Source organism: Alnus glutinosa, chromosome 2 (genome assembly GCF_958979055.1).
Source record: "Alnus glutinosa chromosome 2, dhAlnGlut1.1, whole genome shotgun sequence".
Classification (NCBI taxonomy): domain Eukaryota; kingdom Viridiplantae; phylum Streptophyta; class Magnoliopsida; order Fagales; family Betulaceae; genus Alnus; species Alnus glutinosa.
The window spans coordinates 26363427-26507605 of NC_084887.1; the positions used below are offsets into that span (position 1 = coordinate 26363427).

At 37.1% G+C, this 144179-nt stretch overlaps 9 protein-coding genes and 1 pseudogene across 11 annotated transcripts; 4 read left to right on the top strand and 6 right to left on the bottom strand.

Annotated features, from left to right (window-relative positions):
• Positions 1-7949: 7949 nt before the first annotated feature.
• On the bottom strand, positions 7950-10836 carry LOC133862040 (molybdopterin synthase sulfur carrier subunit). 2 transcript variants are annotated; one of them, XM_062297888.1, is made up of 2 exons: positions 10625-10836; positions 7950-8410 (listed from the first exon to the last, which is right to left on the bottom strand). In XM_062297888.1, the coding sequence occupies exons 1-2, from the start codon at positions 10734-10736 to the stop codon at positions 8097-8099; spliced, it is 426 nt and encodes a 141-aa protein (XP_062153872.1). In that variant the 5' UTR covers positions 10737-10836; the 3' UTR covers positions 7950-8096. The 2 variants fall into 2 exon arrangements, with proteins under 2 accessions (XP_062153872.1, XP_062153873.1); XM_062297889.1 differs by having other exon boundaries at positions 7950-8429; positions 10625-10698.
• LOC133862039 (LRR receptor-like serine/threonine-protein kinase GSO1) lies at positions 10741-12737 on the bottom strand. The gene is made up of 2 exons (XM_062297887.1): positions 11065-12737; positions 10741-10879 (listed from the first exon to the last, which is right to left on the bottom strand). The coding sequence occupies exon 1, from the start codon at positions 12559-12561 to the stop codon at positions 11110-11112; it is 1452 nt and encodes a 483-aa protein (XP_062153871.1). The 5' UTR covers positions 12562-12737; the 3' UTR covers positions 10741-10879; positions 11065-11109.
• Positions 12738-24949: 12212 nt separating this feature from the next.
• Positions 24950-55615, top strand: LOC133862041 (SCY1-like protein 2 A). Its single transcript, XM_062297890.1, has 14 exons — positions 24950-25693; positions 31766-31870; positions 32763-32873; positions 42656-42838; positions 44313-44439; positions 45336-45397; positions 45526-45612; positions 47177-47263; positions 47428-47541; positions 50077-50205; positions 52692-52754; positions 53776-53937; positions 54061-54179; positions 54267-55615. Exons 1-14 carry the CDS (start codon positions 25202-25204, stop codon positions 55219-55221), a joined length of 2796 nt encoding a protein of 931 aa, XP_062153874.1. The 5' UTR covers positions 24950-25201; the 3' UTR covers positions 55222-55615.
• Positions 55616-56196: 581 nt separating this feature from the next.
• LOC133861512 (mannan endo-1,4-beta-mannosidase 5-like) lies at positions 56197-59010 on the bottom strand. 2 transcript variants are annotated; one of them, XM_062297298.1, is made up of 5 exons: positions 58613-59010; positions 58340-58534; positions 57525-57650; positions 57224-57429; positions 56197-56707 (listed from the first exon to the last, which is right to left on the bottom strand). In XM_062297298.1, the coding sequence occupies exons 1-5, from the start codon at positions 58958-58960 to the stop codon at positions 56326-56328; spliced, it is 1257 nt and encodes a 418-aa protein (XP_062153282.1). In that variant the 5' UTR covers positions 58961-59010; the 3' UTR covers positions 56197-56325. The 2 variants fall into 2 exon arrangements, with proteins under 2 accessions (XP_062153282.1, XP_062153283.1); XM_062297299.1 differs by lacking the exon at positions 57525-57650.
• Positions 59011-67724: 8714 nt separating this feature from the next.
• Positions 67725-69636, bottom strand: LOC133859293 (cytochrome P450 89A2-like). Its single transcript, XM_062294640.1, has one exon. It carries the CDS (start codon positions 69590-69592, stop codon positions 68039-68041), a length of 1554 nt encoding a protein of 517 aa, XP_062150624.1. The 5' UTR covers positions 69593-69636; the 3' UTR covers positions 67725-68038.
• A 5705-nt stretch (positions 69637-75341) lies between these two features.
• LOC133862042 (cytochrome P450 89A2-like) lies at positions 75342-77285 on the bottom strand. The gene has a single exon (XM_062297891.1). It carries the CDS (start codon positions 77222-77224, stop codon positions 75671-75673), a length of 1554 nt encoding a protein of 517 aa, XP_062153875.1. The 5' UTR covers positions 77225-77285; the 3' UTR covers positions 75342-75670.
• Positions 77286-84584: 7299 nt separating this feature from the next.
• On the top strand, positions 84585-87064 carry LOC133859345 (endoglucanase 9-like). Its single transcript, XM_062294728.1, has 6 exons — positions 84585-84814; positions 84911-85417; positions 85797-85946; positions 86107-86218; positions 86342-86505; positions 86605-87064. The coding sequence occupies exons 1-6, from the start codon at positions 84608-84610 to the stop codon at positions 86935-86937; spliced, it is 1473 nt and encodes a 490-aa protein (XP_062150712.1). The 5' UTR covers positions 84585-84607; the 3' UTR covers positions 86938-87064.
• A 13856-nt stretch (positions 87065-100920) lies between these two features.
• Positions 100921-103445, top strand: LOC133860420 (endoglucanase 9-like). The gene is made up of 5 exons (XM_062296032.1): positions 100921-101424; positions 102131-102280; positions 102552-102663; positions 102866-103029; positions 103110-103445. Exons 1-5 carry the CDS (start codon positions 100972-100974, stop codon positions 103443-103445), a joined length of 1215 nt encoding a protein of 404 aa, XP_062152016.1. The 5' UTR covers positions 100921-100971.
• A 1833-nt stretch (positions 103446-105278) lies between these two features.
• Positions 105279-108434, bottom strand: LOC133862043 (uncharacterized). The gene is made up of 4 exons (XM_062297892.1): positions 108205-108434; positions 106457-106668; positions 105832-106003; positions 105279-105731 (listed from the first exon to the last, which is right to left on the bottom strand). The coding sequence occupies exons 1-4, from the start codon at positions 108236-108238 to the stop codon at positions 105562-105564; spliced, it is 588 nt and encodes a 195-aa protein (XP_062153876.1). The 5' UTR covers positions 108239-108434; the 3' UTR covers positions 105279-105561.
• Positions 108435-113429: 4995 nt separating this feature from the next.
• Positions 113430-114984, top strand: LOC133861974 (cytochrome P450 89A2-like; annotated as a pseudogene).
• Positions 114985-144179: the final 29195 nt, after the last annotated feature.

The window sequence follows — 144179 nt, forward strand, 5'->3', positions numbered from 1 at the left end:
GTATGACAATAAGTGCATCAAAAAATGCAAATAACAAAAATAAAAATGGTAATAAATCTTGCAAACTAACCATGTAGACTTGAATCCAAAAGGTTTGCTTTCTAGTAACTTAGACAGCATAATACGGAAAGTCCCTGGTCTTTCGTTAAAACTTCTTAACATAGAATTTAGGAGTTGGCACATATCCCTGGAAATGACAAATGGAGAAGTATATCCATTTGTTTATGAGAAAGTTGTCATTAAAAAAGAAACAAAAAATATATATATATTTAATATAAACAAGTTGTTCAATTATTCGATTAATAAAATTTAAAATAGATATATGTGGAAGCTTCTTAGGGACTTTAACGTAATGGTGGTGGACATTTCTAATGAAGTTAGGAATGCTCCCAACTTGCTCATTTGTCAAGTGGTTGTTACCAGAAGTGGCACATAACATAATCTGATACAAAGAATGGCTAGGCGGAAATTTGAATTTCCATTTTCGTAAATTATAAATCGAAGAACCCAACATGATTTTACTATTAAACCTATCCTTGTCACTGGATTTATATTGCACTATAATGTGAATAAATCTTAGTCTATCGAGCGAATCGAATGTTACAGGACAATAGAGCACATAAAAGCTATGCTCTAGAATAATTTCAAGATCCCCCGAGCACAACCAACACTAAAAGTTTTCAAAAAAAATAGCTGGGAATCAATTGGGAGAGGTGCCAACAGATTTGGTTGTTCAACTACTATGTAGCAAAGAAGCAATGACACCATCGAAAGAAATTGTCGAGTATGACTCCTAATACCCATAATGCATTCCACTTGGGTTGCTGCACGATATGGATGATACGGAAAATATACAGTGAAGTTAGGGAGTCAAACAAACACCATATCCAAGACATCAGAAGAATACATTGACTTCAATGGAGTTCGCGAAGATAATTCCCAATGGATCTCAACATTCGTGTCCCTTTATATCCAAACCCTAGCAAATCTCCACGAATCGTGAATTCCCATAACGAGAATGTTCTTTTCTTTGCTCAGTCCGTCCTTTTATCGTCCATACCATGGGCCCCTATTTTTTGCTTAACTTGTCTTTCTTCACACACGTGTCTATGTGTTTTTTTTTTGCTAGCTTCTTGCGGAAGCTTGCTGGAAAGAAGCTTCTCGTGGAAGCTTTATGCAGAAAAAGGCATAAGCCTTTTTGTTGAAAAAAAGAGAGAGGCCTCATTCGGACCTTTGAGTGGCAATGTGGGAAGAATACATTTTTGAGCTAACAAAGAAGAGTTTCAAGCAGCAGGTTTCGGCAGTGCACCCTTTGGGAGAGAGATAAGTCCATTTTGTCTCATTTGTATTCTCAATTGTGTTTCTTACTATTTTTCTTGTGTACCGAGAGGTCAAAGAACTAGAGAGATTTTTCCCTTTGTATTTAGTTCTCCTTTGTTGTGTAGGAGTGACATAAGAGTGTATTGAGATTTTGGGTTTGAGTGGTTTCTCTTTGTATTTCACTTTCTACTCCATCGTTTTGATAGTGAATTTCTCATGGATCGTCTCCGCCAGTGGATGTAGGCTTATTAAGCTGAACCACGTAAATCTCGGTGTCTCTTGAGTTTGTGTTGTTATTCTATAATTTTTCTGCTTCTTTGGTGATCCTAGAATATTAGTTTGTCACAACATCTTTTACCCGGGTTAAACCAAGCAAACATGCATTGCCTACATTATAAGCAACCAATCAACATTATCAAGGCTACGAAAGGCTAAATTTTTTATCTCTTCAATTAGGACAAAACCGTTATGAATTAAATGGGAAAAAAGCGAACAACAATCGAGGGTTCTAGTCCAAATCTATCCCATCATTATCTAGATAAAACTTCTCATGATACTTCTAGAATCTGCCAAGAACAATAGAAGTTTGTCTCCACATGGCTATTGTTTTCCAATCCCATTCTCACAAACCCACCTCAACCAAACCAACACAGACATAGAAAATGGTAAAGAAATAGAGAGATGTATAACAGATTAGGGTTGTATGTCTAAAAGGTATCCATCATGTCTGGTTGCTTGCTCACAGAACAGGGGCATTCATTGTGCTTTGTTACAACTAAGCCATTCACTTAAACCCCATTGTAAACTTGATTGCCATCAAACAAGTCCTAAAACGATACATTATATGTCATGCAGTGGCAGAGCCACGTTAAGGCCAGCAAGGGTCGTGGCCCCTACAATTTGTTTAGGAAAAAAAAAATTATAAGAAAATTTGTTAAGTAATTGATCAACGCCCCCACTGAGATCTCAATAAGAAGTTGTTAAAATTGAGATCTCAACAAAACGAGAAATTATATAAATATATATCCTACACATCTCATTTTTATGGCAAAAAACCACAAACCCTTCCCTGCCTTCACTAGTCCCAAATGCACACCATTTCACTTCCTCCACCGTTCTGAACACAAATCACCATTTTGTATGACAATGAGTGCGTCAAAAAATAAAAATAACAACAATAAAAATAAAAATGGTAATAAATCTTGCAAACTAACCATGTAAACTTGAATTTAAAAGGCTTGCTTTCCAGCAACTTAAACAGCATAATACGGAAAATCCACGGTCTTTCGTTAAAACTTCTTAACATAGAATCTAAGATTTTGGCACATATCCCTGGAAATGACAAATGGAGAAATATATCCACTTGTTCATGAGAAAATTGTCATTAAATAAAAAACAATATATATATATATATATATATATATATATATATATATATATATATATATATATTTAATATAAACAAGTTGCTCAGTTATTCGATTAAGAAAATTTAAAATAGATACATGTGGAAGCTTTTTAGGGACTTTAACGTAATGGTGGTGAACATTTCTAATGAAGTTAGGGATGCTCCCAACTTGCTCATTTGTCAGGTGGTTGTTACTCGAAGTGGCGCCCAACATAATCTGATATAGAGAATAGCTAGGAGGAAATTTGAATTTCCATTTTCGTAGATTATAAACCGGAGAACCCAACATGATTTTACTATTAAACCTATCATTGTCATTGAATTTATATTGCACTATAATGTGAATAAATCTTAGCCCATCGAGCGAATTGAATGTTACAAGATGATAGAGCACATAAAAGCTATGCTCTAGAACAATTTCAAAATCCACTGAGCGCAACCCAACACTAAAAATTTTCAAAAAAAATAGCTGGGAATCAATCGGGAGAGGTGGCAACCGATTTGGTCGTTCAACTACTATGTTGCAAAGAAGCAATGACACCATCGAACGAAATTGTTGGGTATCACTCCTAATACCCATAATGCATTCCACTTAGGGAGTCAAACAAACACCATATCCAAGACATCGGAAGAATACATTGACTTCAAATGGAGTTTGCAAAGATAATTCCCAATGGATCTCAACATTCGTGTCCCTTTATATCCAAACCCAAGCAAATCTCCACGAATCCTGAATTCCAATAACAAGAAGGTTCTTTTCTTTACTCTGTCCATGCCATCTAAGTGATTTAACATATCAAGAAAACTATGCATAAAAATAAAATGAAATAAAATAATGAAGTCATAATAGAAAAAATTATTAGGAAAAAAAAAACTGTACCTGTGGTTGGTTGGGCTGCATCATAAATTGCTGCAGAGTCTTTTCTCTTGGCAGTTTAGTCTTAAATTCTGGACATTCAATAGGTATGATGGGTATGATAGGATATTCCGAGTACATTTTGACGGAACTTAAATGTGTGTAACTTTGAGTTAAGACGACTAAAAGAGGAAAGCTTTCGAGGACGTTGTAATAGACGTTGACGAACTCAAAAGGAAACAGCCACGTGCCCTTCGTCGCTTCAATGTTTGGCTTTCCAACTTACGCCTTGAAAAGACAAATGTATGTCTCAATCCAACCCGTATACTGAGTGCGTTATATGATACATCCCCACATCTACATAAAACAAAGTTTTAAATCCACCATTGAATTTGTAGGTCCCATAAATCCAATGATGGATTTGAAAATGAGATATGTATGATATATTTATATTATTTCTCATTTTGTTGAGGTCTCAATTTTGACGAACTCTTGTTGAGATCTCAGTGAGGAAATAGATCAATTACTTAGCAAATTTTCTTATATATATATATATTTAAAAAAAAAAAACCAATTGCAGGGGTTATGCCTTAACATGGCTCCACCACTGGACTTATAACTATTTTCACCCAATTCCTCACTCCCTATCTCTTCTGTGACTCAAAACCCTTCGACAGAGAGAAATTATCAATTAATTGGTCAAAAGTTGATACCTGAAACAGAGATCGATCTTATTTAGAAGTGGACTTGAGAAGTTAGGAGAAAATCTATTGAGGCGATTTGTCATCGATCATTGATGCAATAAAGTCCCTTTCTTTGGACTCCTCTGGGAGTTGATGGTATTAAAGGAAACTTTGAGGATACCGATAAAGTATCTTAGTAGAACAACGGGCTATAAGTCTCAAACGCACGTCATTTTTCACCTGGAGCACTATAGAATCTTCTGAGCTTAAAGTGTTGCCATAAAGTAGATTATTACGGTGCCTCCATAGGTGATAAATCGAAGCTCCAAAACAAAGTTTACAAATAATGGCAATCAAGCTTCTACCTCTCAAATGAGAATTACACCAATTAACAAGAGAGTCCCACTCAATAGGCGGATCCCGAATCAAACAATCCCCCATAACCCTCCTCTAGATACGCCTACTAAAGCTGCAGCTGAAAAACAAATGCTCTCAGCTCTCTTGACAAGCAAAACAAAACAAGCACAGAGTAGAACCCGAATATCCCCAATAGCACATCCTCTCATTAGTTACAAGTGCATTTCTGAACACCAACCAAAGGAAGAATGCATGTTTAGGAATCGCCCAAGAGAACCAAACAAATTGATGCCAGCTAACTTCAGGAAGTTTATTTCTCAGCAACTCCCAAGTCTGTGCACTAGAAAACTTGCCAGAAGAAGATTTCCAAATCGGTAGATCAACACCACCAATAGGAATCTCATGTAATCTGCTCTGTATTAGGACCAGATGCTCAAATCTGGCATTAGGCTAGACCCATTCTCCATCCCTGATAATGGAAGATACTCGAGGTCCTATGTTTCTGCCAGCATCATAAATGACACAATAGCCAAACTTGTCAAAAAGGTAGCCACCAACTACAATTTTCTTTGCGTTTTCCTACAATAAGAAAAAAATCTAAATTTAGAATGACTACCAGCTGTGTCGATCTTAAATATAATATAACTAGCAATGATTGTCAAAGAAATTATGTTATGGACGATAACCATCCTCCTTCAAGATGAGACCGGCCGGTGGGCTTTACATGCTAGGAAGTACCAGAGAGGATAGCTGGATACATGTCTTGGGTAACACTCTTTTCTCTATGGATTTTCCTGACCATACCAGCAAATATGATGCAGAACTATCAAATAACCATGTATGCTTAGTGATTATTGAGGGTGGATGTGGAAACCTCTCTATCTCTTTCTCCATATGGACATTTTATTCTTTCACTGCCATGTTTTCAGAGACCTCTACTACGAGGTACATTTTCTTTCCCTTTCTTTGCGCTTTCTTTCAAATTTTTATGTGTGTTGTGGGTTGGCTTTTCTGAGGTTTTGTGGAGAAGTGGTGATTGTGTGAGTAATATCTATGTGTTGTTTTTCTGGGGTTTTACGGAGTAGTGGTGAGTCTTTGAGTGATATTTTTGTGTTGTTTTTGTGGGTTTCTTGGAAATTCCATTTTTGTCTCTTGGTTCTTTGGTGTTTTCCTTCATTTTTGTTTCTTGTTTGATTTTTTTCAGTTGATTTTACCTGGTTGCACATTTCTATTTGATCTTTGGGTTGTTTCTTGCTTGATCTTTGCGTTTTCCCTTGATTATCTACTAAGGTCGACCACTTTGTCATTAAAATATAGACTATCACCGTTGGGTCTTTATTGCATCAATTTTTTTTTAATTTTTTTTTTTATTATTATGATTTTTTAATTGAGTAAGGAAAAAAGGCTAAAGGTGATTATATTTTCCACTCTAAATCCGTATGGAAGAGAGAATGGGTGATCCTATGGGAATGTTTCCAAATACAAGATGAAAAGCGACTCATTTAGCTAAAGCATGTGCCCGATAATTGGCATAACGAGACATTTTTAAAGCATTCCAACTTTGAAAGGAAGGTAAACTTAAACTAATATCAGAAACTAAATTAGAAAGCTCCACATGGTAAAAAGCTCAGGAGAATTAATCGCTAGGATAACTAAAAGAGCATCCCCTCAATGATAAAATGATCAAAACCCGAAGATAAAGATAATCGAGAAGCCAGAAGAGTTGCATAAGCTTCACCAACAAGAATATCCGTAGAATGCAATCGTTGGGTAACAGCCATAATAATATTACCCGAAGAATCACTAATGACGGCAGCAACAATAACAAAAGAGTCCCTCACAGCCACATAGTTGAGGTTTGGAGATTGCAGCAGGTGCTTTCTGGGTGAGGAACTCAGTGAGGATTTTGTAGCGCCAAATTACGGTTTTGCCCTTACTCTTTGGTCATCATTGTTTAATCAGACAAGACTATTTTTGCTGTAACCGATTCTTTCTCTATTCCTCTTTTCTTCTATACAGAAAGATCCAAAAAATACCACAATAGATATTCTAGCATTTCTCATCTCCGCTTCCTCTCCCTCGTCTCTCAATCTCTTTCGATCTCTTTTCTCCTAATTTCCTTTTGAGGAAGCTTTTTGTAATGCAATTTTGTTTTCGTACAGAAAATGAGGTTATTAAATCTGCTGCAAACATTGTTTGGATGGAGCATGCATCATATTGATCCAACGGAATCCATGTCATGTAAGCCTTCTGCCTTCTGCCTTCTGTACTCTTTTTTTTCTTAAAAATAAAAAATAAAAATTCCTGGTGGCATTCGAAGCCTATCTTCCAGATATTCTGAATCAAATTTAATGTTCTCATATTCTAGGCAAGTCAAATATACACTGCCAACTTATCGAATCAGAGGCGTACACCATTCAAATATGAGACATGATTCTCTGCGAACCTACCGAATCAACTGCCTGTGCAGGCCTATGCCCACTCACAATTTCTGTACACAAATTCTGGGGCAAGGTATCCATACGTGCCACCAGCCATCACAGCCCGCTCATGCGTCACTTCATATGGCACAAACTTTGATTGGCCAACCCCCATCAAAGCACATAAAGTAAGCATTATTGTTGTTGTTGTTACTCTGATTAATATATATAATTCTTCATTTTCTTGTTATCCTCTTATTATTGGTATATATTGTTTATTATGGCTGAAGATAATATTGTTGGAAAAACTAACACGTCCATTGCGCACTAGACGGTTTCCTTCACTAAAGTTCTTTGTAATTGACTTTATTAGTTCCTCTTTGGCGAAGACTTTCCATGATGGGGGGACTTAATGCAGAAGCTGCTGGATTAGATAGTTTGCGAGACCGTTTGCGCTTCTTGCTCCGCTTGTACGCAAGAAGCCAAACTACTACAGCTAATGTAGGGCAGAGGATCAACCCACTTAGAAACTGCAAGGATGATAAGATATTCCTTGTGGCAGTGCATGTGGCGGCATATGCTTCCTGAAACAAATGGAAACTAAGGTACCATATATGGTTACCATATATGGATAGAAACCAACAAATCATAACTGAGACAACAACAAAAAAAACATAAAGAAGAGCATTTAACTTGAAAGAGATCGAGACAAAGTACATACCTATATCAATCATGCATATAAAAGCATGAGAGATATGTTGCATTTCTCACTAATTAACAAGAGATGCTGATCCATTAGTCGCCAGTCTAAAAAGTATTGTCGAGTCCTGTTTTGTTTTTAAGTTATTTCTTCATGTATTTGTTTGGACCCAAAAAAACAAAAGTTTTAACAAAGAAAGTCCATGTACAGAAGCAAAAGAGCTATAAAACCTTAATCAGGAGATTTCTAACCATGTTACATACAAAATCAAAGCCACATAATTTTTCCATGAAATCAGGGGTACAACATTGAATGAACACATTTTACAGTTATAGTTGCGTAAGAAAAATAGCTAGCCACCACTTATGGGAGGGATAATGGCTAACTCATCTTTGTCTTTAACAGTTGCGGACTCGGTGGTGTATTCCTCATTTAGGGCAAGAACCATGCACCCACGAATCTCTTCCAAGCTAGGAAACTTGGCAACTAGATCGTTTAAACAATCATGGGCAGAACTACCTGATGACACCTCCAATGGCATCTCACTCAGGCCAGTCAGATCTCGAGCTCTTGCAAAGAACAGAACCTTGATCTTAATAGATGAACCTTCGTTCCCCTTAGGCATAGTATCCATAGTTTGAGTCTTAATCTTTCCTTCCATTATAACTGTCATAGAACACCAAGCCTAATGGATTATTGGAGATTAAACATGTTTCCCACAATGGTAATACTGCAATTTCAAATCTATAGTAACCATGACAAAGATTAAAAAAAAAAAAAAACTACTAAATTCAGATTACAATAGGTCAAAGCAAGAACCAACTTGGTTTTCATGTACAATAGCAGTCACAGAAATGCTGAAGAGAATTTTTTTTTTTGGAGTAATGATCAGACAATGCCCACATTGGCCCTATGGCTTGAAGAATAAATTTCAAATTCAAACTTGTAAATGAACTCTAAACAGACAGATTATCACAAAATAAAATCATTCCAGACAGAAAAATCCATGCCCAAGGTGGGTGGGAGAATCAGTTTCTGTTCGCTAATATGGCTGAGGATCTCCGAAGGCAAAATCTGCACAAAATTCCTAAATTATCATGTATTTTGACAAGCATATTGTCACACCTTTCACCCGGGTTAAACCAAGCAAACATGCATTGCCTACATTATAAGCAACCAGTCAACATTATCAAGGCTACAAAAGGCTAAATGTTTTATCTCTTCAATTAGGACAAAACTACCATGAATGAAATGGGAGAAAAGCGAACAACAATCATGGGTTCTAATCAGAATCTAACCTATCATTATCTAGACAAAACTTCTCAAGATACTTACAGAATGACCACATACTGCCAAGAACAATAGAAGTTTGTCTCCACATTGAGCTTTAACACAAGCTCAACAAAAGAATTGAACCCAATATTTGATTAATGGATTCCATTCAAAACAGGAATGTACTCTCCTTCAAGGTTAAAAAAAGAAAAGAAAGAAATAAAACAATAATAAATAAAACAAAAGGAAAAAAAATTTCTTGCTTGCAGACATTGACACAAGTGTCAAGGCAAGAATGTCTAACAGAGATGAGGTGCCCAACACAGGTGCCAAAGAACAATATGAGTTGCAATACAGAGCCTTTGCCCATTAAATTTTTCAGACATGTCTTGAAGGCAAAGAAGACCATATTTAGGGCTTGGTTGCAAGACTCACCTCTAATGCAGTAATTGCTCAGAAGCTTGCGACACATTTTAATAAAATTTTGTAAACCCATGGTTTTAATATGCCAGAACCATGATTTAAATGAAAGAAAGAGGATGAAACAACCTTAAGACAAATATAATCTTTCACAAGACTCAAAGTCTGCAGAAAAATCGATGAACTTCAAAAGGGGTAAAAGTGGCTTTATAGTTGTGAAATTCTACTTAAGCACCATAACTTTCTTCTTCAACTTTAAGATCTAGAAAATTGAAACTAGAAAGGAAAAAGAAGAGGACAGCCATTCATTAATCATTTTTCGACTACAATCAACTAAACCACACTTTGATCGTGAAGACTGAAGATCCGCTCTTACAAACTTTTGTTAGAATTATATTATATTTCTAAGTATAATGATTTTCCACATATGCCATTAGGCACATAGATGTTTTTTCACATCACCAAGCATTATGTTTGAGCTTTAAAGAGCTTCTTTTGAGGACAGAATGCTGGATGTAGCGTAATTAATAAAATCTCATGACTTTGCAAAAGCTCATATCACAAATTCATTTCCTGAAACCAAAAGAAATGAAAGCCTAGTCCTGGAGGAGCTCAAACCAGGGTGCCCGCATCACCTAATCCAAGAATCACAACTTACCAAAACAATTCCAAAATCAATTGGAAACCCGTCCATTATAACTCAAGGAGCTCCTAACCCCACCTATAGAGAACCTCTACTCAACATACTTGCAGCAAAACAATCAATCGACCACTCAGACAAATGGGCATTCACCAAACAACATAAATTTCATTATTCAAGGAAATTAGACAATTACAAAAAACGGGGTCAGAAAGTTCTATGCCCTTCTTTCAGGATACCAAACCATTGAATTAGGCCATAGCAAAATTTATCTATAGTAACACAAGCCAAACAAGTCAGAGTTGATGAGTACCACAAACAAATCATTCTCTCCACTATGTGATACCAATACACTCTAACTACATATGTTACGCTAGACCCAATCAGATATTCAGATTTCAAGAACAAAAAATTTAGATTTTTTTATTTCTAATAAACCCAAGCTGAAAATCTCGATTCTTCAGCTAAAACAAAAAGTTCAACAATTTCGTCTGAAATCGTCCACGAAGTCAAAGAGAGAGCGAGCGAGAGAGAGAGAGGGAGAGTACCTGAAAGTGGTGGTGAAGAGCCGGGTGTAGAGGTGGCTGAGAGGATCGGGAATCGATTAGAAATGAATTTTGTATTGCGTTGTCTATAAGGTTGTCGCCACGTGCCGAACATGGGAGTCGCTTACACGCATTTAAGGTCCCAGCATTCACACAGGAGACTCTTTTAAGTGATAAATTCAGACCGTCCGTTTACGATAATCAATGGCATTATCGTAACAATGAAGAATCATCGAGGCCAAGACAAACGCAATTCTCCTATACAGCCAATTAAATAGAGTCAAGGCATAGAAAGAAGAAAGCCAAGAGAATCTGTGCTCAGATTGTTTCTTAGAAATTCGAAAATTGGAATCTTGACCGAAGATATGAAAAGCAAATTCTTTCAGCCGACATTTCCAAAAGCGATGTCAATAGCATATTGAGCAAAGAAGAAGGAAAGTTACAAATTTTATTCGATTATCCGTTCCTAGTGCTAGTGGCATCTCCGCCTACACTTTGCATGGTGGCAGCGGCGAGCCACACAAACAGTCGTTTCCTTGAAACGCACTTGCCGGGAACCTTGTAGCCGGAAGCTGCCCGCACAAGTGGTTATGGCTGACATTCAATTTCACAAGCCCCGAGACCGCCTTGGGCACTTTCCCAAACATCAAATTCCTGGACACGTCCAAATACTTCAGTCTGTTTACAATCCCCAGACTCTCCAAATTAAACTTTAATATATTCCCCGATGCCCAAAATCCGACGAGGTAACCGGTCCGATTCAACAACCCGACAGCACTCCCTGAAATTTCATTCTCCGAAAGATCGATGTAATCGTAGAAATACGTCTCCGCAGGCTTCCAATCCTCCAACCTCATTTTGATCCCACACTTGGCCAGCTTTAGAGAGTAAATTATGGGTGACGACGTGACCCATTTTGGGATTTCCTTAAGATGAAAACTGTTGTAGGATAAATCCAGGGACTCTATGCCCTTCACGTTCATCTCCGGGAACGGGTCCACGAGGTAATTATGAGAAAGGTCGAGGTTGAATATCTTCGTCAGGTTCCTGAAGGTTCTTGGCACCACTCCTGAGAATCCGTTGGACGAGAGATCCAACGTGTCCAGCGCCTTGAAATTCCCGAGATAATCCGGGATTTGGCCCTGGAGATTGTTGTGGCCCAGCACCAGGTAGGCCAGTTTCGGCGCCAGGGCTGAAATCGACGGTGGGATTTTCCCGGTAAATCTGTTGCTGGAGAGATTGAGGATTCGGAGCTCCGGGAATGACCCGAAAAAATCGGGTATGGGGCCAGATAGGCGGTTTCTTTCGAGAGTCAGATAGGTCAGGTTCTTGAGCTGTCGAATCCCGTACGGAATCGGGCCGGAGAGGAGGTTTGGACCGAGTTTGAGCTGAGTTAACCCGGTCAACTTGGAGACTGAACTCGGGATCGGCCCGTTGAAGCGGTTACCGGCTAGACTGAACGCGTAAAGTCGGGTCAGGTTGCCGATGGATGCAGGTATTTGACCCGAGAGCTTGTTGTTTTCGATGTAGACGTATCTGAGCTCGGGTAGTTGGAAAAGGGAGTCCGGGAAGGGACCGGAAATGTTTCCGAGATTTTGGAGATAGAGTCCGCCTAAGAATTTGAGTTTGGAGAGGGAGGGTGAGATTGGGCCGGATAAGAAGGTGTTGGGCTTGTCCAGTTGGCCGTAAAGAGAGATACTGTCGACCCGGTTGGTTCCCAGGCAGCTTATACCCGGCCAGGTGCAGCAATCCGTACCGGGTTTCCAGGAGGTGAGCTTGCCGGAGGGGTCCGCTGTGATGCGGGACTTGAATCCCAAAAGACCAGCCTCGTCGTCCACGTGGCAGGTGGCTGCATTGACAGTGAGGTACCGGAGGGTGGCGACAGAGCAGAAGAAGAAGAGGAAATGTAAGGGTGGGGAAGAGAAAGAGAGCTTCTTCATGTTGGAAATGGATTTTGCTGGGAGACTAGAGAAAAACAATGGGCTCCTTTATAACCCTGAAGGGATCACACGTTGCATCTGAGTTTGATCCCACTTTTAGATTGGATTGCACGCATGGGGTGAAGACAAAAACGAAAAATGGCAGTGCAGGGATGAGATCAAGGAGGGGACAGCTGCTTTAAAGACTGGTCATGAATGGGGCGACAACCACTGAACGACGCCCACGGGTCAAAGTCGAGCCGTCGGCTAGGTTATGTCGGTTAGATAACCACCGAGTACCAAGCAATTTTTTTTTTTTTTTTGTCCAAACGAAGTTTAATCAGTTGAAATACACGTCTTACGAAGCAAATATCACTGCTTTGAATTCTTTCTCCTCCTTTTATGTGAATAAATTTAAAAAAAAAATACCAATCAATTTTTCTTAAGAATAATATTTGTTGCATAACTTTAATAACTTTTTTTAAGATCAATTATTAAATATTTAAGGTATATATGTATGAAAACAAATACAATGGTCGATCATAAAAAAAAATTAGTTAAAGTTGTGCAAAATTCATTACTCTTTTCTTAAAAACAAATTCAAATAAAGGAATCAAACTATTTTTTTTTCCTGTAGATATATAAGCTCTACAATACATTCCTTAATCCTCAAATCATTTTTTTATATCATTTAAATATTTTTAATATTAAATGCTAAAAACAAATAAAAAAGAAAAATCATTTAGAGCATTCACATTGAAAAGATTTTTAATAAACTCTTTAAAATTTCTCTAAATTTAACTTTAAAATATATTTTTATTGTTTTAACTGATCACTTTTTAAAATTATTAAATAAGAAACTTTCTAAATGTTTCTTTATTTTGAATAAATACTATTTTTTATTGATTAAGTTAACAACAAAAAAAATTCAATGCATTAAATTCAAGTCAAGTCAAACCTTTTGAAGCATTCAGTGCAACAAATAATATTAAAAAATTGTAACACTCACATTAGACTCTTCAAATTGTATCAAAATTTAACTTGAAAAAACTACTAAGCTAGCCACTTTTCCAATCCACTAAATATCAAACTCTCTAAATATTTATCTACTTTAATTAAATATTATTTTTTTTCAGTAAAACTAACTACCAGAATTTAATTTCTCTGCCAACTATAACTTTAATTCAAACCGTAATTGTTCGTAAGGGAGAAATAATATTAAAAAAAAATGAACTTTTGTTTTTGGGGCTCTTTTCATTCAAAGAAGAATTTTAAGCAATGTTAAATATAACATTGGCTAAAGAACATGTTAGATGATGTTTTTTGTCAAATTTTAGAGTAAAGCCAAATGTAGAAAAAAGTGAAAAACACACTAGGGGAATGCTCTTAACTCTTTAGATTAAAAGAGAGGTTCTGACAAATGTAAAGTTTAACATTTGATAACGACTTTATTAAATATGAATTTTTACGATTTTTGTTAAAAATGTAGAAAAAAGCCATATATGAAGAGTTCATTGTGAATGCTATGAGGTCTTCAAATTTATCCTAAATAAAATCGCACTTATTGACTATGAAATCGCAATCCCAAACGCACCTTGGAGTCAAATTCTTTTAAAAATTTTGATAAATTCTGTTAGGCGTCATGTCAGTGCCAATAAGATGGCGACACGTGTCGATCATAATAAAAAAAAAATATAAATCTATTAAAAGTATAAATAATAAACTTAAAAAATTATTTAAAAAAAAATTGAAAAAAAAAGTGTGGGGTGGCGCCTTGCCTCCCCCGGCCACCTCTGGGGGTGGGTTGGCCAACCGGCAGCCATCCCTTTTATTTTTTCAATTTCTTTTAAAAATAATAATAATAATTAAAGTTTTATTTATTGATATTTTTAATAGATTTATTTATTTTTTTTTTTTATGATCGACATTTGTTACTATTTTATTGGCACTTGCGTGGCGCCAAAGAGAATCTGTTAAATTTTTTAACGGAATTTGACTCCAGGGAGCGATTTGTAAATTAAGTCAACCACACGGATCTTTGAATTAATTTTGATACAAAAAGGAGAGACTTGTAATTTATGCCAACCACTGGGACCAATTGTGCAATTTTTTCTTAACATTAACTAAAAAGTTTGTTAAATTTTTTTTTTTCAACTTTTAAAAAAAAAAAAAAAAAAAAAAAAGTCAAATGTATAGAGTTCAATATGAATGTTCTTAAATATTGTTTCAAATAAATGAAATAGATAAAAATTAAAAAAACAAAAAAAAGAAGAAGAAGAAGAAAAAGAAAAAAGGAAAGATACAGCTTTTTTATATTAAAATAATGTTAAGAGAATCATTTTTGCATCCATATATTTATGATACAGCTTTTGGTTCCTTTATAGCTCGTTCACTCACTGGTCAAAGTAAAGCCCGTCGACTAGGTTAGGATAGGGATAAGTGGATAACCTACAATTTCAAAAATATTTATTATCAAATTATGTGAATTTAGATAGCACCTTTTAATAGATAGCACCTTTTACACTATTCGATGCAAGAAATGACATAAATGGGCATGTTCCTGCATCAAACAGTGTAAAAGTGTATTTTTATCAAATTTTAGTGCTTTGCGTATTATAAAAGTTTTGAGCCAAAAAATAATAATAATAATAAATTATTTTGGTTTATTGAAGAATGAGCGTCTCCTCAAAAGTAAATAAGAGTCTTTTGGAATGAAAATTCTTTTTTGTTTCATCGATAACATGCCACATTTTTTAATAAGTAGCATTTTTCAAACTGTTCGATGCAACAACAAAAAAATGCATGAATTTCACATAATTTTAGAATCTAATAAATTGTAGGGAATCTTAATCTGTTAGGTTATCTCGGTCTAACTCAAAAGTAGTTCTATACCGTTGGTAGATTCTGTAAACGGAGAAGTTTTTATTTTTATACTACAAGATAACTATTACATTGAAGTAATAATATACTCTAGACCAGCGTGAATGAACTGTAATCACACCAATAATGTGGCACATGCCACATGTGATTAAAAAAAAAAAAAAAAAAAAAGTGAAACCCAATTTTGTCAAAAACATAAGCCCCCATTTTCGTTCATCAAAACATAAACCTTCACCCAAAATTCCTCCCTCCCCTCCCTTCAACTAAAGGCTCCACCACAACCACTGTTCGGCGGAAATATTTTTCCCCAAAATTTCCCTAAAACAAACCTCTGTCTAATCACTTAAGGGTGCGCGTGGAAATGGGTTCAGGTTCTTTGGCCCAGCCATGAGGCTCCTCTTCTTCTTCCCCGCCCGTTTAGTCTTATGAGTCTCTCAATGGCCTAAAATTCGAGCGGAAAAAAAAAAACAAAAAAAAAAAAAAAGCCACAAAACTTTAGAGGATGTGGCTATCGGGGCTCTGAGCAAACCGGGTAGTGGCTCTATGTCCTTGTCATCCGTGTCCACCCAACCGAGGAAGACGAGGCTTTTAGAGTTGAGGCTTGTAATTTAATTCAACTGCGCAATTGAGATAAGGGTGAATATCGCATGTGCAAAATATGGATGGATGGCTACTCTTCACCTGAATCTAAATGCATTATTTTTCTAAAAAGTCACATGTTAAACAATATAATGTATTTGAGCAATTAATCAATTCTCGGCATGGTTTGCATTGTTCTTAGAGACATGCAGTACAACATTGGTGCCTTGGATGTTGCTGCATACCGTTCGTCACTAGTAGCCCGATCGAAGAGATCTTGAGTGGCCCACGTCGCTAACAATGTCTATAATTGTGACTCATCTGTATATGGTGCGCTCGCCACAGAACAATAATTAGATCCAATGCCAAACATACAAGTAAATCATTTGACCATATGGTTAACCTGAATAATAGTAAGCCGCCCATGATTGTTACCACACACATACCAGTGTACTATGTGATGTGATGCAATGCAATTTAATTCAGTCTTTTACATGCATGCATTTATAAACTCATGATTTTCATAATTTTACTATTCATCAATCATTTTCACAAAATAGAGTTCACACTATTCTAAAAAAATGTTTTTTATGAATTGTAAACATGCATATTTTATATATAAAATAACTATGTTATGTATAAATAAAATAATAACAAGTATCCGTGTGAGTTCTACTCACTTGGGTAGTATGGCTCCTCTGAACAAACCTCAAGAGACTCATTAACCTCAAAATTTGAGAAAATACCTCACACCACGCCCTGATCTAAATGAAAATACCCTTAAACCTAAACAGTGGTCAAAATGGTCATTCTACATGGCCGTCGATCGTTTGAGTATCGTGTCGAACGTTGGGCCACAAACGTTTGGCAACACCCTGTAATGTTCGAATGTCTGGTAAAATCTCCCATTTGACAAAATGTCGAAACTTAACCCACCTAAACATGATCTAAGGTCCTATTAACAAACCTAAGGCCGTTTCCTATTAGCAAACCTAAGGATGTCCTAATCACAAATAACAAGTTCATGCATAAGACAAGACATTCAAATCATTAAACTACTAATCCATTGTTAATATTATATTAAAACCAAAACCTAGTTAGGGGTTCAAAACCACAAACTATGTCACGCCCCTGTTCTGGGATATAAGGGGAATCGCGAACTTGAGTGCTAAAAACATTTAAATGGAAGCATACATTTACAACATATAGATTGAAACTTCCTATTTTATTATTCATGTCTATTAATAGTTCTTTACAAAGCCATGAACTCCAAAAAGGGACATACTATACACTATAAATGTTGGGTCGGTCCACAGTGATCCATTGCTCTTAGCGAGGTCTACTCCATTACAACGAAATAACTTCGTCTAACTGGGTCATCTGAAAAGATTTGGGGGAAAATGGGTGAGTTCGACAACTCAGTAAGGAAATTACAACACTAGGGAAATAAAACATGCTGTAAAATCTTTTTGCCATAATCTTTAGTCATGCATAATGACAGTTTATGCAAAATAACAAAATGAACAATTAAACAGAATTTATGAGTAAGTGAATGAGGAATATGAGTAATGGCATAAGAAATTTATAATGATCCAGTAAATTCTTTTCGTTTATTTTCTCTTTAAAAATGTAACTGTGGTTTATCCCTTTATAGACTCTACGCCGCTATTTTCCGTGAGCGGAGCACGTTGGCTTTGTCCAAAAGACCTATAGACTCAGCTTGTCGCCACAGAGAAGAGTCGCCGGGTTGGCGATCTTCCCTAGGTGAAGGCCAACCCCGGCCGGTATCACACACCGTCTTTTGGTATGCTTATCATGCTACCCTATATGGTACCGATCATAACTGTAGTAGTGCCTCAAGGTCAAACAATTACTGCATATGAACGTTTTCTGTAATACTGTAGGCTCTGCTATAACTGTACACTTTACTTTAAAACTGTAAGAGCCGCTTTCATAACTATAGTCATGTGCAGACTTTAGATCATCTTTTCATTCAAAACTATAATTATGCATAAATCATAACTTCGAAATGCTCTTATTCATAACTGTAATTATGCATAAATCATAACTTTGAAATGCTCTTATTCATAACTGTAAGTATGCATAACCCATAACTTTGATGTGCTTTTAATCATAATTGTAATTATGCAAAAATCATAAATTTAAAATGCTCTTAATCATAATTGTAACAATTTTGAAATACTCTTATTCACAACTGTAATTATGCATAAACCAATACTTTAAAATGCTCTTAATTATAATTGTAGTTTATGCACAAAATTCTTGAATAATAACATATAAGTAATAAAAGTTTGGCATTAAAAATCACATAAGTAAATGCTTTGTAAAATTTCCTAACACTTTTTCAATAGATTTGTAATAAAATCTTGTTGGGGGTTTTTCGGTGTTGTATCACATTACCTGGATTTGCCATTAACATCAGGGTTGATCTTTCACCTAAATAAAATATAAGGATAAATTTAGCGGAGCGTTCTGAAGTTTCAATTCTAAGACTTAACTAAATTATCCTATATATATTCTATATACAAAATCTTTATCCAAATTTACAACATATAAGTATACAGTATTTCTATTTGACTAAAACTTTCCTACATAGAAATTCAATTTGGCCAAAACATACCATTTAACTATTCAACCATTATTCTCAAAGAAATTGTAATACTTATTTGATCGCTCTTCTCACCCAAAATCCCTCAATATCCAAAATTTATTTACAATTTAACCAAATAAAATCTACAATTTCCAGCATAATTAATTATCCAAAATCTTCAATATCTATTCTGTTTTCTACATAATATGCTTCACAACATTCCCAAATCAAATTTCAAGTTAGCCCTCCATCCGCAACCAATTTCAATCAACATATATAATTCAAGAAAAACATCAAAGAATCACAAATTCACAACACCTCAACCTCAAAACACTACACACTGCTACTGTCCACACAATTGGTTAAATAGAAATTAAAGGCTCTTAAAATTGATCCGTCCGTGAATTATTAACGACCAAAACTCCCAATTAATAATTTATCATCTAAGATCAACACCCTGTTTACACAATACACATGGAACATAAGTAATAGGAACCTAAACTCAACCGAACATCAAAAACCACAACTAGAAAATCATCCATTGAAGGTTCAGGGAAGGTCAAGTGAAGTGGAACGATGGGCTTCTTACTAATTCCATGGAAGCTTCGAAGAAGACTGGCGGCTTTTGTAATAAGGCTTCGGTTGTAGAGCCTTATTCTAAGGAAGATTCTGCAGCTCCCCCTTTGAAGTCTTCTGCAGATACGACGAGCAATGAGAAGAAGGTAGTGAGCAATGGGAAGAAGGGCTTCCTTCGAAAAGGATTTCTCAACCGGAGGCCGTCTGTGTTGGCCCCTTCTACGAATTCCTCCTTGCCTTCTGAGTTGGCCCTGTCTTCGATTATGGAGGACAAGGAAGTTGGTATTGTGAGGGACAGTGGCATTACCAAGTATCAACAGTGCCCGGTTGGGTTCGATCAGTCTGAGGAGGCCGTGGTGTGGGAGCAGGATGAAGAGTCTTGGGATGGGGTGCCAACGGTTTGGGAGATGGATGATGGTCTTGATGTGGAGTCGTTGGCAATTCACGATACTATTTCAGAGGATTTTTTTCGAGATCGTTTGGTAGCTCGCAAAAAGACTAAAGGCAAGAGGGAGCTTTTAAATTTGAAAAGCTCCGTTAACTATAGAGACGTGAGCGCTCCCTCAAGACACCGAAAGGATAGGATCCCTTGACGTAGGATTGTGTTCTCCTTAGTGGGTTTTGTGGTCTTGGGCTGTTCGGTTTGTAGGGTTTGTTTGGGCTCCTTTAGGTTCTTTTGGGCTCTTCTTTTGGCTAGCTTTTGGTTGTTTCTATGTTTACTTCCGGTGTACTCAGGGGCGCCTTATGCTTTTAAATAAAACTTTTATTACTTATCAAAAAAAAAAAAAAATCATCCACAATTTTTAACCCACAATTAACAATCTAAAATACCCAAAATCATCCAACTCACTGCAATCGGAACAACAACTAAAATCAGTGAACATCCCAAAAATAGGGGAATTCACACTCACTGCCAAAACAGGAGATCCAACGTCTCTATGCATAATCGGGTCTCAGACACAAAACACACAGCCGGGCAGGGACCCCAAAACACCCAATATCAAAATACCCATCAACAATTTCATAGCCATTACACACAAATTCAACTCAGATTAAATGATCTCAAAATACTCAACATATAAGGCCAAGTGAAAACCCCAAACATTTGATCACAAGAAATCGCAAGAATTTACCCTTTGAGAGTTTATGTTTAGGCCAAGGGAAACCACCGGAAAATCACCTTGGAATCACCGGAAATCGGTTCTGGAAGTCGCTGGAAAACCAGCCTACAAGCCATCAGGTCTTGGGTCAATGCGTCTCACAAGTTCTCTCTCCCAGTCATAGGTTGCACGGGTTGCTGGGTAGTCCACTGCCGACGAAAACCACAGGAGAACGGCATCCAATCGTTGAAAATCGCGCCGGACTTCGCCACTGAAGGTCGGGCTTCACGGGTTCCACCGGAAGACCAGGTTTGGAGTTACGGGTCTCTCGGGTCTCACGAACAACGTCCATCGAAATCGGACCCCTGGCCACTCGGGTCCTCCACGATCGGCTGAAAATTGGCCTGGGCTCCCCCAGAATTGTACTGCCTCGCCGGATTTTGTTTCTGGCCACCGGAATCGCGACACTTGGTCGACTGGTCACGACCTCTCTTTCCTTTTCGTCTCTCTTCTGCTCGGTCTCTCTCTCGGGTTCTCTCCCTCTCTTCTCATCTCTCTGTCTCTCCCTGTCGGCATCTCTCTCTCTTGCTCAGTGGGTCTGCTCGGCGAGAAGTAGAAGAACAGAAGAAGAAAGAAGAACAGAAGAAGAAGGAAAATGAAAGAAAAAAAAGAAGAAAAATAATAAGAAAAGAAGAAGAAAACAACTTGCTATGCAAGTTATAAGTTTTTTTTTTTTTTTTTTTGAACTTGTTGATTAAGTTACTTAATAAGTTTTATATATTTTTCATTTTTTTAAAAAAAAATGTCTAATAAAATCTAGGGCATCACAAACTATGCTACGAAAATGAACTAAACAGTGTATACACAATAAGACTAATAAAAATAAGTTAAGCTATGAAAGTTTCCTCATTTGAATAACAATGGACTAGAAGAGCTCTCATTCTCTCTCAAAATATCTCTTGCTCACTCTATAAACAATATGATAGAATTTGCGGAAATAGGGTGAAGGAGCAAGGCTGGGGGTATTTAGATTTAAAATCGCACAAAATAGGGTTGATGTGTTATTTTTCAGTACTGCCAATCATCAAATGTTCGGGTTGTACTATCGAACGTTTGGGTTTAGGATTACAAGTGAATGTTCGATGGTACTATCAAACGTTTGACTATCCAATTTCAAACGTTCCAATTTCCACTTAAAACGTTCGGCTCACTATATCGAACATTCGCCTATGACAAAATCAGATATTCTACCTCTTAACAACCCTAACATTCCTATTAATTCAATTAACGTCCACTTAACCCTAATTAATACTTTTGGGTATTACACCTTAGTTTCTTCATAATTAAAATTTGAAATGGCGCTCACACCATTAGTCTCACTAGCATCAACCAACAAAACCTTATGCTTCTTTGAGCCTATGTACCTGAAACCCGTTTCCAAGTGCTTGTCCAAGGTAGTTGTACAACTCGATTTTGGTATGGTGAATTTGCCCTTACATCATTTGCATTGGTTCTTTTTAACAGCACCGACTTCCACTTCAGAAAAATGGTTACACATTACAGATGTCTTGCTTCTAGGCTTGCTCTTATGTGTATTATTTTGCGTGTCTTATTATTTGGAACCTCATTAAAGGTGGTATCTTGAACCCCAATAGATGCTTCAATAGTAGCACTATGACTAATTTTAAAATAACCCTCATTCTCATACTTCTCCTCAATTTGATCAAGCTGGTGTAGGCCACCCTCCATATCTTTTAATTATTAAATATTCTATTAGGTATTATTGGGAAAGAAGAACGGACCAAGTGTTATCAACATTCATTATATGGGTTTGATAAACATGATCATTAATAAAAAAAAAATTACATTAATTGAAAAATAATCAGAGCATAAACCAAACAATATCAGTTGATAGTCATTAATCAAAGCATTAGAATAACAAATAATCTAATAAATTTTTCAAAAAAAAAAACCTCAAAGCCAGTACTGGGTTTGTAACTTGCAGAATCGAAAACACAAAATCGAAAAGGTAGAGGTTGAATCGCTGTCCCCTGAAAAATCATATCAACAGTAACATTAGCACTTAGAAATACTGAAGAAATAACTACTAAGTGAAAGAAAAATAAAATGAACACTAGATCATGAAAGTGGTACGGGTATTTGAAACATAATTATATTGAGCGCCCCTTTTGTCCGGTCTGGGCAGAAAAACAGTGTTTCCTGCCACTAATAAGATATTGACATATCAGCTTATAACAAGAAAAACTATTGTTTGTAAAACACTGAATCTAATAATTTTTTTTTAGCTTTTTTAGTATGAAAAAAAAAAAAAAACTAAAAAAACTCCCAACTACCGCCCACTCAAACACCGCTGCTGCCGCCACTGCTCCACCCCGAAAATCGCTGTGCGGCCACTTCCCAGTGGCCGGAGGTGGCCGTGTGTCCGCCCTATGGACCGGGGGTAGCCGCGCGACCCGGTGGCAGCCATCCCCAATTCCAGCGTGGGGCTGTGGCGGCCGCAACCAGTGGCTTGAATGATTTTTTGTTTTAAGACTAAAATAGTAAAAGGGAGGGTTTTGATCCAGTGTTTTGCTAGGTTTTGTTAATATTTACTTTTCTTATTTAATGATGACGTGTCAATCTCTCATTAAAGGGCAAAAACCAATAGGTTTTTGTCACTGCCTGACTTAAGTTATTCCCAGTTATATTATAGTCTTCTTCAACAATCTAAGACTCAAGAATAGGCCCATGGTGTGGGTTCTCTCTTCACTCTTCATAATATTCTCTCTTCACTCTCTTTGAGGAGAAACAAATACAGCAAAATCAATAGGCGCAAAGCATAATACTTTAGGAGCACATCGGTCATATCAAGGGTCATATTTTCCTTTGCCATAGTGTGTGTGATGAGAGCATAATACCACCCCAAAATTTAGGATTTGGCGGTTAGATGGGATAGTCGGTATAGTTTGAATTAGAAGAAAATGGTTTTGAAAAATCTCGAAGAAGGCTAGAAGCCATTTGATGTTGAATGGAAATCGAAGGAATAAGAGAGAGAACATGTAGTTGAGAGGGGATCAACTGCATTAAATGCAAAAAATAATTTTTTGAACCACCATCCTAAATTGTAAAAAAAAAATAAAGTTGATATATTATTTAAAGGGATAATTGCACCATTGGTCCCTATAATATGCCATAATTATTTTTCACTCCCTATGGTTTAAAAAGTTAATGGGAGGTCCTTGTGGTAAGTAATAGTTACAAATCAATCCCTGGATTCAAATTCCGTTAAATTTTTTGACAGATTCTGTTAAATGTCACGTCAGCGCTATGTCGGACCAATAAGAATGCGACGCGTGTCCATCTTAATAATAATTTTTTTTAATTTAAAAAAAAAACTTATTTTTTTAAAAAAATTAAAATTAAAATTCAAAAAAAGAAAAAGAAAAACAAAAACAAAAAAGCAAGGGGTGGCCTTCGGGCCACCCCTGAACCTTATAAGGGTGGCCTGATGGCAACCCCCAGCCTTGGGGAGGCCGCGGCCACCCCCAGTGGTCGGGGGTGGCCTGGGGTGGCCCAGCCACCCCTTGCTTTTTTGTTTTTGTTTTTTTTTTTTTTTTAAATAAGTATATTTATTTATTTTTTAATAATTCTTTTTATTAAGATGGACACGTGTCACATTCTTATTGGTCTGACATGGCGTTGACGTGACATTTAACAGAATCTGTCAACAATTTTAACGGAATTTGACGCCAGAGATCGATTTGTAATTATTGCTTACCACAAGGACTTTCCATGAATTTTTTAAACTATAGGGAGTAAAAAATAATTGTGGCATATCACAGAGACCAATGATACAATTATTCCTTATTTAAAATAAGGAGTTGACTCAAGAATTCATTTCAATTTTTTTCTTGTGTTTTTAAGAGGAAGAAAGAAGTTTTATAAAAAAGCCATGTCTATGGCTACCATCTCGCCCTTGCATAAATGCTGCCACTTTGGGAATGAATATAAGTCTGTTTGGGTTTACGGTTTTAAAAATTTTGATTTAAAAATAACAATTTTTAAAAAGTGATTTTTAAAAACGCAGTTAATCATTTGACAAAATCGCAGGTTAGCCTTTAAAATTACGCATTTTCAAAAAATTACTCCCTTACATGCGATTTGAAAAAGCTAATTTTATGCATTTTCAAATCACAAATTTTTAATAACGCAATTCCAAACGATTAATTTTATGTGATTTGATTCAAAATTGAATTTTTCATCTACGAAATCACAATCCCATACCTTATATGTCCTGTCTGCGTACATTATTGGTTTGGTAACCAAATTCTTCTTCCATTACCGTATTTTCATTTTTTCGCAAAAAAAATTATCTTCAAAATATTCTCACTTTTTATATCACAGTAATCATTTGTTATTATTATTCAAATAAAAAAATTTACTGCAAAATAATTTTTTTTTACTTTATATTATGTCAGTAGCTTTTTATTATTAAAAAAAAAATTGACCTTGCTTTTTACCGTGGGCTTGGGCCCAAGCTTAGCAAGCCCGCCACTGTCCCCAACCCTGGTGGCTCCCACGTGTGACCGAGCCATCCCACCTACACAAATAAATCAAAAAGAAAAAAAATTGGAAATGAATCAAGCCTAGCCAACGGAAAACAGCAAATGAGAGAGATTAAAAAAAAAAAAAAAAACAATAAAGAAACCACGACGAACCCACACGCCGACCCAGTCGCGGAGAGAGAGGGAGAGAGGTGGAAACCCAGCCAGCACCCTGTGATCCAAGAAAAGGAGCTTCAATTCCCTCCACCTATCTCCTCCTCCTCCTTTGAAGTAATGTTATACTCATTTTCACACTTATAAATCGACAGATTTGTATTCCAATCATTGATTTCACCATATAGAAGATCAAAATGTCTCTGAACATGAAAACCCTCACCCAAGCGCTAGCGAAGACCGCTGCAGTGATCGAGAAGACCGTACAGACCACCGTGCAGGAGGTCACCGGACCCAAGCCCCTCCAGGACTACGACCTCATCGACCAGATCGGCTCGGCGGGTCCGGGCCTCGCCTGGAGGCTGTACTCAGCCAAGGCGCGTGACTCCACGCGGCCCCAACAGTACCCCACCGTCTGCGTCTGGGTCCTGGACAAGCGGGCGCACTCCGAGGTACGCGCGCGCATGGGCCTGTCGAAGGCGGCTGAGGACGCGTTCTTCGACCTGGTTCGGGCCGATGCCGGGAGGCTGGTGAGGCTGAGGCACCCTGGGGTGCTGCACGTGGTGCAGGCCCTGGACGAGAGCAAGAATGCCATGGCCATGGTGACGGAACCGCTGTTTGCGTCGGTGGCCAACGCGCTGGGGAATGTCGAGAACGTGCCCAAAGTGCCCAAGGAGCTGAAGGGGATGGTAGGTGCCAAAGCTCGCTCTAGTGGGCTAATTGGATTTTTCTTTTTTGTGGTTGAATTTTAGATTCAGTTTATAATTTGAGAGCTTCTGTGTGATTATCTGAATACTTTCTATGTGATTTAGTCAATGCCCGTTTCGAAAATGAATGCGTTCTATGTGATTTTGTTAATGCCTAGTTGAATTCGAGACTTATGTGCAGTTGAGTGAGTGTCCATATGAAGAATTTTAATGGTTTTGTGCAATTTAATTTTCTATAAGTAATCGAGATATCATTAAAAGTATAAGGTGTTCCATGTACACAAGAAGTATACAATACAATAGAAGCCACCTAACTACAAAACCATTAAAAGTCTTCAAATGTTGTGTGATTTAATGAATTCCTGTTTGCTGAATTTGAGTGAAGTGATACCTTGTTTAGTGAATGCCCACTTGAACAATATAGTGTTTCTGTGTGAATGCTCATGTGAAGAATCTTAATTTTTATGTGATTTACTGAATGCCCGCTTGAAAATTTGAATGGTGATTTGTGATTTTTAGTGTATGCCAATCTGATTTTGAATGTTTCTTTGTGATTTGAAAATGACAATTTAATACCGTGATGGCTATGGCATGCCCGGGTTTGTGCCAGAGTTTACTATACTGCTTATGTGATTTACCCTTTACATCTTGAAGGTAGGATTTCTGTTATTTAGAGAAATAATTAGTCTGGTAACTACTTGATAGCGATAACATAGGCATCAGAAAATTGGTTGTAACGCTTTCAATGGTAATGGACTCAAGGGATGAAAACTGATAATAATGGACTACTGTTTTGTTCCTATACAGTATAATTTGTCTTTGCTAAATAAAGTTTGGGCGTATTCCAGATTTATTATGCTTGTACCACTTTTTTTCCAACTTTTTTTTTTTGATAGGTAAGAGATCAAATTTAATAGAAAAGCGTAAGGCGCCACTTGGTATACTGGAAGTATACAAAGAAAACACAAACACCTAACTAGAAATAGAAAAGTGAGAGAGAAAGTCAGAAAAAGAAATAAATAAAGAATGGACATAAGTCGAAGTCCAACAATACAAAGAATGATAGAACAAAGAAAGAGTCTCTTCCAAGGTTCTTTTCAAGTCTTCAAAACTTCTATTGTTTCTTGCCCACCAAAGGCACCAGAAGATACAAATAGGTGCTATTTTCTAAACAACAGCACTCCTTGATCTGCCAGATGACCACCAACATGCAAGCAAGTCAATAACCCGTCTAGGCATAACCCAAGACACACCGAAATGGCTAAAGAGAGAATTCCAGACAACAAAAGCCACATCGCAGTGGAGAAGGAGATGATCCACAGTTTCCTCGGTCTTCTTACACATGCAGCAACGGTTGATCACAATGACATGCCGTTTCCTAAGGTTGTCCTGGGTGAGGATCTTACCAAGAGCTGCAGTCCACACAGAAAGCAGCCCTAGGAGGAGCTTGAGTACGCCAAATTTTCAGGGAAAGCGTCTGCCACCAGCGCTAGTTAAGGGGTAAAAGAAGGACTTGACTTTGAAAACTCTTTTTTTGGAGGGGACCCACCACAAACTGTCTTTGTTGTCTCTGTTTACTTTAACTGAATGTAGCAATTGGAAGAAAGAGACAAAGACATCCACCTCCCAATCGTGAGCCTCCTGATGAAGCTCACATTCCATTGGAATGAGTCACCCAACCGCTCCAGATTATCCGCAACAACGGCGTCCTTAAGGCGAGCAATGTTAAATAAAGCTGGAAAGGCTACTTTGAGGGCTGTGTCACCACACCACAAATCATGCCAAAAAATGATCTTGGAGCCATCCCCCATGACGAATCTAGTGTAATGAGAAAACGAAACCCAACCTTTCTTGATGTTTTTCCATACCCCCACCCCAAAGGATCCTGTCGGCTCGAGAGAGCACCAACCACCCCTTAGGCTGCCATATTTAGAATCCACCACGACTCTCCACCATGCATCTCGCTCGGACCCATAACGCCATAGCCATTTGCCTAGAAGAGCATGATTGAAAGTCTTCAAGTGTCTGAAGCCCAAACCTCCCTCAGAGATCGGAGAGCAAACCTTGTCCCATCTGACCAAGTGATATTTGTATTCTTCGCCTATCCCACCCGAAAGAAAGTCTTTTTGAGGCTTCTCAATACGGTTAGCCACATGAGTAGGAATGGGAAAAATAGACATGAAATACGTAGGGAGGTTGGAGAGTGTACTCTTGATGAGGGTAACCCTAGCACCCTTGGACAAATACAACTTTTGCCAACTGGCCAAACGGCGCTCCATCTTAACCACAATATCATCCCAGATGGACGTAGCCTTGTGGCGTGCCCCAATGGGCATGCCAAGATACTTAAGGGCAAAGAGGAAGTCCCGCAACCCAAGATAGAAGCCAACTCGGCAACATTGTCCACATTGCCAACAGGAACCAAGAGAGATTTATCCAAATTGACCTTTAAACCAGAGACAGCTTCAAAGCAAACTAGTAGTACACGCAGGAAACGAAGATGGTCAGGATTAGCCTCACAGAAGACCAATATGCTTTTTCCTAAGAAAATTATTTTTATCACACTAGGTATATAATTGCGCAATTTTCTTATATTATAGGATATACTTCTATACGGAGTTTTGCCTTAGTTATGAGCCTTTTGTCTTTTGTGGCCTTATGTAAAGCTTTGCTTTTCAAAGTAGGATATCCTGTATGTTGGCAGCATTTGAGTAGTCTGTTCCAACATTTAGGAGGGATGGCAGGTAGCGAATCATTAGACTATATATTGTGGGATTTTATAACCATTCTACTGGCTGTTCATATAATTTTTTTTCTAGAAAGTTAAAAGGACATGGTAACACATTCTGTTCATTGTGTAAACCTCAAGGCATAAGTTGTGAGTCATTTTGTTTTTAAATTTTTAAATTTAATTGGAGCGAGACAAGAAACATTATATAACAAGTAAAGTGAATATATTTCAACCAGTCAAAGACATTTTAGGACCAAGCTAGCATATTTTAATGAAGAAAAATAACTAACAATTAGCATAAATTATCTTTCAGTGATTATTGTTATGAGATACTAAAGAGGAATTTTTTATTTATTTATTTACTTATTTTTATAAGTAAATCTATCTCATTAGAAAGCATAGAGGGCGCAACCCAAGTATATAAGAGAGACCCAATTTGGGATAACAAGAAGGCCATAAGTCTAGAAATTCAGTAAAACTAGAAAAATGAGGACTATGGTACGCCGCCATCCAAGTGTAAAGAGATTTGGCCATAATTGCCTTTTAAATCTAACTTTGAACTCTTGCAATCTTCAAAGCTTTTTGCGTTCCGCTCTCTTCAAATGCACTGCATTAAGCACATAGAAGCCATCCTCTAAACTTCTAAAATGCTACGACTTCCAACTGACCTCTCCAGCTAGTCAACAACTCCATGACCCTTTTAGGCACGATCCACTCTACTCCAAAAAGACGGAAGATCAAAACCCACAATTCTCTCGCGACTTTACAATGGAGAAGAAGATGATTTATGACGTGCCACTTTCTCAGGTTATCCAAAGTTAAAATTTTTCCTAGCACTGCTGTCCACACAAAAAACAACACTCTCGAAGAAGCCTTATTTCTCCAAATGGTCTTCCAAGGAAATGGGGAGCTAGCGTGAGTGCAAAGTGCAAGGACTGGATCCCTTCCAAAATGCTAACGTGGGAAAATTCTTGATAAAAGATCATTTTTTTTTTGGGTGAGGATTTTTAAAGAATGGATGAGGAATATGGATGAAAAATACTGCTACACCAATTATTGAGAGAAACATGGTTACTCATTGGCAAAATTTGACAAAGAGAAGATTAGATATTTTTTATGTGAGGCTTGCATGACATGCACTGAGTTGTATCTAGGTGCAAAAATCATTTGCATTAGCTTCTTTTTCTGAATGGTTAACAATCATGGTTTCTTATATTTTTCAGAGCTATTTTAATTTTCACAGACAGTTTCTTATCTAGGTGATGTGGAGGGTTTGGCTAGTATTCTTTGGGTGTAGAGTGGCTTCTTTGCCGATGAAGTATTTGGGTCTTCCTTTGGAGCTCTTACAAGGCTTCTACCATTTGGAATGACATTATTGAAACAATGGAACATCAGTTGGTGAGTTGGAAGATGTTTTATTTATCTAAGGGAGGAATGATGACTTTGATAAAAAGCATTATCTCTAATTTGCAGACATATTATTTTTCTCTCTTCCATATTCTAGTAGGTGTGGCTAATAGAATTAAAAAATTTCAGAGGGACTTTATATGGAGTGAACTTGGCGATGAGTTTAAATTCCGTTTAGTGAAGTGGTCGAAAATTTGTACTCCAGTAAAATCAGGAGGATTGGGGGTAAAAAATTTGATTCAGTTTAACCGACCCCTTTTGGGAAGTGGTTGTGGGGGTATGTTACAGAGAGGGAGGCTTTGTGGAGATCGGTGGGGGATACTAAGTATAGTAGTTGGAGGGGAGGTTATTGTTCTAAGGAGGTTGCAGGGCCCTTTGGAGTGAGAGTGTGGAAATGTATAAAGGAGGGGGTGGAAAGTTTTTTCTAAATCTGTTAGGTTTGAGGTGGGAGATGGATTCAATGTGTGATTTTGGCATGATTTATGGTGTAGGGAACAAGCCTTGAAGATTGTTTATTTGGAATTATTTAGTATCGCGCGGGTGGTGATCATTTGCAGTTCCAAAATGGAAATAGTCATCGGAATATTTTATTTACAAGACCAGTGCATGATTGAGAGGTGGAAGTGGTCTCTTCTTTCATTGAATTGTTGTATTCTCAAAGAGTAAGGCAAGGAGGTGATTATAGAATTTGCTGAATACCTTCTAGAAGGATATTTTTTGAAGTTAAGTCATACTATCATGTGTTATCCATTCCTGTAAGTTCCCTTTTTCTGTGGAAAAGTATTTGGAAAGTTAAAGCTCATTCGAGAGTGGCGTTCTTTGTGTGGACAGCTTTAGGCAAAATCTTGACTTTGGATAACTTAAGAAAAAGGAACATTATTGTGGTGGATTGGTGCTATATGTGTAAGAAAAGTGGGGAATCTATTGATCACTTCTTTATTGTGAAATTGCAAGAGAATTATGGAGTTTGCCTTTCCATTTGTTTGATGTTACTTGGGTTTATGACTAGAAAGATGAGAGATTGGTGAGTTGGAGAGGACAAATGGGAAACCGTAATGCTTTGGAAGTGTGGTGGTTGGCTCCTTTGTATTTAAATGTGGTGTATTTGGAATGAGCGGAAAGTAAGGAGCTTTGAAGATCGAGAGACTGCGTTGTTAGAGCTGAAAAAGATGATGTTATAATCTCTTTACACATTGATAGCAGTGTTCAACAGGCTGCCTGTTTCTAATTTTTCTGGATTTTTTATTTTATTTTTTACTTTGTTTCTCTTTTTCTCTATATTAGAGGTTTATCTTGTATACTTCCTGTGCACTAGGGTTACTCTCCTCTGCTCTTTTAATGGGATTGAATTACTTATATAAAAAAAAAAAATGCACAGGTGATGGGCTTCTGTCCTGCTTAAGATGCTGGATCTTGGCATTTATTTGATATGCCCAACTATTTGACGTTTAAATTTCTTTATTTTTATTTTCTGGTGTTAATTTTTTTCTTGGTTTCCAATTGATTTCACCAATATAAATGCTATAAGTTGATAAATATGACTTCATTTCTTTCACTTGATACTTTATATGCACACTATAGTTGAACGGGACAACCAGTTGAAAGCTTTTAAAACATTTAAAACACAACATGGGTGTGTTCTATTGGACTGAGGAAAGAAGAATACAAGATGAGGATTCAACAAGATTTTGCCGAAGAAGGAAAATAACTAGATCTTTGGAAAGAGCGACTTTCCTGGATGTGCTCTGTTGGTTATTTGTTGTTTTGAATTTGGGTTGTGGCCTGTGATTTTTTCGGCTATTGTTGGTAAATGTGATTCTATAAAGAAGTGCCCATCTGTTACTCGCCATGTTCTATTCAGGCAATTGATCCATTCGCACCCTTAGTTTGCTGATGTAGTTTGTTTTTTTTGACAGGAAATGGGTTTGTTGGAGGTTAAGCATGGTTTGCTCCAGATGGCAGAATCCTTGGACTTTCTCCATAACAATGCACGTCTTATTCATCGGGCTATATCACCTGAGGTTACAACTTATTCTCTTCTTCTTCTTCTTCTATTTTTTTTAATCAGTTTTCAAGCTATGTGGAAGTGATGGTTTTTGTAAGTTGGAGTTCCATACTTAAGGCTTTCCTTTTTTTTGGCAAGTTGTTCTAAAGAAAAAACATACTGCTTAAGTAGGATTTATCTTTTTTGATAAGTAAAGATAACTCTGTCCAAAGGAGGAGGAAGCTCATATACACGGGGAGTGTATCAAAGCTACTCTTAAAGATTTTTTTTTTTGAAAAGCAATCGAAATATCATTAAAAGCACAAAGTGTAACTCAGGTAAACAGGAAGTATACAAGAGAAACACCTAGCTAGAAAGAGAAAAAGCTACTCTTAAAGAATTATAATATGCAATTTAAAATATCTAAGAATCGCAGAAAAGTCTTGGAATAGACACTGCCTAAAGCAGTCATCCAATCGTACAATGATCTTAGACTTAATTATATGCCAAGGAAGCTCATATGCTCAGGGAGTATATCAAAGCTGCCCCTAAAAATTTAAAATCTGAAATTCAAAAGATCTTAAAATTACAAAAAAGTCATAGAACATATGCTGCTGCCTAAAGCATTCATCATATGTATATGCTGATGAAGTTCAACAACTTCAAAAGTCCTACAAGGGAACAGATTCCAAAACCTTTTAATACTAAGTCGACCAAATTTTTACTTGCCAACATGTGGGCATCTAAATCAGTCTTCGACGTCACCTACAAGACACCAAATAGGGAAAACACAAACGATCAAATATCTCTTGTATGGAATCTTTTAATTATAATGCTTGTCAAAAACTTCTGTGTGTTGGTTGTTTTTGTATAAGTCCATGAGATATTGGATATGCATGTCCTTCAATGACGGAGTATATACTGTGCAGAATGTCCTTATTACTTCAAGTGGAGCTTGGAAGCTCGGTGGATTTGGTTTTGCAATATCGACAGATCAGACCTCAGGCGATATGGCCAGTGTTCAGGCTTTCCATTATGCTGTGAGTTAAACCTTTGATTGGATTAGGAAATAAATGATTCTTCAAATTGATTGTACCTCTCTCTCTCTCTCTCTCTTTTCATTCAATAAACTTAAGTTCCAGTTTTTCTAATGGATATTTTATATGCATGTGAGGTGGTATTTTCAATCTTCATTTCAGTGATATGATCATATCTGTTTTACATCGTTACATACAGTAATTCTCACTTGCTGATTATTGTTTGTGACATTGGACGAATATGGAAACACCTGGCTATATATGCTAAAGGTGGGCTTAGGGTTTGGAATTGTGACAGATATGTTTACTTGAATCTGTCCAAGGGCACGAACAGTGTCACACAGAGAGAGAGAGAGAGAGAGAGAGAGAGAGCACATAAGCTATTATTGCTTATTATCAATTTTGAAGTTATTTGAGTACATATATATATATAATTTATTTATTTATTTATATACTTATCAAAAAAAAAAAAAATTATTTAATTTAATTTAATTTAATTTAATTTATTTTTAATTTTTTAAATAATTAAGGTAGTGTTAAGGAAGCGTGTACTTAACACGCTATATCTTTGGATAGCCTCCCGTCTTTGCCACCTAGGTGTTTCTACTTTTGTAGACTTTCTAAATTTATTAGCTGTTCCTCCTTACTTATCAAAAAAAAATTTATTAGCTGTTCCTCCCGTTTAGGGGCATTCTTGTATACTTCCCGTGTATTAGGGTTGCGCCCCTCTGCGCTTTTTTATTGAATTTGAAATTACTTATCAAAAAAAAAAAACAAAAAAAATTATTTATTTATTTATATAAACTTTCAATCTTAACTTTTCCTTGTAGAACTGGACTCTTATTCTGACTAGTAAACAAGCTCCTAATTTGACTGGACCAAATTTCACACATAAAACCCATGAACTAAATAAGATTCACCTATTAATAAAATAAGGTACATTTAATCTTAGGATGGGATGATCCATAGTATCTTTCCTCTTTCCTGACCAGAGAAATTTGAGAGATGAGGCTGAGTTCGTCCCGGTGGTGGTCTGTAGAGTCTAAGGAGTTTGGATTGTCGGTAGTGGGTGGTTTTACAGGCATTAGGATTCATGAACGTCGGAAAGGGGTGTTGAGGTCCATTCTGATTGATAAAGATGAGGCTGCCTGGTTGATTAAGTCCTTTCATGATCTGGTTACGGTGCTTGATAGTAGAGTGTTTTGGAATCAATCCGTTTCAGGTTTTCCGCGGATTCTTGCGCAGCAGTGTGCAAATAGGCATGGGTACTTTCTGACCATAGAAGAATATGAGGGGAGAAGAAGGAAAGGGTCTGTTTTAGTGCCTAAAGGAAGACTTGGTGAGGGGTGGAAGCGTTTCGAGGAGGAGCTCCGTTTAGCCCTCAATAGCCTGCTTGCTGGCAGTTCTCCAGAGCACTTTAAAGGCAAGGCTGTGTTACAGTCTAATCGTCTCTTTGAGAGAAGAAGGAGCTTTGCTGACGTTCTGCGAGCTCCTTTGCCGAAAGAGAAGGCGTGTTTTTACCATGAGGAGGTGGATCCCCAGACCCGGACGTCGTCTCTGGCGATGGGTTCTAGTGATCAGGCGGCCCTTTCGGCAAAAATGGCTAAGGCGAAGCAGGCTGGGTTGAAGATGGAAGAGTTGGCGAAGGATTTTCCGGCAAAACCGGCGGGGCAGAAGGATGAGAAGATGGAGAAGGCCTTTCCGCCGAATCCGGAAGGGCTAAAGATTCAAAACGCAGGCTTGGCTGAGTCGTCGGATAGGGTGTCTGTGTCAGACCTTAGGGGTAGGGGAGAGGGCTCTAGCCCTTCTGTGTTGCCTTCTGCACCACGCAAGTCACACGTCGGTGATTGCCTCGAGCTGTGCAGCATCAGGAAGACGTTGGAGACGTTGCATGAGGAAATAAGGTTTTGTCTGGCTGGGCTGCGTCAGTTGGAAGTCGAGGTGATGGGTAGGTCCAATTCATTGGGCTCCAGTCCCTCTCGGCCCATTTCCCTGTTGCCTGATAGAACCTCTTCGAGTCCACCTAAGTCAGCCCATCCTTTGCAGTTTCCCATCAAGAGGCCCAAGTTTCTGTTTAAACATAAGGCTGGGTCGGTTCTGCGACCTATTCCTACTCGCCAGTTCTCGCTGGACGTGGGTGCATCTTCTTCTGCTGGGCCGTCGAAGCCGTTGGGTAGGTGTCCGGCCATCTCGAAGGCTTCGTGTAAACCAAGTCCTCCCAGTCGGGTGTATCAGCGTCGGAAGTCACGGAACCGGTCTTCCTCGACTGCTTGGAGAGCTAAGCCGGGACTAACTATACCGGAGACTGGATCGAGACAGAGCAGGGAGAAGGGGGAGGATTCTACGAGGATTGGGGAACAGAATTTCTCTCCGGCGTCCGACGAGTTGCTGCGTGGTGGGTTAGGAGTGCCGAAAGTTTTTCAGCCCGCTGATAGTCAGTTGGAGGAGCTAGCAGTTTCTGGTCTTGGGCTGGAATCTAACGGCTACTGTCAGTCTGGGCTGGGATCTACGTTAGCTGGAGAGGCCATCGTTCTAGGAGAGAAGGGTTCTGTTGCTGAAATGGGAATCAGTATGGAATTGTCGGCAGAGGATGGAGGGCTGATGTTGGCTTCCCAGGTAAATAGCTCGCTGGTGAATGCTGGACTGGGCTGGTCTGGGTTTGATATGGATGCTGGGGCTCAGAGGCAGGAAGAAGGTAGTCTTGAGCTAGTTTTTTTCTCCTCTTCAGAAGGTAAAGTGGGACTCGAACCAGAAGCTTGTTCAGGGGGATCTCTAGTGGGGAAGTGCCCCTGGGAAGGAATGGTGGCTGAGAAGGGTATTTACTATACTGAAGGACTCTTGATGCAAGATAAGGCTAGGAATGGTGGGGGGTTGTTAGAGAGTTATGAACCGATTGTTATTACTCCTTTGGCTGTGGAGGATGTAGACGGGCAGAGGGTGTCGCCTAGATGGGTGGTAGAAAGAATTAAGAGGTTTTATTCTACTATTGGGCTTTCTTGTGGTCGTTTTGAGGACAGATTGCTGGCTTTGTTTGAGGAGATTGAAGCGGATAGAGACCTCTCTTTGGCTGAACTGAAGACTAAGCCTTCGCCTGCTAAGGGGGTGAAAGGACAGAGGGAACTAAATAGGCTATCCTGGTCTATGAATTATGAGAAAAGAGGGGAGCAGTCGGACAAAGGAAGGCAAAAGGGTAGGGGGCCATCTCGCTTTTATGACGCCTAAAATTTTGACGTGGAATGTTAGAGGGATTAATGCAATCAAGAAAAGAATGGAGATTAGAGGGCTTCTAAGGGTTTGGAAGGCGGATATTGTTTGCTTGGTGGAGACAAAGATGGCAGTTATCTCAAGGGAGGTGGTTCGAAGTTTATGGGGCTGCCTTTATGTTGATTGGTGCTATCTAGGTGCTAATGGAGCGTCGGGTGGAATTTTGTTAATGTGGGATAGAAGGGTGGTGGAGAAAGTGGAAGAGTGTATTGGTAGATTTACTGTTGCATGTTCTTTGCGTAACATTGGAGATAATGTTGTTTGGGCTTTTGGGGGGGTTTATGGTCCGAATGATGACAGGGAGAGGAGGGATTTGTGGGATGAATTAGCGGGACTGATGAGTTGGTGGGAGATGCCTTGGTGTATTGGGGGAGATTTTAATGTGGTTCGTTTTCCTAGTGAGAGATCTAGTGGTGCTGGCTTTTCTGCAGCTATGGAAGAGTTCTCTGATTTTATTTTCTTGCATAATTTGGTGGACCTTCCCCTTGAGGATGGCCAGTTTACTTGGTCGAGTGGCCAGGAAGATCTAACTTGGTCGAGATTAGACAGGTTCTTAATTTCTCCGGAGTGGGAGGATCGTTTTCCTGAAGTTTCTCAGAGGAGGTTGACAAGAATTTTCTCCGATCATTTTCCTTTGTTATTGGATTGTGGCACAAATAGAGGAGGAAACAGGTATTTTAAGTTTGAAAATATGTGGCTGAAATACGAGGGTTTTGTTGAGCAGGTGAAAAAGTGGTGGATGTCTTACGAGTTTTCGGGTCTTCCTAGCTTCGTTTTGGCCAATAAACTGAAGGCCTTGAAGGCTGATTTGAAGAAATGGAATGAAGAAGTGTTTGGTGATTTAGGGAAAAAGAAGAAAGAATTACTGGAGGGCATTCGAGAGCTGGAGTTAATCGAAGAACAACGTGGCCTAGAGGAGGTTGATAAAGTCCGAAGGGTAGATATGGCGAGAGAGATGGAGAAGACCCTTCTTTTTGAGGAAACTAGCTGGAGACAAAAGTCTAGAGCTTTGTGGTTAAAGGAGGGGGATAAGAACACAAAATTCTTTCACAGAGTGGCCAACTCACATCGTAAATTCAACCAAGTGGACTCTATGAGTATTAATGGTATAACTTCCAGAAATCCTGCGGAGATTAAAGAGCACTTAGTTCATTTCTACAGTAATTTGTACTTGGAGAATTGCTCGTGGCGGCCTAGGGTGGAGGGCCTATCTTTTTTATCCATTGAGGCGGAGGAGAGCATTTGGTTAGAAAGAGCTTTTGAGGAGAAGGAGGTGTGGGAGGTTATCAGGGATATGAATGGTGACAAGGCGCCGGGTCCTGATGGTTTCACTGCGGCTTTCTTTCAGAAGTGCTGGGATTTTTTAAAAACTGACATTATGGATGTTTTTGCAGAATTTCATTCTCGAGGAAAGTTTGAAAAGAGCTTGAATGCTACGTTTGTCTCTTTGATCCCTAAGAAGACTGGTGCCATGGATGTCAGAGATTTTCGCCCTATTAGTTTGGTAGGGGGGGTTTACAAGATTATCTCAAAGGTCCTTGCCAACAGATTTAAGTCCGTTGTGGGCAAGATTATCTCCAACACTCAGAATGCGTTTATCGGAGGTCGACAAATTTTAGACTCTGTGCTTATTGCAAATGAATGTGTGGATAGTCATATTCGATCGGGGGAACCTGGACTCCTATGTAAGCTAGATTTGGAGAAGGCTTATGATCATGTGAATTGGGATTTCTTGCTATATTTGCTTCAAAGATGTGGTTTGGGGGAAAAATGGAGGGATTGGATACGTTTTTGTATTTCATCGGTGAGATTCTCCATTCTTGTTAATGGAACCCCTTCGGGTTTCTTTAATAGCTCTCGGGGATTGCGTCAAGGAGATCCTCTTTCTCCATTGTTGTTTGTGGTGGTTATGGAGGCGTTGAGTCGGATGTTGACTGCCGCATTGGACCAGGGTAATTTGACAGGGTTCTCAATGGGTTCCAGTGATTCAGAGGCACTAGTCGTGAACCACCTGCTGTTCGCTGATGATACTTTGATCTTTTGTGGAGCCCAAGAAGAACAAATTCGCCACCTGAGATGTATCTTCTTAGGATTCGAGGCAGCCTCTGGGTTGAGAATTAATCTAGGAAAATCAGAAATTGTCCCAATTGGTGGGGTAGAGGAGGTTGATAGGTTGGCCAATCTTCTTGGATGTAGGGTTGCCTCTATGCCTATGACTTACTTGGGTTTGCCGTTGGGTGCTTCTTACAAGTCCAATTCTATTTGGAATGGTGTTATTGAAAAAATGGAAAGGAGGTTGGCGGGTTGGAAGCGGATGTACTTGTCGAAGGGTGCCCGGTTGACTCTTATCAAAAGTTCGCTCTCCAACATTCCAACTTATTACCTTTCTTTGTTTCCTATGCCAGTGAGGGTGGCAAATCGTCTTGATAAAATCCAAAAGGATTTTCTTTGGGGAGGCATTGGTGATGAGAAAAAGTTCCATCTAGTGAGTTGGAAGAAGATCTGTACACCTTTATACGCAGGTGGGTTGGGAGTTCACAATCTCATCCAGTTCAATCGAGCGCTCTTGGGTAAATGGTTATGGAGATATGGTAGGGAGAGAGAGGCTTTATGGCGTTTGGTTATTGATGCCAAATTTCAGAGTATTAAGGGCGGGTGGTGCTCGAAAGAGGTCTTGGGTTCCTTTGGAGTGGGTGTATGGAAACATATTAGGAGGGGGTGGGAGGATTTCCGCAATTTTGTTCGTTTTGAAGTGGGGAGTGGAGCTAATATTAGTTTTTGGCATGACCGGTGGTGTGGGGATAGTTCCTTGAAGCAATGCTTTCCAGCTCTCTTTTGTATTGTAAGGAACAAAGACGCGACGGTGGCGGATAATTTGGTGGTCCGTAATGGTGTAGTTCAGTGGAATGTTCTTTTCACAAGACATATCCAGGATTGGGAGTTGGATATGGTTCTCTCTCTCTTCGACCGATTATATTCTACTTCGATTCGTCATGGTGAGGGTGACAGATTAGTGTGGAATCCCTCTAAAAAAGGTTTATTTGAGGTGAATTCCTTCTATGTAGAGCTCTGTAGGGAAGATGGCCCTTCTCGTCCTTCTTTTCCTTGGAAAAATATTTGGCGTGTTAAGGCTCCAACTAGGGTGGCTTTCTTCGTATGGTCAGCAGCTTTGGGCAAAATTTTGACTCATGATAACTTGCGTAAGAGGAATGTTATAGTAATGGAGTGGTGTTGTCTTTGCAAGAAAAGTGGGGAGTCTATTGATCACTTGTTGCTTCATTGTGAGGTAGCTCGAGCCCTGTGGAGCTACGTTCTTAATTTATTTGGGGTTGAGTGGGTTATGCCACATTCGGTGTTGGAGTTATTAATTAGTTGGGGAGCGGCTATTGGGAGTCGGCAAGCGAAAGAGGTTTGGCGGTTAGCTCCTCTTTGCTTGTTGTGGTGTATTTGGAGGGAGCGGAATGCTCGTCTGTTTGAAGATGTAGAGACTCCTATGGTGGAGCTAAGGAAGCGGTTGCTCAACACTTTATACTCTTGGATAGCGCCATATCGTAGTTTGAGTGTCTTTACTTTTGTAGACTTCTTAAATTTACTTTCTGTTCGACCCGCTTAAGGGCTCTCTTGTATACTTCCCGTGTATAAGGGTTGCGCCCCTTAGCGCTTTTCAATAAATTGCTATTACCTATCAAAAAAAAAAATAAAAATAAAATAAGGTTCAAGACCCACAACTGTTGTTCACAAGCAGCAATTACAGAATTCCGAGAATTCCTTTAACTAGAAATACCAAATATAAAAGAAAAATAATATCTATTGAACAATTAACTACCATCGGCACTTGTTTTTGGACCAAAAAGATTTTTGCTTGGTTTTGCCTTAATCTTAGGCTTCCAAAGAGGTTTCTTCTTCCCTATACAATGGCTGTGCCAATGCTCCCTCTCTGCAAAGAACTTGATTCCATCACAGTGCTTAATTTTTCCAAGGAGTTTGGAGCTGGATTGAGCTTGGACCAAGAATGCCATAACAGAGCTTAATTTTTTGAATAAGAACTCTTCTTCAGCTTCAATATTGGCCTGTCTCTAGCACAGGTGAAAGTATACTTCTTGTTGCCATCAACTAAAGAACAAGAGTTGGCATGCTTGGAAAGGGATATTTAGTGATTCAAGGAATCCCACATCAATGTACAACCCAAGAGTGTGACAAAGCTTAAGAGGCAGCAAATCACTCATAATGGTCTCTTTTAAGCTTGTCAATTTCAAATGAGTGAATAGGCATTATTTATCAACTATCAACTTTCTATTAGTGATCCATGCCCCATTATAAAGATCTAGATGTGACTACTTTCTATGCAACTTTTTCACTGTTACCTCGGATATTGCATTGGTATAATCCCAGTGTCAATTAACAAAGAACACTTTTTTTCTTACCTAAGAACATATTTTTTCCCCGTAATTAACTTGAGTTTGAATTTTTTTTCCACTATGGTAGATTTTTTTTGATAAGCAAATGGAGTTCATTAAATATCAAGGAGCACACCTAAGTACACATGAAGCCAGAAAAAGAAAAGAGAGAAAAAAGTCATGAAAGCTTTTTTTTTTTTTTTTTTTTTTTTTTTTTTTTTTGTTTTTTAATGAATAATTCACAAAAGGTTAATTCGTACATGAAAAGTATACAATATGGACTTAATCCTATAAGCTGCTACAATGTAAAAAGCAAATCAAATCAACCATATTTGTAGAGACAAAGTTAGGAACATTAACAAGAACCTAACCCAAGAGAGATCTCAAAAAAGAAGATTTTAGATAGAGTACATTGTCTCACTATCCTCGAATATATGACGATTCATTTATCTCCAAATGTTCCACATTAAGTGGGCAGGAATAACTTTCTAGATTGTCTCTTTGGGATGTCCCCTTCCTTGTACTATCTAGCAATGAAGAAGCTCTTGGATGTTGCTAGGTATAACCCACGAGATTCCAAAAGGATTAAGAATCAATTGCTAGAGAGCCGAAGTATACTCGCAGTAGATGAGAAGGTGATTAGTTTTCTCATTCTTTTTACCAGACAATACCAATTAGCTAAAGAGAAGCTCCTCTTTCTAAGGGTATCCGCTGTGAGAATTCTATCAAGTGATGCCGTCCACAAGAAGAAAGCAACGCGAGGAGGCGCTTTGACCATCCAAACACTTCTCCAAAGGAAAGAACTATCTCACCTGACTGTAACAGAGTATAATGGCTCTTCACTGTAAATCTCTGGCTGCTAGAGGGAGTCCACAACAAGTCGTCCACTTCCCCCAGATGCGTCTTCGAGGAATACAAGAGACTAAAGAAAGAGTCAAAAGATTCCAGTTCCCAATCATGCGCAACCCTAATGAAACTAGGATTCCAAATAATTAGAAACATAGGCCTACTTGTTTCGAGCAATGGAATAGAGTTTGGGAAAAGAATGCTTAAGTGGCTCTATTCCATACCATACATCATGCCATAAACTAATGTGAGAACCATCCTCAACCTTGTAGCATAGAATATTGGAAAATAGACTACCATAAGGCACTATCTATCTCGCAATGGAGTAAGAGGTGGTCAATGGTCTCTCCACTCTTCTTACACATGTAGCACCAATTTACTACAATGATTTTCTGCTTTCTTAAGTTGTCAACAATGAGATCTTACCTAAAGCAGTCAACCAAGCGAAGAAAGCCACTCTCAAAGGGGCCTTGTTCTGCCAAATCCACCTCCAAGGGAAGGGTTTGCTGTCATGGGGGATTTAGACATTGTACCTCAAACAACCCTTTCTTGGAGGGGTTTTAACAAAGCTTGTCTGCACCTTTCTCTTTCAAATTAATGGAGTAGAACTAATCGAAAAACGAGAAAAAGAATTCCAACTCTTAATTATGCGCCACTCTAACAAAATTAACATTCCACTAGGAGAGCCATTAGAGAACCTTTTTTTTTTTTTTTTTTAACAAGTAATTGAGATATCATAAAAAGAATGAGGCGCCCACAAGATGCAATTTGATTAGTTCTTATGAGGTATAGCATAAATGCTGTTAGCAAGTCCCTGGATTATGACAAATGGTATTAGAGCTGACTTAATAACGTCATGTAGCGCTGAGTCACTATAGTGCAATGTGGGCTGTGAAGAGGAGGTCAGAGATATGAGTGGGGGAGATTGTGAAATCTCAAATGATTGTGGATATGTATAAATTCCATATTGGTTGATGAAATGCAAAAGCATTGCATGGGTGTTAAGTCCTTATTGGTTGTGTATAAGGTGGAATTGGGTTTTCCAAATTATTTCATGGAGTTCTAATTGTAACTTAACTAGTTATTTTAAGATATAGTGAATATGTGACTAGTGCGTTTCTAGGTTATGACGTCTTATGCTTGTTTGGTGTGAGTGTTGATTTTTGTGAGGTTTATTTTAGGTTTAGCTCATTCATCTATTGTTGACATGCGTAAGAACACATTTCTAATCACAAGCGATTTGCACCTATAGTTTTTTGATATATGATGATTGCACAGGAATATGATGTTGAAGATTCTGTACTACCCCTTCAGCCATCACTGAATTACAGTGCTCCTGAACTGGTTCGGAGCAAAGCATCTTCTGCTGGACGTTCTTCTGATATTTTCAGTTTTGGTTGCCTTGCCTACCACTTGATAGCTCGCAAGCCTTTGTTCGATTGCCACAACAATGTGAAGATGGTATGTTTAATTTAAAGGTTTAGCTTCTTCTTGGATGTTGTTATTGCTCTATACCTTTAAAACTAGCTTTGTTTTTCTAAAAGAAAAGAGTTTATACTTTGTGCTTATTTGCCTTTTGAGGAGGATTTCTCTAACTTTTTACTGCTAGTTCGCCTTTATGTACATTTCTATATGAATGTAGGGACTCGGTTATTATAATTTTTGTGCTTATTTGCCTTTTGAGGAGGATTTCTCTAACTTTTGACTGCTAGTTCGCCTTTATGTGCATTTCTATATGAATGTAGGGACTCGGTTATTATAATTTCTTTACAATTTGTTTAGGCTCCCTTTCATTGTTGGTTACAAATAAAATGATTGATATGTGAATTTATCTGGTTTTACTCTTGTTTAAAGATCACCAGTCTTTTCTTATCCATTCACTTCGTTGATTACTATGCAAATATGGGCACTGTTTTCAGATCTGGACTAAAAGTCACAGTTCAACCAGTAACCTAGTGACCTTGCTCTTAGCTTAGCTAGTCTGGTTCATAAATCTGATAGTGAACTGCTAGCACACCCTAGAGAGGTTTATCATTTTTCTCTTATTTAAAGAGTCAACATCTCTTGGCTATAAACTTTTGGCTGTAGGCATGGGCTTAAATTTACAGAGGCATGGTTTTTTGACTTGTTTGGGGGGGGGGGGGGGGGGGGGGGGAGAGTTTTGAACTTTGTACTCTGGATGTAGCCTTATGGAAAAGCATTTAGTGCTGGCAGTTTGGTTAGGTTGTGTATGTCAAAGAAAAAAAAAGGTTGTGTGTGTCAAAGAATCTGTTAAAGCATGAACTTATGCATGTAAAAAGCTCCGTCATCTGTAGCTTTTTAGCATAAGATAGGTTCTGTTTTTTTGGCACTTATAGGAAAAGTGATTTTAGGAATCCAAAATTGATTTTGGGATTAGTGTCAATTTGGCACTTCTACAAAAATTACAATTAATGGGTCCAAAATCACTTTTTGTAATAGATTTCCAAACACTCATTTTTCAACTTAAGTTGTGGCTGGCACCCATAAAGCACTTTTTTTGAAAGGCAAAAAGTGCCAGCAGACGTGCTTAGTCAGTATGGAATTAGCACATTAAATCACTTTACTCTCATTTTGTAGTACAGGTACTTATTTTTTTTTAAGAAAAAAATTGTGGTTGTTTCTCTTGTATCCTTTTCTTGTACGAGGACTTTGTGTTTTCTTTTTAATTAATTATTATTCATAAAAAATATTTTATTTTTAAATTTTGTTTGGAATACAACTAAAAAAAGATTCCCTTAAAGATAGCAAGTATTTCACGCACCTGTTGTACAATGTTTTGCACTATAAACTTATCCAAAAATAAAATTGAACAAGTAGACCCAGCTTCTTGAAAATTGACTCTTATATCATATATAACAATAATAAGCTATGTGATTAACTAATAATAGGTAATTCTTGTGTTCCTTTTCTGCAGTACACGAATACCTTGACTTACTTATCCAATGAAGCTTTCTCCTCCATTCCTCCTGAGTTAGTTCCTGATTTGCAACGAATGCTTTCTGTAAATGAATCTTTCAGGCCAACAGCGATGGATTTTACAGGTAAAACAGGAGCCGTGTGGACCCTGTAATGACAACCTTTTGTTCTCCTCTTTTTTTTTTTTTTTAATCAATATTGGTGTAATTTAATTGTAAAGCTAATAGTATACAACATTGTGATGCACAAAAATAGAGGATTATTTTATGGGAGGAAAAAAAGAAAAGCATGATGGCCAGGAGTTCCTCATCAATGGCAATTTTTTTTTTTTTTTTTTTAAAGTCCTAGAGAGTTTTGTTTTCTCTTATCAATTATTAAGAGCAATCCACCTATAAAGTTTGGATGGAAATTTCAAATTAAATATGAGATGCCCCCAAAAGCCTACAAATCTGTAAAAGGCCACAAATCTGTCTTTCTCTTATGTTCTACACGTTCTCTACTTGGATATTTGCACATCATAGTTTGCTTATCTCTAGTTTTGTAGATTTTTTGAACTTTTGTTCTTCTGTTTCTTCATATTAGGGGTTCTCTTGTATACTCCTTGTATACTAAGGTGCGCCCCTTTGCGCTTATATATATATATATATATATATATATATATATATATTGATAATCCCCTTTTCGCTTATTTAATGATATTGAAATTATTATTTTTTAAATAATATAGGTTAAAGGACTGAAAATAATGGATGCTCATTCATTTGTGATTTGGGATTCATGGCCATTCATCAATGACATGGGTCATTAATAGATCATCCATCAAGTAAACATTGTGATGCTGTAGGAGTTGTGGAGTTGTGCCTGTCTTGAAATAGGATCGCGCTACTCTGTAATCGATGACAATTATCTTAACAGAAATGCCCGTAAAATTCAATGTTATGGCAGTAAAACAAGTAAAATTAAATGTTCCGTCGGTTTGGGTTTGTTTATTGTCCTTAAGATCCTTGTTCTCTCTTTGCAGGCTCTCCATTTTTCAGGAATGATACTAGGTTGCGTGCTCTTCGCTTCCTCGACCACATGCTTGTATGCATTTGCTTATTAGATTGAGCAACACTTGCTTCTGGGATCTTGTCACCCCAGAGTTCTAATGTTGAATAAGTGAAGTATGGTTATAATAGAACTTTTCTATTGACGATCTTCTCTTCTTGCAGGAAAGAGATAACATGCAGAAGTCTGAATTCTTAAAAGCATTATCGGATATGTGGAAAGATTTTGACTCCCGTGTATTGCGGTATAAGGTTTGAGTTATTTTTCTTGTCTTATTGATACGATGATCATTCCATTTTCTTTTTTGAGTAATTTTTTTTAGTAAGTATATTTCAGAAAAAGCGCAGAGGGGCGCAACCCATAATACATAGGATGTATATATGATACCCCTAATTTAAAGAGAAAGAACACAAATCTAAAAAATCAGAAAAAGAACAATTAGACATAGAATGTAGTGTCACTCTTCACGTAAACAAGGTTTGTATCACCAACTTCTTCAAATTAAGCGAACTAGTTTACTTATAAAAAAAAAATTAAGCGAACTAGTCTCACAATCTTCAAAATTGCCTGTATTCCGTTCCTTCTATAGACACCACATTAAACACAAAGAAGATATTATCCAAATCGGCACCAACAACCGGTTGCCCCTTTGCCCCCTCCAACTTGCCATCATGATTTTTTTGAGTAATTGAACACCATCCATGATTTTAAAGACCATTTGGTTACCGTAATGGAGTCTGCATATCTGGTTGTGTAATGCCCTGACTTTAAATAACAAGTTGGAGGGTGTGGCGGACTCAGGCTCCTTCGATGGTGGTTTTTTTTTTGCTTGGACGGCGGCTTTAGGCAAGATCCTTATAGTGGATAATCTCAGGAATATGCGTGTTATTATAGTGAACAGATGCTGCTTGTGCAAGAGAAATGAGGAATCAGTGGACTACATTCTGCTTCATTGCGACTTGGCTTTGTGGAATGCTCTCTTTACTTGATTTGGCTTGTGTTGGGTTATGCCTAGAAGAGTTATTGACTTGGTTGCTTGTTGGTGGAAATCTGGAAGGTCAAGGAGTGTTGCGATTTGGAAGATGGCGCCGATTTGCATTTTTTGGTGTGTTTGGAAGAAAAGAAATAAAAGTTGTTTCGAGGACTTGGAGAGTTCCTTGGAGGATATTTTAACTTAGTTTTTTCATACTTTGTATCTTTGTACGGTGGCTTTTTTATCCCCACTATCGCTTAGGTATGTCGATTTCCTTGTTCGTTTTTTTTTCTAGTTAGGTGACTCTTTTTGTATACTTCCGGTGTACGTAAGGGCGCTTTACGCTATCAATGAGACTTGATTTACTTATCAAAAAAAAAAAAAATTAACAAGTTGGAGGGCGGAATAATTTATTTAACGCCAGGGCGTTATAGGTTGTGAATGTGAAAGTACTCCGGTATAGTACTAATTATACTGCAATTTAATTCCAAGGGGTTTGTTCAAGTGGTAAAGGTCTTGGTTTTGGTGGCATTCCCATCAGGTCTAAGGTTCGAATCTTCTTGAGTACAAACAATTCCTTGGGGCCAGCCTGCCGGTGAAGCCGGAGTAGTACCCGATCCATGTGAAGGGAGTGCTTTACACAGGTCCGAAGTTTATCCGACATGAGTGGGTACCTGTCATAAAAAAGAGAACTAATTAATTATACTGCAAGTTGATTTGTGCAGTCTCTAGGTTGTTCAGCTTAATGGGCTACATATTAATCATTCCAGTAATTTTTTTCCCCACATTTGGAACATGTTAACAATCTCCATTAACTTATTTTTTTATTATCTTTTGTGCAGGTACTTCCTCCTCTTTGTGCAGAACTTCGGAATTTGGTAATGCAACCAATGATTCTGCCCATGGTTCTCACGATAGCAGAGTCTCAGGTATAATTATACACAGTAAGAGTCAAGACTAAGAACTGATATTATTGTTTTACTGCTCATCATGATTTATTACAAAAATGGAAAGAGGATCTGCATATGATCCTGAATCTCTTGTGGAATTGATATTTTACTTGACAAATAGATTAATGTCCTAAAATTTGTAGGATAAAAATGATTTTGAGCTATCAACACTACCAGCTCTAGTTCCCGTACTGAGCACTGCTGCAGGCGAGACACTATTGCTGATTGTGAAGCATGCAGACCTTATAATCAACAAGGTAACTATCAATATGAGGCATTCAACTAGAATACTTTTATTAATAACCGGGTCTTATGTTCTTCTTCTTAGTTGTCGTTCTTGTATACTCCCTGTGTACTTGATCACTTTTTGCGCTTTTAATGAATTTTCCCTTGCTCATAAAAAAAAATAACCGGATCTTATGTGGATGGAAATTTGTGTAAGTGGTTAATGAGTTGCTATGAATAAAGTACTTGATACATGTTTTTATTCTTTCAATAATCCATATTTATAGCAACAAACCATATTGTTCCTACCCTGAGAGGACTGAGGGCCATGAGTTAATAGCCTAAATTTTCTCAAGGGTGTCTTAATAACATGAGGCTCAAATGGAAGGTATTAAATCATCTAGGAGGTGCACCTAGATGACTTTAAAAGTTCAAATGTAGTCCTTTAACTACTTTGGCACAACTGTTCTTGCTGTCGCAGTTAGTTACATTTTTTTTTTTCTTTTTCAGAGATCAACTATTTGTTTATTTATTTTTTATTTTGGTGGTGGGTTTAGTTCATGTTACTGTACTTATACTGCTGAAGCTATCTCATCGTGCTCTTTTTGTAGCTAGATGCCTTTGATGCTATAGCTGCTTTGATTTCTCTTGTATATTTGTCTTTCTTTTCCTTTTTTTTTTTTTTTTTTTTTTTTTTGTTTGGGTATGCTTGCAATTGGTGGCTGGGGTTGAGTTTCTTAAAGGTTTCATGTTCTAATAAATCTTAATAGTTAGATGTTAATGAGAAGCCTCTTATTAAATAAATATTTGTCTCTTAACAATTTTGTAACAAATCCTTATTTTGACTCCCTTGAGACCTACGAAGCATTGATACCGACATGAGATAGCATAACAATATGGATACGGCAATTTTTGAAAGACTAGGATACGGTAGTGCCAGGACATGTTAATTAATTAACCAACATAGGAATACACTCACACATATATTTATGTGTACATATACATATAACACGCACCAAAAGGCTAAAAAGCACATGTTAAACTATTTTTTTTTTTAATTTTTAATTTTTTAATTTTTTATAAGTAATTCAATCTCATAAAAAGGCACAAAGGGGCATAACCTAAGTACATGGAAAGTATACAAGAAAAACACAAATCAAGAAGCAGAAGAAAAACACAAATCAAGAAACTCTAAGAAATTAGAAAAGCAGTGATATATAGGAAAAAAGAACCTATTTATCATCCATGTGTAGGATGGGGTGTCGAGGATGTCAAGGATGGGGTGTCGAATGGTGAGGAGGTCGAGGATCCATCCTTGTTGTTTACGGATGCCATTGAAGAGGACCTTTTTCGGATTGTTAAGCTTGGGCGTCCTAAGAACAAAGCCATGAGGGAGTTGTGGAATTTAAGTAGCTCTATTAACTACGACCATGCAATCGTATCTTCTCGATGAGGGAAAGGCAAGGCTCACGTTATGTAGCGTGTTTACCCCATGTGATTTTTGGGTTTGAGGGTTTTTTTGGGTCTTTTTTGGGTTTTTTCTTGTGGGCAGTTTTGTTTGTTCCTGTGTATTCTTCGGGTTTGAGGGTCTTAGGGTTCAGGTTTTTTTTGGGTATATTCGGGTTTCTTCTTGTAGGCAGTTTTGTTTGTTTCTGTAGATACTTCCTGTGTACATAGGGACGCCTTACGCTTTTTTATAAAATTTATTACTTATAAAAATAAAAATAAAAAAATAATCCATGTGTAGCTTTTATACATTTCCTATTCACAAATGTCTCCAAATTAACATCAATCGATTTTCTGTTCCGTCATTCACATGTTTCAAGATAAAGCAGTTAGATCCCTTACTAACATTGACCCATAGCAATAATTTATCAAAAACATTGACCCATAGCATTTTAAAATAGCCTTTATAGTTCCATTTTCTATCAAGAAAATTTTATGTTGAACCCCAAATGTGTCTCAGCTCTATCACCAAAGTACCTGTCATATTTAAAAGTATCCAAATTTAAAATTTAAATTTTAAATTCTTGGGCATGTCTTTGCCTGTGTCCGAACCGTACCTCTGTTCGATAAATATGGACAAAGAAACTTTAGCACTTTTAATTATCCATGGACTAGCAGCTCCTTTCACTTTTCCAATAAAACATTGGACAAGCTTACTACTAATGTGTGCTATAAGAATTTTGAGTTTCGACTTTAACATTTGATAGTTATATCTTTTGACCTTTGAAACTAATAACCAGCAAAAAGGTTGGATCATTTTGATATTTCCCTTGAATCCCTTCCATGTAGTGGAGGAAGCTTGATAAATTCTTTTAGGTTTATTGGCAAACTTTGGTGTTTGTGCTGGATTTCTCTTTCATTTTATAAAGAAATAGCCAAAAGCTTCTTGATTGTATCTCCAATTGTGATTCTACTTCTTGTAGTTGAGACAGCATCACCCTGGAATGATGCCGCTGCCTTTTTTCTTTTTCTTTTTTTAGGTTTTTCTTCCCTTTGATGAACGTCCTACTATCTTGAACACTTAACCCAATTAAAATACTTTCTTTTTGTGATTATTGTAGACTAGTCAGGAGCACTTAGTATCACATGTCCTGCCTATGATTGTTCGGGCTTATGATGATAACGATGCTCGAATCCAAGAAGAAGTTTTGAAAAAATCTGTCTCCCTTGCTAAGCAACTGGATCCGCAGGTGACTGCCGCTTATTTTTCTTAGAGTAGTTTTCCATTCTTAATTAGAGTTATTTTGATGACAATACACGTGCTTGCAAATCTGTATCTCAGATGTTTAATATATGAAATTCTGAAATGATATTATCATCCATTTTGCTGAGTTGCTTCTTCGAGGATAAAAAAAAGTGTTGAACATAATTTCCTTCACTCCTTGCATAAAGTACCAACTGCAGTTATGATGATTCCCTTAGGTAATCTTTTGTGGACTGTCTATTTCAGCTCCATTTAGTTCGCTTGCAACTTTTTACATGTGTCGTATTAGGATGCAGGAGACCTGTCTTTGTATTATGAATGTTTCACTTAAACAACCTCATTTAAGTAGATCACATGTAGCCCTTGCATCATTCTAACTTTAAACTTGTCAAAAGAAAAGGCTCTCTCTCTCTCTCTCTCTCTCTCTCTCTCTCTCTCATATTGTTAGTTGAATATCATTTCAACGGTAACAGAATTTTATTCTCTCTTTCGAGTTGACTATGTTAATAATTTATTATAATGGCTCATGCCATATGAGTTGTTGATATGGCCATACATTTGTTTGGCACTGCATATTTTGCTTGCAGATATCTTGTGACACCATCCTGAGATTGAAATTATGATGGAAAAAAGGCAATTTTTTTTTTTAAGTAATCGAGAAATCATTAAAAGCGTAAGGCACCCCATATATACAAGAAGTACACAAGAGAAAGCACCTAACTGGTGGGGGCAAAAAGAATAAGAAAATTGTTATAACTAATCATTAAAAGAGAAACATAAGCAGCTGTGGAGCATTTGGAGAGAAAGGAATCGTCGTATTTTCGACTTTCGAGGATAGTGAGACAAACGTGCTCTTTCTAAAATCTTCTTTTTTTGAGATCTCTCTTGGGTTGGGTTTTTGTTAATGTTCCTAACTTTGTCTCTACAAATATGGTCAACTTGATTTGCTCTTTACATGGTTAATTCCCTTTTGTATACTTTTCGTGTACGGGGGTTTAACCTTTTTTTTTTCTCAATAAGATCTGAATTATTCATAAAAAAATAAAAATAAACATAAGCAGTTGTCCAAAGATGTAAAGTGTTGAAAAATGAAGACTTAATTTCCTCTAAAGTTCTCTCGTAGTCCTCAAAACTTCTATCATTTATTTCCCTTCATAGACCACATAAACGCATGATGACACCATCTTCCACACAGCAGCACTCATGTTGCCGGTGGTCCATCAACAAGCATACAAATCGACTACTCATCTAAGCATAACTCAAGACAACTACTCATCTAGGCATAACTCAAAACAACCCAAATCAACTGAGGAGAACATTCCAAATGGCACAAGCAACCTCACAATAAAGAAGAAGATGGTACACGAACTTCTCATTTGTTTTGCACATACAACTCCTATCAACCACAATGATGCGCCACTTCTGGAGGTTGTCCATGGTAAGGATCCTTCATAGGGCCGTCGACCACATAAAACAGGCCACCATCAATGGAACTTTAGTCTGCCAAATGCTTTTCCTAGGGAAACGGAAACTATCATGACAACTCATGACACTGTAGAAGGATTTATATTTTAAAATTTAATAATGACAGCATAACTCCATTGTGCTATTTAATGATACCTCTTGCATTTGCATAACTTTCTCTTTTGAATTCATATGTTCAAATATTTACATATTGGCACATAGCTGTCTTAGAGCATTCCTAGTAGCCTCATCAAATTAATTAAAAACTTTTATTTTTATTTTTATTTTTTTTTAATCCTGGTGAGCTACTTTTTTAAAATTCTCCCAGCAGCCTCACCATTTTAACTGTACACTATAACTATTCCATTTAATTTAATTTATTTTTTTCAGATTTTTTTATGCTTTCTCTATTTAATCTTTTTATACAAGAAGCTACCATAACTTTCATCTTCAGATTAGATCATTGCTAAGAAATTCACAGAAGTTTTCATTTGCTTCTCAACCAAGTTCAAGGAAGAAAAAGAAAAGATAAATGAAAGACTACAAAGTTTATGTCAGGGGCAAAGAAACCTTCATGTCCATGAAATAAGGACATTATCGTGTGAGAGAGATGGGGGATGGAAGAAGAAAATGGGAGAAAAAAATGAAAAAGTGTGCTGATCATGTGAGAAAGAAAGGAGAAACAAAATTAATGAGAAAGTTGGTGAGTGAATATTACTTATCAAAATTGGTGAGTATTTTCATTCACCAAAACTTTTTGGTTAAAGTGGTGAGGCTGCTGGAAGTGGTTTTTTAGTATTTTCATCAAATTGACTCTAGGAATGCTTTTATGTTAGTCCTAGAACACACCCCCCCCCCCTCCAAATATATATATATATATAATAAAATAAAATAAATTTGATAGATGAAATGGTATAATATTATTAGATGTTATATTCCTTTTGTTGACATGCTTTATGGGGGAGGCACTGATGTTAAATGGATATTTACATATTTCATTCTTGCCAGCTAGCGAAACAAGCAATTTTGCCTCGTGTTCATGGGTTAGCCCTTAAAACAACAGTTGCTGCGGTATGTATACTTATTTGTTTATTTTGTAATATTTTTTTTTTCTGTTTATGTATGCTACTTGGTGTAGTTGCATATTTGATCGTAAGAGATAAGTTGTTTCCATTATATATCATATCTTATCAAGATTGTAGTCTATTTGGTATGATTATCTGAAGAAAGAGACATTCTGATCATTATGCTTTGAAGTTCTCTGCTTTTTCTGTACGTAGGCTGTAGGATATTGTCTTAATTGAAAGTTGATTGCTGAATATTGCAAATGGTACTTGTTATCCTCCTACAGCCCTTTCCCCTTTGGCTAAGAACATTGCATCTAGCCAGAAACTCTACAGTAATGGACTAATGGTAATTTCAGTTTTTGTATTGAGATGACTACGTAACTTTTGTATATGTCCTCTCATTACACCAGTTTCTATTCAGACTATATGTGAGTCACTCTGCACTTCTTCTTTTTTGGTAAGTAGGAGTCACTCTGTACTTCTCATCATTGGTGCTTGTTTGGCCTGAGTTGGTCTCTTGAATTCCATTTACTGAATTGAGTATTTTGTAGGGGGACATTCCACAATTGTCCTTTTGGATGAGAAACTATTGTCATTAAAAACAAATTTGACACTAGGGAAGCAAACAATTGGGCCTTTGCATGTATGGAAACAGAAAAAAGATGACCTGTTTCAAGACACTCATCTGGCTATTTGTACCCCTAAATTCTAACTTCTTAATACATGTAATTCAGTAGTCCTTCCATGGCATATCAGGAAAAATGTTGGTAAAAAATTAACGGAAGAAATTAAATAAATAATATTTTCACAAGTTTCTTGTTTATAGAATGGTTATGCTTTGGCTGGTATGCTTCGGCTAGATTCATTAGTAATGTGAACTCATCTTATTGCACTTAATTCTTGTGACCAGTTCATAAATGCCATTTGAATGGAGTAATCATATCTGTTGTTACATTTTTTTTCCCCGTGCTTTGGCCAAAATATAAATGTTTAATCTGAACTTTTGGGTTTGCTTCCATTGACAGGTGCGAGTCAATGCTTTGTTATGCTTAGGGGATTTAGTTACTAAACTGGATAAACATGCTGTTTTGGAAATCTTGCAAACAATTCAACGTTGTACAGCTGTTGACCATTCTGCTCCTACCCTTATGTGTACCCTTGGTGTTGCAAACTCAATACTTAAGCAGGTAACAATCTACAATACCTGGTTGTTCTTTTTGAGTCTTCAGCTGACATCCATGAGTAGTAGGCAGAAAATTGTTGCATATATTGACAGCTGATTTTCCTGATGCTCAATTCATCTTGTTCAGTATGGAGTAGAATTTGTTGCAGAGCATGTCCTTCCACAACTCATGCCTCTTCTTACAGCTCAACAGTTAAATGTTCAGCAGTTTGCTAAATATATGCTCTTTGTCAAGGATATTCTCAGGTACTACTATATTTGTGCCCATGCTTGTGCTATCATGAGCAAAAGTGACTATGTGAGATCACTTGTGGCATCTTGATTTTTTGACAGGAAGATAGAAGAAAAACGGGGAGTTACTGTGACTGACTCTGGAATCCCAGAAGTGAAACCATCTCCTTCTGTTAATGGGCTTCTGCCCCAAGGCTCGAGCAAAATAAGTGGAACTGTCAAGTCTACAACCAAGAGTAGCCCGGCTTGGGATGAAGATTGGGGTACAACCACAAAGGGAACTGCGACTTCCATCCAAAATTCTAGAAACAATATTCCCTCCACTCACCCTGATCTAGGTTTTCAACCAATTCAAGTAAATTCACTGCAATCACAATTCTCGACGACACCTGCAGTATCTAGTCAGCAAACAGCTTTGTCATGTCCTCCGGTTGATATTGAGTGGCCTCCTCGGGCATCTACTGGGGTTACCCCCCAGTTAGGAGATGCCGAGAAGCAATTGAATGCCGGAACGTCGTCGTCGTCCACTTCAAGTTTCAATGATATAGATATTTTTGCTGATTGGCCTCCACGGCCTACTGGCTCGGTAAGCGGGGCTGGAGCCTCCAACAATGGTACAATAGGACAGCCCGCTAACAAAAATGGGTCTTATCCAGTCTTGAGTACACCCAACAGTATGAGCTTCCAAATGAACAGCAATAGCAGTTGGGCCTTCGACACACACAGTTCTATTGAGCCATTAAGACAGAATCAAGGGAATTTAACACCGAGTGCCGGTAGTCTGGGAAGTGGGGGTCTTACCGGCCAAAGTTCTATTGGATTTCTGAAACAGAGTCGGGGTATACCAGCTTCAGGTACTTACACCGATAAGAATTCAACAGATCTTGGATCCATATTTGCTTCCAGCAAGAATGAGCAGTCTGCGCCTAGACTTGCTCCACCTCCATCAACTGCCGTTGGTAGAGGAAGAGGAAGAGGAAGGGTGGCCTCTTCAGCCTCTCGGACTAGTCATGCCAAATCACAAACTGAACAGCCACCCCTTTTGGATTTGCTATGATAGGCGGGGTTTTGTACCTTTATCATGTTTTAAGAAGATAAAGTGCAGAGAAAGAAGAGATTGTGGATCATTCCTCGTAGATCAACCATTCCACGCTGCGAGACAGATTTTGTAAAGTGTGCGCCAGTTCGTATAAATACGGCGGGCAAGTTTTGCTGCTCTCCAGGATGGCAAGGTTTGTTATGTAATTGTTTGTTGTGCTTGGCTTGTAGGTTATTGTGATTCATCCAACACTCATCTTCATACTTTTTTCTTTTTAAATGTTTTCTTTTTGAATTTTGTATCATTTAGATGTTGAAAATATACTTCAGGATAGTGTATTCTTCGAAAGAGTCCCAGCTTCAATTACTGGGTTTGGAAATAATAAAGAAAATTGAAGTTTAATAGGCTGCTATTTAAACCTCTTCTCAAAAGCACGAGGACGTCGATTGTGATTACTTATCTTTGGCTTCTCATAAGGCGACCGAGAAACATTTAAATCAGGTGGCCATGAAGATTTATTCTAGGGAAAATATGTTTGATATCTCTCCAGTTTTGTCTCATTTTTTTTTTTGATTTCAAGACTTGAATTTTGATCATGTTTCTGCCCAATACTTCTTTCTTTAGTATTTGTGTCAATTTTTAAATAGAAACCTTTTGATTTCCTCTCTCTCCACGGCCATTATTGGGTTATGGAGGTTGGATCTCCATACGCCACCAATGGAGGTCAACCTCTGGTTGTGTCTCAAAAAAAAAAAAAAAAAAGAGCCAAAAAGAGAGAAAATGTGTAAGGGATATTATAATCAAAAAGAGAGAAAAAGAAAGAAGAAAGAATATTGTAGTTGGTTTAGTTTGAGAGAGTTAGGCCTCCAAGTGCCTGAGAGAGTCTAGGCCTCTCTGAGTGCCTGGGAGAGATTGAACATCTCAAAGTGCCCGTAGCTATCTTTAGTGAATTATTAATCTATAATCTTCGTCTTCTTCCTCGAGTATTCACCTAATTCTGCCTTGTTTGATTATAATATCCATGAATCCAGCTCCATATAAGAAAACCCCATAACAAAATGCAACACTGTTATTCTTTATAATAGCTAGGACAAAATCATGTTGTTGAAACCCTAGTTCTTGCTACTCTTGTGAGGTATTCAGAGAATGTTGAAGAGCCGTCATCCTACGAGATTGCTGAGCAATAAGAGTGGTTGTAGATGGGTTTTGGGATAAAACAATCTCATATCCATCGTAGTGCGATTCCATCCCTTCAGCCATGATTTGCCAAACTAAACCGCCGCCCATTATTCCTCCATCCCTGGCCAAGTCGTAGATGTTTGTATAAACAGCGTTCAAGAAGGCGTCCCTGGCGCCTACACTAAACCCTGCAGGATCTTTCTTTGATTTTCCAAATTCAGCGAAAATCAATGGCTTCTTCAACACACTCCTCGAGTCTCCCCAGTGACTTGTCAACCACCTTTGCATGAATGCCATTTGTGCGTTGCCGTTCTGTCCCGGAAGCCTGTCTTGGCAATTACACAATTGTTTTTCCCGTTAACGGATTAATTCTATTTAGTAAATTCTTATACATCTGTATAACTGGATGACGTAACAGTAAAAATTAGTCTTGAATCGAATTAGTACCTTATTTTTTTATTTTTTTATTTTTTTATTTTTTTTATTTTTTTTTTTAAGTACTGATTTGTACTGCCACGTCATCTTATTGTATAGGGTGCACTTGGTATTGCGATTTCATAGACAAAATATACGATTTTAAACCAAATTGCAGAAAATGAATTGTTTGGAATTGCGTTTTTTTTTTTTTTCAAAATTGTGATTTAAAAACGAAAGAAATATGCGTTTTCAAATCGCAGGCCCTTGGGGTACTTTTTTGAAAATGCACAAATTTTAAAGGCTAAATTTTGATTTCGTTATACACTTAATTGCGTTTTTGAAAATCACGATTTGAAAATTTAGAAGGGTAAATAAAAATATAAGGAAGTTTTATAGTGAACATTTATGAAGATTTAGAGGTTACCAGGCATCAGGATATGCATGTATGGTGGCAAAGTCGATCTCTTTAACGAGATGATTGGTTATAAAATCTGTTCCAACTTGGTAACCTGAAGGATTGTATTGCTTTCGATCCAGAATTGAGTCTCCATAGAAGCCTTCCATGCCAACTCCCAACAAGTGTTCCTTGTCAATGGATTTAACATTGGGAGCCATCTCTTGAACCCATTCCTGTTTGAATATAATTAAATACAATTAATTTTAATTTTTTATTCATTTATTTCTATATATTATATTGTCAAGTAAGGGTGCTGTACGTGGCTCACGTTTATAACGGTCTTGCCTGAGATATCCACATGGCAGCGTGGTTCATTCATTAGTTCCCAACCCATAATCGTCGGATCATCTTTGTATGCAATTCTAGTGAATGTGTTCATCCTTGTCAGCACTTTCTGTGACAAAAAATCATAGATATTCTTATTACCCCCCCGAAAAAAAGGAAAAAAATAAAAATAATTTTTTTTTTTCAAATGATTAACTTTATCATTTTTTAACCGCTTAGGTTTTTGGGACAGGTTGTGATTTAGAACATATTTGAGATTGAGTTAAGAAGTTTAAAAATACTTTTAGCACAAAAAAAAACTATGCAAATTAAAGCAAAAATGGGTCCGTTTGGTACAAAAACTCTTTTATTTTTTTTTTCTTTTATTTTTTTTTATTTATTTTTGGCTCTTAAAAGAAAAAAAAAAAAAGGGGACGGGAGAGGGGGGGGGGGGGGGGAAACGTGCTTTATTTTATTTTTCCTAAAAAACTATTTCTTGATATAAATTAAAGCTTCACTTCCTAACACAATTCCAAACATATTTTTAATACAATACCAAAGATCATGGATTTGAATCCTAACTCCATCATTCACTCCACATTTCAGTTAAAAATTTCATGTATTGAGTTTTGCTTACCATGGAGGATCAGTTGAAATACACACGTGAGAGAGAATATGGTTAGAGTATAATTTAAACAATTAAAATATATCATTTTCAATAGGCTCAAGCTTGGATTAATTAATTTATTTCTACATGATCATGGTATTGCGCGCAAATGAAATCTGAAGCAAGCAGCTCTCCTACATATAACATATTACCTTCACATGGTTCTTGTAGTACCCTTTAACGGCTGCGTTTGTGTAAAAATCATCATCACTATTAACAGGCACGCCGGCAGTTCTAGCCCATTGCACGTACTGAAGCCTTCCTCCATAGTCTTTGTAATTGTTACTCAAACTCAAAATCAAACGAACTCCGTACTTTCTTGCCTCCGAGATCACAAAATCCAGCCCCTGAGAATTTCAATAAGTAATCAGCATTTCAAAAAAGCTACGTACAAATCATGAAGTCATTATATATATATATATAACCTGAAAGACGCGCTCATCATAAACGCCCGGAGATATTTGCAGAGCTTGGTAACCTCCGTCGCTAAATGCCCATGTCCGGCAGACGTTGAGCCCAGCGGCTGAAGCCTCGCGAAGAACATTCGATATTTTATACCGCTCGCTTGGTTCTGAAGCAACATGCATCATCCAATATGAGTTAAAGCCGTTGAAGAGGAATGGGGATCCGTTTAGTACAAAATGGGCGTCTCTGGTTTGTATGAATCCTGAAACGGCAGGGAGGACGCCGGCTTCACAAACTACGGCCATAAGGAGGATTAACACCCCCCAAATGTAGTTGATTTTCCCGTTAATGCGTGCCGTTTTGTTCATGTTTTGATGGTTTGGTTGATAACTAGCTAATTAAGTCTTGAAAGACTTTGTATGGGGTACTTGTGTACGTTTCCCTTTGTGGTTATTCATGTATATATAGGAGAGAGAGAGAGAGAGAGAGAGAGAGAGATGAGGTAATTGGTTGAAGATATTATGAGATGTAACAGAAAGTGTAAGCCTTAAAAGAAAAAGAGACTTGCTTACATCATTCTTTAATCATTTTTTTCATTTTCTCTGTATTTTTTAAAATTACCATTGAATTTTTGAGCCAATATGTGTCCCACAAATGGGCTCCAAATGATCATTCCGCACGGACAACAAATACTTGTCATTTGGATGACATGACTCTAAAGAAAATACAACATCACAGATCTAATAATAATTTTGAAAAGTATGAGAACGAAGAAGGACCAGCCTGATGGTTGCAATGCATGGGTAGTTTTTGATGGCATGGACCCTCACAAGTTGGTATATATATATGGTGTTAGAATAAATTTCACATCTAATATGGTTTAGTTTCCTTCTAGGTCTATCATCAATCCCTTGCCTTATTAATTTGGTATACCTTTCTTTATTTAATTACCATATATACCTAAATTCATCTATAACTACCACAAATGGTTACGTATATAATACAATCCTATACAGTTCAATATAACAAGAAGTAGTCTTAGTTGATCAGCTTTTGTTCCCTCTTATACATTTTATAAAGTAATTCTATTTAGTAGACGGTTATAAAACTACCATATAACTGTGATGACGTGGCAGTGAAAATCATCATTTGAATAAATAAAGATGCTTAAAAAAAAAAAAAAAACTCAATAACTAATTTTTACGGCCACGTCGTATAACAGTTTCCTCTCCTGCAATTACCATAAATTTGTTGATCGATTTCTATGTATTTTTAAAGTTGTACCATGCATGCGTTTTTCCTGTGGAGGTGTGGCAGCTTTTAACGCTGCTAGAATATTGGATGGAAGTCCTCCCCAGTAATATTATACAGATCGAGAATGCATGAAATTCTCATGCACGAATTGAATATATATTCTGTATTTATACAAATTAAACCTTATCCTTACACATATATATCACCTTTTTTGTTTTTGAAACCGACAGTGGAGATAGATGGACGTTATATATATATATATATGCAAGAATCTCTGTTAATGGTTAATGATAACTTGGGTGGTGTATATTTGAGTGTAAGTAACACTGTGAAGAAGCTTTGCTGCAAAACTCTCTTTCATTATTCCTTTTATATATATATATATATATATATATATATATATATATATATATATATATATCTTTTTGACTGTTTTTTTTTTTTTTTGGTTCAATGCATCTTTTTAACTTTACTCCTCCTAAAACAATAATTAATCCATTACAGAACACAAGTAAAATTTGCTTTTGTGAGTGCTGTTGTTAATGTATCATAACGTACAATTGAATAAAAGAAACAAAAGTAGGAGAGTTATATAGAAGGATTCCAGAAAAGATGGCTCGTCGGTTGGTTGGTTGGTTGGTGTTTCCCTTTGGATTTTAGTTGGTTATTATATATAGTTGGCAAAATCTTCATCGTTGGATCAATAAAAAGGAAAATGGGAAAAGACAATAATAACCTCATTTTCTTCTTAAAAGAAAAGAAGAAGCCGTACGTCGTTTTTACACTTACGTCAGTCATCATGCAACGTCCTACGTCATTCATGTGGGTCACGCACTGATTTCTTCTTTGAATGCGGTGTAGCACGTGGCTGAGGTTTGAGGTTTGAGGTTGTTAGCGGGTCAGAGACCCCCAATAGGGCTATAACAACACGACAACTGGACTTAGACTTTTTTTTGAAAAGACAAAAAAAATTGTCGGTAAGCTTGTTGGCCGGGCTACTTTCCTCCCTTCACTTTCTTAAAAAAAATCAATTTTAAAATATATTAATTCTATATTATATCAATAATTTTTTTATTACTATTTAAATAAAAAAATTCATTATAATACAAAATTTTTTCACTTTTCTATATAAATTCTTTTTACTTTATATCACATTTATTACTTCTTAGTATTACCCTTTAACTCCCACTCTCTTACCAAATAAGACCATTGTGAAGGGTATGTTTTGGCAAGTTTGAGTTGATTTTTTTTTTTTAAAAGTAGTAGTAAGAAATGATAGATGTGATATAAAATAAAATGAATTTGTATGAAAAAGTGAAAAAGTAAAAAGAATTTATATGGAAAAGTGAAAAAATTTTGTAGTATAGTGAATTTTTTTTTATTTAAATAATAAAAAAAAATTATTGATGTGGTATAAAATTAGAATGTTTTGAAGTTCATTGTTTTTTAGAAAAGTGAAAATATAGTGAGAATTTTTCCTTGTCAAACAAGCCCAAATTTATCATGTGACAGACACATAATGTTGTGAGAGGAGTAGGATCATCTCTAGTTATTTTCATTTTTTTTAAGCGTAAGGGTATTTTGTAAGGGCACTAACAGCAAACACTCGATCATTTTTTTTTTTTTTTTTAAAAAAAATTAGAGAACAAAACTACATTTTACTTAAATCGTCATTCATAACCCAATCCACTTTTCAAGGACAAGGGCCAAGAGGTCTTTTCCCCTCCGAGCTCTCGATCTCAAAAGTGAAGAAGAGGAAAAAGAGAACGACAGTAATAGAACCGGAGCTTTCACCTCCCAGCATGTCACTCTTTTTTTTTTTTTTGGGGGGGGGGGGGGTAAATTTATACTTGTTTTTCCTAACCCAGTGTATGGAATTTTATGTTGCATATTCCAGAAATTCAATAATTTGTGTGTGAATTTTTAGAACAATTTTTGCATGTATTTGGCTTAGGTATTTTTTTAAGTGTCTAGATTTAATATATATATATATATATATTTTGAGGTTTTTTTTTTTTTTTTTCCCTGTTAAGTCGTCACTTATTAAATTATGAATTTATTGATTTAACTTATATTCTAACATTTTCTATCATATATAGATGGATATTACTACAACCAGCAACAGGCAATGGGGAACAGTGGAGTAGGTAGCTATAATAATTCTTCCTTTGCAAGTTGCTATGGGAGTCAAAGAGGAGGGAATATGTACCGTTGAGGGGCACCAGATTCTAGCGGCTGCATAAGCAGCGGAAAGTCCTTTTTCAGCTATGAAGAAGTGATGGAAATAGCAGGACCTTGCGTTTTTAGTAGTAGACTGGGCCAAGTTTGGCCGGAGATTGAGCCGAGCGGTGGCCGATGGATTGGATATATATATATATATATATGGATCGAAACCTTAGGGTCTTACCCATTTTATGTTTCCATTAAAGGAACCCTAGCTAATGTCTCTTGGTTAAGCAATTAATATATAAGCAAGAGATATGTTTGAAGAAATATATATCTGACTTTCTTAATGTACTACTCTCCCACCTCATCCAACGAGAATATATAGAATTAATGCGTGTGATTTACTCTATATTTTTTTACAATTAGGTTCGACTTTCAGGACCGGCTCAGATTTCATCCCGCTTATGCGGATCTACGCATGCAATTTGCCAAGTCAAATATATACATATATATATATATATATATATATATATATCACGGTTCCGCCCGCTTCTTTCAATTGCCTCGAGTCTTCACCGTAGGATGTGGTGCGCACGATCGAGTTGGATTTCATTGACCTTCACCAACTGTTGACTTCTAAAATTAGACTTTTTTTTTTTAAAAAAAAAAAAAAAAGTAAAATTAGACATGGGTTTAGCCCCAGTACTACTACTTCGACTGGTAATTTACTAGGGGCGAGTGATCATCCCCAACCAACTCAGCCCCTACCACGGATGACTTTTGTATTGGATACATATTAAGTTATTAACTTCGCAAATGATTATTTGCTAATAATAGACAATATTATTATTAAATCACTTTTGCGATAGTGTCCTCCCTGATAATGCAAAGGAAAAAGATCCTGCTCGGACTCTGCCCATCCCCCAAATTACTTACAAAATGTCTTTAAAAAATGAGTAATGATTGAATACCATTCAAAGATACAACTTTTTATCACCTTGCTTTCGGGCTCTTTCAGTAATATATGGTAGTACATGCTATCTTGTTAAAAAAAAAAAAGAAAAGAAAAGAAAAAGAAGATAGAATAGTCAACAATAGAACACTAGGAATTATCTTATCCCATTCGGAAGGATATTATCTCATAATTATCTATGACTGTTTATGTCTATCTGTCAATAGCATAACCACTTGATGAAATGTGGAGGGACGCGGGACAAATGGCCAAGACTACCGGAATGATTCCTCTTTGGGTAATTGATACTGTAATTGGAACACCAGGCGACCCAAATACTTGACAACTCAACGACCACTCATTTAGAACTTATCCGCCCACTCACATCGAGTAACAGTATTCTCCCACGCCCCACTGACCTCTCTAAGAAGAGACACCAAGAGCCTAGCCTCCAAAAAACCTTAGAAGATTCTATTGTAACAAGAGTTATAAGAACTCAAGAGACAAGAGTTACAAACATTTAGAAGACAAAAGTTGCATGAACTCAACAGACAAAAGTTACAAGATGATAAATTAGATTTATTCTTGTTAGTGTAGAAGTAGAAGAAACTTGTAACATTCATACTATTTTTCTATAAATAGAGTTTTGTATACAATCAAATATATTAATGAAAGATGTAGTTAAAGAAAAGGTTTTGACGTGTGGATATAGGTCATAGGCCGAACCAACTTGATTCTTTGTCCCTCTTTCTTATTCTCATATATTTGCTAGATTATGTATTCTTACATGTATCAGAGCTTTGTGTTTTTACATGGTATCAAAGCTATAGGCTAACGCCAATATTCGACCCTGTGCCATTTTTTTTTTTGTTTACTCATCCTTTTGCATCTTATATCATAACCAAAATCAACTTGCCCACAAATATCCATCTTGCACCATTTTTTTTTCCTTGTGTTTTCTCATCCTTTCACATTTTCTTATCTTGTGCCGGAGCTATTTCTCTTCCCACACTCACTTGAGTCTTTATTTGTCAAGATGACATGCCACATTGCCATTGTTTCTTCTACTAACAAATATCACACACCCAATTCTCTCTTGTTGAAAAAAAAAGAAAAAAAGAAAAGAAAAAAGAGGTTTCATGTCCATAGTTGGCTCAATTTTGGGCATAGTAGCCACTTCCGACCAAAGTTGCTTTGTGTTCTTACAGATTCTAGCAAGGCTCTATATGCGTGTGTGTGCGCGCGCGCGCATATATATTTATATATATATGAGGCCAAAAATGTACACGTGTTACATTAGTTTTCACACTCAATCAATAACACTCTCCTAATTAATTACTAGAGATAGCCCTCCCTCTCACTCTCTATTGACATGGGCGTCGGAATCCCTGTCATCCTCCAAGCGTAATGGGCTTATGACGTTCTCCACCTCTTTGCAGATGAAGCTCCTTTCCTGAAGGGCGACTTAAGGCCATTGTTGATTTCATACGCCAAACATAACATGCATGAACAACCAATTAGTACTGATTTGAATTTGAATCCTGGTTTGCTTTTATTGTAGATATATAATCCATAGCAACAGGGTTTCTTCCTACAATATTCATCTAAATGGCATCATCTTAGTTTTCTACATATTATCAGCGCCCGGCTCGCGATTTAGGAAGGCCAGGGCAATGGTTTGTGGGCTAAAGTACGGGCCTGACTTTCCAATCTAGACTATAATATTTTAGGAACAGTAAGGCGTACGTAACAAGTTAAACATTTAATTAATTAAAGTTGGAAGTAATTAATTAGGAAGACAATGTTTGAACGGAAAATTTTTGCTATAATACCATTTTGTATTATAGTATTTTTTTTTCAAAAAAAAAAAATATTATCCTAAAAGTTTATGTTGATAAAAAATAGTGAATTTAATTATTTTATTGATCTTATAATATGCAGTCAATTATCACACATTTTGTGAAGCTAATCAGCCGTCACCAACTTGTATACGCTAATTAATTCCAAATTTTCTATCTGTTAAGGCTGCTACCAACTTGAATCTGCTAGTTTGAGGCATGCATTGTAAATTGATACATGCATTATCATATTCGTTTGGAGTAATAATCAAGATTAGCAAAAATTGCTATATATCTAGCTTTGATAATATACTAATTAAGCACAATGCAATGCAATGCATCAAAAGATACGTAAAACATTAACTTTCCAATCTGGTGGCTGAGAATTCCGTGAATATTGAAAACTTCAAAGGCTTTGGGTTGCAACAATCACTAAAAAAGTACGTATCTCATATATGTTATTAATTATTATGAGGAGGAGATCTTCAACGATGATTGCTAAAGATAATTACAAGCGTTTCCTCTAATCAAGCTACCTAAAAGAAAGCCTTTATCCATGGGGTTTGACCAGGTAGTTTTGAGAGCTAGCTACCGGAATATATAGAACATGCAGTAATGATTTTTTTATTACTCTCTCTCTCTCTCTCTAGATCTCTCTTCTCACCAGAAAAAAGTAAGAATTGATTTTAGGTTAATGATTATGTTGGTAATTAAAGTTAAGTTTTGAAATTAAAAACATGTTACATCATGTGACACACACATATTGTTGTAAGGGGATCGAGTAGGATCATCTTCAGTAATTTTCAGTTTTTAATAGTGTAGGGGTTTTTTGTAAGGGGAGTAGGATCATCTCCGGTTCATTTTCAGTTTCTTAATTATAGTGTAAGGGTATTTTAGTTAAAAAAAAATGTGAAAGGACAAAAATACTTTTAAATTATAAGGAACTGAATACTCTCTGATTCTTTTGAATTGGAGATCGAGGATCTGTTTCGGTTGGAAGGAAGAGTAGAGTTCTATCATCGCAAATGTCATGTAGCTTTTAAAATTACTTTGGATCAAAATTCAATAATGATCGTATCAAATTTAACGGTAATTTTAAAAGTTGCATGTCATTTGGGAGGATAAAAAGAGAATTAGAATTCTCCTGGACAAAAAATATTTTAGATCGAAACAAACGGAGCGTATAGAAGATTTACATTACTTTTTTGAAATGTAATTAAAAGAAAAAGGGAAAAATAGGAAAAAAAATTATAATTTATTAATTTATAATTTATCATGTAAAATACAATAATCCTAACATATTTTATTAAGGATTTATAATTCGAGTAATGCCTACACACACTCCCACTTTTTCATACTCATTTCTCCACACTCTTAGGTGGCTTTTAAAACCACTGTTAGATTAAAATCCAATAAAGATCTATATCAAAGCCAAATGTGGTTTTAAAGGCTATTTAAAGGTGTGGAGAAATGAGTATAGAGAAATAGAAGTGTATAAAACATTACTCTTATAATTTTTCTAAAGTTTATTCGGCCCCATTCAGTATAAAAATAGGACAAAAATTTCCTACAAATCGGTTTGTAAGAAATTTTATACAACCCACATATAAGATTGACATGTGTCCCTTCACATGTAAGAAACACATGTTATTTTAATAGCATGTACTTTTCACATGCGTTTTTAATAGCATTAATAAAAAAAATATGTGCTTATCATATATTTAAAAGGCACATGTCACTCTTATATGTGGGTTGTATGAAATTTCTTACAAACCAATTTATAAGAAATTTTTGTCCATAAAGTTATACATATAAAGAAATCTACGTCAGGTCAATTATATAATTTTTCACATGATGGTGATAAGATGAAAGTAAGTAAGAAAGAAAATATATATAATTGAAATGTTTCTAATTAAAATTTTAGACCTTCATGACTCATAGCTGAAATTGAAAACCGACCCATTGTGCCATTGTCCGGACATAAAAGGTTAATGTATCTGAGTTAATGAAATTAGAAACAAAGTTATTGTGTAATTGTCTGACATTATAACTTTAATTTGTTTATAACTTTCAAATATTTGATTCGGCCCCATTCACCTGATTTTCCTATATCATTTTTAATATTTCAAGAACGCAGCGGCAGAGCTACGTGGAGACAAATGGGAACGACGTTAAGACGTTTGGATGCAAGTTGAATTTTTTTTCAACTTGCTACAGTATTCAGGTTTAATACAACTCGAATACTGCCCGTTTTTACACCCAATTTCCCCTCTAATGTTTTTTTTACTTTATTTTATTTTATTTTATTTTAAAAAAACTAACTCACTCTCCAAAGTGTGTGACCCACATGCATATTGATGATCTAACACATGGAGAATTATCTCCGTATGTTAGTGATCTGACCAAAAATAATAATTATTTAAATTAAATAATAATTATTTGTATTTATTTATATTAAATAATAACTATTTAAATCATTATTCCACACTAATTTTCATAATTTCAATTATTGTATATAACTTTTCATATTATCAATAATTTGCTACCATGGTTTTCTGTGAAAAAATAATCTCATACAACTCTCACTTAAACATGATTTTATATACAATTTAAATTTTACTCAACATCCAAATATATTTTTTTACTCAAAATTTACACCCTAAATAATAATTAAATTTTGATTTTAAAAAATCGAACACTATAAACTTTTTCTCTGTGAGGGCGTTCGTACGTCATAGAGCTAGGCTGCTTTTCGATCATGTTGTTCAAAACAGTACGACTCTTTGAAATGTTGTTATGGGGAATTTTTTTGGTCAATGCATGGAAAGTAGAGTACGTAGTCGATCATCACTCATCAGAAACTTAACTGCGTATATGTACAAAGCCACCAAACAGAAACCGACTACAAAAAATATCTCTATGGAAAATTCAACATTGGCAATTTTATAGAAAACAATTCTAGATATCTCATGATCAAGTGACTCATCCTACAGTTTACGCGTGAGCATAATATTGGTGAGTCAATTGATATCCTTTAATTAGGGCCAAACCATGCACCCTCCATTCAGTATCAATTATTGACGAAGATGTAATTAATACAATCCAATGAAAGATTGGTAAATTAAATCAAACAATGTGCGTACGTACGTAGCATGTCATTCTCATATGTGAAACTACGACGAATCGATAAGGTGGTCGTCTTTATTTATAATGCACTGAAAACTACGTACTATGATCTACTTGACTCTTCTCTGAATGACCTGGGCACGCACTGGATTCTTCATAACAACCAAGAACTCCTCCTTCTCCGAGAGATCAACATCATCCACTGCCTTCCACTCGAAATTCCATACCAAATTTGCAACAAAGTACTCCAGGATTAGCGACCCATATTTGTAACCGGGACACATCCTCCTTCCAGCACCGAAGGGCAACATCTTAAACGACGTCACATCACCCACTTCTTCTCCACCATTATCATTACTAGTACTGGTCATCATCCTTTCAGGCCTAAACTCCATAGGATTCTCCCATACTGTTGGATCGCGCCCTATTATAGCTGTCCCGATGAGCACCGTTGTATTTTTTGGGATATTGTATCCACTTATTTCCATTTCTTCTGTGTTTGTGTGTGGAACCAAGGAGGTATTTGGAGGGTGAATTCTGAGACATTCTAGGATCACCGCTTTCAAATATGGAATCCTCTGCAAATCCTCCTCCTTAACCTCTTCCGCTCCTTGTTCCACAACTCGATTGATTTCAGCAAAAAGCTTGGCTTGAACACGTGGATACTTTACTAAATATGCCATCACCCACTGGAACATTGTTGCGGTTGTGTCAGCGCCTGCGTTGATAAACTCCGAACTCAAACTCAGTACATCGGCCTCCTCAAGCTTACCGGCCTCCTCGGAGATTTCCACATCCAGTAAGGTATCTGTGTATGTTACCAAGTCGACTACTTCTTTGCCGGCCTTCTTCTCTTGCTTCAACTTCTGTCGGGCTCTAATATGAGGCATAAGGATGTCGTATTGACGCCTTAAAAATTCTGTGTACTTTTGCCAACGCTTTCTATACACAAGCTTCCCCAATCTCGGCCAGCTAGCGAACACGCTGAACTCAGAGTAACTGACAAGAAATGTGTATTGTATGTGTTCGACTTCTCGAATTGCATCCTCGCCAATGTCTCCGTAAGTCATGAGAATGAACAAGGAAAACACGGCCTGGTGGAGATGCTCAAAGAGACGTACGGCGCCGGCCTCGCCCTCTTGCTTGGAACATTGCTGCTTGAAGCTATTAATCATTGTTTCCATGGATCGCTTGCGGGCAAAAGAGTAAGATTTCAAGCCGGCAGGGTGGAGAGCTTCAGACACGAGGTTACGACGAAGGACACGCCATGTAAGGCCATAGGGGGATCCCCCAATATCTTTGCGCTTGTTACTGAGAACATAGCTAACAGGGACGACTGGTGGACGGTTTGCAAAGATGGCACTGTTTTTAACAAGGGCTTTGTGGGCGATGGGGTAGGAGGTGATGAAAACAAGGGGTTTAGAGCCAACGAGTAGGGTGAGGACAGGGCCATACTTTTGGGAGAGGGTAGAGAGGAGGGATCGAAGCTCAATGGTTGATTTGGGAAGTAAATGAAGGTGTCCTATGATGGGAAGAGGCGGGGGTCCTGGTGGGAAGAGGTGGCCTTTTGATTCATTCTTTTTGGAGGAGAAGAGAAAACTGAAGAGGAGTTTTATGAAAAAACATGCAGAGAGAGATACGAGAATGATCAACCAGGCCTCCATCGATCTCCAAGTATTGTGGCCTGGGGGGTGAGTAGTGGTGGATGAGTGTGCTAGCTTGAAGATGGATGCTGCCTAGCTAGCTCATTTATATACAAGAAACCAACAACCATGGCCAACTCTTTAAGACCATGACCATGATGCAAGTACGTACTAAACAAACAAACATGTGTGAAGAATTTTGAGCCGCCTCTGTCGTCGTTCTCAGTTTGGAAATTGCACGTCTAGATTTTTTGTCTGTCTTTCTCTCTCTTTGACCAGCATCCTCCACCTGACGCCTGAGTACTTTCCTGCCGCCAATTAACAGAACATTCCTCTGCCACTGGCCCACTAGCATGAGAAATTCAACATTCCATCCCTATTTTACTGGCACTTAGCGGGCCGGGAATGTACGTACTATAGGCCTTCTTTATTAGCGGGTCAATAAAGGCGTTCCTCATAGAGGCTGGTTTTCATCCTGTTCAAGTACGATACGACTCTTGAAATTTAGTTGTGGAAATTTGTTGGTGTCTATGGATAGTAGTCATCAGAAACTGCGTTCAACTTTTCTATATAATTTAAACGATCGTGTTCGGAAAATTTGTCCCGGCAACTTTTCTAGAAATTAAGATCCAAATTTAATCTCACTACTTTAAGTTTTTTTTAAAAAAATGTGAAATAACAAAAATATTTCTAAGTTATAAGGAACTGGGTACTCTCCAGTTCATTCGAATTAGAGAAGATATGTTTCCGTTGTAAGGAAGAGTAGAGTTCTATCATCGCAAATGTTATGGGGCTTTTAAAATTACTATTGGATCAAAATTCAATAATGATAGTATCAAATTCAATGGTAATTTTAAAAGTCGCATGCTATTTGGAAAGACACAAAGAGGATTAGAGTTCTCTTGACAAAAAAATATTTTAGATCGAAACAAACGAAGCGTAAGATTTACATGACTCTTTTGAAATGTAATTAATTAAAAGAAAAAGGAAAAAAAATTATAATTTATCATGTAAAATACAATAATCCTAACCTATTTTATTAAGGATTTATAAATTTTCTAAGTTTATTCGGCCCCATTCAACATAAAAATATGAGAAATGCTAAAGCTTCTTTTAGTGTCATTATTTGCTGACACGACACATGTTTTTTTTTTTAATACAAACAGGAAAGAGAAATTAAGCTGTAATTTTTTTTTATTATTATTAAAAACAGGGTGACATATCGGCATAGAAAGATTTCAAAATAACATTAGAAGGAGTTCTAACATTTCTCATAAAAATATACATATAAAGAAATCTATGTGAGGTCAATTATATAATTTTTCACATGATGACAATAAGAATCATAAGATGACAATAAAAAAGAAAGAAAATATATATATAATTGAAATGGTTCTAAAATTAATTTTAGAGCTTCATGACTCATAGCTGAAATTGAAAACCGATGCTTTGTGTCATTCATTGTCTTGACATGAAAGGTTAATGTATCTGAGTTAATGAAATGAGAAACTGAGTTATTTACTTATTGTGTAATTGTATGACATGCATTAAAACTTTAATTTATAACTTAATTTCAAAGATTTGATTCGGCCCCATTTCAGCTGATTTTCCTATACCATTATTAATATTTCAAGAACGCTGCGGCGGGTTGTTGAATACTAGGCCCGTGTGAAACTGACTCCTCCTCCTTAGTGTTTAAAGGTGTGAATTCAGCCAAAGCTGAGACTGCACCTGCATAAACCTCATTGGGGTGATCGAACTGCTGTTTAAATACCAACGCATTTCGGCGCAACCTCATGGAGTCCCCCATTGAACGGGTTAGTGAAGGTAAATTGGGATGAATCTCTCAATGTGGGAAAAGGGTGGATTGGCCTGAGTGTCCTAGCACGTGATAGTGAAAGCTTTTGTCTGGGGGCATGCAGCGTCACCAAGCAGGAGGCAAGTTGATCCAAAGATAGCGGAGACAATGGCAGCTTTGCATGCTATGATTTTTAGAAAGGAAGTGGATTTCATGGAAGTTATTTTTTAAGGGGATGCAACTCAAGTTGTGAAAGATATAAAGACAATAAATCTCTCTTTCTCAAAAACTGGGCATTTTATCGAAAGTATCCACCAAGAAATGGGCAATTTTCTTTATGTGAATTTTCAAGCAATTCTGTGGAGCCACATGGAGACAAATGAAAACGACGTTAAACTTCATCTCTATGAAGGCGTTCGTCATACTAAATAGTGGCTGCTTTTCATGTAGTTCAATCAAAACAGAACGACTCTTGAAATGTTATGGAATTTTTTGTGGTCAATATTGGATAGTAGAGTCATGATCACGTGAGCCTATTTCATTGTGCCTTGTGGTAGTGTAGTGCACGTATCATTCTCATGTACAGAACCACTAAACGCCCGAGTAAGGAAAATTTGTAGAAACAGACTATAAAAAAAATCTCTACGGAAAATTCAACATTGGCAATTTTATGGAAAACAACTCTAGATATCTCATGATCAAGTACCGACTCATCCTACAGTTAATTTACGCACGAGCATATTGGTGAGTCAATTGATCCTTTAGGGCCAAATTAAACCATGCAGTACCCATCATTCATTAATTCGGTATCAATTGATGACAAAGATGTAATACAATCCATTGAAAGGTTGGTAAATTAAATCAAACAACGTGCATACGTACGTAGCATGTCATTGTCACCTATGAAACTACGACGAATCGATAAGGTCGCCATTATTCATCATGCACTGAAAACTACGTACTATGAAATTCTATTTGACTCTTCTTGGAATAACCTGGGCCTGCACTGGATTCTTCTTCGTAACAACCAAAAACTCCTCCTTCTCCGAGAGATCAACATCATCCACTGCCTTCCACTCGAAATTCCATATCAAATTTGCAACAAAGTACTCCAGAATTAGCGACCCATATTTGTAACCGGGACACATCCTCCTGCCAGCACCGAAGGGCAACATCTTAAACGACGTTACATCACCCACTTATTCTCCATCGGTACCATTATCATTAATATTACTAGTCATCATCCTTTCAGGCCTAAACTCCATAGGATTCTCCTACACTGTTGGATCCCGCCCTATTATTGCCGTCCCGATGAGCACCGTTGTATACGCTAATTAATTCCAAATTTTCTGTTAAGGCAGCTACCAACTTGAATCTGCTAGCTAGTTTGAGGCATTGTATATAATAATAATAATAATAATAATAGTAATAATAATAATAATAATAATAATCAAGATTAGCAAAGATTGCTAGCTAGCTTTGATAATATACTAAGCACTGCACGTACAATGCAAGCATCAAAAGCTAGACGTAAAACATTAAGTTCCAACCTGGTGGCTGAGAATTCCATGAATATTGAAAACTTCAAAGGCTTTGGGTTGCAACAATCACTAAAAAAGTAGCTCGATCATATTTGGAGGAGATCTTCAACGATGATTGCTAAAGATTATTACAAGCATTTCCTCTAATCAAGCTACGTACCTAAAGGAAAGCCTTTATCCATGGGTTGGACCAGGTAGTTTTGACAGCTAGCTGCCACGTACCCGAATAGAACAGTAATCATTTTTTTTTTTTATTACTCTCTCTTCTCACCAGAATAAGTAAGAATTGATTTTAGGTTAATGATTATGTTGGTAATTAAAGTTAAGTTTTGAAATTAAAAACATGTTACATCATGTGACAGACACATAATGTTGTAAGGGGAGTAGGATGATCATCTCCAGTTATTTTCAGTTTTTTACAGTGTAGGGGTTTTTCTGTAAGGGGAGTAGGATCATCTCCGGTTTCTTAATTATAGTGTAAAGGTGTTTTAGTTTAAAAAAAAAAAAAATTGTGAAAGGACAAAAATACTTCTAAATTATAAGGAACTGTGAATTTGAGAGGATCAGTTTCCGTTGTAAGGAAGCTAGAGTAGAGTTCTATTATCGCAAATGTTATGTGGCTTTTAAAATTAGTATTAGATCAAAATTTAATAATGATCGTATCAAATTCAACAGTGATTTTAAAAGTTACATGTCATTTGGGAGGATAAAAAGAGGATTAGAGTTTTGCTGGACAAAAAATATTTTAGATCAAAACAAACGGAGCGTAAGATTTACATTATTTTTTTGAAATGTAATTAAAAGAAAAAGGAAAAAAAATAATTTATTAATTTATAATTTATCATGTAAAATACAATAATCCTAACATATTTTATTAAGGATTTATAATTTGAGTAATGCTACACACACTCCCACTTTTTCACACCCATTTCTCCACACCCTTAGGTGATGGCTGGCTTTTAAAACCACTATTGGATTAAAATCCAATAAAGATCCATATCAAAGCCAATGATGGTTTTAAAAGCCACCTAAGGGTGTGAAGAAATGAGTATATAGAAATGAGAGTGTATAAAACATTACTCTTATAATTTTTATAAAGTTTATTCGGCCCCATTCAGTATAAAAATAGGACAAAAATTTCATACAAATCGGTTTATAGGAAATTTTATACAACCCATATATAAGATTGACATGTGTTTCTTCACTTGTGAGAAACATATTATTTTAGTAGCATGTATTTTTTTAATAGCATTAATAAAAAAACGTATGCTTTTCACATATTTAAAAGATCCATGTTAATCTTATATGTGGATTGTCTGAAATTTCCTACAAACCAGCTCATAAGAAATTTTTGTCCATAAAAATATACATGTAAAAAAATCTATGTCAGGTCAATTAATATATAATTTTTCACATGATGGCAATAAGATGAAAGTAAGAAAGAAAATATATATAATTGAAATGTTTCTAATTAAAATTTTCGAGCTTCATGACTCATAGCTGAAATTGAAAACCGACGCATTGTGTCATTGTCCTGACATGCATAAAAAGTTAATGTATCTGAGTTAATGAAATTAGAAACTAAGTTATTGTGTAATTAATTGTCTGACATTATAACTTTAATTTAATTATAACTTTCAAATATTTGATTCTGCCCCCTTCAGCAGATTTTCCCATACCATATTTTAATATTTCAAGAACGCAGCGGGGGAGCCACGTGAAGACAAATGGGAATGACGTTAAGTCGTTTGGATGCAAGTAGAATTTTTTTTCAACTTGCTACAGTAAAAACCAGAATACTGCCCGTTTTTACACCCGATTTCCACTCTAATTTTTTTTTTTATAAAAAAAGATCTCCAAGTTGTGTGACCCACGTACACCTTGATGATCTGACACACGGAGAAAATGAATTGCATGTACAAAAAAGGGTACAAGTTATCAACGATCTAACCAAAAATAATAATTATTTAAATTAAATAATAATTATTTCATTCATTATTCTACACTAATTTTCATATCTCCAATCATTCCATGTAACTTTTCATACAACCAGTAATTTGCTATCATGATTTTATGTGAAAAAATAATCTCATACAACTCTCACCCAAATATAATTTCAAATACAATTTAAATTTTATTCAATATTCAAATATGTTTTTTTGACTCAAAATTTGCACACAATATAATAATTAAATTCTAATTTTAAAAATTCAAAAACTCAAACATATCATAAACTTGTTCCCTACGAAGGCGTTCGTCAAAGAGCTAGGCTGCTTTTCATGCTGTTCAAAACAGTACGACACTTGAAATGTTGTTATGGGGAATTTTTTTGGTCAATGCATGGAAAGTAGAGTACGTAGTCGATCATCACTCATCAGAAACTGCGTATATGTACAAAGCCACCAAACAGAAACCGACTACAAAAAATATCTCTATGGAAAATTCAACATTGGCAATTTTATAGAAAACAATTCTAGATATCTCATGATCAAGTGACTCATCCTACAGTTTACGCGTGAGCATAATATTGGTGAGTCAATTGATATCCTTTAATTAGGGCCAAACCATGCACCCTCCATTCGGTATCAATTATTGACGAAGATGTAATATATTAATACAATCCAATGAAAGATTGGTAAATTAAATCAAACAACGTGTGTGCATGTGTACGTATGTAGCATGTCATTGTCATCTATGAAACTACGACGACTCCATAAGGTCGTCTTTATTCATCATGCACTGAAAACAATGTAATATGATCTACTTGACTCTTCTCGGGATGACCTGGGCACGCACTGGATTTTTCATAACAACCAAGAACTCCTCCTTCTCCGAGAGATCAACATCATCCACTGCCTTCCACTCGAAATTCCATACCAAATTTGCAACAAAGTACTCCAGAATTAGCGACCCATATTTGTAACCGGGACACATCCTCCTCCCAGCACCGAAGGGCAACATCTTAAACGACGTCACATCACCCACTTCTTCTCCACCATTATCATTACTACTACTAGTCATCATCCTTTCAGGCCTAAACTCCATAGGATTCTCCCACACTGTTGGATCCCGCCCTATTATTGCCGTCCCGATGAGCACCGTTGTATTTTTTGGGATATTGTACCCACTTATTTCCATTTCTTCTGTGTTTGTGTGTGGAACCAAGGAGGTATTTGGAGGGTGAATTCTGAGACATTCTAGGATCACCGCTTTCAAATATGGAATCCTCTGCAAATCCTCCTCCTTAACCTCCTCCGCTCCTTGTTCCACAACTCGACTGATTTCAGCAAAAAGCTTGACTTGAACACGTGGATACTTTACTAAATATGCCATGACCCACTGGAACATCGTTGCGGTTGTGTCAGCGCCTGCGTTGATAAACTCCGAGCTCAAACTCAGTACATCGGCCTCCTCAAGCTTTCCGGCCCCCTCGGAAATTTCCAGATCCAGTAAGGTATCTGTGTATGTTACCAAGTCAACTACTTCTTTGCCGGCCTTCTTCTCTTGCTTCAACTTCTGCCGGGCTTGAATATGAGGCATCAGGATGTCGTATTGACGCCTTAAAAATTCTGTGTACTTTTCCCAACGCTTTCTATACACAAGCTTCCCCAATCTTGGCCAGTTAGCGAACACGCTGAACTCAGAGTAACTGACAAGAAATGTATATTGTATGTGCTCGACTTCTCGAATTGCATCCTCGCCGATGTCTCCGTAAGTCATGAGAATGAACAAGGAAAACACGGCTTGGTGGAGATGCTCAAAGAGACGTACGGCGCCGGCCTCGCCCTCTTGCTTGGAACATTGCTGCTTGAAGCTATTAATCATTGTTTCCATGGATCGCTTGCGGGCGAAAGAGTAAGATTTCAACCCAGCTGGGTGGAGAGCTTCAGACACGAGGTTACGACGAAGGACACGCCATGTAAGGCCATAGGGGGATCCCCCAATATCTTTGCGCTTGTTACTGAGAACATAGCTAACAGGGACGACTGGTGGACGGTTTGCAAAGATGGCACTGTTTTTAACAAGGGCTTTGTGGGCGATGGGGTAGGAGGTGATGAAAACAAGGGGTTTAGAGCCAACGAGTAGGGTGAGAACAGGGCCATACTTTTGGGAGAGGTTAGAGAGGAGGGATCGAAGCTCAATGGTTGATTTGGGAAGTAAATGAAGGTGTCCTATGATGGGAAGAGGGGGGGGTCCTGGTGGGAAGAGGTGGCCTTTTGATTCATTCTTTTTGGAGGAGAAGAGAAGATTGAAGAGGAGTTTTATGAAAAAACATGCAGAGAGAGAGACGAGAATGATCAACCAAGCCTCCATCGATCTCCAAGTATTGTGGGGTGGTGGGTAGTACTGGTGGATGAATGAATGTGTTAACTTGAAGATGGATGCTGCCTAGCTAGCTCATTTATATACAAGAAACCAACAACCATGGCCAACTCTTTAAGACCATGACCATAACATTGATGCAAGTACGTACTAAACAAACAAACATGTGTGAAGAATTTATGAGCCGCCTCTGTCGTCGTTCTCAGTTTGGAAATTGCACGTCTAGATTTTTTGTCTGTCTTTCTCTCTCTTTGACCAGCATCCTCCACCTGACGCCTGAGTGCTTTCCTGCCGCTAATTAACAGAACATTCCTCTGCCACTGGCCCACTAGCATGAGAAATTCAACATTCCATCCCTATTTTACTGGCACTTAGCGGGCCGGGAACGTACGTACTATAGGCCTTCTTTAATTAGCGGGTCAATAAAGGCGTTCCTCATAGACGCTGGTTTTCATCCTGTTCAAGTACGATACGACTCTTGAAATTTACTCGTTGTGGAAATTTTTTGGTGTCTATGGATAGTAGACTAGTCATCAGAAGCTGCGTTCAACTTTTGTGTATAATTTAAACGATCGAGTTCGGAAGATTTGTCCCGGCAACTTTTCTAGAAATTAAGATCCTGCTTTGATACTGTAAAAATAATGGTCCAAATTTAATTTCACTACTTTTAAACCCAACAACATCCATACAATAAACCTAGTCGTCTCTCTTAAGTGGGCCTGGTTTGCTCTCGGGAAATTCATAGCTTCCGAGCATTGTAAGCGAACCAAGAAACTTTAAGGCAAAAATTTATAGAGAGAAGTTTTTCTTTTAGTGTTGTGTCAAAGAAGACTAGAAAAAAACAAAATTCTTTTGTAAAAGTTATGTTTTAATGATAGTTTTTTTTTTAGGTGTATTGAGACTTTGTTTTGGAGTTACCACTATTTTGAACTCCATTTTTTCATGATAGAATTTCTTTCAAGTTGTCTCGGGTCCTAGATGTAGATTTGTTTATATATAGCTGAATTATGTAAATCTTGATGTCTTGTGGGATTAAGCCTATTTTATTATGTTATTTTCTATTTTTTTTGCTATCATAAATATTAATTTATCACAACAACTTGAACAAATAAATCAAGATGCAATTATGTACTTTTAAAAAAAAAAAAGAAAGATGCATGTAACCCTTTTACGTACGTGTTTATCACAACAACGTAACTTGAACAAATAAATCAAGATGCATTTATGTACTTTAAAAAAAAAAAAGAAAAAAAAAGATGCATGTAACCCTTTTACGTACGTGCCAGCATTAATGTGATATCAAGACCTTTAATTTGATGAACATGTATTAGATGGAATTTTTCTCACACAAATCTCCTCTGGGACCCAGGAAACATTTATCTACGAAGAAGACCCGCAGTACTTCAGAACAAGCCCAGCCAAGAGAATAGTCAACAATAGAATGCGGGAAGGTTCCTCTTTCCATAATGGGCTTTGTTACTTACACAACAGGTTGTGCACAACCTACTCACATGGGAGGGTCCCACCAACTCAGGTGGGTCCTACTCATATGAGTAGGTTGTGCACTTGTTGTGCACAATCTGTTGTGTAACAAACATTTTTCTTCCATAATAGGTACTGCATGTAACTGGAACACCAGGCGGTCCAAATATTTGACAACTCAACGATCACTCATTTAGAACTTATCCGCCCACTCACCTCGAGCAACAGTATTCTCACTGTAACGACTCACTTCTAACGGTACATATTGTCTGCTTTTAGCTCTCTTGAACCAGACTTTTCAAGAAGTCATCTATCCTAATACTACGTACTCTCGCAGAAGCACGCTGAACTACGGAGTTCTGATAGCTAAGTTAATGGCCATCACAGTTTTAAAACGAGTTGTGTGTGGTATCAGAGTACGCCGCCGCTGCCACCCTGGTGGCTCCACCCACAATATTGTCCTCTTTGGTATCTTGGGTGACTCAAACCCTCAACCTTAAGACTTTGTTCCTTTCACCCAAACCAATTGGGCTCCAGATGCGTTGTGTCAAGAAGGGTACGTTTATACAAATAAGCACATCCATATTCCCAAGCAATGTGGGACGTTACAATCATCTCCTCTTGGGACCTAGCGTCCTCGCCGACGACTATCATGCGATCACCCCATTCTTGGCATCCCAGCAAGTGTCCACTGGTCACCCTCAAGGACTTGTGCACGGTTTTCCCATCTCAGGCTGGGCAATGACTCTATACCATTTGTAACGACCCACCTCTAACGACACAATATTGTATAGTTTTGATATCTTGGGTGACTTGAACCCTCAAACTCAAGGCTTTGTTCCTTTCACTCAAATCAATTGGGCTCCAAACGCGTTGTGTCACAAAGAGTGCGTTTATACATATAAACAGATCCTCATTCCTAGGCGATGTGAGACATCACACTCCCACGCCCCACTGACCTCCATAACGGCTTGGAGAGAGAGGAGACACCAAGACCCTAGCCACCAAAAACCCTTAGAAGATTCTAGAAGGTTCTATATGCATGTATATATATTAGGCCTAAAAGGTACGCGTTTTACATCATTCTTCACACTTTATCGATAATACTCTCTTAATTAATTACTAGAGAGAGTCCTCCCTTTCACTCTCTACTAACTTGAGCGTCGGAGTGCCTCTCATCCTCCAAGCCTAATGGGCTTAATTATGACATTCTCTACCTCTTTGCAGATGAAGCTCCTTCCTGAAGGGCGACTTAAGGCATTGTTGATTTCATATACCAACATATCATGCATGAACGACCAATTAGTGATTTGAATTTGAATCCTGGTTTGCTTTTATTGTAGATATATAATCCATAGCGGCAGGGTTTCCTCTTCTAATATTCATCTAAATGACATCGATCATCTTAGTTTTCGACAGATTATCAGCGCGCAGCTCGCGATTTAGGAAGGCCAAGGCAAAGGTTTGTGGGCTAAAGTACGGGCCTGACTTTCCAATCTAGACTATAATATTTTAGGAACAGTAGGCGTAATTAACAAGTTAAACATTTAATTAAAGTTAGAAGTAAAAATTCTGCTATAATATATACTATATATGTTAAAGAATTAATTATCCTAAAAGTCCTGAAAGTTTATGTTGATAAAAAATAGTGAATTTAAGTATTTTATTGATATTATAATATGCAGTCAATTATCACGTACCTAATCAGCCGTCACCAACTTGTATACGCTAATCAATTCCAAATTTTCTATCTTTAAGGCTGCGTGCTATCAACTTGAATCTGCTAGTTTGAGGCATGCATTAATTGTAAATTGATACATGCATATCATATTCGTCTGGAGTAATAATCAAGATTAGCAATTTTTTTTTTTTTTTTTGATGAATAAGATTAGCAAAAATTGCTATCTAGCTTTGATAATATAGTACTAAGCACAATGCAATGCAATGCATCAAAAGACGTAAAACATTAACTTTCCAATCTGGTGAGTGGTGGCTGAGAATTCGATCCGTGAATATTGAAAACTTCAAAGGCTTTGGGTTGCAACAATCACTAAAAAAGTAGCTCGATCATATTTGTTATTAATTATGAGGAGGAGATCTTCAACGATGATTGCTAAAGATAATTACAAGCATTTCCTCTAATCAATTAATTAAGCTACCTAAAAGAAAGCCTTTATCCATGGGTTTGACCAGGTGGTTTCGAGAGCTAGCTGCCACCGGAATAGAACGTTAATGATTTTTTTAGTACTCTCTCTCTCTCTCTCTCTCTCTCTCTCTTCTCACCAGAATAAGTAAGAATTGATTTTAGGTTAATGATTATGTTGGTAATTAAAGATAAGTTTTGAAATTAAAAACATGTTATAATCACCATATATACACTACAAAAAATTAAAAATTTGTGGATGGTTTCAAACCGTCCACAAATGGCAAAAAAAAGTATGTAATAAAATCTAGACGGTTTATTCTGGACGGTTTAAAACCGCCTAGAAATATGGGTTGTGAATTCGGGTTCTGGACGGTTTGGGAAAACCGTCGAAAATTAATTCTAAACGGTTTGGGAAAACCGAATTAGTTTTTAGACAGTTTGGGACTAAACCGTCCAAAATTAATAATTTCTATTTTTTTTTTCTTGTCTCAATTCATTTTTGTCAACGGTGTCGGATCTGTCAAACCCACGCACGTACACCGTCGTAGGTTTGACAGAATCAGCCGAATTTGGTTGAAAACCCACTCTCACCAATCACGAGACCCCGTCGTCCTGATCCCACCGACCGTCCAGATCCCGTCCCCCGTCTTCAATTGCCAGCCGGAGAGAGAGAGAGAGAGAGAGAGAGAGAGAGAGAGAGAGTTTAAAAAGAGATAGATGGCTTTTGTTTTAAAAAGAAAAAAACAAGAAAACAAAACCATAAAAAAAAAAAAAAGAAAAAAAAAGAAAAAAAAAAGAAAAAGAAAAAAAGGTTACAAACGGTTTCAATAAAACCATTAAAACCGTCTGTAAGTTATAGATGGTTTCAAAAAAACCGTCTCTAAATTAATTTGAAAATTAATTTTAAGATGATTTTAACCAAATTGTCTGGAAATAATTTATAGACGGTTTTATAAAACCGACTGCAAAACTATAATTCTAGATTTAGAAAAAAAGGACTAGAATCAGCCCTTTTTTGTAGTAAAACCGACTGCAAAACTATAATTCTAGATTTAGAAAAAAAGGACTAGAATCAGCCCGTTTTTGTAGTAAAATCGACTGCAAAACTATAATTCTAGATTTAGAAAAAAAGGACTAGAATTAGCCCTTTTTTGTAGTAAAACCGACTGCAAAACTATAATTCTAGATTTAGAAAAAAAGGACTAGAATCAGCCCGTTTTTGTAGTAAAACCGACTGCAAAACTATAATTCTAGATTTAGAAAAAAGGGACTAGAATCAACCCTTTTTTGTAGTGATATATATATATGGAATAATTGCATCATTAGTCCATGGGGTTAACCTAAATTACGAATCACTCTCTATGGTACAAAAAGTTCATGAAGGGTCATTGTGGAAAACTATAATTACGAATCACTCTCTGAACCTGTTTTGAGATAGATTAGATTAGAAGAAGAAATGGTTAAAAACAAAACAAGCGGCAAGTGAACACCGTTAAAGTATATTAAAAGACGTCACGTATGCATCTCACATATTTTAAGACACTTATCCGGTTTGTAATTAATTTTTGTCCACACACACACACACACACACAACAAAATCACAGAAAATATTTTGTTTGGTAGTGCATTTTTTAAAAATGGTAGTTTGAAAACGTAGAAAAAAATATGTTTTCAAATTGTAGGCAAATGGGTGCGTTTGAAAAAACGTACAATTTTAAAATGTCAAATTACAATTTTATAGGTCAAACCACAATTTTACTAAACGATCAACTGTATTTTTAAAAGTTACATTTTCAAATTACTATTTTTTAAATCACACATTTAAAAACTGGTTTTACAACCAAACTGATTCTAAATGCTGTCAACATGCATTATACCGGTAGCAATAAAATTTAAGTTTACTCAAAAGAAGTTAATATTCTCTAGCTCAAAATCAAGAAACAAAAAAAGGATAGCCATCCTCTCAGCCAATCAATCTTTTGTTAATTTGCGCAACTTTTTCCGGCTGACAGAGTTTAATTATGTCGCTAATTTGTATGCGCATGCAAAGACACAAGAAGGAGCCTCATAATTTTTCCAAGGCAATACCATGCTCTAAAATGTGTTTCACATGTCCTGAAAATACGTACCCTGGCCTCAGCCCTTTCACTTTTAGTAAAAGTGCTAAAAGTGAAAGACCCAAAAAAGCTCCAGAAGACTATAATAGGATGCGTATGTAGTTGTTGATGTTGCAAATATTCATGTCTGCGTCTAGACCCCTATATTATGGAGGTAAAATAAAATCATCCCATGTATAAGTGGATGAAATTTTGCAAACTAGCCATTAATGTAGCCAAGAACATCCTCCATGCTATCTTCCAAATAAGAAGTTTTTAATTTTTTGAATTTCTCCGTGGGAAAGAAAATGGAAGTTAATTGGCGCAGAAAATTGTAAATACCAAATGCTTGTTCCTAAAGCATGGGTGAAAAGTGGGTAAGATCCCAAGGCGAGAATCAAATCAAAGCAACAAACAAATCAAAGCAACGTTCACCCTTCCTCATTTTAATTACTTTTGGCGCCGATTTCTTAGCGCGATCCAAGGACGGCGATCGAGTCAAGCCCCGCCATTCCCGCCGCTCCTTTTTACACATTTTGACAACTAAAGAAAAAAAGGTTGCGTTATTTTTGCAGTTATTTCGGTTGTGGTTTGTTGATTAGATTAGAGAGGCATTTTGTGCCTAAGTGGTCGGGCATAAACCAAACACACGAGGAGGCATATGCAGGAATATTGGTGCACGACTAACTTTACTGAGTGGCCTAGTGGTTAATTAAGACTTGCGAGTTTTTTAAAAAATTATCTTTTAAGGTTTTGAGTTAGAGATTTACTAGGTGTTACTTTTTTTTTGGGACCAGTCACTCGGGCATAGTCTAAATTTTAAGGCTTCAGTTTTAAAGTGGCGTTGGAGATAGGACTGGGGATTAGTTCGCGAATCCTAATTGAGTCTCTACGCTCGATAATTGTCCAGTCATAAAATAACTTGAGTACTGTTCAACTATAAGTGAACTAATTATGATACCTTGATAAAAAAACAAAGAATAGTACATGACTGATTAGATGTGTGTGTCTTGCAAATAATGAGCTTTAATGGTCCTACAACAATCAATGGCGATGATCCAAATGCATATCAATCTAATCTTAATTAATGGTATTTTGGATCGCCAACATTATTATAATTAATTTTTGTGTTCTTCAGAGATATTAAAAGGATGTAAAACACTTGCTAAACAACATTGGTAGTGCATGTACGTAGAGTTAAAATTAGAAAATTAAAGACATTAAATCCATTGTATTGCTTAATTTTCTTTTGTAAATGGTAATTTGATAAGAGGACCTAATCTAATCTGTTTAATTCTGTCCTTTTGATCAATTGAGTTTCCTACATCATGATTCGTGATATGGACTATTGTGCTTAAAGTCATGATTTATAAAATAAAGTAATAATAATAATAATAATAATAAAAGAAACCAATTAAGGTCTATGGCCAAACACGTTGTACCATTATAACTGGAGCGGCATGTGGGGTTTGTCTACTGAGATTTGACCAAAACCATAGAACATATATAACAAAACCCTAATTTGAAAGTATCAGTTAAATAATTAAGGACATATACAGTGTTTTGGACATCCACTTCCTATATAAAGGCATGCGAGTGTTAAATCAAAGTTAAAACAAATCATATTGGTGCATGCTTTAGCAAATACCAATGACAATGATAAGGGGAGCTTTCTTCTGCCTCTTGTTTTTCTCATCTTTCTTTGTTTTGGGCACTGTTCAAGCCAATCCCAACTACAGAGATGCCTTAGCAAAGTCCGTACTGTTCTTTCAAGGCCAGAGGTCCGGGAGGCTCCCTATGTCCCAACAAATTACTTGGAGGTCCAACTCTGGCCTATCCGATGGTCGGCTTGCCAACGTATGTGTCTTTTTCATTGTCACTGCACTTTGGTGTTTTTTGTCATGTTAGTACTGCTGAGAACATTTGATCTCATATTTTGCTTGACTTCTACAGGTGGATTTAACCGGAGGTTACTACGATGCCGGAGACAACGTGAAATTCAATTTTCCGATGGCCTACACCACCACCATGCTATCATGGGGCGCACTGGAATATGGAAAGCGAATGGGCGTCACCCAATTACAAAGTACAAGGACTGCAATACGATGGGCGACTGACTACCTCTTAAAGTGTGCCACTGCCACGCCTGGTAAGCTCTACGTTGGTGTGGGTGATCCCAACGTAGATCACAAGTGTTGGGAAAGGCCTGAGGACATGAGCACAGTCCGAACCGTGTATTCGGTCTCTTCTAGCAACCCTGGCTCCGACGTAGCCGCCGAAACCGCTGCTGCTTTAGCCGCTGCTTCCATAGTTTTTAGAATTGTTGATCCTAAGTACTCAAGGTTGCTATTGAAGACGGCCAAAAATGTTATGCAATTTGCAATGCAATATCGAGGCGCTTATAGTGATTCTCTCGGCTCTGCGGTTTGCCCATTTTATTGTTCATATTCTGGATATAAGGTAAAAAAAATAATAATAATAAAAAAAAAACGAACGGTTTCTTTAGAGCTTAAAATGTTGCGTTTGTTTTGACATAAAATATTTTTTCATAATAGTTTTTTTTTTTTATTTTTTTTTAAAAAAAATCTAATATTTGATTGAAATATAAAAATGATTCAAAAGATATTTGTCATGTTTGACTCACATTAAATGTTATCATCCCATTAATTTAAGTGAGCGGAAGTCATTTACCATAATCTTTTTTACTAGCTAGGACACTCTTTTCTAGATTAACTTGCATTTTTTAATTGAACCAAAGATTGAAAAATATTAAATTTAATTTATTCTATATTATTCTTATTGATTTTCTTTTTCTTTTTTTTTCTTGTAAAATTTTCAGGATGAACTGCTGTGGGGAGCTGCATGGCTTCTATGGGCGACCAAGGATGTTTCTTACTTGAATTTCTTAAAATCACTGGGAGCTAACGATGGAACAGACATCTTCAGCTGGGACAACAAATTTGCTGGTGCTCATGTTCTCCTATCAAGGGTAAAAAGAGCCTATATCTATTTAGAAAAATTAAAGAAACTTTATTGACAATATGTTAACAATTAACTAATTATCAAGTTAATTATTATTATTATTTAAAAAAAAAAAAAAAAAAAAACTCCCAATACTAATTAATGACATGCTGGTTTCCTTAATGCAGCAAGCCTTGCTTGGCAATGACAAGAACTTTGATCCATTCAAACAAGAAGCTGAAGATTTCATGTGCCGGATTTTGCCCAACTCTCCCTACACAACTACACAATATACACAAGGTAATTAATTAAAGTCAGCCATTACCAAATTTCATCAGAATTTCATGGGCTTTTATTTAAGTTATAATAAATTTTGGTTATATTAATTACTAACCAATTATAATTCCTTTGAAATTAACGAAGGCGGGCTCATGTACAAGCTACCTGAAAGCAACCTTCAGTATGTTACATCCATAACATTCTTGCTAACAACCTATTCCAAGTACATGTCCGCTACGAAACACACATTTAACTGTGGAAGTCTTTTGGTCACTTCCAGTTCACTAAAAGCCCTTGCAAAGAAACAGGTAATTAATTAAGTCATCAAAGATGTTATGTTTAATTATCATCACTATTCGTCTTCTTTTCATTTAATTTTGCCTCTAATTAACTTGTGGAAATTACAGGTTGATTATATATTAGGAGAGAACCCACTGAAAATGTCATATATGGTAGGCTATGGGCCGTATTTTCCAAAGAGAATTCACCACAGAGGATCATCCATGCCCTCCTTGGCAACTCACCCACAAACCATAGCTTGTGACGGTGGTTTCCAACCCTTCTTTTATTCATCCAACCCCAATCCCAACACGTTGACAGGCGCCATTGTTGGGGGTCCAAACCAGAACGATGGCTTCCCAGATGATCGGGGTGACTACAGTCATTCAGAACCTGCCACCTATATAAATGCTGCCATTGTTGGACCTTTAGCATACTTTGCTGGGAGCTACTCTACTTGATGAAGGAGTTCAATGTGTATATATTCTAGTTCTCCCCCAAAAACCAACCATGCACCACCAAGAAATAGGTGGACTATGTGATTGTGTTAGTTTGATTTTTTTTTTTTCTTCCAATTTATATATAAAATTATGTGATCAAATGATCGATCTTATATATGAACAATTCACACGTCTCAAAAAATAGATATGGTGGCAAAGACAATATATATAACAGAAACAAATTAATTAACTGAATTACCTAACATTTATAGGACAAGCCCAAATTTTTCTGTTAAGGCTCTACTACGTACGTACCAACTTGAATCTGCGCGCTAGTTTCAGGCATTGTAAATTGCTCCATATCATATTCATTTGGAGTAATAATCAAGCTTAATTAGCAAGTATTATTGCAAGCTAGCTTAATTTGATAATATACTAATTAATTAAGCACAATGCAATGCATCAAAAGACGTAAACATTAATTAAATTCCAATCTCTCGTGGCTGAGGATTCTGTGGATATTGAAAACTTATAAGGCTTTGGGTTGCAACAATCACTAAAAAAGCAGGTCATATTTGTCATTATGAGGATGAGATCTTCAACGCTGATTGCTGAAGACAATAATATTTACAAGCATTTCCTCGAATCAAGCTACCTAAAAGCCTCTATCCATGGGATTGACCAGATTGTTTTGTGTGCTGCTGCCCCTGGAATAGACCGAATTGTACGTAATGGTTTTTTTTTTATTACCATCCTTTTTCTTTTTTTTTTTCTCTTTCTTTTTCTTTTTTCTCATCTGAGAATCGGCTAGAGTTGAATTTAGGTAAATGGTTATGTTGGAAATGTTAAATTTTGAAATTTAAAACATATCGGAGAATAAGTTGGTCGGACACTGTACTTCACATCAACAAATTCTGCAATAAGAAAAAACAAATATGGGTGACTTCGTCAAATATACCGATGAAAGAACACTCTGATGTTTAAAATAGTATCTCTTTTCAGCATAAGTCCTATCATGTGTCCCCATTTTATTGGGCAATGCTATGACTGGATGTGGTATTTAGTCACTAATCCCGACTTAGGCATGTGAAGTGATTGAAGCGATGTTGTCATATGACAATGTCAAGTTATGCAAATTTCGTGCAAGTACCAAAGTGTTGTGCTATTTGATATTCTGTGGAGAATATCAAATAAATCCTCTCTTTCTTTTTTTTTTTTATATATTTTTTTTTGAAGAGTTACTTCTATCTTCTAAATGCATGCGGTAAACATGTTACCCGGCCATAACAATCAAAGTTAAGTTTAATTCCTCAAGAAGTTGAAATATTTCGTAGCTCAAAAGCAAAAAGAAAGGAAAGAAAAGGGCAGGCCATCCTCTCATCAGCCTATCAATCTTTTGTTAATTTGCGCAACCTTTTCCGGCTGATTGAGTTGAATTATGTCGCATGCAAAGACACACCAATTAAGGAGCCTCATAATTTATCCAAGGAAAGCCTATGCTCTCAAATGTGTCTCACATGCATGCATGTCTAAAGTGTGATAGTAAAAGCCTAAAAGTGAGCTTAGAAAAAAATAAAAATAAATAAAAAGGACTAAAAATGCCAAAAGCCAAAAATAGAATCCGTATTCTATAGGAGTCGGACAGTACTGAGTCAAGGCGCGCCATTTCCACCGCCCCTTTTTAGCTTTAATTTACACCACATTTTGAAAAAACAAAAAGAAGTTAATTGCGTTATTTTTGCAGTTATTTCGTTTATGGTTTGTTGAGTAGTCACCCATTAATTAATCAGAGACTTTGTTTTTCAAATGGATTAGAGAGGCATGCATTAATTAATTTGTACCTTAGTGGTCGGGCATAATTAAACCAAACACACGACACCAGGAAGCTTTGATGCAAGAGTAGTGCACGACTGAATCCATGTGTGTCTTGCAAATAATTGATGAGCTTTAATGGTCCTACAACGACATTGACGATGACACGATTTAAGATTAGGCTTAACAGGCTAATGGGAAGGTAGAATATTAATGCAGAAATTAAGTAATTAAACGAACACGTAGAAATTTATCTAAAGATCGAGCATATATAAGCTTAAAACTGTAAGTTCAAACTTACTTATTTTGGCCTGCATTATTTTACAAAAGAATGTTTTATTAGTTTTCTTGAGACTGCAATTTTGATTACAAGAATGAATATATTTTTAAATGTTTTACATGTGTGTTAAATGGAAATGTGTTACCAATGAAAATGATTTATGAAAAGAAGTTGAGTTTTAGAAGAAAAACGTGATTTGCGAAAAAATGATAATATTATGAAAAATATGAAGTTATGTATGAATGCATGCAAAGGCTTAACGGTTATGTGGAGATAGATTATGCGCCTAATACCCCGATGTTAGGAAGGGGGAAACAAAGTTGCTTAACACTTCGAAGTTATAAGATTGATAAATTATTAACAACCTTACGATTAAGTGGGGTAACACTTAGCAAACTCTTGATGATAAGTGTGAGTATAAATTTACTTATTGTTATATTCTATAATGCTATGTACTTTAAACATGTTGATTGTAACCGATGTTTACTCATCATGCTATAAACTGTTTTACTGCTTCATACTATGAAATGTGAAGTTAATTATGTAGTAAGAAAATGTAAATAAATATTATTTTGTTTTATTACTATGTATCAAATTGTCTATCAAATGGTTTACAATTTAGCCATACGTTTATTAAAACTCCTTTGCGAAAACTTTGCATACGTGGCTATTTGGTAAACATTGGTAATGATATATTTTCTAAACAAAAGATGATGCAAATTATAAATGGTCAGTTTGCTTGAACTTACTGAGTCGTAAATTTACCCCTAGCTTCCACCTATAAATTTTATAGATGAAATTGAGGAGGAGCAAGAAGATGCGGACATGTATGAGTATCCGATCTACGGTACATGAGGCTGACTAGAAGCCTCAGTTTTTGGAATGGTTGACTACTTTTAGTCGGTTGTGGTAATACTAGTAGTTTTTTATGTTGGTATTTTATGGTGCGTTTGGGTATCGAATATTTCGAATATGAATAATATTCTGAATCTGATCACGGATTTCAAGGTAATGAAAATGTGTTTGGATGTTGAATATAATTTTAGATTCTTTTGAATATGTGTTTGGGTGTTGAATTTGAAATATTGGAAAAAAGTGTTTTATAATAGTATAAAGTAATTGGAAATGATTGGATTGTATGAAAAGTTGTGTATAATGATTGGTATGGTAAAAAATAATAATAAAAAATATATGATGGGTTTTAAAAAAGTGTTTTATAATAGTATAAAATGATTGAAAATGATTGGATTGTATGAAAAATTGTGTATAATGATTGGTATGGTAAAGAATAATAATAAAAAATATATGATGGGTTTATTCAAACTATTCAAACTTTATTCAAGTGACCCATGGGTTTTATTCAACTTGGATCCGGGTATGGGTTTTTGAATAAAAACCCGGTTCGAATATTGAACAATGTTACGAACCAAACACACCATTAGTATGCCACTTATAGTAACTTGTGATATATATACAATGTGATGTTAATAACCTTATGAGTAATGTAACATGCCGCTTATGACAGTTTTTGGGAGACTAAGATATTAATTGTTGATATATATATATAATGTGAAGTTTAAATAAAATGCTCTTGTATATTTATACTTTGAGGAGAACTCTTATCTCAAAAGAAAAGAAAATATATTCTGTTGTGAAAGCTACTACATGTAGTAGTGTCTCGTGTGAATTTAAATAATTCAACTTACGGCTCCTTTGAAAGTTGGGGCACTACACATATGCATTGTACATGAGTTTTTATGGGATGAAATCCCAAAATGCCGCTAAGGGGATGAATAAAGTCCTTAAAATGCCTATAAGGTTTAAAGTGGTAAAAAAAAAATAAATAAAAAAAAAAACAAAAAATTGAGGGTGCCTAACCCCCACCCCCTCCCCAGGGCCAAGTACATTGCAAATTAGATAGACTAATCTGAAATTTATTCAATGCTATTTTTTTTTTTTTTAATTTAAAAAGGCAATGGGAGAGATGAACTCAGCCCCATCATGGTATCAATGGTACTCAAGGCGACTAGTATTAATAAGATTGAGAATTCACATTTCAATGGCCGAACTATCACCCTAGTACAACATGCCCAATGATCACTTCGAAAGTTTACTTGAGGCCATTAAACCACCACCTCTCTAGTTTATTTATTTATTATATTTTTTTTATTGAATGACAATCAATTTTATATCAACAACTGTAACTCTTTACAATCTTATCGTAAAAAAGCAAATAATAGATTTTGAAACATACTTCAAAACCTCAACTCTCAGGAACATTGTAAAACAAAACAAAAATTAACCAACCTATATCAGAATTTGGGGGATTAATCCCCCAATTAGAACAAATGTGAATATTACCCTTAGTATTCCTAAATTTGCCTATATCCATAATACAGGCTCTAATCTCCCACTTTATTTTCTGTAGAAGCTTGTCCTCAGAAAGAGGATGATTTGCATGTTTAATAGAATTCCTATTCCACCATAGGTGATAAACAAGAGATCCAAAAGCAAGCCTACAGACAAAAGCTCTAAAAACTTTATTCCTCCAATTCTTCAGCCCTTCAATCACTACGTCTTCCCAACTCAAAGGGGGAGCAGCAACATCACACAAGTTCATGACACTTTTCCAAATACGACCACTATAGCTGCAAGCAAAAAATAAGTGGCCTCTATCTTCAATAAAGTACCTACAAAACACACACTTCACACATACCCTTAATAACCCAACTTCAACAACTTATCACCAATTGTTAAAAGGCCTTTTCTTTGCCAACCAAAGAATAAAACTATGTTTTGGAATTGTGAGAGAGAACCAAATTAAAGACCACCAATCTACACATCCATGTTACGTTTTTCTCGCAAAGCATCCCAAGTATTAATGCTAGAATATCTACCAGATTTTGAAATCATCAAAACCGATGTATCACTCTCACCGACATCCACCATAGAAAGCTTTCTTTGAATCACCACAAGATCATCAAACCTCACAGGAGCCCAAAACCAGTTGCCATCACATAGAACAGAAGAAAGTTTTGCATTTACCTTACTGTTAGCATCTATAGTTTAAACAATGCTATTGAGCTGAAATATTGTAGTGATATATCATTGTTATTCGAATTCCTTCACATTCAAGTCCAACCAAACATGGAACTCTCATAAAAGCTCACAATTCAATGACTATAATAATATATATGTTGCGTGATTATGACATGGATACTGTTCTTTGATCCAACATAGTACTGATCAATATTCTTCAACTATCCGACATCATAGTGGGAATGCAGAACCAAATGAACGTTCAGTTTGCCCTCCACAACGCTAATTCCATTGTTGTACTTCACGACTGTTCCATCAAAACAAAGCCAAAAGAGAAGCGCGTGTGTAGGCATAGCAAAGCAAAAGCTAAACTCGGTAGCTTGGTTGTGTAGTGTGTACAAAACATCTCTAAATTTGAGCTTTATATCTATTCTTGGCATCGTGGTGCCACGCGTCTGACATTTCATATTTTACGTATAGGAGCTAAGTATAAAATCAAAATGCATTTAGATTTTGTTGGGAAATGGCCCCATCGAGACCAACCCATTATGGGCTGATCAGGTCTGCATAGGCCCATGAAGACTTCTTGATCACATGATATAACAGAAATTGAAGAGACAGTTTGGGAAGAACAAACTCAGAGAAATTGGCAGAAGATAATTCTGTAACTTGTATTATGAATAATCAAGTATCTCGTTTTTATACAACTTATAAGACAAAACAAGCAACTCTGTATCTAACTTGGAAGGTTAAGTCTACTACATTGATTAACTCTAACTAACTATTAACTATCTAGAGTTAATATAAACATGAGCTGTCATATAATAAAACACGTGCTGTTATTCAATGACACCATGGACAATGTCTTGCGTGTTGCTGCATTCTAGCTTGGGCTGCTTGACATGTGGTTTGCTGCATGTGTCCTTCTGCTGCTTGACAGTAGATTGATACTCCCCCTCAAGATGAAATATATCTAATATATTCATCTTGGACATTAAAGAATGAAAAAGAACACAGCCAAGTGGTTTAGTAAGAAGATCGGCCAATTGTAGATGAGACTTGACATGAAGAGTGTGAATAAGGCCAAGTTGAATCTTTTCACGAATTAAATGGCAGTCAAGCTCAATATGTTTTGTCCTCTCATGATAAACCGGGTTTGCTGCAATGTGTAAGGCAGCTTTGCTATCACAAAAGAGAAGAGCAGGTTGTGGATGTAAAATGTGAAAATCTTTGAGAAGAGAAAACAGCCACATCAACTCACAGCATGTAGAAGCCATGGACCTGTATTCGGATTTAGCAGAGGACCGGGAAACTGTCTGCTGCTTCTTGGACTTCCAAGAGATTAAAGAATCTCCTAGAAAAACACAACAACTAGTAACGGATCTACGTGTATCCAAACATTCTGCCCAATCAGCATCACAAAATGCTTTGAGGTGAAAATCCGAATGAGAAGGAAAGAAAAGGCCTTGTCCAGGAGCTTGTTTGATGTATCTCAACAATCTGTGAGCAGCATCTAAATGAGGTTGCCGAGGCTGCTGCATAAATTGACTGAGATGTTGCACTGCGAATGCTAAATCTGAACGAGTAATGGTGAGATAGATTAACCTGCCTACAAGGCGTCTATAGCTAGATGGATCAAGTAAGAGTTCACCACTACTGCTTGATAGTTTGAGATTTTGATCCATAGGAAACCTGGCCGGTTTACAAGCTAACAACCCAGCATCTTCAAGAATCTCAAGAGCATACTTGCGTTGACAAAGGGAAAGGCCCTTATCCGACCGAGCCACTTCCAATCCTAGAAAGTATTTGAGAGGACCCAAGTCCTTAAGTTTGAATTGCTGATTAAGAAAAACAATCAAGGCAGAGATAGCAGTAGGATCATTACTTGCAAGGATAATGTCATCAACATAAACTAAAAGAGCAATGAAAGAAGATCCTTGAGTGCGTGTAAAAAGAGAATAATCTGATTTTGATTGAGTGAAGCCATGAGCAAGCAATGTGCTGGAAAATTTGGAAAACCACTGCCGAGAGGCCTGCTTCAATCCATATAAAGATTTCACCAACTTACACACTTGAGACTCCCCCTTTGTAACAAAACCCGGAGGTGGTGTCATATAGACTTCTTCATCCAAATCTCCATGTAAAAATGCATTGTTGATGTCTAATTGATTAAGAGACCAATTCTTGGCAACAGCAATAGCCAATAAACACCGAACAGTAGTGAGTTTGGCTACTGGTGAAAATGTTTCATGATAGTCCAATTCTTCGGACTGAGTGTAGCCTTTAGCCACAAGTCGAGCTTTGTAACACTCTACACTGCCATCTGCCTTCAGCTTCACCTTATAAACCCACTTGCACCCAATGGCCTTTTTGCCGTGTGGAAGAGGAGTTAAAAGCCAAGTATTATTCTGTTGTAAGGCAGAAATCTCTGCATTCATTGCCTCACGCCAGTGTGGAAATTTGATGGCTTGATGGAAAAACTTAGGTTCATAATGGGAAGTGACAGATAAACTAAAAGTCTTATGAGAAGAAGATAAACGATCATAAGAAAGAATAGAGGACAAACAATAAGGAATACCTGTACCATCAGAAGCTTTGGCCATTGGAAAGGATTTGGATGGACTTGGAAGAGAAGCTAAATGACAATGATATTGCTGCAAGTACCGAGGAGCAGTTTTTGGACGAGTAGATTGTCGAAGAGGTAAAGAGACATGTTGAGGAGAATTATGGGGAACAGAAGAAACATGAGAAGAAGAAGAAAAATGATTAGAAGGAATAGAAAAAGGTAGGAGAAAAAACAGGATCAGATGAGGGAATGGGAACATCATCATAAGGAGTGATAAAAGAAGGAATAGAGGGAGATGGAGTAGTATTATCATCTAAGAAAGATGGAGAGGATAAAAAGACTCCTTGTGAATCAGTATGCAGCAGATTAGATGCATAGGGAAAGATATGTTCATGATAAACAACATGGCGTGAAACAAAAATAGATTTGGTGGTGAGATTGAAAAGTTTATATCCTTTGGTGCCATTTGGATATCCAATGAAGACAGATGGAATGGATCTAGAATCAAATTTGCTTCTATCACGAGTGAGTGTAGAAGCAAATGCTAAACAACCAAAAACTCGAAGGTGAGAGTATGTGGGAGGAGTGGAATACAAAAGTTCAAAAGGTGACTTATTTGACAAAAGAGGAGAAGGAATTCTGTTGATGAGATGAGTGGCGGTTAAGACACAATCAGCCCAAAATCTGAATGGCAAATGAGGTTGAAATCTCAAGGCTCGGGCTACATTTAGGAGATGTTGGTGTTTCCTTTCTACAACAGAATTTTGTTGAGGAGTCTCTACACAACTAAGTTGATGTAAAGTTCCTTGTTGAGAAAAGAAATCATCCATACAAAATTCAACCCCATTATCCGAATGTAAAGTTTTAATTTTGAGGTTAAATTGAGTAGCAACCATGATAAAGAAAGATTGAACAATAGATCGAGTTTGAGATTTGCTATGCATAAGATAGATCCATGTATATCTACTAAAATCATCAACAATGGTCAAAAAGAAACGTGAGCCATTTATTGATTGAATGGAAAAAGGACCCCAAATGTCAACATGTACAAGATCAAAAAAGCATTGGGAGATAGTATTGCTAATAGGAAAAGGTAAACGATGCTGTTTGGCCAGTGGACAAACATTACAAACTTTATTAGAATCAACAGAAATGGAAGGAACTAAACTATGCAACAAGCTTAGCCTAGAGTGAGATAAATGTCCTAATCTATAATGCCATAGATCAGAAGATGGATCCTTAAGAGAAGCAGTAAGAACCCAGGAGTTATCAGCAAATGGCTTAGGTGCTTGGAGCAAGTAAAATAAACCTCCTCTTTCTTCACCCACTCCAATCGTTTTCCAATTGGCCAAATTCTGTATGAAACAATGGTTAGCAATGAAAATAAGACAACAAGTAAGATATTTGATTAACTTGCTTGTTGAAATGAGATTGAAGGAAAATGAAGGAACACAAAGTACATTGGTTAAAACAAGATGATCTGAAATTCTTATGGTACCAATGTGAGTAACTTGGACAAGATCACCATTAGGTAAAGTGACGGATGTGGAAACAATGGCTGTAATGGTTGTAAAAAATGAAATGCCATTGACCATATGGTCAGTAGCTTCCGTGTCAATAATCCAAGGAGAATCCTTTGGATTATGAGGAAAATTGGAGGTATTAAATCGAGAATGGAAAACAGAATGATGTGAGTGTAAAACTGAATGGAATGAGAAGTTGCATGTCATGTTGGAAAAGAGATGGTCCGAATTGGTAGGCAGCATACCTACTTGATTGGCGGAAGCATGATAAGAATTAGCTTGAGGTTTGATCAAAGCCAGAAGTTGATGGCATTGTTCTGCAGTAAAGGCACTTGAGGCTACAGTTGTGGGGCAGAATTATCAGAATTCTCCTCTTGAGAAAGTGCAACAGAGTGAGCACTTGGTTTATTGAATCCAGAAGAAGAGGACTTCTTTGTAAACTGGAAACCAGGAGGATACCCGTACAATTGATAACACTTGTCTATCGTGTGTCCAGGAACATTACAATGAGAACAAATCGGTTTCTCTTTCCGATTGTATGATTTGACAAATCGATTCTGCTACACAGGCACTGCTTTGGTCATCAAAGCTGCTGTATCGTGAGTTAAAGAACCAAGAAAAACCTCTCGTTGGCTCTCTTCTTGAACAATCAAGGAGAATACCTTGTTAATCGAAGGCAGGGGGTCTATCAAGAGGATTTGGCCTTTGATATTTGAGAAAGAGTCATTGAGACCCATCAAGAATTGAAAAATGTATTCTTGATTGTAGTTGGCAACTACAGAACTTAAAGCTCCACAAGAACATGAGGGGGAACATGTACAGGTCGGAATCGGCCTGTAATTACTTAACTCATCCCAAAGAGATTTGAGGCGAGTAAAATAGGCACTTACAGAGAGATTTTCTTGAGAAAGTGCTGAAATTGATTTCTGCAACTGAAACAATCTTGGTCTATTCTTTTTGGAAAATCGCTCCTTCAAATCCATCCACATCTCTGAACAAGTATTGATGTAGATAATACTTGCAGCGATCTCCTTTGAAAGAGAATTCAAGATCCATGAAAGGATCATGTCATTACACCGAGTCCAAGCCTCTGCTCCGTCTGGATCAACCGGCTTAACGAGAGTTCCATCAACGAACTTGAGTTTATTTTTGGCCCTCAACGCCATGGTCATAGACCTGCTTCAGGTGTTATAGTTATCACCAATCAATGGTTGAGAAACTAGAACAGTTCCAGGGCTATCTCCATTGTGGAGAAAGAAAGGATTTGAGAAATTGTCGAGATTTGAGGAAGACGATGAAGAATTGTGCATTACTGTCGCCATAGATCAGAAATGCTCTGATACCATAACAGAAATTGAAGAGACAGTTTGGGAAGAACAAACTCAGAGAAATTGGCAGAAGATAATTCTGTAACTTGTATTATGAATAATCAAGTATCTCGTTTTTATACAACTTATAAGACAAAACAAGCAACTCTGTATCTAACTTGGAAGGTTAAGTCTACTACATTGATTAACTCTAACTAACTATTAACTATCTAGAGTTAATATAAACATGAGCTGTCATATAATAGAACACGTGCTGTTATTCAATGACACCATGGACAATGTCTTGCGTGTTGCTGCATTCTAGCTTGGGCTGCTTGATATGTGGTTTGCTGCATGTGTCTTTCTGCTGCTTGATAGTAGATTGATATGATGCTCACGAAGACACGGTTTATTAACATACATCTTGGGCTTAGTGCTCACCAACCTCTGCTAGAGGATATCTCAGGATTATTATATCTCGAGAACGTTGTGACGAATACTCGTACCGGGTCATCCCAAAGGGAGATATGCCCCGAAAAACCATGATTGGTGAGTATATTGGAAGCCAATCTCGGGATAGCAACACCCCGAAACAACGGAAATAACTCAAACAGTATGCCTCGGTCCATATGGTCCTGGAACTGGAGTTTTCCAGGACTGCCATGAGGTGACTGGGACAAGGGATATACGGGATCCTTATCCCAATATTCTAGAAGGGATTTATGGGAAGAATCTACCTCGTAATCCCCGGGAAGGGTGCAACAAGGTCTCAATCCCAAATTCTCTAGAATAAGCTCTTATCCCACACGATTTGGGACAAGAAATCTATGTAAATTCAACTAGGGAAAAATCCTGGCTGAACAGGATTCCCTCCGGGATAAGCTCTTGTCCCACATGATTTGAGATAAGAATTCTACTTGAATTCAAATAGGAATAGTCCAGGCTAAACAAGAGTTATTGCTTATAAATAAGCACATACCCCAGGTATCAAACATAATTTGAATTTGTGCTTTTTCTACTCCATATGAATTGTCTAGAGAAACTGACTTAAGCATCAGAGTGAGACTCTGCCAGCATACCCGGCAAGCTCCTTTGTTTATTTTATTTGTCTTCCAACAAATTAGGGGTGTACAACCGGTTGCAGTAGTGGTTATGAGCACCGGTAGGCCAGTTGCGGTTTTTACCAACCGCGGGTTATCCGATTATTTTAAACCGGTTTTCTTTTATTGTTGAATTTTTCAATTTTTTTTTTTAAAAAAAAAAATCCAATATTTGGTTGGGTAAGTTTGTAAGCCTGCTTTCCGGTTTCTAGCTTTCCAATTTCCATAACATGAAATACCAAATTTCGAATCATGAATCATCTTTTGGGAAATTGGCAAAACATAAAAATCGAAATCTGAAAATATTTCCTTTACAAAAATCGAAATTTGAAAATATTTCCTTAAAAAAAATCGAAATCTGCATACAATAGGAAAAGGAACATTGGGTGTCATCGGCGACTCAGCGTGGGCACTGGGCATATGCGTGGATAGATTCAATTACAGTAGAGAAGAAGAGAAGAAAGAGGGAAAGAAGAAGAGAAGAAGAAAGAAAGAAGAAGGAAAGAAGAAGAGAAGAGAAGTGGAGAATTTGGAGAACAAGAACTCAAGAAGAGATGGCTGACGGCGTGTTGAAGACAGTGAAGAGAAAGAGACGAAAATTAGGAGTTAGGGTTAGTCACTTATTAGTCTTCCGCATGCGTGTCAATGTGAGATGACGTGTATATATATATAAAATAATAAAAACCGGTTGCGGTTATTCGGTTATTAACCGGATTTTTAAACTGCAATAACTGGTAACCGCAGCCAGGTACCCGATTATCCGGTTGCGGTTATTTCAGATTTTTCGGGTTAGCAGTTGTTGCCGGTTATTAGCGGTTACCCATTATTTCCAGTTACTAACCGCACCGCTTGTTCACCTCTACAACAAATCAGAGAAGGCACCACCAAAAGGCATATGTCACAAAACCGGAAACTGTACCAACAATTTTCAAAAACATTCTTATTATTTCCATCTTTCTGGAAATAATAATTGAGTAATGTTATATGCCATATTTTCATCCCACAACGCTGATGTGACAATCTGATAAACTTTAATCAAAATAATTATTTGTACAATGGACAGTAGATTTCCCTCGTCCTAAGTATCAATTATAAATCACATCACTTTTTTGAGCATATGCAAGATCAGCTTTAATGGTCCTAGCTACAACATTGACAATGATCCAATTAATGGGAATGAAGTGCTGCGATGATGCATATTAATCTAATCTTAATTAATGGATTATAATATGTTTGCTTCACAGGTAGCAAAAGCTCATTGCAGTCTATTACTTTTTTTTTCTTTTCTTTTTTTTGAAGAAATTGCAGTCTATTACTTGGGACAATCAGCAACAAAAGGACGTAAAGATAGAGATTTCCTCCAAAGTAGCTCGGAGAAATTTTCTCTAACCAGCCTATAATTTTGTCATGTATGATGCGTCTCTAGCATGTGAAAATGAGTAATTCTAGAAGTTTTTCATGTGTCATTTTTGTGTCCTTCCAAAAATGATGCGGTATTTAAAATCACCATTGAACTTGCGATTGATCACTATTAAATTTTGATCAAATTGTAATTTTAAAAGCTACATCATTCTTGGAAGGACACAAGAATGACATAAAAATAACTTCTAGAATTACTCTATGAAAAGCATGGTTTTTTTTTTTTTTTTTTTTTAATAAAACTCTTAAAAAATGAGTAATTCTAGAAGCTCATCTTATGTCCTTCCAACAATGATATGGTTTTTAAAATCACCATTTGATCAAAATTAGTTTTCGATATATCACAAACCAAATTGTGATTTTAAAAGCCACGTCATTTTTAGAGGGACTTATAACATTAATTCTTTAAAAAAAACATGTGTTTTTTACTTGCTCGATATATATATATATATATAACTGCAGGCTGCGTTGGAAGAATTCCAAGTTGGCCGGGACAGATTTCTGTCCGTTAAATAATAACAATAAACGAAATGATTTATTTAAGGAAAAGCCTTGATTTGCACTATATATAGTGTTTTGGACATCCTCTTCTTATATAAAGGCATGCGAGTACGTGTTTAATCAAAATTAAGGTTTAGCAAATACCAAAGACAACAATGAGATCAGGAGCTTCCTTCTGCCTCTGGTTTTTCTCATCTTTCTTTGTTTTGGGCACTGTTCAAGCCAATCCCAACTACATAGATGCCTTAGCAAAGTCCATACTGTTCTTCCAAGGCCAGAGGTCCGGGAAGCTCCCTAAATCCCAGCAAATTACTTGGAGGTCCGACTCCGGACTATCGGACGGTAAACTTGCCGACGTATGTCTTTTTCATTGTCGCTGTACTTTTTTTTTTTTGTCATTGTCAGTAATATTGAGAATGTTTGAAACTCATATTTTACTTGACTTCTACAGGTGGATTTAACTGGGGGTTATTATGATGCCGGAGACAATGTGAAGTTCAATTTTCCGATGGCCTACACCACCACCATGCTGTCATGGAGCACGCTCGAATATGGGAAGCGGATGGACAGCCAAAGCCAATTAGCAAGCGCAAGGGCTGCAATACGATGGGGCACTGACTACCTTCTCAAGTGTGCCACTGCCACGTCTGGTAAACTATATGTTGGTGTGGGTGATCCCAACGCAGACCACAAGTGCTGGGAAAGGCCTGAGGACATGGACACAGTTCGGACTGTGTATTCGGTCTCTTCTAGCAACCCTGGCTCGGACGTGGCGGCGGAGACTGCTGCTGCTTTAGCCGCTGCTTCCCTGGTTTTTAAAAAGGTTGATTCCAAGTACTCGGAGCTGCTATTGAAGACAGCAAAAAATGTTATGGAATTTGCAAAGCAATATCAAGGCGCTTATAGCGATTCCCTCGGCTCTGCAGTCTGTCCATTTTATTGTTCATATTCTGGATATAAGGTAAATAAATAAATGGATAAGAGAGGAAAAAAAACAAAATTAACCCTTTCTTTAGAGTTTAAAAGGTTGTGTTTGTTTTGACATAAAATATTTTTCTTATAATAGCTATTTAAAAGTAAAAAAAAAATAAAAATAAAAAAAAACCCTTTTTTTTAGAACTTAAAAGGTTGTGTTTGTTTTGACATAAAATAATATTTTTATGATAATAGCTTTTTCAAAAAAAAAAAAAGAAAAAAAGAATTTTAACCCTTTTTTTAAAACTTAAAAGGTTGTGTTTATTTTGACATTCTGATAATGGCTATTTAATAATAATAATAATAAAAAAAAAAAAAAAAAAAAAAAAAAAACACCAACGATTTGATTGAAATCTAAAAATAATTCTAATGATATTTGCTATGATTGACTCACATTAAATATGATCATCCATTAATTTAACTGAGATGAAACAGATTTTCCCTTTGCAAAAGCGGAAGACATTTACAATTATCATTTTTATCAGGACATTATTTTCTATTAATTTGAATTTTTTAATTGAACTAGAGATTGAAAAAATATTTTCCGTATATTTTGAAATGCGATCTATGTTGATGCAAACACAGTTTTAGAGCAAGAGAGAATCTGAATGCTATATATATTTAAAATACAAATTTTATTACGTATATTATTCTTTATTGATTTTTTTTTTTTTTTTTTGAAAATTTTTCAGGATGAACTGGTGTGGGGAGCTGCATGGCTCCTAAGGGCGACCAAAGATGTTTCTTACTTGAATTTCCTAAAATCAGTGGGAGATAATGATGCAACAGATACCTTCAGCTGGGACAGCAAATTGCCTGGTGCTCTTGTTCTTCTATCAAGGGTAAAAGATCCTATGTATTATGAAAAATTATGGCCTCGTTTGGTTCACAGAATAGACCCTTAAAATGGGAATGCAAATATATATATATATATATATTCTGTTAATGCTACAGTAACTAAGAGGAATTGTTTTGGCGTTTCATACACTTGCAACAAATGTGAACCAAGTAAACCTGAATATCTCTATCAACGCCAAAGGGGTTGAGAATCTTTTTTGTATTATTCCCGTAATTTGTCTCTTAGCAATTGACATGCTGGTTTCCTTAATGTAGCAAGCCTTGCTTAGCAATGACAAGGACTTTGATCCATTCAAACAACAAGCTGAAGATTACATATGCAAGATTTTGCCCGACTCTCCCTACTCAACTACAAAATATACACAAGGTAATTAATGTCAGCCATTTCCAAATTTCATGAGAGCATTTCAAGAGCTTTTATTCAAGTTTTAACCTCATCCCTAATCTCCAAATGTTCACAAGAGTTTGAAGATCATACAACAATAGGGGCAATCTAATAACTCAAGACAGCACAGATCACCATATAAATTTTGATTATATTTCTAACCATTAATTCATTTGAAATGAAGGCGGGCTAATGTTCAAGCTACCTGACAACAACCTTCAGTATGTTACAGCCGCAACATTCTTGCTCACAACTTATGCCAAGTACATGGCCTCTACGAAACACACGTTTAACTGTGGGAGTCTTTCGGTCACTCCGAGTTCACTAAGAACCCTTGCAAAGAAACAGGCAAGTCATCAAAGATGTTATGCTTATCACTATTTGTCTTCTCTTCAATTTATTTTGCCTCTAACTTGTGGAAATTACAGGTTGATTATATATTAGGAGAAAACCCACTGAAAATGTCATATATGGTAGGATATGGGCCAAATTTTCCAAAGAGAATTCACCACAGAGGATCTTCCATGCCGTCGTTGACAAGCCACCCACAAACCATCGGTTGCCAAGGCGGTTTTGACCCCTTCATGCATTCAACAAGCCCTAATCCTAACATATTGACAGGAGCCATTGTTGGGGGTCCAGACCAGAACGATGGCTTCCCAGATGATCGGGGCGACTACAGTCATTCAGAACCTACCACCTATATAAATGCTGCTATTGTTGGACCATTGGCATACTTTGCTAAGAGCAGCTCCACTACTTGATGCCATTTACTTCAATAGTAGTGCAATGTATATATATATTCTAACTTTCTCCCAAAAAAACCAAGCATGCACCACCAAGAAATAGGTGGACTATGTGATCGTGTTTGTATTTTTTCAGATATAATTATGTGATCAAAGGATCTTATATATGAACAATTCACGTCTCAAAAATAGATGGCATGGACAATATTGAAGAAATAAATTAAATCAAGTACTTGAGATATATAGGACAAGCCCAAATTAAAATTAAGTTTGAAGAGAGTCATATAGTCCCCCCCCATAAACAAATATGGAAACGATATTTTATCAATCACCTCTCTTATCAATTTCTCTTAATTATCATTATGAATAGCACCAGAGAAACAGGGTTATGACAGAAATGATATCAATCGTCCACACAAAGCTCCACTTAATCATATTTGAATGTTCATGAATTGGATGTCCCTGATTCTTGAGTGGCGCGAAATGCTGGTTTTTACATTCTATTTATCATAAACTATGATAAAAAAATTGCTTATTAAGATTGTTATTCAAACATTTTGTATATACGAACATTAAGATAGCTAGGTTGTCCTTTATCTATAATGTTTCTTCAAATATCATCAGGGTTGCAATATATTTTTAAGAGTTATAGTAAACTACGTATAGGAGGAGCTCAGCACCAAACCAAGATGCATTTAGTAAAATGTTTTTTTCCAGATTGCAATTTCAAAAACACTGTTTCCATGTTTCTGCATAACTGAAAATAAAATTTTTTGTAAGACTACTAGTTCTAATAATATTTCTATTTGATCAGGCTTTCCCATCTTCTACACAAGTTGTAAATCTAGTGTGCTGCAGTTTTTCTGTATTAAATTCAAAATATTATTTTAATTGTAGTTGGAATTTTTCTATATCAACAATATAAGGTATGAGAAATACAAAAAGATAAAAGGCTCAAAATTCTTGCTTGCAAGCAAAAAGAGCCCATCCCAGAAGAAAGAGCCCATCTATTACCTCCCCATTTTAGAATAAAACATGATAATAGATTTGCAATGGGAGAAGACTTCAAGGGAAAAAAAAATCAACTTCAAGCAAACATAGAGTATCAGAAAGTTTAACATTTGAGTATCTGAAAGAAGATAGTCATACCACATACAGGACAAAATTACAAAGCAAGAGAGCAATAGAATTTTATATATTAAACAATGGAGTGTCTGATAAGAGTCTAAAATCATAGTCCTCAAGTTTGTAATGAGAAAATTATCTTTAAAATTTCCAAGTCTACTAAGGATTCGTTTGGCATTACGATTTCGTAGACAAAAAGTGCAATTTCAAACCGAATCACAAAAAATAGATCATTTGAGATTGCATATTAAAAAAATTGCGGGTTGATTCTGCGTTTTCAAGTCACAGGTGAAGAGTTCTTTTTTAAACGCACAATTTTAAAGGCTAAACTGCAATTTTTAAAGATCAAACTGCGATTTTGCCAAACGTTTAACTACGTTTTAAAAATTATATTTTCAAATCGCACATTTTAAAATCGCTATTTTCAAATCGCACTTTTTTGAAATCCCAAACCTAAATAGACCTTAAGTTGTCTTAGGTAGGAGCACGCTAATAAATTTGAAAAGGAAATTTAGTCTGAACGTTTAGGAGGGAAAATGAATCCATGATAGATATAAGAAAAACAGTATTTTGCATATTCAAGATCTGTCATTTTTATCCCAGAAAACACTAACTAATGATCTCAACAAAATACTCTTTCTTTCTTTATGAGAAGACCACAAAAACAGGACCAATATCAGCTGCGCTACAAAGGTTGAAGACCCAATCGCAGACTTGCTATTAAAATATCAGAGTCAAAAGAAACCTTCACTATTAGATAAAACTGCGACATCAAAGTAGAGTAAACAAAGAACTACACTCTTAAGTCTATTTCTAGGAAGCACAGCACAACAAACATAGCTGGGTACAACCTACCAACATGGCTTAGTGATAACACAAATTAACTTACTGTTTAGCATCATTCACTATCCTTCTAAACATCCAGAACAACAGTACCACTTACGTTGATTGACTATTAAGAAGACTCACCAAGGTGGGAGTTTGATCTCTAACAATCTAATAATAATTATCATAATGAGGGATGGTAGATTGGGTTACTTGTATCGCGGCGGCGTGACCTAAAATGGCTAATGGTATCCAACGTCGCCCCGAAAACTCTTCGACTGTATTCATAATTGTTGTCATTGAAATGTGATCCATACCCATTAGATTGATTAATTACACCAGGGAGGACAGGCACTGTATTGAAAAGAAGCTTTTTTAGAATCTACACATTTCAATTTTCTGGGAAAGGAGGAGAAGGAAATAAGGAATTGAAGGGAAGAGAAAAACACGGAACCTTGAGAAACATTATCTTGGTATGCTGAAAACCTCAATGGTTCTGGTAACCTCGCGGAGTGCTGAGAAATCTCCATATTGTTAATTGGAATGGGGTGAGACCTTGGTCTATGAGATGAGTTTGATGCGGGTGTCGTTGACATCAGAGGTGAGGGCTTGTCTTGCCCAGATATCTGTTCACCAAGGATCAAATGTCATAATCAAGAGCATCAGTTAAGCTTGGGCCGACTTTTGAAACCACATAATTTAGTATCTTTCAAACTTTTTTTGTAATTAGCCCCAACTTGTCTATATAATGATGAAAATGCTAGTCTACTGCCAATCACTGTGAACCCCACCATCGGCATATATGCCAGCCATTTCATCAGCAGAGCACGAATCAAACTAGTGATCCCTTAATCTGACTCTGAGGCAGGAATCTCCATTACATTGTTGCTCATGCACTAACTGGGCACGGGGTGGGGCTAAATTACAAGGGAAAAATCTCATCCCACAAAAGAGCTTGGTAACCTAAGTAAAGATAATTGATATATAATGATATAAATCCTAGACGAATAAAACTATTTGGCAGGGAATGACACTAAACTAGTTACAGCAAGTGCAAGCCATAGGCAACAGGTACATACTGCAAATTTCAGCGTTCGATTGTAGAGAGTCACAAGACCAGAGAAAAGCCTGACAGCATAGCCCGCAATCTCTTCAGTTTCATATTCTGCAAAGGCAAAACCTTTGGGTTTATCTGTTTCCCTGTCCCGTGGGATGTACAAGTCTACCACCCGCCCTGCTTGAATCAAAATATCATACAAGACCCTATCACTCACCCTCTCATCCAGATTACCTGCGTAAGATTGAAAAATAACAAGTCAGAAAAAACTCTGCCCATGAATAACTATTAAGAAAACAGGCAAAAGAAGCCACATGCCAGTACAACAAATCGTACCAAATACATTTGTTTCAATTTAATAAAAGTATCAGAAAAATGCATAGACAACTGTTATGGGACTGGGTATTTGAGAAAGTAATTTCTAAAGATACCATGATAAAAGACAATAAAATAAAGATATAGCACTTCGAGGGGCTATTCCTCCACACACATAAGCACACGGCTCTATGTTTAACCTCACGGGTTTTCTCAAGATAATCTTCTTGATATCTATTCCATTAATGATGCTGAATTTAAATACAATGATTAAAATAACTACCCATAAGAGTGCTGGAAATAACTACCCACAACATAGGATAATAACTACCCATTACATAATAACTACTTAACTACTAAACTAACTACCCACTAAACCCATTACATAATAACTACTAATTAAACTACCCACTACCACATAACTGACCCACTAACATTACACTACCTACGTAGACAACATCTGCATAATAACTACTACATTTCACTACTGTCTTGCACCAGCCTAGCCACTCTATGTTATGGGCATGATTGTTATGAGCTTTGTGCAGAAGACGTGTGTGGAAGACGTGGCAGTGGCTAGGCTGGTGCAAGACAGTAGTGTAATGTAGTAGTTATTATGCAGATGTTGTCTACGTAGGTAGTGTAATGTTAGTGGGTAGTTTAATTAGTAGTTATTATGTAATGGGTAGTTATTATCCTATATGTTGTGGGTAGTTATTTCCAGCACTCTTATGGGTAGTTATTTTAATCATTGTATTTAAATTCAGCATCATTAATGGAATAGATATCAAGAAGATTATCTTGAGAAAACCCGCGAGGTTAAACATAGAGCCGTGTGCTTATGTGTGTGGAGGAATAGCCCCTCGAAGTGCTATATCTTTATTTTATTGTCTTTTATCATGGTATCCTTAGAAATTACTTTCTCAAATACCCAGGCCCATAACAACAACGAAGAAAAAAAAAACGAAATCAACTCAAATAGAGATCAGTTGTCACTCTATCTCACACGCACCGAGTATGATTCTAGACGGAATTGCATCTCCAGGATCAAATTGCTTAAATGAAAGAGAAAATTTGGGACCCAGATAAACAACAAGTCCTCCACCAAAAGAAGCCTAATTCAACTATAACAGGCTCCATTCCAGTGCAAACCCACCCCAAAATCATATTCAATTTCGCAATTTACTCTTCAATTTTTATATTTTTTTTTCCAATTATAATTACAGTACCTCGAATTTTATCATAAACATTTTACAAAAAAATTTTCCTCGAAAAATCAAATTTCCAGGGAAAATTGTTTTTCCACGTTTTTGAAAATTTTCGCAGAAGAAAAAAAAAATTCCTTTAATGTTTAAGTATTTCTGATTTTCCGGGAAAAATCTTTTCCTTCAGAAGCCAAGATAGCGAAAAGGAAATCAAAATCGAAGAAGGTGATAGGAATTGTCTCGAACTTACCTACGTAGACGCTGCAACCTGAGCTTCCTGACATGGTTGGTACACTTGAATTTGGAACGTAATGCGAAACCCTAGCTTGACACGACGCCGTACAACGATGAGATCTCCTTCTTTTATCTACTCTCTTCCAGGAAGAGAACAGAAACAAAGGCTGCGACACAGAGATTTCGGATTGTGGTCAGACCCAACTAAGGTTCGAATCACCGACTTTGGATTTAGGGAAAGATTGGATTTGGGATTTTTAAAAGTGTAATTTTAAAAAATACGATTTAAATAATGTTATTTTTAGAAACGTAGTTATGCGTTTGATAAAGTTGTAATTTGAACTTTAAAATCGCATGTTAACCTTTAAAGTTATGCGTTTTTAAAAAAGTATCACTTTGCTTGCGATTTAAAAAAGCAATTTTCTATGTTTTCAAATCGTAAATTTTTAAAAACACAATTTCTAAACGATTCATTTTTTATGATTTGATTTAAAATCACACTTTTTACATACGGAATCACAGTTTCAAATGCAACCTTAGTTGTTGACATAGCCGTGCCTATAAGTCATTAATTTTTTTTTTTCCTTTAATTATTATTAGATGAGAGTAATAATAATTGAATAAAATTGTGGTTTTTAGCATTATGCTTTTAATTAAGATATGAATCCTAAGAGCATCTCCAGCAGATGCTCTACTTTAGCCAAAAAGTTAAATTTGGCTATTTTTTTCTTTTTTTCTTCCTCCAGCAGAGTAGTCATCTTAACTTCATCAACAGTGAATAGTTACTACTGGCTATTCACTGTTCATCAGTTATCTAATTTTTTTATTTTTTTATTTTTTTATATATTTTCTCTTTCTCTCACCCTCTCCCTCACTTCAGTTTTTCTTAACCTAAATGCTTGAAGACGCAAACGGTTTCAATAATTCCACGTTCTCTCAGATCCCAAAGGATATTACGACTCAGATTCAACCAATCGCCACCTCCTTGTTCTTCTTCTTGCTAATTCTTCCAGCTTCAGTGCAAGATTTCTCGAAGAGCTTTTGATCCATGGTGTCTCTTAGTTTGACTCATCTCAGGGGCAAGAACTCGATGCCCGAGTTCGCCAGGGCTCGCCCGAGAACGAGCTAGGCTCGGCCCAGGAGAGTTGGGTTCAATGTGTTTGAGTCGTCGGAGGCTTAGGTTGTGCCTGATCTTGGCGTGACTGTCAATGGGTTGCCAGTGTAACTTACACAGCCTGAGGCCGTGTAATCAACCTTGCAAGAATTTGTGTTTGTTGTTGTTTTGGCCGAAAGTTAATTGGGTATGGAATTCTATTGAACCCACCGGCGAGGAGGAGTGACCGGAGAGTGTTTTGGCCGGAAGTTGGTTGGGGGTGGAATTCTGGTGAACCCACCGAGGAGGAGCGACCGCACAGAGAGAGAGAGAGAGAGAGAGAGAGAGGGAAGAGGGAGAAAGAAAATAAAACAATAAAAAAATATTATTTAAAGAAAATGAAGTGGGGAATAGAAATTATTGTTGGAGTGGTTTTAAGAAAACTAGTGGTTAAAGTAGAGATTGATACTTTTTGAGTAACTAGTTTAACTCCAACTACTGGAGATGCTATAATCTAGTGTTTAGGGTATAAAATCATAATTCTTTTAAAATTTAGGAAAAAAAATATAAAATTAGTTTTTCTGGTTATATATCGATTTGCAATAAGCTTCGTGTGATATAACAATTTGTTGGGAACTCATTGTTGTAAGCGAGAAAATCAAATAGGTCCCTACTCTTAACTTCGTTCTCCGGCCATCTCCTTCAGCCTTTTGGTGCAATGTGGTTTGGCCTTTCCCAGGATTGACAACTAGTTTCCAGTCTCCAACCATCATTGTCAGTTGCAGCTTGGCCCCTCACGGGATTAACGGCTAGTCTCCATTCTCTAGCCGTCACTTTCAGCCTTTCTTGCAGGCACTGTTTTGATCCAACCATTGACTACATTTAAATCCGGCTTCTAATTTCAAACTCAAAGTTCCAGAATCTTCCACCTTGAGTTTGAGGAGGGATGTTAAAACATATGGAAAATATAATATATTTTCCGTATATTTCATATTTGGTTAATATTATAATATTCTCTATTTACGATGAATTGTAATCAAATCACCATGATTTGATTACCATATTAGTGTTTACTCTAAATCTTATAAATAAGGACCTTTGTATTGTAGACAATCAAGTTAATATGAGTACAATGTAGCTCTTTGAGCTTTACCCTGTGGACGTAAGTCATAGACCAAACCACGTAAAATCTCTGTCTCTTTTCTCTCTCATGCTTCGTTAATCTCTCTCTTTAGATTTATACACAAATCTCAACATTTATAATACATACACATAAACACACTCATGTACACACAAACACACATATATTTATATCGAGACTCAGAATAACAATAACTCACGCTATGCCTATTATATCAGAATAACAATTCCTCTTTACTGAAGATTTTATAATTACGAAATTAGAATAATACTATAAAAATAATAAAAATGAAATTATACGAGTTGAATAGAGTCGAGTCGAGTTGAGTTTATACGATTGAGTATTGCTAATTTAATAATTAAGTCTAATTTTGTGTTCACGATTAACTCATTTATTAAATAAACTAAATTCGAGTCGAGTTTATAGTAACGGGTAGTCAAACAAACTTATTAATTTACAACCCTAGACATTACAAATTAAATTAAATGTTAATTCGAAGGGAATATGAGATATATAGAGTTGTTTTATAGCTAGAAAAGTGGGACTGTTGAATTTTCCGTGGAGATATTTTTTGTAGTTGTTTATATATGCAGAAGAGATAAAGGAAGTTTCTGATGACTCTACTATTCCATAAACGACATTTCAAGGTTCGTGTTTTGAACAAGATGAAAAGCAGCCTCTATAAACAGATAATATAGGATCCAGCTTCCATGCTGTGCTGTAGTGGAAAACAGTACTGTTTTCCACTTAAAAAAAATTTGCAAAACTTAAACTTAATAATAAAAAAATTATTAAAACGTAAAAATTATAAAAATAATAATAATTAAAAACCTAAAAATACAAAAAGGGTGGCCGGTGTTGCCCAAGGGGGTGGTCGGCCACCCCAGTCGGCTTTGGGGGTGGTTTGGCCACCCCCAAAAGGCCAAAAATAAAAAATAAATAGTTAGGGTTTTGGGGGGTGGCCGAACCACCCCAAAAGGCCTTGCCACCCCTATATCGGCCGTATGGGGTGGTCCAGCCACCCCCAAAAGGCTAAAAAAAACAAAAAACAAAAAAAACAAAAAAAAACAAAAAAAACAAAAAAGTTTGGGTTTTGGGGGTGGCTGGACCACCCTTAAAGGCCTAGGGGTGGTTTCGACCACCCCATACGGCCGATCTGGGGGTGGCAAAGCCTTTGGGGGGGGGGGGGGGGGGGGGGGGGGGGGGGGGGGGGGGGGGGTCCAGCCACCCCCCAAAACCCTAACCATTTTTTTTTTTTTTTTTTTTTTTGTTTTTTGGCTTTTTGAGTGTGGCCGGACCACCTCCAAAGTCGACTAGGGCGGACGATCCACCCCAGATCGGCCAAGGGTTGGCTCCAGCCACCCCCTTGGCCAATAATGGGGTGGGCGGCCACCCCTTTTGTTTGTTTTAGGTTTTTATATTTTTGGTTTTTAATTATTATTTTTTTAATAATTTTTAAGTTTTAATAAAAATTTTATTATTAAGTTTAAGTTTTGCAAATTTTTTTAAGTGGAAAACAGTACCGTTTTGTGGAAAACGGTACCGTTTTCCACTACAGCACCCATGCGGTAGTTTAAACTACCGCAAGGAAGCTGAATCCGATAATATATGAAGAACGCCTATATAGACCCGCTATCGAACGCCGATTGTAGACTGTAATAGTGTATATATACTATTACAGTCTACAATCAGCGTTCGATTGTAGACCCGCATGAAGAACGCCTTTATAGACTGTAATAATATATATATATATATATATATATATATATATATATATATATATATATATATATATATTACAGTAAAATAATTAAATTTATTATTTTTCATTTGTTTAAAATTTTGAGATAAATAATGATTTAACAATAACGACTTTGGGAAATGGTTAATCACATTTGCGTTATCACTCCAAAAAAAATTTTCAAGTTGCAATAAGAACTCCCGACAATCCTTATAAAGTTCAATTGTGATTTCGTAGAAAAAATGCAGAAAATCTTTTTCTTTTTTTTCAAATAGCAAGAAATGCAGTATTTTTTTTTAAAGCGCATAATTTTAAAGGCTAAATTGCAATTTTAAAGGTCAAACTGCAATTTAACAAAACACTTAACTATATATGTTTTCAAATCGTACATTTTAAAAATCGTTATTTTTAAATCGCAAATCTAAACAGACTCTTAATAAAAAAACGAAAATAAGACTTAGAACTTATATATTAACACCTTTATAATTCACTAGCTTGATGCCAAACACATGTAATTTCTTTGGAAATTTATTTAGTCTTTAAATTTCGTCTTCATCTAGAAAAGGTGTAGTAAATAATTTGTATTATGACTTTCACGCATGCATGTCTCCAAAACCATGGCTGCTAGAGTGGTAGGATGTGAAGTTCTAGTGGGCTGAAATTTCAATCTACCCTTTTTTTTCTTCTTGCTTACGAAAAATGGAGATGTGCGTCACATGCAGTAGATTGATATATACTGGCCGGCTTCCATCGTCTTTTCTCACCTCTGCGTTGCCTTCTATGTTTGTCTAGATGCGCATCATGCAATTCTCAAAATGTAGCAAGGCCGGACATTATTGTTGTTGATGTTGTTTTCTTTATGGATATAAATAAGCAAATATTTTGTTTTATCCCTGAGACGCAGGCAGGCATATATAAGATCGGCTAGATATTACACTGACTTGGACAAGAAGCGGAGAAAAGTATATATAGTAAGCAAGACCGGACACACTCAGGTGGAGGATAGTGGTCATAGACACAGAAAGAAAGAGAAAAGCAATTCCAAAGAGAGCGCGGGCGGCAAAGGCTGCTCAGAAATTCTTCACACAATCATACATGTTTGTTTACTTGCGCCCATCATGGTCATGGTCATGGTCATGGTCTTAAAGAGTTGGCCATGGTTGTTGGTTTCTTGTATATAAATGAGCTAGGCAGCATCCATCTTCAAGCTAACACATTCATCCACCAGTACTCACCGGCCACCCAGGCCACAATACTTGGAGATCGATGGAGGCGTGGTTGATCATTCTCGTATCTCTCTCTGCATGTTTTTTCTTAAAACTCCTCTTCAGTCTTCTCTCTTCTCCTCCAAAAGGAATGAACCAAAAGGCCACCTATTCCCACCAGGACCCCCGCCTCTTCCCATCATAGGACACCTTCATTTACTTCCCAAATCAACCATTGAGCTTCGATCCCTCCTCTCTAACCTCTCCCAAAAGAATGGCCCTGTTCTCACCCTACTCGTCGGCTCTAAACCCCTTGTTTTCATCACCTCCTACCCCATCGCCCACAAATCCCTTGTTAAAAACAGTGCCATCTTTGCAAACCGTCCACCAATCGTCCCTGTTAGCTATGTTCTCAGTAACAAGCACAGAGATATTGGGGGATCCCCCTATGGCCTTACTTTGCGTGTCCTTCGTCGTAACCTCGTATTTGAAGCTCTCCACCCTGTTGGGTTGAAATCTTACTCTTTCGCCCGCAAGCGATCCATAGAAACAATGATTAACAACTTCAAGCAGCAATCTTCCAAGCAAGAGGGTGAGGCCGGTGCTGTACGTCTCTTTGAGCATCTCCACCAGGCCGTGTTTTCCTTGTTCATTCTCATGACTTAAGGAGACATCGGTGAGGATGCAATTCGAGAAGTCGAACACATACAATATACATTTCTTGTCAGTTACGCTGAGTTCAGTGTGTTCGCTAGCTGGCCGAGATTGGGGAAGCTTGTGTATAGAAAGCGTTGGCAAAAGTATACAGAATTTTTAAGGTGTCAATACGACATCCTTATGCCTCATATTAGAGCCCGACAGAAGTTAAAGCAAGAGAAGAAGACCAGCAAAGAAGTAGTCGACTTGGTAACATACACAGATACCTTATTGGATCTGAAAATTTCCGAGGGGGCCGAAAAGCTTGAGGAGGCCGATGTATTGAGTTTGAGCTCGGAGTTTATCAACGCAGGCGCTGACACAACCGCAACGACGTTCCAATGGGTCATGGCATATTTAGTGAAGTATCCACGTATTCTAGCCAAGCTTTTGCTGAAATTAGTCAAGTTGTGGAACAAGGAGCGGAAGAGGTTAGGGAGGAGGACTTGCAAATGATTCCATATTTGAAAGAGGTGATCCTAGAATGTTTCAGAATTCACCCTCCAAATACCTCCTTGGTTCCACACACAAACACAGAAGAAATGGAAATAAGTGGATACAATATCCAAAAAAATACAACGGTGCTCATCGGGACAGCAATAATAGGGCGGGATCCAACAGTGTGGGAGAATCCTATGGAGTTTAGGCCTGAAAGGATGTTGACTAGTAGTAGTAATGATAATGGTGGAGAAGAAGTGGGTGATGTGACGTCGTTTAAGATGTTGCCCTTTGGTGTTGGGAGGAGGATGTGTCCCGGTTACAAATATGGGTCGCTAATTCTGGAGTACTTTGTTGCAAATTTGGTATGGAATTTCGAGTGGAAGGCAGTGGATGATGTTGATCTCTCGGAGAAGGATGAGTTCTTGGTTGTTATGAAGAATCCAGTGCGTGCGCAGGTCATCCCGATAAGAGTCAAGTAGATCATAGCTAGTACGTAGTTTTCAGTGGATGATGAATAAAGACGATCTTATCGAGTTGTCGTAGTTTCATAAATGACAATGACATGCTACTTACGTATGCACGCACACACGTTGTTTGATTTAATTTACCAATCTTCATTGGATTGTATTACATCTTTGTCAACAATTGCTACCGAATGATTAACTCACCATTACCAATATGCTCTCTCGTAAACTGTAGGATGCGTCTGTTGACACAGATTCTAGTAGGTGACGTGTCGATCAGTAATTCGCCTATATGCTCATTCTTGCAAACCTATAAACGAAAGCTACGTCGGGGGGGGGGGGGGGGGGGTGCCAACAATCCTGCTTCGATGCTTAAATAAGAGAATTGTTTGAGAGTAATGGCTCAGAGTAATGTTAAGGAGATAATGAGCGTACCCCAACCTCTGAAGAGATCCTGGTATTTATAGAGATTAATGAGCAGTTAAGATAGTTCCATGTATATGCGGGAATCTGTAGTTGAAGAAGACGTGGCTTCGGTCGCACGGATATTTCGGGTTCCATGACAGCTTATCTCGGGCGCACGATTCTTTATGGATGACATGTCATTGGTGAAGCTTCAAGTGCATGAACTAGTTTTGTATCTTGCGTCGTGTCCCTTAGATCCCGGGTAGTCCTGAGATATAGCGAGTGTAGGTGTCACTAGGCACCCGGGTCAGGTGAACCTATTGGGTCCAAATGATCTTGACGGGCTTGGATATATTAATTTTTCTTGAATCGTTTTGACCTGGTTGGGTGGACCCAATGGGCCTGGTGTTCGGGTTGGGCCTAGTACCCGAGGAGGCCAATATTCTCCCTAACAGCTACCTCCCAATTCTCTTATGCAAATTTGTGCGTAAGTGAATTTAGGTACAATCAACCGGTCTTAATTTGCTTTGGACTTGAAATTGGGCCGAGGATACGTTGCCGAGAACGGTCGATAGGCCCTTACTTTATGTAGATTTCAGAACTGACTCGGTAGCATACCTGGAGGGTTTCGAATCATGAGTCGTTGCTTCACCTGAGGAAAGTCGATCCGAGAACCTTTGGACGTTATATTTGAAAAATCACGCACGTTTCAAAAGAATCCCGCATTTTTCAAAATTCAAAATTCAAACTTTACTTTTAGGATCTCGGTTTTCGGAGTTTGCTGACATAGGCGACAGGCACAATTAATGCGACTTTATGTCGATTTAGCTTTTGAGGTACATTGCGGCTGTCAGGTGTGAAACCGAAGACTCTTCGGCTGCTGATTTAGAAGGAAGAAAACTGGGAGAGTCCTTTTATCTCCGGGTTACTGGTGACCGGCGAACCCAGTTCACCTCCTAGTATAAATACCCATCCTTCCACATTAGGTTTTTCTCACTCTCAACTTTTCTCGAACTTTTGAACTTCTTTCTATCGATCTCCTCTAAAATTTTTTCACACATCCTCCTTTTCTTTCTTACAAAATGTCCAACACTGAAGAATTCCAAGTGGTCGACGTCCCAAAGCTTGAAGAAAAGGAAGTTCTATCCGAGGATGATGATGTAGCCGATCAGGATGACGATCCGACTCAGGGAGAGGTGGCTCCCCGGCCCCTTGTGCCTCTCGACCGCCAAAGGGCTTCTAAGATTCGTGTTGGAGATGAGTTTCGTCTCAGGAACAACTACGGCATTCTTCCCTCGGTACTCCTTCACTTCTAGAATCCGACTACCTTGGAGATTCGTGGCGGTGACATTGTTATTCATGAGTGGATGCTATTAGCCGGGCTTCGATTCCCTTTTCCGGATGTTGCTCGGGAGCTAGTGTTGTATCTCGGAGTCGCCCCGAGTCAGATTGCGCCGAACGCATGGAGATACTTCTTCGCATCTTTCATTCTATGGCGCACGGTGCTGGAGGCCCGGATGACGATCCCAAAGTTCTTCAATGTGTACCTGGTGAATTATAAAAGGGAAGTTGTCGTAGAGTTCACCGTCTGGACAAACCCGAGCTTCATCTTCCTTTCTTCAAATTACTCAAACAGTCGGGGGTGGAGATCCGAATTTTTTATGGTCTCAGGTGAATAAGAGTCAGTTGCACCAATGGCGGAGGATCAGAGGATGCCCTGGGAGTGGAGATCCCATCAAATCGATTTGAGGGAGGCCCCGACCCTAAATGCAACCTGGAGGAGGAGGGTTGCTACCATGTTAACCTTCTCTCAGACCCTGGAAAATGTCTTGAAGATCGACTACGATAACATTGTCTCTGATGAGAACATGCGAAGGGTTCTCAAATACCAAATTCCCACCGACAAGGTTTGCTACCCCCCGGGCCAAGGCCTCAGGGGTGGCTCCAGGGCCAGAGAAGAGTGTTAAGCTGAAAATGGACGCTCCTAAATCGAAAAAGTTCGGCAAGTCGACCATTATCCCAAGAGTGATGGTTTTGCCTCGGGGTGACCGTACTCCAACCATCCTTGCCAAAATAACAGAACCCAAGAGCGGGTCAACTGGAGCTTCCGGAAAAGAGATTTCGATTGCTTCTGCCTCGACTACCCCACTTGAACCCGTTAAACTTACGAAGGAGCCGGCGGAAGCTTCTGAGAAGAAGGCTCCAACTGCTTCGCCTGAGGATCGCCCTGCTGGAATCACCACTCCACCTGGCTCCGATGTGATCGAAATTGGAGATGAACCTGAAGAATCGGTGGAGGTTCCCTTGAATCGGAGTGAGGCCAAGCGTAAAGGGAAGGAGAAAGTGCAAGGGTCCCCGAAAAGGACCCTCTTAGCCTCAAATCCTCGAGAGTACGCGCTCACTCAGGCCAGGGAAGCCGAGCTTCTCTTTGGTCACCCGTGCTTTGTATTGCCAACTGTGCCGGTTACACAGGAGATCCTAGTAAAGCCCTCCCTTCCGAACTCCACCACTTTAGCCGCGCCAATTACCGGGGAGCCCTTGGATCGATCCCCAGTTGCAGAGACTGAGGCTCGCTTGGAGTCTGGTGCCGGTTTGGTACTCGAAGACCAACCACCAGCGGAGCCTGAAACATCCCTAAGACCCGGGGACGGCTTGGGGACCGAGGACCGCATGGTGACGGAACCCAAGGATCATCTAGACACCGAGGCCGCGGATTTGTTGGAACCGGTCGGAGAAGGCTTAGATTTGACTGAGGTGATTGATTCCCCGGAAGCCGAGAGGCTTGAGGAACACCAACCCGAGACTCAAAACTCCTTGGCGAGTTACGAGGAAGCCAGTACCTCCCGATCGAGAGCATTAATAGGCTCTCTAAGGGAGGGTTTTTTTGGCTTGTCCCTTGGAAGCTCTGATGAAGATACTCCCAGAGGAGTCTTTGTCTGCGGCTGGGACTGGGTCGTCGGGAGAACTCGCGGAGGCGATACTTCATGCCCAGCTTCAAGAAAGCTTCATAAGTTAAAAATAATCTCTTACTCATTATTTTTCTTCTTACCGCTCTTTTTTTTTTTTTTTTGTAGGGTATAATAAGGTCGGTTACCTTGTGGCGAAACCACCGGGGAGATTCCGTGAGTCAACCTTCTCTAAAGGCCAAGGTTACCGAGATGTAATTCCGAATTCAGGAGCTCGAATTCGAGGTGTCCTGGACCGAGGATTTGGAGTCTGAGATCGGGGCCTTAAAAAGGACATTCAGATCCGAGATCGGACCATTGAGGCTTGAGACAAAGATCTGGCTTTAGCTCGGAAGCAGGCGGAGGAGGCTCGTGCCCAGGCTCTTGAAAGTGAGAAAACCCTCGATTGGGTGTTAACCAACCTGATTGAGGCTAACGAAGCCAAGGCAATTCTGATCGCTCGGGTAGCCGAGATGCAGTTGGAGAAGGACTCGCTGGTAGCTGACAAGCTAGCAATAACCGAAAAGTAAAAGGAGGCTCATGCCCGGTACAAGAAGCTTCGGAAGAAGAGCCACCATTACAAGTCTAAGTCCAAGCGCTTAAAGAAGCAACTTGCCTTGGTCCCTTGGCTACGAGGCCTCAGCTGGGGCCAGGGATTAAACTGGGGATTCGAGAGCTTGAGAACTATGCTTCTCCACCCGAAGGTTTTTGAAGTCGATTCGGAGACAGTGACTCCCGATCTCATCGAGATGCCGGAGACTGCCACCGATGAGCTTCAAACTTTGGGAGTGGAGTTCTTTCCGGACATGGACGATTGGACCGAAGATGCCTCAAATACCTATCGAGATGACTTGACATCTGGGCCTTCTATCTCAGACTGTACTCTCGGGAATGAAGAAACCGAGGAAGTTGAAGCTGGGGATGAAGGGGACTCGGCAGGGAGCCCGACTTTGTAATTTTTATTTTTATTTTTGGGATAAACACCTTTTTAGTCCCTGAGTTTTGAAAACTTTATTTTTTAGTCCCTGAATTTCAATTTGCATCACAGATGATACCTCAGTTTTAAAAAATGACCGAATAAGTACCTGGGTTAACTTCTCCTTCCAAAAACTAACGGACCGCCACGTGTCAACCTCAAAAGTTGACACGTGGCACTATATAAAAAAATTAAAAATAAATTAAAAAATAATAATATTAGAAAAAAAATTTAAAAAAATTTTAAAAAAAATTTGAAAAAACAAGGGGTGGCTGCCACCCCCCATGGAAACCATGGGGGTGGGCCGGCCACCCCTTTGGGCGGTTTGAGGTGGCCGGACCACCCCCCTTGACAAAAAAAAAAATCAAGATCGATTTTGGCCCTTGGGGATGGCCGGACCACCCCCCATGGGATGGTCCGGCCACCCCAAACCGGCCAAGGGGGTGGCTCAGCTACCCCTTGTTTTTTTTTTGTTTTTCCAATTTTTTTTTAAAATTTTTTAATATATATATTTTTTTAATATATATATTTTTTTATTCATTTTTAAAGATTTTTAATTTTTAATTTTTTTATATAGTGTCACGTGTCAACCTCAAAGGTTGACACGTGGCGATTTGTTAGTTTTTGAACGGAGAAGTTAACCGAGGTACTTATTCGGTCATTTCCCAAAATTAAGGTATCATCTGTGATGCAAATTGAAATTCAGGGACTAAAAAATAAAGTTTCCAAAACTGAGGAACTAGAGGAATACTTAACCCTTTATTTTTTACATGGTTGTATTTTGAACTGAGATTTTAAGTTTTACAACCTGGTTAACTTGTAACCAAGAATTACTATTTTGCAATTAAAATTACTGTTTAATTTGAATGTGTTGGATTGCTGCTTGTGCTACCGAGCTTGATTGATTTGATCTGGTTTGATTTGAACCGAGTCACCCCCCAATGACTTAGACAAATTTGGAAATTTGTGTGAGCCATTACCGAGGAACGTGACAGGTGCGTGTGTTCCGAGCCAATTGTGTTTCAAACCGAGTGGGGACAACACTTTGATTTGATCTGGTTTGATTTGAACCGAGTCACCCCCCCAATGACTTAGACAAATTTGAGAATTTGTGTGAGTCATTACCAAGGAACACAACCGGTGCGTGTGTTCTGCATCGGTTGTGTTTAAAACCGAGTGGGGATAACACTTTGATTTGATCTGGTTTGATTTGAACCGAGTCACCCCCCCAATGACTTATACAAATTTGGGAATTTGTGTGAGTCATTACCGAGGAACATGACTAGTGCGTGTGTTCCGCGCCGGTTGTGTTTCAAATCGAGTTGGGACAACACTTTGATTTGATCTGGTTTGATTTGAACCGAGTCACCCCCCAATGACTTAAACAAATTTGGAAATTTGTGTGAGTCATTACTGAGGAACATGACCGGTGCGTGTGTTCCGTGCTGGTTGTGTTTCAAACCGAATGGGGACAACACTTTGATTTGATCTGGTTTGATTTGAACCGAGGAAATAACCCGGATAAAATTTTGAGCTGTACAAATTCCAAAGCAATTGAATTTACTGAAAGCATAATTGGTTACATGTGATTCACATAAAGTACTTCTTCAGATGCTTGGCATTCCATGCTCTCGGTAGTTCCCTGCCGATTGTATCGATCAGGTGATATGCTCCTTTTTCGTGACATCGTATTACTTTGTAGGGGCCTTCCCATTGAGCTCCGAGTTTTCTTTCAGTTGGATCTTTAGTATTCGGACTTACTTTCCTTAAGACCCAATCTCCGAGTTGGAACTTCCATGGGTTCACTGTCTTATTGAAGTAATGGGTGACTCGGACCTGGTATGCTGCCCATGTGACCTGTGCTTCATCTCTTCTTTCTTGTAACAAGTCCAGATTGAGCTTCATTCCTTCGCCATTAAGTCTTGGATTGTAATGTGATACTCGGAACCTTGGTGATCCGACTTCTGCAGGGATGACCGCCTCAGAACTGTATGTTAAAGAGAATGGAGTAGCACCAGTGGGAGTGCGTGTTGTGGTACGATAGGCCCATAGTACCTCGGGGACATACTCGGACCAAGCTCCCTTCTTCTTGCCGTGCTTCTTATTCAATGTTTGGAGAAGTGTTTTGTTTGTGGCTTCCACTTGCCCATTTGTCGGTGGGTGAATCGGAGTGGAATAATAATTTCTAATTCGAAGTTCGGCACACCATTTGCAGAACGGTCCGCAGTCAAACTGCTTTCTGTTGTTAGTAACAAAGGCATGTGGGATGCTGAACAGACATATGATCGAGCTCCAAAGGAATTTTGTTACATTTTCGGTGGTGATGGTTGCGAAGGCTTCGGCCTTGGCCCACTTGGTGAAATAGTCCACTGCAACAAGAAGGAATTTCCGCCTTCCTTTTCCCGGTGGCATGGGTCCAACTATGTCCACCCCCCATTTCGTGAATGGCCAGGGCGAGGTGATCGGGTTAAGTTTTTCAGGGGGATTCTTTATCACCTGAGCAAATCTTTAACACTTATCGCATTGTTGAACCAGCCTAACCGAGTCTTTGTTCATTTTTGGCCAGTAATACCCGGCTCTCATTGCCTTGTGCGCCAGCATCCGAGAGCCCAAATGGTTCCCGCAGACCCCTTCATGTATCTCCTTGAGCACATATTCTGCCTCCAAGTTCGTGAGACACTTGAGAAGTGGCTCGGTATATCCTCTTCGGTAAAGCACTCCTCCAATAGGCACGTATCGAGCTGAGTGCATTTTTACCTTACGAGACAACATCTTGTCCTCGGGTAAGGATCCGTTTCGAAGGTACTGAACAACATCAGTGGCCCACTCGGGACAACCCCGTATGGCATGTGCTTGAAAGTATGGCCTTAGTTTTCGTGCCGAGACAATTAAGGCGAAGGCTAATTTTTTAATTCGGGGGTACCTCTCTTCGGCTCCATGGAGTACTTTGCTGGTGAAATATACCGGTTTTTGGATACCTAAGTCCTGGACCAAAGCCGAGCTGACAACCGAGGGAGATACTGCTAGGTAGAGATATAGTATTTCCCCTTCATCTGGGCATCTCAAGAGTGGCGGATTGGTCAGATATTCTTTTAGCTTCCTGAAAGCTTCCTCGCTATTCCATTCAAATAATTTCTTTAAAATCTTGAAAAATGGGAGACATTTGTCTGTGGATCGGGAGATGAACCGGTTTAAGGCCGCTATTCTCCCGATCAGCTATTGTAGTTGCTTGGTGGTCTGAGGAAATTGCATTCCAAGGACAGCACTCACCTTCTCGGGATTTGCCTCGATTCCTCTCTGCGAGACCATAAATCCCAAGAACTTCTCGGAGGAGACACCAAAAGCGCATTTGGCCGGATTGAGCTTCATCTTGTGAGCCCTCAGCGTCTCGAAAGTTTCCCTCAAATCTGCTATATGGTCGACAGCTCGGATGCTCTTGACAAGCATGTCGTCAACATAAACATCTACGTTTCCTCCGATCTGATCTCGGAACATTTTGTTGACCAGCCTCTGGTATGTGGCCCCAGCATTTTTCAGACCGAATGGCATCATCTTATAACAATATAGGCATCGGTCGATGATGAAAGATGTTTTTTCTTGGTCGATTTCGTCCATGTGTATCTGGTTGTATCCTGAGAAGGCGTCCATGAACGTGAGGAGTTCATGCCTGGATGTAGAGTCTACCAGCAGATCAATCCGAGGCAAGGGGAAGCTATCCTTGGGACATGCTCTGTTGAGGTCGGTGAAATCAACGCACATTCTCCACTTCCCGGTGGTTTTTTTGACTAAAACCACATTGGCCAGCCACTCGGGGTAATTCACTTCTCGGATAAACCCGGCCTATAGGAGCTTATGCACCTCCTCGGCCACAGCCTGATTCCGTTTCGTAGCAAAACTTCGTCTTCGCTGTTTGACCGGTCGATGGCTCGAGTCGACCATTAGCTTGTGGACTATCACAGATTGAGGTATTCTCGACATATCCTCGTGGCTTCATGCAAAAACGTCTTCATTTTGTCTCAAGAATGCTAACAACGATTTTATTTTTTTTATTTCAGTGTAAAGTTGCGAGCCTACCCGGATCTTTTTCTTTGGGTCATTGAGTTCAAAATCTTCCAATTCTTTGACTGGCTCCTCCAACTGCGATTGCTATTTTTCGTCGTTCTTGGTCTTTTCTACAAGACTCATAGCTTTAGGGAGCTTTTTCAAGCTTGTGTTGTAGCATTCTCGGCCCATTCGTTGATTTCCCTTTTCAACGTCGACCCCTTCCTCGGTAGGGAATTTCATGCTCAGGTGGGGGGGTTTAGGTTACAGCTTTGAGATCATTCAGAGCCGTTCATCCGTGGATGGCGTTGTAAGCTGAAGGTTGATCTATTATTAGGAACCGGACCATTATAGTCCTTTGCCTCGGGTATACTCCTGCCATGACTGGGAGCGATTGACCCGAGGGAGAGCACTTGTTCTCTTGTGAATCCCACTAGCGAATGCCTAGCCGGGACCACTTTTCTTCGATCAATCTTCATGAGCTCAAAAGCTAACCTATAAAGGATGTCAGCCGAGCTTCCAGTGTCTATCAGGATGCGATGTATCTTGTGGTTGGCAATGGCTAAGCTCAAAACCAAAGCGTTGGTACGTGGAAGAGATACCCCTGCATAATCATCGTCCGAGAACCCAATCACCTGGGCCTCACGTTTCTGGGATTTTGGAGGTTTTTGTACCGAGTATACTTCGAAGTCCTTCATTTGCCTTGCATATGCCTTCCAAGCCTAGCTGGACTCTCTTTCTCCTCCGAAACCCCCAGAAATTGTGTGTATCTCCGGAAGGTTTTCCTGTGGTGCTGGCTGGGCTCGGCTCCTGCTTCTCTCTCGTGCATCCCGAGGATCTGGCCTGCGCTCTGGTTCCCTGGCCCTTTCTTGATCTCTTTCTCGGTCATTACGAGGATTGTTTTGATTCTGGTGGAACCGATTGTTATCTTCCTGGGGACGGTTGCAATGCTTTGGGTTCGGTAGAATCCTTTGATTTGCAAGGAATCGGACAAGCTTCCCATTCTCTATGAAGCGTTCTATCAAGATTCTCAAAGAAATGTAAGCTTCGGTGCGGTGCCTGGTGGTATCATGGAAAGCACAATACTGGTCTGCATATGGCGAATTCGGGTTCACAAGTATTGGCCTGGGTTTTCGATACATAGGGTCTCGCTTTATCACCAAGAGAACATCCATGATGGGAGCGTTGAGGGGAGTCCAATTGTGATCTCGGAGTGACTACCAATCTCGCTTTGGGCTGGCCTCCTCTCCTTCCGGAACACGCCTACGTTCTTCTTTCCGGGGATCCTTTTTCTTTTTTTGAGGTTCGGAAGTGGATGGGTGAGTCTGTTTAGATCCCAATAGGGCTCGGAGCGTTTCTTCCTAGTTGATGTACTTCTCGGCCTTACTCATGAAGCCATCTAGATTCTAAGGAGGCTTTCGGGCTATATCAGCCATGAGAGCCCTATCTTTTCGGATTCCCTGGAAGAGGGCTCCGTATATGAAATCGTCTATCGCCGTCTCAGCTTCGAGCTGTACCTAGTTGAATCTCATGAAGAAGTCGTTGAGAGACTCCTCGGGTCCCTGGTGCAATGACATCAAGGATCCGGACGGCTTCCTTCTGACTCTCCTGGCCATGAACTGTGTTAGGAACATCCTTCCGAGGTTGTCGAAGTGACGAATGGAGTTTGGCGGAAGTTTCCTGAACCAATCGCGGGCATTGCCTGAGAGGGTAAGAGGGAAGGCTCGACAGGCTACCATCTCGGGTGTTCGGTGGAGGTTCATGTGGGCACGAAAATTATCCAAGTGCTCCACAGGATCTTCAAGGCCTGTGTAAAACGGGATCTCCAGGATTTTGAACTTCTCGAGAAGACGGATGTTGGCCACATCCTTTGTGAATGGAGAGGTAGTCTTCTATAAAAGATTTTCGACTAAGGAAGCTTTTCCCTTGTCATTTCACTGGATAGCTGCGGTTAGAACGTTGCATCTTTGTTCCAACAGGGCGATCATACCTAGCACCACCCGCTCAGCCTTGGTTTGAGGAGGGGGAAGATTTTTGGGGATATCTTCCTCACGGTCATTTCTTTCCCCGGACCCATCAACCCGGCTGCCTTCGTATCTTTCTTCCTCCTGACGTTCGCCGATGTGACTATCGCGGACCTCTTGATTTTCTGGATCTGTGACTGTCCGATGAAGTTCCAGGACTCGAGCCTGGAGGATGGCATTCATATTTGCCAAATCCTCAATACTTTTGGCCATCTGGTCCATTCTCTCATTCAGGTGAGTGAGTTGGGGATCGTTGAAGTTTCCTTCCTCCCAGGCATTTCGGTCATCCCGGGACACTCAGTTCGCTTCTGATCTAGTGTTCACCATAGCGGATGGTTTAGTAGAAAAATGACACAAGTCGTTCCCACAGACGACACCAATCTGTTGATACAAATTCCGGTAAGTGACGTGTCAATCAGTAATTCGCCTATGTGCTCATTCTTGCAAACCTGCAAACGAAAGCTGCGTCGGGGGGGGGGGGGGGTGCCGACAATCCCACTTCGATGCTTAAATAAGTGTATTGTTTGAGAGTAATGTTAAGGAGATAATGAGCATACCCTAACCTCTGAAGAGATCCTAGTATTTATAGAGATTAAGGAGCAGTTAAGATAGTTCTATGTATATGCGGGAATCGGTAGTTGAAGAAGACATGGCTTCGGTCGCACGGATATTTCGGGTTCCACGACCGCTTATCTCGGGCGCACAATCATTTATGGATGACATGTCATTGGTGAAGCTTCGGGTGCACGAACTAGTTTTGTATCGTGCGTCGTGTCCCTTGGATCCTGGGTAATCCCGAGATATACTCGGGCATAGGTGTCACTAGGCACCCGGGTCAACTACCCGGGTTGGGTGAACTAGTTGGGCCCAAATGATCTTGACGGGCTTGGATATATTAATTTTTCTTGAACTATTTTGACCTGGTCGGGTGGACCCAATGGGCTTGGTGTTCGGGTTCGGCCTGGTACCTGAGGAGGCCAATATTCTCCCTAACAGAGTTAGTACTTGATCATGAGATATCTGGAGTTTTTTTCTATAAAATTGCCAATGATGAATTTTCCATAGAGATATTTTTTGTAGTCGGTTTCTACATATACGCAGTTTCTGATGAGCGCTAGCTACTCTACCATCCATTGACCAAAAAAATTCCCATGACCAACGCCTTCGTAGAGAAAGAAGTTTATGGCACGTTTTAAAGTGTGTTTGTTTTGAATAAAATGTAGAATAATGTTCTATTTTTTTAAAAAAAATATATATATATATTTTATTCAACTTTTTTAAACTGTTTCAAATTTTATCTCACAAAGTCAAGCTTCGTAATTCGCGCAGTGAATTAGAATAATATTCTGATTAAAAAAAAATTCAACACCTAAACGACTATTAGGTATTCAAATTTTTGAAATTAGAATTGAATTATTATTTGGTATATAAAATTTTAGGCAAAAAAACATGTTTGGATGTTGAATAGAATTTAAATTATATTTGAAATCATGTTTGGGTGAGAGTTGTATGAGATTATTTTTTCACAGAAAATCATGATAGCAAATGATTGGTGGTATAAAAGCTGTGTAGAATAATTGGTGTTATAAAAATTAGTGTAGAATAATGATTAAAATAATTATTATTTAATTTAAATAATTATTATTTTCAGTCAGATCATTAATAACTTGTACCCTTCTTTTTGCAAATGCAATTCATTTTCTCCGTGTGTCAAATCATTAACGCGCACATGGGTCCCACGCCTTGGAGTTCAGTTTTTTTTTTAAAATAATAAAAAAAAAAATTAAATGGTAAATCGGGTGTAAAAACGGGCAGTATTCAGGTTGTATTAAACCTGAATACTGTAGCAAGTTAAAAAAAAAAAAAAAAAAAAAAAAAAAAAAAAAAAAAAAAAAAAAAAAATCAACTTTCTTCCAAACGTCTTAGCGTCATTTCCATTTGTCTCCACATGGCTCCACCACTGTGTTCTTGAAAAATTGAAAATGGTATAGGAAAATCGGCTGAATGGGGTCGAATCAAATCTTTGAAAGTTATAAATTAAAGTTTTAATGTCAGACAATTACACAATAACTTTGTTTCTAATTTCATTAACTCAGATACTTTAACCTTTCATGTCACGACAATGACACAATGCGTTGGTTTTCAATTTCAGATATTATTTTGTTGGTACTGTCGTGACACCTAATAGAATCTGTCAAATTTTTTAACAGAATTTGATTTTAGAAAGCGATTTGTAAATTAATTGAGCCAACTATACCATAGGGACTTCTGAATTCACTTTGATACTGAAATGAGCGATTTGTATATTCGGCCAACCGCAGGTATTGATGATACAATTTTTCCTTTTAAAAATCGTAAATTATTTTATATTAATTAAATAGGCCTTTTGGGTAAAATTAAAAATGATTTTCGTTTTTTAAGTGTTCAGTGAGCTTTAATTTGAAATTTTAATTACTTAAGTCGTGCACTGACGTGCATGCCAATAACGCAATTACAGGTCAGACCGGAGGGTGAGGATGCAACATGCGTGCAAGTGACCAATGGGATACCTCATTAAGATGTCACCTCCTGTACGTGGCATTTCTTTGTTTGTCCAAGTTGGCGGCAACTGACAGCTAATACCTCTTGTTTGCTTTAATTAGACATACTGTTTAATATTATTTCTCATCATGCCCACAAGCGCCATTTCTTTTTCAAATGATACAAAATTTTTAAATATTAGATTTTATTTTATTTTAACAAAGGGGGAGAATTGGTTCAAGAATGAAAGTGTGTAGTTGACAAGTACAGCTTGCATGCCAAAAACACCAAGTTAATTGTCTGAGCACCCCTTTTATATGGTCTTGGCAAAAAAAAGTGGGTTTCTACCCACCAATAGTCACTTAACACATCAGCTAAAGACAAAAACATGAAATGTTGGTGAAGCACCCAATCCCTCTCTCCCATTCTGATTCCCGCTTCTAAAGTAGCCTACGTTCTAAACAAAAAAAGAAAGAAAGAGAAAAGCCACTGCCCAATCTGCCCGAATCACATCCGCCCCTAATCCGCCCAAAATCACCGCACGTCCGCCTGAATTGGAGCACGCCGCCGAAGTCCTGGTGTGGGCACCCCTAATCCACCTTAAATCCCGTCCGTCCGTCCCTAATCAGCCCCAAATCTCCTCCGCCCAAAATCATTGCACGTCCACGCGGATTGGACCACGCCGCCAAAGCCGTTCGCCCCTAATCCACCCCAAATCCCGTCCGTCCATCCGCCTGCCATTCCGCCCTAAATCACCGTCTGTTGAAGATTAGAAGGTCTTGAACGCCAGAAATTGCACTGGAGCACGTCCGCCCGAACTCGAGGTTCGACTAATTCGCCCCAAATCCCGTCCGCCGTTCGCCTCTATTTGTTTTGTATTTCTTTTCTTAGTTTATCTGCCCTGTTTGGTTGCAGACAACCGGAAAATATGAGTTGTGCTTGGTCCTTATTCATGTGTACAAGAATCTTTTTATAAGTTTTTGTATAATCTAAAGAAAACAAAAATGCAAATCGCATACAAAGCGTATGATAAAATGCCTCAACCATTTTTTTTTCATTCTTGCTGGAAAAAAAAATGTTGGATGTGTTAAATACAAGGTTCAATTGTATTGAACCTCTATCACTCCTATCACATCTGAATATAACACCACAATTGGAATCAAAATATGAGATAATCATCTTCTGTTTTGTATAGATTACTAAGTTCAAATTTCAAATGTATAATCTCTAGCAGAGTCTTCACGTGTAAATCATTTATGTCTATAAATACAAAGTGCTACATATGGAATTGGTAACTTGCCAATCCATCACAATTATCAAATCTTTCAGGATGTGATGCTAGAACATGACATGAAAATTAATTTCTATTCTGGTTATCAAATTCAGACTCTTAAAATCAAGTTCTAGAAAGTGAATGAATTTCAATGCCTAGTTCTAGTTTAAGGTGGTGTTTGTGTTTAAAGATTTCAGTAGTTATACTTGAAGAATATTGTTATCCTCTTGCAGGATTGCTAAAATGAGTCCTAATAGTCATGTTGAGAATGAAATGGTGGAAGATAGACATGCTGAGAATGAAATGGTAGAAGATCAAAATGATTTGAAGCAACCAACTGTCCGCCTTTCTTCATTTAATGGCCCTACAGAACCATGTCTTAGTATGGAATTCGATGAATTAGAAGATGCTCATGCATGTTATAATGCTTATGCAAGGCGAGTAGGTTTTAGCATTCGAAAAAATAATTCCCGACTATCAACCGATAAGATATTAATTGGGTTAGAATATGTTTGTTCAAGAGAAGGATTTCGACATAAAAGTTGTCAAAAGAAAATCTATACAAATTCAGAGCCTGATGAAACAAGGATAGGATGTAAAGCAGTTATGGGTGTAAAGAAAGTAGGGTTAAGATGGATTGTATGTAAGTTCGTAAGTGAACATAATCATGAGCTCCCTTCTCCAAGAAGTACAAGTTTGCTTCGTGGACATAGAGTGGTAACACATGCCCAAAAAAATCTTATAAATACTCTCAATGAGTCTGGTGTACCTCCAAGGAAGATAATGTCAGTGTTGAGTAAAGAATCAGGTGGCGACTATAATGTTAGTTGTATTTCTAAAGATGTTGAAAATTATGTGAGCAATAGAAGAAGATATCGTTTTGAAGAGGGAGATGCACAAAAAATGTACAATTATTTTCTTGAGAGACAGTGCCAAAATGCAGGTTTTGTTTACGCAATCCAAGTAGATGAAAATGGATGCATGGGCAATTGTTTTTGGGCAGATGCTAGATCACGAGCTGCATACCAATATTTTGGAGATGTTGTTACTTTTGATGTGACTTATTTGACAAATTGTTATAAGATGTCTTTTGTTCTTTTTATTGGAGTTAACCATCTTCACCAGTCTGTGATGTTTGGATGTGCTTTGCTCATAAATGAAACGGCTGAATCTTATATATGGTTGTTGAAAACATAGCTTGAGGCAATGCTTGGACGTGCTCCTTCTACAATTATCACAGATGATGACAAGGCCATGGGTAAGGCAATTGCAGAGGTACTGCCAAATGCACTCATAGATTGTGTTTGTGGCATATCTTACAAAAAGTTCCAGAACATTTGGCTCAATGTATAATAAATATCCATCTTTTCAAGGAGATTTCCGGCATTGTATTCATAATACAATCACAATTGAAGAGTTTGAGATGGAATGGAGTGAAATTGTAGGCAAGTATGAGTTGGTAGAGAATGATTGGTTGAAAAAACTCTATATGCGGCGTGAAAAGTGGGTGCCGGCTTACTTGCGAACCACATTTTGTGCTAGCATGTCTACAACTCAACGGAGTGAGAGTATGAATAAGTTTTTTAAAGATTATGTTCGTTCGAGCACAATGGTGAGTGAATTTGTCTATCACTATGAAAAAACCTTGGATGCACATTATTTTAAAGAGAAAGAAAAAGATGTGAAGACAAAAACCTCTAGACCGATTTTAAAAACATGTTACAAGATGGAAGTAGAGGCGGCAAAGGTTTACACAAGAAAGTCTTTTTTGATGTTTCAAGAAGAGCTATTTAACAGTCAAAATTACAAATCATCTAAACATCGGGAAGAAGGAGGGACGAAGATATATAGGGTGCCCCTTCATGGGAGAGAAAGTTCATTTTATGAAATTTCATTTGAAGTTCTTGAGAAGAAAGCTACGTGTACATGCCATAAGTTTGAATTTGTTGGAATTTTGTGTGCGCACATTCTTCAATTTTTTTTTTGAAAAAGTCGTTGGTGGACACTATTCCCCAACATTATGTTCTAGAGAGATGGACGATCAATGCCAAGAGTCGCATTATACATGGCATATCTAGTGATGATATACAAGTAGAAACCCAAAATTCTTCCACCTTGATGAGAAATAGCTTGATGTTGCAATTTTATGAAGTTGTCGAAGTGGGGTGCCAACCAAAAAGAAAATATGAACATCTTGACATTGGTTTACAAAAGCTTCATCGCGAGCTTTTGACAATGGATGATGATAGTGATAAAGATATAAATGATGGTGATGAAGGAGGTGTTGAAGATCTTGTGTTAAACAACCAAGTACTATCAAACCTTACATTCACTTTGCAAGATCCTCTACATGTTCGATGTAAAGAAAAACCCAAATCTGTGAGACAAAAAAATTCAAAAGAAAAGCAAGCAATGAAGAAAAGGACATGTACCATTTGCAACAAAACAAGACATGTGAAAACCAATTGCCCTTCGTATAAGCAAACAAGGTATTCTTATACATTTTTTTTATTTATTTACAATAATTTACATTAATATGCATTTTGATTTAATTTGTATTAAAATCTTCTTTTCTATAGGAATATTGTGAATACGAATATGAGGTCAGCTAATTTGGGGTTAATAGATCAACGAAGTTTAGTAAAGGTAAATTTTTATTATAACATATCTTTTATCGAGTATTTATTTACTTTTTTTTCCATTATCTAATCTTCATTATTTGTGAATGATTTACAGTGCTCTTTGCCAACTATGGAGTATCCTCTACAATTACATTTGACATGTCTCAAGATCCTGTATGTTCGTCTACTACAATTGATATTGGTGCAGATAACGTCAATGCCTATGGAAATCTTTGAAGTTGCTAATCTTTGTGTGGTGTGGTCTTTTTTGTGAGGTTGTAATGCACAAGATTTGGTTGTATGTGGCTATATGTGATTAGTTTTTCAGTTATGAATATCTATGGTAAATGAGTACTACATGTGCTTTTGTATATGTCTACAACTAAGTATTTTGGGAAGTTACTAATGCACTGAAGTTGTAATTTTCAACTAATTTGTGTATATGATAAGAGGTTTTTTGCTGTTGATTTTTGTGGATCAACTTATGAATTCCTATGGATTTTGGTGTTTCTTTTTTCTTTGGAAGGAGTTGAGTATCACTTTTTAGATAGCTGTTTGTGTAATTTTCTATGGATTGTTTAATTGACGAAAGAGCAAAACATCATTTATTGAACCCACAACAGCAAAATAGTTGCATATGAGAAAAGACAGGTAAATTGTTTGTAAATTCATCTTTCGAAAAAGCGAACCTTGAAGGGAATACAAAAACAAAAGAGAAATGGGCTTCCAGGGGGTCACCTTATGTGCTAGGATTTGAATGCAAGGACTCAAAGAGGTTATGCAAAGCGTTCCACACGCTGGTGAATATAAACTAGTAGCCTTTTGTTAATTGTGATATTGACTGCAAAATTCCTTTTTAGCTAAGGCCCAATAGTACACAATTATATTTTGATTTTCTATAGTTATAGCTTTTCTTGGATAGTTTTTGCTTTTCTCTTTTGGGTATGAGATTATGGTTATTTGTCATTCATTAATTTTTCTACGATCAACTTTTAGCAGAAGCAAACTCAAGTGTGGGTTGGCTATTTAACTGACATCGTAAAATAATGATTGTCAAGAGAATTCCCTTAGACCTTTGAATAGCATTAAGCTATGTTTGATACAACATTGATTTACAACCAAAATAAGAACACACAAGTCCAACGTCGATTTACAGCAACAGAAAACATAAGATACCACCTACACCTTGTGTGCATGAAATCCCAAGTCACAAGAGTTCAACATCACAACCCTTCCACCTTTTTCAATGTCCACATCTAATGGAGCATCCTCACAATTCAATGCCATACCCTCTCGATGTTCCTTCTTTGGCTTAGGCATCTTAAAGCTCCTCACCAGCTTTGTGAGCTTTTGAAGTATCTCCCAAGAAAAGAACAACTAATTCGGTGTCCTCTTTGTTGTACCACCATGTAACAACACCGAAAGGGAGGGAAATGGCATCTCCATTCTTAATTGCAATGACCTTCTCTTCTAATTCAGGAAGGACAATTCCCGCTATGCCATTTCCTATAGAAAAGAAAAATCAATGAAGAGTAGGTTAAGATAAAGACGTGAAAAAACAAAATCAAATCAGCATTACTAACACCCAAAATCCAGCCATCATCTACACTTCCCAAAATCCACCAAAAATCAACCCAAGAGCTACTGCCCATAAGCATAAATTCCAGAAATTCCCCATCAAGCAAAGCTCCAAAAATAACCACGTCAACACCACAAATCCACCCTTCGGTCAAGCCCATAAATCACTCTCCATCTTCAGTCAACATTAACCCACACCAACTACAACCTATAAATCAAGCCCCCAAGTGAACCCGGTTATCCCCAAACAAATCAAAACAAGGAAATAAACTCAAACTTCTAAACACAGTGATTCGAATAAGACCCAAACACTTCTAGAAATTCTATACCCATTCAGTTCTACAGAAACATCAAAGGGAATAACCAAAAATCAAAGACTTCAAGAGAACCAACCGAATCGGTCAACATAGAAAAGCCATAGCAACCCACACCATAATCCAGTTCTATACTCATTTGGTTTTACGAAAATCATGAGAAAGGGCTGGATTTACCTCAAAAACCATCCTCTTGGCTTGAACCATCTTATTCTTTTGCATTTTCAGTCTCTCAGTTTCAGTCTCTCTCGCAATCTGCATCCTCTCTCTCACGGTGGCTCTCTCTCTCCGATGATCGGTCTTTCTCAGAATCGCCGGCGTGGGCGGCGGCAGCATTCATCTTGGGTGGAGGCACTACAAAAAAAAAAAAAAGGTGTTTTGAGCCCTTTTTTTAAAGTCGTTTTAAGGCCTAAAAACCGCTCTAAATGTTTTGAGCCCTTTTTTTTGAGCCGTTTTTAAAATGGCTCAACATATCAAGTATTAAAGTCTCGGTTTGAGCCGTTTTTCACTAAAAGGACTCTAATTTGAGTCGTTTTAATAAAAACGACTCAAATCGGTTTAAGCCGCTTTTTAAAACGGCTCCAATTATTTAGAGTCGTTTTGCCAAAAACGGCTCAAGCCAGTTTGAGCCGCTTTTGTAAAAACAGTTCAAATCGATTTGAGCCGTTTTGGACAAAAACAACTCTAAATAATTGGAGCCGTTTTAAAAACCCTAAAACGGCTCTAAATTTTTTTTTAAAAAAAAAAGAAAACATTAATTTTTTTAGAGCCGTTTTAGGGTCCCTAAAACGGCTCTAAATAAAAAAAATATTTACAAAAAAATTTGGAGTCGTTTTAGAGATTCTAAAACGACTCTAAATAAAAAAAATTAAACAAAAAAAAAAAAATCAAAACCCCTTTTATGTACACTATATATATCCGATGAAAAATCCCTCTAGTCAGGAACACCAATGAGCTGGACTAAATGACTACAACCACACGCAGTTAGCAACAAAAGTTAACAAAACACCACAAAAACAAAACTCTGCCATGGCCAGAGCAAAAAACACCAACAAACAAATTCAGAGAAACAAAGAGGAAAAATAAAAAGACTACATCTTCACTGATTTCGTTACATTCTTCAATTACAAGAGTGAACAATATATAGGCCCATTAAGGGGAGCACATCCCATGAATCATGTAGTAAAATATGGAGAAAACATGGAAATAAAGAAGAGGGAATCAGGGATGAGATTCTGCAAAAATCAAGTCGATGCTGTCAAGGTGAGGGAGTCGGCTGCTACAGCAGGTTCGCCGGATCTGGGTCACGGGTTCGCCGATCTGGGTCAATGGCGGGTTCGCCGATCTGGGTCACGGGTTTGCCGATCTGGGTCACGGGTTCGCCGATCTGGGTCACAGGTTTGCCGGATCTCCTCTCTGCTCCTACCGGCGGCGTTTCTCCTAGCTCCCAGCTCTCTCTCTCGAACTCCCTCACTCTTGATCTCTCCTTCTCCGTCTCACCCTCTCTCAGACTCTTTTCTCTCTGGATCTCCATCTCTCAGTCTCACCCTCTCTCAAACTCTCTCTTTTCATATCTCTGGGTTCAGGCGAGAAGAGAAGAAAGAAGAAAGAAGAAAAAGAAAGAAGAGAGAAAAGAGCAGTGTGGCTGTGTGGGGCAGTGCCAGTGGGCTCATTTAATAAGAGAGAAAAAGAAATAAAAAATGTTTGAAACTGTTTGAACAAAATGATGAGGGGGCGCGCGGGAAACGAAATTTTCGTGTCCCGCGCACCCCCTCCAAAACGACTTGGAGTCGTTTTGGGAGAAAACGACTCCAAGTTGGAGTCGTTTTAGGAGAAAACGACTCCAAATTTGAGTCGTTTTTTCCTAAAAGGGCTCCAACAAAAATAATTTTTTTTAAAAAAATAAAAAATTTATAAAAAATATATACAAATTAAAAATAATTAAAGAAAAAAAGGAAAAACAAATTTTTGTTTAAAAATAAACTGAAAATTATAAAAAATAAATAAACAAACGAAAAAAAAAAAAAATTAAAACTAGTTTTTATTTATTTTTTTTTTTTTCTATAATTTTCAGTTTATTTTTTTTAAAAAAAATTGTTTTTAATTTTTTTTCCCTTTTTTCTTTAATTATTTTTAATTTGTATATATTTTTTATAAATTTTTTATTTTTTTTAAAAATTATTTTTGTTGGAGCCCTTTTAGGCAAAAACGACTCCAAGTCGTTTTGGAGGGGTGCGCGGGACACGAAAATCTTGAAGTCGTTTTGGGAGAAAACGACTCCAGTTGGAGTCGTTTTAGGAGAAAACGACTCCAAATTTGAGTCCTTTTTGCCTAAAAGGGCTCCAACAAAAATAATTTTTTTTTAAAAAAAAAATTATAAAAAATATATACAAATTAAAAATAATTAAAGAAAAAAGGAAAAAAAAAATTAAAAACAAATTTTTGTTTAAAAATAAACTAAAAATTATAAAAAATAAATAAACAAACGAAAAAAAAATTAAAACTAGTTTTTATTTATTTATTTATTTTTCCTATAATTTTTTGTTATCTTATATATATATATATATATATATATATATATATATATATATATATATATATTTTAAAAAAAATTAATAATTTTATAAATGGTATTTTTGTCATTAATGGAAACATTGACATTTTTTGTTAGTTTGAGGGAGAACATTGACATAATTGATAGTATCACGATCAATCACATAGATCGTACCACGATTCATCATATGATCATACCATAATCCATCACTTAAATTGTACCACGATCGATCACACATGATCGTATCACGATCGATCACATAGATCGTACCACGATCCATCACATTGACCGTATCATGATCAATCACATAGATCGTACCACGATTATGGTACGATCTATGTGATCGATCGTGGAAGGATCTAAGAGTTATCTATCATGGTACAATTATGTGTGATCAATCGTGGTACGATCATATATGATCAATAGTGGTACGATCTATGTGATTGATCGTGGTACGACCATGTAATCGATCGTGAAACGATCTAGGTGATCGATCGCGGTACGATCAATGTGATTGATCGTGGTACAATCATGTGATCGATCGTGGTACAATCTATGTGATCGATCGTGGTATAATCTAAGTGTGATCGATCATGGTATGATCATGTGTGATCAATAGTGGTACCATCTATATGATTGATCGTGGTACGATCAATGTGATCGATCGTGGTATAATTTTTGTGATCAATTGTGATACGATTTATGTGAGACTTTTTTTTTTTTTTTTTTTTTTTAATTGTTGCAATTAGAGCAGTTTTTTTTATCAAAACGACTCTAATTGGAGTCGTTTTAACTAAAAACGGCTCTAATTTGAGCCCTTTTGATAAAAAAAAAAAAAAAAAAAAAAAAAAAAAAAAAAAAAGGGGCTCTAATTTGAGCCCTTTTTAGAAAAACGGCTCTAAGTGTGATCGATCGTGATAGGATCTAAGTGTGATTGATCGTGGTACGATCAATGTGATCAATTTTGGTACGATCATGTGTGATCAATAGTGGTATGATCTATATGATCGATCATGGTACGATCATGTGATCGATCGTGGAATGATCTATGTGATTGATCGTGGTACGATCAATGTGATCGATCGTGGTACAATTTTTGTGATCAATCGTGGTACGATTTATGTGAGACTTTTAAAAAAAAAAAAAAATTGTTGCAATTATAGACCTTTTGATAAAAAAAAAAAAAAAAAAAAAAAAAAAAAAAAAAAGGCTCTAATTTGAGCCCTTTTTAGAAAAGCGGCTCTAATTTGAGCCCTTTTAGAAAAGCGGCTCTAAGTGTGATCGATCATGATAGGATCTAAGTATGATTGATCGTGGTACGATCAATGTGATCAATTTTGGTACGATCATGTCTGATCAATAGTGGTATGATCTATATGATCGATCGTGGAATGATCTATGTGATTGATCGTGGTACGATCAATGTGATTGATCGTGGTAGAATTTTTGTGATCATTCGTGATACAATTAATATGATCAATCGTGATACGATTTATGTGAGACTTTAAAAAAAAAAAAATAAAAAAATAAAAAAATAAAAAAATAAAAAAAAAATTGTTGCAATTGGTGCCCTTTTGATAAAAAAAAAAAAAAAAAAAAAAAGGGCTCTAATTTGAGCCATTTTTAGAAAAACGGCTCTTATTTGAGCCCTTTTAGAAAAGCGGTTCTAATTTGAGCCATTTTAGAAAAGCAGCTCTAATTTGAGCCCTTTTGATAAAAACGGCTCTAATTAGAGCCGCTTTTTTAAAACGGCTCTAATTAGAGCTGTTTTTGTTACACTAGCTTAAACTAATTGGTGCCATTTTATTTAAAACGGCTCTAATTGGAGCCGTTTTGACTAAAACGGCTCTAATTAGAGCTGTTTTTTTTATCAAAAGGCTCAAATTTATTTAGAACCGTTTTATAAAAGCGGCTCTAATTAGAGCCGTTTTTATCAAAAGGGCTCTAATTAGAGCCGCTTTTCTAAAAGGGCTCTAATTGGAGCCGTTTTAGTTAAAAACGGCTCAAATTAGAGTCGCTTTCCTAAAACGGCTCTAATAAAAACGACTTAAAAAGCCTTTTTTTTTTTTTTTTTTGTATTGAGGGAGTGTTCGTCTCAGATGAGGAGTCAAGGAGAGAAGAACTGGAGAATATGAGGAGGCTGTAGCATAATTGAAGCTAATCGGGTGTATTGCATCTCATTGCCAGAATTAAGGCCTTTTTGTTTTAGGCTTACGTGTCAAATTCTCATTGGCAGGCAAAAAAACTGCACTTTCTGCCAGGACCGAATTGAAGTTATTCCCTAGTAAGAAATGATTATGTTCTTTCTTAACCAGCATTAAATAACTATCATTCTAAAATTCTTTCCTTCTATTAATACCCCAAACATTATTGTTTGAAAATACATTCAATTCAAATCTGAATTCTAAATTTCAAAAATCTCATGCAATTATTATTATTATTATATATATATATTTGTGGAGTTTGTATTAAGTGTGAAATCTATTTTTCAAATAATGTCTTTTAGAATTCAAATTTTACTCCGCTTTTATTCAACTTTTTCTAATTTTGTTTCAGGTTTTCTAAATCATTCAAACATAATTTTTTAAAAAATAAATTATTTTGATATTCACAATTTTTCAAAAAATCGCAAATCCAAACGAGAAAACTTGAGTTTTTTCAAGTAACCGTATCTTAAATTTGTATTGAAAACAAAATAAAAAACAAATTCATTAGAGTTTGCTTCCAAACCAAGCATAATAAACACCTTTTTCTTCTTCAAAAAATGTTATCTTTTCATCTCTCACACATTTCCAATTTTTTTTTTTTCCTTCAAATTCACATCAAACACCAATTTCCAGAAAATCCCTCGTCCCAAAACATGAAAGCCTCAATAATTGTATACATGATTCCTAAACCCCACATAGTTGCTATCTTAAAGACAGACAACTCCAGCTAGGCAGCTAGACCAAAACTTTGCTTTAACCTAAACAGAAAAAAGGTAATAGAGAGAGCCCGAAGGGATTGAAAAAAAGAAAAAAGAAATAACAAAAGTAAGAAGTATTCGAGTAGACAAAAAAAAATATATGATTTTAAATTAAATTATAAAAATAAATTAAAATTGTAATTTGAAAACATAAAAAAATAAAAAATAAAAAATAAAAAATAAAAAAAAATTGTGTTTTTAAAAATACAATCTTAAAAGTTAAACTACAATTTTAATAATTAAATTACAATTTTACCGAATACTTTACCACATTTTTCAAAAATTACACATTTTAAAATTACATGGCCAAACAGATTTTAAGAAAGCCTTGGAAACAAAGAGAGAGTATTGGGTGGAAGGCAATCGGGCCGTTACTGAAGAAAGCGAGGTCAGTGCTTGCTTTTTAAACCAATGAATGTAAAATATTAGTTCACTCGATCTTTTGGCAAGGCAGAAATTTAGGTGAACATCAACCAATAGTCCCCATTTATATGGAAGAATTTCACCAAAACTGCGCAATTGTAACTTCTTTCAAGCTAGGATGGTAAAATATTATACAGTTAATGGCTCATTCTAACAAACATTGAGAGAATCAACTGTAAGTAAAAGTCTTGCATGAGCAGAGGACAGATACTGACAACAGGAACCACATATCAAAGGAACCAACATTGAAAATATGAGTTGTTCACATTGTGTTGGTAGATTAAGGTGTTCATAGACGTTAAGTCACACATTAGTTCTTTACTATATGAGACCGGACTTTATAAGTGATTCTAGCGAGGCCTAATTGTAACTTGACTAAACATTTTAGAATGATAGCGCAGAGGTATCTAATATTTTTCGTAAGTCATTATAAATGGTATCATAGCAAGGCTAGTAACACTAGAGCACAACATAACATGAACCCTAGCTAACAAAGACGTTAGAGATTTGAGTGGGGGAGATTGTGACACCCTAGAAAGTTAGTCCCATATTGAAGAAATGAATGCCCGCATTGAATAAGTAGATTATAAAGATACTCATGGGTGTTAATTCTCATATTAATTCCTTACGAGATTGTGTTTTATAAGTAATTGTAGAGAACTCTAATTATAACTTGATTAGTCCTTTTAGAATGATTACACATATACGGCTAGTGCTTTCCTAAAGGTCGTTACATTTATTGTCTCAACCCTTCCCTAGCCTATCAACATCCCAAGGAATACTCCGAAGCCTACCAAAAACCACATTGAGAAAAGGATTTATATAATATTAACATGACAAAATGAGCATGTCATTCTACTTGAAGATATACATGCCACCAATTTTCGGCCTTAACTAGTCATTACTGTTTATTCTTCCAACTGTAGAATTCTGCATTAAATATATATTAATACCTATGAATGGAGAAAATAAAAAATAAATAAATAAAACACAACAAGAGGCCCAGAAATAAATTAACTAGTCTAAACAGTTTCATTAATATTTTGAGCTCTTCCTCTAGCTAACAATTTATAGGCATACAATGACCAAAATACAAGATCACTATACAGTAATACAAATTTTTTCCTAGTTATCGTTCTGTTTTTGTTTAGGTTACATTTCCTTTAGTGCTTCAATTCATTCTCATATTGTTACCAAATGCAATTAAGCATACGATATCATGTTTACTTCTCATCATATACGGATTCAAAATTTACTTTATTCGTTTTTTCTATAAATAAAATAGAAACAGTAAAAAAAAAATAGTTTGAAAATATTGACATGTGATTAGTAAATATTCCAATTTATTGTTTTCTTTTATTTCCCAAAGTTTCTCAGCCACCAAACAGATGTTAGAGGCACATATACACAGGATAAAAGGAAAAGGGGCTTCCTAGAGGTACGATTTAGTTTGCATATGTTATCGCACCTGAATCGCAGAGAGCAGAGTGGTAGTTTTTCGAACAAAGAGTACATACTTTCATTAAAAAACCCAATTACAGCGTTAAGGAATACAAAGACTTCCTAAATATAAAATCAGAACTAATTTTTGATTTGAGAGCAAAACTACCTAAAAACACCCAAAGATTACAAAAATATACATCGGAAGCCACTCTAAACAAATAAGCACTACTACTAAAAATAAAAGATGGCTGATCTATGCTATAAAGTGAAAAAAAAAAAAAAATAAAAAAAAAATAAAAAAATCCAACAATATCCGAGCATCTAATAGGCAGCCTGCAAATCTAACTAAATAACACAGCATCTGACAACAGATATGGCATCAACAGAGTAGACTAGTAGTTTGATAGGAGTAGCAATCCGGAGAGAGAGATATTATAAAGTTAGTGAATATTATTTTATTTTCTATCTAATTTTATTTTGGAAAAATTACACAAAAATACACCTCTCAAACTACCATTCAATTTGCAAGTCCCTCTCTATCTAAAGAATGCGTCAATCTACCTCCAAAGTTTCAAGCTATTAAAAATTTGCAATGTATCACCAATAACAAAAGTATTCTTAATTTAAGGAAAAAAAAAAACAAAAAAAAAAAAAAGGTGGAAGAGAGGTGACCCAACCTGCGCTTGGACAAATGGGGGTGGCTAAAACAATGGTCGGGGGTGGTTTGGCCATCCATTAAAAATTAATAATTAGCCGGCCATCCCCATGAAAGTAGTGATTCGGCTAGTCCTAAATATGACTGAACGACCATGTGGTGGCCGTACTAGGGCGAAGAATTGTTGACACGACTCGTGAATTCGACATGAAATTAACTGGTTTGAGTTCAAATTACTACCGTAGCGAATGTGCGGGATTTATTGCAAGCAATATTTATGCATAAATGGTCCAAGTATTGTAGAAAATATAATAAGAAAAATATATTAACTATTGTGGCCGGTGTTTTTTAGAAAATCAGCCATTAATTTTTATTTTTTACAAGTTCTTATTGATCCAAATACTGATTTTTATTGTCACATTATTCTAATAATAAGACAGTCGTATAACAAATAAACTAAATAAAATTATTCTAACCGACAATATTATACATTATACAAAATTGTGGCCTACAATATCTATGATATTCCCCTAATATTCTAACATTTTTTCTCAAAAGGTGGAAGCTTGAAGCTAACTCAAGCTTGGAAGTCACAAAAAATAGTTGAAAATTAAAAGAGGGTCGCCAGACATGCAATACACAGAGCGGAGCATGAGATAGAACCCATGTTAAAACAGAAGAGACAGCGCAAGATAGAGTAGCTAGAGTTCAAAAGTTGGAGACTTGGATTAAGCTGCAGTATGCATGAGTACTTTATATATGGTGCTTTTATTATCTTTGTTATTACATTGGACTTGAATTATGCTGTATTAGCTAGTTTTATAGATTAGTTTTTGAGAATATATTTGTGATTTTTCTTTTTAATTTATCAAATAATGGGTCAAACGGCCGGTGAACCACTGTCGGGTACCCGACCACCTCTTTTACAATTTTTTTTGTTTTTAAAATATATATATATATATTTTTTAGTTTTAAATTCTTTTTTTATTTTTTTTTTATTTTCGAATTTATAGGAGTATTTTTGTCTCACTAGCTAAAAAATGTTAAGACCATTTTTGTATTTTTGCAAGACAAAAGAGCCAGGGTACATTGCAAATTTTTTGTAGTTTTGGGAGGACATTTATGCAATCTCTAGTTCGGAATGACATTGCTAGGGCTGTAATCAAGCCAAGTATTGAATGTTTAAACTCTATTCATTTAATTTTATTTCGAACACAAACTGAGCTCAAGCTTATCACCAAACTATATATAAGTTACTCAAGCTAGCTTGGCTCATTTATTTTTCGAGGGAATTTGAGCTCGTTCACGAGCTGCTCAGTTAACTTATTTATTCCTTATATAAAGTAAATATCATTATTTTTTCTCGTAAATTCATACTGTTTATTGTTAAGATTTTATAATATGAGTTAATTAAACAAATTAACTTGAATTTTAAATAATTCAATCTCAAGTTTATACATTTTATGGAACCGGATCCTCTCCAGCTAATTTGAACTGGAGAGGAGCCGGTTCCTTATATTTGAGGGGCATTTTTGTTATTTTAATTTTTTTTGGACGGAAAAGCCCTTCAAATACAAGGAATCGACTTCTCTCCAATTCATTTGAACTAGAAAAGGATCCGAATTCATGTTTTATAGTATGTATATAAATTCATTATATACACGTGCGCGCACACATATTTATAATACATATATACACATAAATACACTCATGCACACACAAACACATATATTTATAGACTCATAATAACAATAACTCTTGCTATACCTATTATATCAGAATAACAATTCCTCTTTACTGAAGATATTATAATTACGAAATTAAAATAATACAATAAAAATAATAAAAATGAAATTATACGAGTTAAGTAGATCGAGTTGAGTCGAGTTTATACAAGTATTGCTAATTTAATAATCAAGCCTAATTTTGTGTTCACAATTATCTCATTTATTAAATAAACCAAATTCGAGTCGAGTTTATAATAACGGGTTGTTGAACAAACTTATTTATTTACAACCCTAGACATTACAAACTAAATGTTAATTTGAAGGCAATTAATATATGAGACATATAGAGTTGTTTTCTAGCTAGAAAAGTGGGAATGTTGAATTTTCCGTGGAGATATTTTTTGTAGTACGTCGTTTTATATATGCAGAAGAGATGAAGGAAGTTTCTGATGACTCTACTATTCCATAACGACATTTCAAGGGTCGTGTTTTGAAAAGCAGCCTCTATAAACATATAATATATGAAGAACACCTACATAGACCCGCTACTGAACGCCAATTGTAGACTGTAATAGTGTATATATACTATTACAGTCTACAGTCAATTTCGATTGTAGGCCAGCATGAAGAACGCCTTTATAGACCCGCTATCCAACGCCGATTGTAGACTGTATAGTAATATTATAAATATATATATATGATGATGCAAATTCAAATATACAAGTACGGTAAAATAATTAAATTAA

Excerpts from the sequence above, each read along its gene's own strand:
- LOC133862040 (XM_062297888.1), bottom strand. The coding sequence starts at position 10,736 with ATGTTCGGCACGTGGCGACAACCTTATAGACAACGCAATACAAAATTC. Across the intron at positions 8,411-10,624 it reads CTCTTCACCACCACTTTCAG|TTATAATGGAAGGAAAGATT; the intron begins GTACTCTCCCTC and ends GTTCTATGACAG.
- LOC133862039 (XM_062297887.1), bottom strand. The coding sequence starts at position 12,561 with ATGAAGAAGCTCTCTTTCTCTTCCCCACCCTTACATTTCCTCTTCTTC.
- LOC133862041 (XM_062297890.1), top strand. The coding sequence starts at position 25,202 with ATGTCTCTGAACATGAAAACCCTCACCCAAGCGCTAGCGAAGACCGCT. Across the intron at positions 32,874-42,655 it reads TTCAGGCTTTCCATTATGCT|GAATATGATGTTGAAGATTC; the intron begins GTGAGTTAAACC and ends ATGATTGCACAG. Across the intron at positions 50,206-52,691 it reads CTAAGCAACTGGATCCGCAG|CTAGCGAAACAAGCAATTTT; the intron begins GTGACTGCCGCT and ends CATTCTTGCCAG.
- LOC133861512 (XM_062297298.1), bottom strand. The coding sequence starts at position 58,960 with ATGAACAAAACGGCACGCATTAACGGGAAAATCAACTACATTTGGGGG. Across the intron at positions 58,535-58,612 it reads ATGATGAGCGCGTCTTTCAG|GGGCTGGATTTTGTGATCTC; the intron begins GTTATATATATA and ends TGAAATTCTCAG. Across the intron at positions 57,430-57,524 it reads CAGGCAAGACCGTTATAAAC|GAATGGGTTCAAGAGATGGC; the intron begins GTGAGCCACGTA and ends ATATTCAAACAG.
- LOC133859293 (XM_062294640.1), bottom strand. The coding sequence starts at position 69,592 with ATGGAGGCCTGGTTGATCATTCTCGTATCTCTCTCTGCATGTTTTTTC.
- LOC133862042 (XM_062297891.1), bottom strand. The coding sequence starts at position 77,224 with ATGGAGGCTTGGTTGATCATTCTCGTCTCTCTCTCTGCATGTTTTTTC.
- LOC133859345 (XM_062294728.1), top strand. The coding sequence starts at position 84,608 with ATGACAATGATAAGGGGAGCTTTCTTCTGCCTCTTGTTTTTCTCATCT. Across the intron at positions 84,815-84,910 it reads CCGATGGTCGGCTTGCCAAC|GTGGATTTAACCGGAGGTTA; the intron begins GTATGTGTCTTT and ends TGACTTCTACAG. Across the intron at positions 86,219-86,341 it reads AACTACACAATATACACAAG|GCGGGCTCATGTACAAGCTA; the intron begins GTAATTAATTAA and ends AAATTAACGAAG.
- LOC133860420 (XM_062296032.1), top strand. The coding sequence starts at position 100,972 with ATGGCCTACACCACCACCATGCTGTCATGGAGCACGCTCGAATATGGG. Across the intron at positions 101,425-102,130 it reads GTTCATATTCTGGATATAAG|GATGAACTGGTGTGGGGAGC; the intron begins GTAAATAAATAA and ends AAAATTTTTCAG. Across the intron at positions 103,030-103,109 it reads GAACCCTTGCAAAGAAACAG|GTTGATTATATATTAGGAGA; the intron begins GCAAGTCATCAA and ends TGGAAATTACAG.
- LOC133862043 (XM_062297892.1), bottom strand. The coding sequence starts at position 108,238 with ATGTCAGGAAGCTCAGGTTGCAGCGTCTACGTAG. Across the intron at positions 106,669-108,204 it reads AGGTTGCAGCGTCTACGTAG|GTAATCTGGATGAGAGGGTG; the intron begins GTAAGTTCGAGA and ends AATCTTACGCAG. Across the intron at positions 106,004-106,456 it reads ATCGAACGCTGAAATTTGCA|ATATCTGGGCAAGACAAGCC; the intron begins GTATGTACCTGT and ends CTTGGTGAACAG.